Raw genomic sequence first — 144,179 nt, forward strand, 5'->3', positions numbered from 1 at the left:
ACGATTTAAATTGCTGGATCCGTTTGGAATGAAACGGTTGGAAAATTTTCAATTCGACGAATACAGATACTGCGGAACGGTGGTTCTCGAACTTTTGGGCTCTGGAGTCCTTTACATGCGTGAAACTTTGTGCGGATTCCCAACAGCGTCGTCCCCACTGATTTTGTGTATTATACAAGAAGTAGCCAACCTTTTGGGAGCTACTTTTAACTTTCACTTTTGGCAATTGATCCTATCTAAGAACTATTCTAATACATTTAAGCTTAAATAATATCCTTGTTTAACATATATGTAATGCAAATTAAACAACAAAACAGAAATATTTCCAAAGAAAATTTGTTATGCTTACATATGTATGTATGTATATATGTACATATGTATTTACGTATGTCTGTAAGTAATATTTCAGACGCTGATTTTGATTTAAAAAAATGAAATTAGCTTATAAAATCTACCTATGATAAAAGGTTTGTAAAATATCACCGTTCGGAAAAGATGCTCTCATTCCAAAATCACGCCAAAAAGTATAAATCAGAGTTGAAAAGACAGATAGGTGAGATCGGAAAGAGAAACGTCAAAAAAGTTGCGCTGTAATCGGCGCCTTGGCCATATCATTTTATATAAACATATTTTTATCATTAACTAGTGATTTTACCCGGCTTCGATCGGTATTTATAATATTAACAGCTTAAACATGGTTAATTTAATAGTTTTAGTAGTAGAAAACAAAGTCATTTAATTTTTTAACGTTATTTTAAATTCAAGTAGCGTAGTAGTAGTAAATAAATAGCCATAAATGTTGTATGATTAACATCTTAAAAAACGAAAAAAAAACAAAACACTCATTTAAGAGGTCATATTCTCAGATTCTAAAGAAATATTTCCTACAAAAAAATTGGGGATACTTTTTTTCAAATCATCATCATAATCTGTTACAACAATTTACCCTCCACTGATGGATGAAGGCCTTTCTATCACACTTCCATTCGTTTCTGTTTTGGGCAACTAATACATATCATCCCACAAATTATGCTGATTTCATCCACCCTTGCGGTTTTGCACCCTTTCACATTCTTTCGATTCGAGCACTTCTTTTGTCCACATTTCATCCATTCTTTTCTCTAAGCGACCCACCCATTGCCATTTCAATGTCACCATTCTTTCCAATTCATCCACTACTTTTCACTCACTTTTTTTTACATAATTTTGATTGGTTTTTATGTATTTTTTTGTTATTATAGACAAACCCCTTGGGTCCATCGAGTATGTCGCGATTTCTAAGTATTTTTGAATAAATAAATAAATAAATTGGACCACTTCACCAGAATAATCTAAAAAAATAAAGATGTTTACGATCTAACTAAAATTTTATAATTTTTCCACTGACTTTTAATCTGATATGCAGTTAATTTCTATATAATGTGTTCTGTGATTTTTTTTTCAGTTATCATATTATGATCAAAAATATAATTCATCGAAATACATAGCTGATGAAAGATAAACACACAGTACATAAACATCAATCATCATCAACCTGGACTTTTACAAAATTGCTCATAAATCGAATGATAAAAAGGCCATGTTTGAAACGTTGAGCAACACTGCTCTGGCTCACATGGAATTGATAGTAATTCCGTGTTACTTTAACGATAGCACCAATTGGTTAGATGAAATAATCAACGAATCAAGCTATGCATGCACTAGCTGGAAACTTTTTAGCACGTGCATGGATTGTTCATAGCATTCAGGTATAATATATTAAGTTATCGGTAAGTTTCAGTAATATTTATGAGCACGTTTCCCATTTCAGTGGTGTTTCAGTAGGTCGGGTGTACTACAGGTGATGGTATTACGGTAACCACCCAGTGTCAACAAGACTGTCTTGTAAACTACAGCTTCTGGCAATTTCACCACCTACCACCCATCGTCCCTAACCCCATCCACTTCAACCAACTTGTCTACATTATGGTGAACGCGTTGTTCGCTCGCTCGCGTGGGTGTCGGCCGACAAGAGAACTTAATTAGTCAAATTGTCATAATAAGTTTGGCTGATAAAAGACGATTGATGTTCAAACGTCAAATTGTTAGATGTTTGTTCAAATTACGTTCGCGTATGTTTGTTGACTTTACAACTGTAAAGTGCGCGTGCCTTAATTATTTGACTTCTTCGCTGTTTATTTTGTCGTATAATAGTGGAAAGAAAGTTTAACTGAATGCGTGTGAAATAAACAATTTCAATCAAATTCAATTTTAATTTAAGTTTATAGGTATTTTGATATCTCAATTATATATGTATGTTAGTACATCGAATATGAAATTACTTGTATGCATATGTTAATGTGTAATTCCCGTTGAGATTTGATCATTACGTCTGCATCTCGTATGAAAGTTCGCATATATCAATTATTTAAGGTTTAAATTATTTTGAAGTTACATATATGTATATGTAAGTATGTTTGTATAATATAATATTATTATACTAGCGAACTTAAATCTTTTTCATAATCTTAAAATTGTTTGGTAATTAATAATTGTATAGGTACAAAAACAAAACAACCAAATAAAGTAATATTTATGATGTGAACGTTTTAGGTTAAAAAAATACTACTAATATAATGTTGACTTGATTTAGATTTCAGATAATTGATAATAGACATTTCAAATATTTAAAATTATAAATAAAAATACCTTCTGATTACGATATCGGGTATATTTTTATATAAAAAAAATAATTTGGTAATTTAAGCGAAGCGTTTCTTATATAAGTTAAACGATGAAAAATTAACTGAACAAATCTAATCGAAGTGAATGTTGAAAAACATATTTTTCAACAGTCAGGCAATCTAAGCGATCAACTTTATGCATACATATATTTTGAAAGTATAATTTCTGGCTTATGTACTTACATATTTATATTAATTTTTTATCAGTATTTGTATTTGAGTTCATTAAAAGTTCCCTTTTACTACCACTGCACGGACCGGCAACTGCATTTTAAACAGCAGTACGAAAAATATTCTTTAGTAAATTTTATATAGACATAGTCATATGTTCCGTAACATGTACGGAACATATGTATCCGTAAAAGCAGTAAACGAGACGATCTATTCATATTATACAGCAGTACATGTTACCGAAACGTATCAAGCAGAATCCGGATTACTTTGGACAATGTGGAAATATTCACGCATGACGTGACGTCATAGTGGTGAGTGCACCCATATAACGAAAGTGCTGTCATGCGTATATGAATATATTTTCAAAAACGTTATATTGTGATGATATTGATTAGACGATACTGTTATCTGTTCAATGATACTGTTATGTTACTGATACTGTAGGCTGTTTTTGCCTTGTACTTATCCAAAACAAGTATGAACGTGCCGATGAGCACGTGCTAAAAAGTTTCCAGCTAGTACATGCATAGCTTGATTCGTCGATTATTTCATCTAACCAATTGGTGCTATTGTTAAAGTAGCACGGAGTTAAAATCTATTATGTGTAAACCAGAGGAGTGTACCGTTTCACACGGCATTTTCATCATATGATTTGTGAGCAATTATGGAAAAGTTGAGGTTGATGAGTGTATTTTTCAGCAAGTATGTTGATGCATTATATTATTGATATGAGTTGTAAATAGGTTTTTGAGCTCTTTTTCCTATTACGCTGTACATTAACATTAGAATAATATAATACTATGATTACTATCAAAATTAAATTAAAATTGTTAAATAGAAAATGATCAGTAGATCAGTAGCTATTATAATAGATATAAGATGTATGTATGTATTGTGAACATAATTTAGTAATAATAAAAAGCATTTAAAAAAAAAAAAAAAAAATGATCGTTATGTGATAACTGAAAATAAAAAGTAATCCAAGAACACATTATATAGAAATTAACTGCATATCAGATTAAAAGTCAGTGGAAAAATTATAAAATTTTAGTTAGATCGTAAACATCTTTATTTTTGTACATTATTGTAGTAAAATGGTCCAATTTATTTATTTATTTATTCAAAAATACTTGGAAGTCGCGGCATACCCGATGGACCAAAGGGGTTTTTTCTATAATAATAATAATAAAAAAATCTAAATGAAATAAAAGTGAGTGAAAAATATGCCAAGAGTAGTGGATGAATTGGCGGGTCACGTAGTTACATACATATGTATGTAGAAGAATGGACGAATTGTGGACCAAAAATGGACTAGAATTGTACTCGAGCGTCAATTTACAAAATGGTCTATATTATATTATTATACTGACATTAAATAATATAATATTGACCATTTTGTAATAAAATACTGGCCATTTAATTTTTTGCCATTAAAAACCATAAAAATAAGAGTTTAAGTAAAAAAAATAAAATAAATTATCTAGTCTATTATGTAGATTGTATACTCTAGTGTCTAAGAGGACGTTGCAATTTTATCGAAAGACAAAATCAATATCTACTCCTTACATACATTTTTATCGAACGTAAAAATATTTAATACATAAAAGTCACTCTCGAATTAATTTGGGGTTTCTATTAAATTTAGAAAGTCTATATAAAATCGTCTAAATTGGTTCCGATTGCTTTTAACTAGACTCGGCCGTGTATACAAAAGGTGGCTGGCGACCACATAAATTGTCTGCGATATTACACACGTGGAGTGCCCACTTCCGTGTATCCAATCTAAGGGCCCCCACGTGCCTTGGACCCTCCGGTAGCCCACCCCCTACCGATCCCACCATCCTCCTTCCCCTGTTACATTCATAACAGTTAACCGGGCGTGCCGTGAATAACGCCACGGGACCGGAGATAACCTTATGTCTAAATCTAGGGATTATGAAAGTGGGCTCTATATTGCCGGTACCCGGGGACCAATTCACAGATGGTGGGGTGGACTCACGCTTACGTTTTCGCCTTTTCATCCCCTTCTTCCGAAAATCACCCAACCCTCCTCCCCCACCCACGGGCCCCGTCGAATCGATCAATCAAACGTATCTCTAGTTGTGAACGATCTTGCGTCGCGAGTATGAAACGATAACTAGTCCCTGTCAGCAAGTGATGTTTTTTGAAGATCAGTCTCGGAGCTTATTTGAGATTTCGATAGTGAGAGGATCGCCGTCGCATTTGATCATTTATCATCGCGCTTTTTTCCCCGCACGTTTGAAATTAAATTCAAACATCTTGAACGCCACCGAAGTATGGGTATCTATCCCGTAACGAATTTATCATATGTGTACCTTTTGGAAAGGGGGTGGCGGTCTAAAAACCGGGTCGTAATCCTGGCACAGCGTTATCCTGGCGCCCTCGATATATCGCGTTATCTCCAACTCCCTCCGTCTGAATCATTAGTTACAACTACTACTATTGTCCTACGAACGCCCGGGGATCGCATAAAGGTACGCTTTAATGTACATTTCATTGGTCTAATGGCCAATCCCTTTCGTTCGTTAAAAATATATCAAAATAATGGTAACCGACCGGGAGCGGGAAGTAAGCCGTTCAACGGCCGTTTCTCGCGCCCGGAACATCGTACAGAACACGCATATTGCCTAATTAGTGTGCTTTGATAATAAATCAGCATTAACATATAAACAATAACCAATTTTATTTTATTTACAAGAAATAAAGGTCATATTCTTGTCTATAGAAATAACCTACATCTACATTAGAAAACAACGAATTTTTGAATGGCAACAAATTAAATGGTCAAAATTTAAATCACCTTTTAGTCATAATAAAAGTCGAGTCTTGGTCAGAGTATTATTACCATTTTGGTCAGAATTATATTGTTCATGGTTAGAATAAAATTATTAAGTGGTCATAATAAAAATGTAGGACGGTCATAATGACAATGTAGGACGATCAGAATAAATAACACTGTTCGACACGAAAAATGTTACGGAGACGAGATATGACTTTTCTTATAGATCTATGCCCAGTGAACACGAATCTGGTAATAAAAAGTGTTGATTGGCTCGAGATTCGGAGATATATGTGTTTTTTAAATCGCGCGATTTTTCTATATCTTGGTGTTGTTCGGTCGATTTCTCAAAATCTGTTAATTTCCTGTTAAAAATGAATATTGGAATCTACAGTCGGGTATTTTATCTTTCATTTGTAGTACTTTTCAGCTTTCAAATCTCTCTAAGTAGTCGTCCAGTTCAAATCAAAAGTCAAAATTACGTATTTTCACTTGGGATTTTTTCCCACTGTTAATACTATATTATATTGAGTATTTTCTATTGAAACATGTTTATTAGGATAGTGTTCTGGGCACACTATTTTTTGATTTCGTTTAAAAGGGGTAATTGGATGTGTGGTGAATTTTAAACCGGTTAATTTTCGAGCAAAAATTTCGTATTAGTAGAGAACATATTTGTGTTGCGTGCACTGCAATCATTTTTTGCTGTAATGTGCGATGTATGCAACGATATAGAGTGGTCACAAACTTTTTTCAATGTGTTTTTAAATAATTTTGTAATGAAATAATTAGAAGGATTTGAATTTAATAATATATTTATTGAATACGAATATGTATAGCGTAAAAATAAGTATCAGTACATTTTAATTACCCGAATAAAAATAAAAATAGACATGGAAAATAAAAACAAAAATCAAAATGAAATTAAATACGAAGATAATGAACATTTCAAAGATAAATAATTGTGAAAAAATAAAAATATATCTATATTAAAATAAAATATAATGTTATATGTATATGTTCTGATATTGAAATATCAGAACATATATAGGAATAAAAACAAAAAATTTAATTTTTTTAAGTTCTTTGTACCTACTTAAAAAATATAATGCTTTCGAAACAAAAATATATAAAATTGAAAAATTAAAAATATTTATTTATAAAAATGAAAAAAACATGAATAATATAATGAGAATATTTACATACATATATCACAGATATAAACATGATTGATAACTGGTTTTCCTCGATAAAATACATTGCCTTCATCTTTTTCGTTTGTATACAAATTCTGGTTCAGCTCGACTCAATGTCCAGCAATAATCCGCTAACATTGTTGAACTGCATTTACCCTGGTACCGCTTCTCCATCACCGAAATATCTTGATGAAACCGTTCACCATGCTCGTCGCTCACTGCACCACAGTTATCCGGGAAAAAATTTAAATGAGAATGGAGTATATGTATCTTCAATGACATATTGCAACCTAATTTTTCATAAGACGACAAAAGATTTTTAACAAGTTCCTCGTAATTGTCAGATTTTTTGTTTCCAAGAAAGTTGTTTGCTACCAACTGGAATGCATTCCATGCTGCTTTTTCGTCACCATAGATAATACGGTTAAACTGTTCATCTTTCATGAGCTCCCGAATTTGTGGACCAACAAAAATGCCTTCTTTAATTTTTGCGTCACTAATTTTTGGAAATTTCTTGGCTAGGTATTTAAAAGCTGGTTCATCTCGATTCATAGCTTTAACAAAATTCTTAAATAGACCTAATTTGATATGCAGTGGTGGTAATAAAATTTTAGTGGAATCCACAAGTGGCAGATGCTTTACATTTTTTTCTCCTGGTTCGAGTGATAGTCGGACTGGCCAATCCATCTTCTTGTAATGGTCTTTTTTCGCTCTACTGTCCCACTCGCATAAGAAACAACAGTATTTTGTGTAGCCTTGTTGCAATCCTAATAAAATACCTATTACTTTGAAGTCACCACACAGCTTCCATTTATGTTTATCATAATTGATGTATTTTAAAAGGGTTTGCATATTTTCATACGTTTCTTTTAAATTGTCTGCATACCCAATTGGAACTGCCGGTAGGGTGTTTCCATAGTATAATAAAACGGCTTTTAGGGCAGATTTTGAAGAATCAATAAATAGTCTCCATTCTTCTGGATCATATTTATATTTTAGAGCGTTCATCAAACCTTCTATGTTTTCGCAGATGGTAAGTCTTCCATACATTCTAAAAAAACACTCGAAATCTGCATGGCGGCTACGAAACGAAGTTACTTTTACTTTTTCCTGTAGGAATTTCCATTGTTGTAACCTAGATCCCAATAATTCTGACTTGTATTTTGGCAAGTCTAGATCTCTGGCAAGGTCGTTTAATTTGTTTTGATCCATCTTAAGATTTGGATCAGGCTCGACATCGTTTTGAAAATCCGGATCTCTTGAGGTTGATGGCAGCTCACAAATTTTGTTTATCTGTTCGGGTTCAAATATTGTGGAAATTTGCGGTGGTACTGGAATAGAGAATTCTTCATTGTGGGGTACAGGACGAAGTGCGGATGGTATGTTGGGGTAGGTCATACTTAGCCTTTTCTTTCGAGTAATGCCACTCCGAATCGGAGGAGTAACACAAAAATAGCAATCGTTGTCATGATTCCTTGGTTCTCTCCATATCATGGGAATAGCAAAACGCATTGATCGTCTCTTCCCTAACAACCAACCGCTAAGATTTGATGTACAAATATTACAACATATATGTGGCGCCCAGCTTTTATCCTGATCGCCTATCTCACACCCAAAGTATAGATGGTAAGCCCTTTTGATTGTTTGGGTTATAGAACGTCTTTGCGATAAAAAAGTGATATTACCGCAAATGTAGCAAAAGTTATCTGGTCTGTTTATACACTGCCGTTCCATTTTGTCCACACGTTGCACATTAACGGTAAAGAGAACACAAAGTTATTTATGACGGTCGCGAGGATTAAAAATCAATTTTAATATCACACACTCAAACAGTTCAAACAAAAAAAAAAAAAAAATTTACGTAAATATACGTTTAAAAAAATTAAGTCTATAACTTCGATCCGTAAAATTCTATGGTTTTATCAACACCTTTCGAACTGAAAGACCTCTCGAAGGGAACTGAAGTACAATACGAATGTATAAACACATAAGAGGTAAAAAGAGCGCGAGCATAGTGAGTCATCGACCATCGTATAACTCTTGCAGCGTACGCTTCACTAGCTACATATACATATGTACAGCGCACGTAACACAAATATGTTCTCTACTAATACGAAATTTTTGCTCGAAAATTAACCGGTTTAAAATTCACCACACATCCAATTACCCCTTTTAAACGAAATCAAAAAATAGTGTGCCCAGAACACTATCCTAATAAACATGTTTCAATAGAAAATACTCAATATAATATAGTATTAACAGTGGGAAAAAATCCCAAGTGAAAATACGTAATTTTGACTTTTGATTTGAACTGGACGACTACTTAGAGAGATTTGAAAGCTGAAAAGTACTACAAATGAAAGATAAAATACCCGACTGTAGATTCCAATATTCATTTTTAACAGGAAATTAACAGATTTTGAGAAATCGACCGAACAACACCAAGATATAGAAAAATCGCGCGATTTAAAAAACACATATATCTCCGAATCTCGAGCCAATCAACACTTTTTATTACCAGATTCGTGTTCACTGGGCATAGATCTATAAGAAAAGTCATATCTCGTCTCCGTAACATTTTAAAAGTCGTCATTTGTCGAACAGTGTAATTATTGTATAAGTAACATTTATAATGAATGGTGATAGTATATAAAATAAGTATTCATAACGACAAAATATGCAAATACAAGTTCAAAATAATATATTTTGGTATTTTTTGACAGGTATTGAAATGTCAAAAATGTTGCCAGTCGTAAAAATAAAATTTAATAAAAAACTTATTATAATAATAGGCATTGAATACATTTTTTTTTAATTATTGCATCACATTTAAAAATATGTATATGTACATTCATATGTATGTTATAAAAATATTTAACATATAATAAAATTCTGAGAACGGTTTTGACATTGTATATACATAGGTTATGATGGTTAAATACTCGAATTTTGGCGATTTCTGCACACTCTTGACAGCTTAATGAAATCTCGTATGAACTGTTATTGTTTTAAGTTGTTTTTTTTTATAAATGGGATTTATTTGGCGTTACAAAGAAAGCGCTTAATTGCCAACAAAAAAAAAATTCTGACCACGTGTCAACAAAATTCTGACCATACTTTATATAAAAACAATGTGTCGGTAAATATGTATGTGAAATAAATATGTGACGGATAACGGGCGCAGTATGGGGAACCAATTTTTTTTTCTTAATTTTTTTCATTTTTTAAAATTATTTTTTTTTTCATTTCGGGGCTGGGGGCGAAGGCCCGAAAGCGTCGGGGTGTCGGCGATGCACAAAACGTAATTCGTAATCACTTCGTAATTTGTAATTCGTGCATCAATTTCTTTCCGAAACCAGTCGATTCAATATCTTAAACTTTATTTTTATTCGAGTTTAATATAAATTCTGATCAATTAATATAAATTCGGACCATCTAATATTTATTCTGACCGGTTATATTCTGACCGATATATTCTGACCACTTAATATATGTACATTCTGACCGTTTAGCATAAATTCTGACCTGTGTAATATATGTATGTATATGTAAATTCTGACCAAAATCATATTCAAATTTTGACCCGAAAAATACCTTTTGAAAAAAAAATTTTGAATCCGTAAAAAAATAATATAAAAATTTCCAAATTCCAAAATTCACTGTTTTTGATGTATGTACCTATGTACATTTATGTATGTATGTAGTATATATACATATATGTATATTCGAGATAATGGAAAACGGTAGAAGGAAGACCGCAGGGAAGATGGGTAGACGAAAATGTGTGGATAGAGATGGATGAGAGTTGCGCAAAACAGAGAAGAGTGGAAGCGTCTGGAAGGAGAGGCCTTCATCTAGCAGTGGATTGGGAATGGCTGTAAATGATGATGATACTATATATGTACATGTCAGGACTCGAAATGGACGGGAGTGCATGGGGGGGGGGGGGGGGGGCGTTCCCTTTCGTGAAATCCAAAATCGTAGCGCTCTATCTGTAGCCGAACACCATTTAAACTATTATTACTAATATTGACATTTTTACAAGCTGGGTGCACTAATATTACTTGAAAACAACGGATTCCGAAGTCGAGGGCTTTATGATTCCATGTATTTATGTCGGCTTTGAACAAAAAGTTTCAGTTTTGAGGTAATCGGCATTTCTATGAATTCCTGTCACCGAATTAGATTATTTTCTTTTAAATTGTCGTAAAAATATTAGCGTGATATATTTGCCAATAAATAAATATTGCTTAAAATTTATGATTACAGAACCGTTTTTTGTTTGCAAATACTTTATACTTGTATTATTAATTTTTGAAATTAATTTACATTTACGAATAACTTTTAATAACATGAGACAAATTCTCAAACATTATATATTGACTATCAGTATTTACATATTACATGTAATAGAAAAAGGAAAATTTATTCGTTCGAAAGTTCGAAAGCTCTATAGGTACCTACATATGTAAAATTGAATAGAATGAAAAAATTGTTACATTTTCATCCATAATTATTTCAATACGTCTTAAGCGCTGATTCTTAGAGCTTCTTTGATTTTTGCTTTATCTACATATGTACGTAGTTACAATAGATGAAGTTTTGTGATCATGCGAAAATTCGAACTCGAGATTTTGACTGATTCGAACTTAGAGTCGATTACTGATCACGTTTTCATGATCTAGAAAAAAATTGTGTGTGTGTTTGTGTATTTTGGGGATTTTTTGAACACCGTCAGTTCTATCGAACTGAAACTTGGTATCAGTTACTGAAACTCTTATCGACATGACGTAAATTTTTAAGTTGACCGGAAATGCTACCTCCCCTTATATGTAGGTGTCCTCTTTTTTTTAAGTTTTTGAATTCAATTATCTCCCAAAGCACCAACTGAATCGCATAAATTTTTTTTTACATGTAATAGAAATAATAATTTTTATAACCTTATATTTTTTAAATATTTTTATCTGAACCGGAAGTAGTAGTTTTACTCTAGAGAATCAAGGTTTTTTATGTTTTTCTCAGAAACCTTTTGGTTTATTGGACTGAAATTTCATATCTAGAAGTTTAAGCGTAATAGCAAGTTATGGATAAAATTTTGTAAGCATCCCTCTACCGGAAGTGGCAGTTTACTCTTGTTCGATTTTTCTTCCACTATTTTTTTCGACCCCTTAAACATGTGTGATCTTCACGAAAAAATTCAAGTATAATTCTTGTATTAATTTTATGAAAATAAAAAAAAAATCAATAAATTTAATAAACTGGAAGTGGGATTTTCTCCTCTTGTCAAAAATGTTTCTCCTCTTGTCAAAAAAGGTCAAAAATGTTGTCGCCTAGATGCTGTCCACACCCGTTAACGTATTAAGCTGAAAACATATATTTGTATTCTTTATGTACTAACTTAGAGTAGCTAACGTTTTGGTCAGAATTCGTAAACCGGAAGTAGTATTTTTTTTTAAAACAATATTTCATTATTTTATTTTGACCTTTTAAATTATTTTAAGCTTCTTGATATTTATTGTGTATAATAAAGATAGTGATTTTAAGTAAAAATAAAAAAAATAAAATCACCAAATTTAATGAACCGGAAGTGGGATTTTCTCCTCTTAGAAAGGTCAAAAATGTTGTCGCCTGGATCCTGTCCACACCCTGAACGTATTAAGCTGAAAATTTATATTTGTATTCCTTATGTACTAAATTAAAGTTGCTAACATTTTAGTCAGAATTCGTAAACCGTAAGTAGTATTTTTTTTTAAAACAATATTTCATTATTTTATTTTGACCTTTTAAATTATTTTTATCCTCTTGATATTTAATGTGTATAATAATTATACTGATTTGAAATAATAAAAAAAATTGAACAAAATCCGATAACCGGAAGTAAAACTTTTGTCTTGTGCAAGTTTCCATACATTTGTGCTCAATTTGCATCGCTATCAGACAAGTTATTAGTTCAATTTCGAATTTTGTTTTGTAACCTTCTTATATTCCTCAAATACATAGATAAAGTCATGGGTTGGTCAAACCCGAATTTTTTTTTTATGTATCTTATTTTCAAAATTTTCAAGAATATTTATGTATAATAAAATAATTTAATTATAATATTGTAGACTGAAGAACGTCTGCGGTCAACGACTTTCAAATCTCCCAGGTAAAATAAATATCACCGATATTCTCTGGATTGACACGTCACGAACTTATCGCCGTTCAATCCGCCCGTACATCGAACCCAATATTAATAAAACGATTTTATAACCCTTTATCGGCAAGTTTCCTCATCCATATTGACACACGTGCGACGCCGCGGAGTCACTTTGTAATTTGGCTCCTCTGCGTTTTATTACGACTCCCCAAGGGAAGGGGAGGGGAAGGTGGATGGGAAGTCTGGGGTGCCGAGGGCGACTTAACTTATTAAAACTCGAGGTCCTGGGGCACTCGGAAGGGGGAGGATGGGGTGGAGTCCTAGCGCTCACATCGCAGAGTCGAACACCCCCGGGGGTGAAACCTCCTATCCGACGGTGATAATATTTACATAGGATATGTGATTGAGGTTTACTACTAATCGAGTACGTACCCCACGGGTAGAGAAGACGCGAGGGTAGATAAGATATCTATGAATTGACTCGTCGAACAGTGGAGCACGTAAAATTTTAGTGGTACCATATTGAAAGATTGACTCTGCTCTTGTCTGTGATTCTAGGGGGATGCATAATTTCTTTCAATATTAAAAACAAATGATTTCGTTTTTAAATACATATGTTTGTTTTTTACAATATGTGAATACGGAGTATTGATCAGTTGGGGGGGTTGGGATGCATTGCCATTATGCAAAATTGACTTTTTTCATAGATACATTTGAGGTCGCTCGACCTTTTCGTGTGTGTGCCAACTATACATGTTTTAAAATATGAGGACACTTATTGAGGAAAAGAACTGTAAAGAACATTTTATTATTTTCCGATTGCTTCTCCAAACTTATTTCATTTGAAAAAGAACTACTACACATTGCACAGAACAACTAAGGTAAACAATTTGTGACATGGAGATAGCAATTCTTATGTGATTATGAAAACTTTTTCAATATATGTATATATATATATATATATATATATATATATATATATATATATACATATATATATATATATATATATATATATATATATATATATATATATATACATATAACAAAACATTATTAACATCGAATTAAATTATCAATATTATCATGTATATTATTATTAATAAACTAAACTTATCACATATCGCTATTAAAAGAAGCAAGTCTCTTTAAATGTCTTGCGATTACTTCATAGATATCGAACGGTCAATGGATCACATATTAAAGCTTCACGATTGAACAATTCTTTGAAAAATCAACAACAATATATTATATAAAATATTAGTCCGGGATGGAACCCAATAATCTCTTGGTGCTAAACATCAACGCATCCACTGAGCTAGACTGCTGGCTCTGATATGAATAGAATGTATCGGTTCCTGCTGTTTTGAATACGTTACATTCAAATTACCGAACATATGAAAGTGTCCATAAAGAATGTACTGAAGAATATTTTTCGTACTGCTGCTTACGTGCAGTTGTCGACTTGAGTCATTCATTCAATTTGTTTGTAACGACCATGACGTAAAAATAACATGTTAGATTTGGTCCAATAGTAGATTCCCTGAACGTCAACCACTGGTTCACATATTTTTTCTCAAAATGTCAAATAGTGGCGTAAAATGAACTAGTTGTATGAAAACTTCCGACGTCATTCAAACGAGCAGAAACGTGAAAAGTATGAGGAAATTTTTAAGTAAACCTTGCATTTTGAAAAGCGGAAGTACATTTCTGTAGGGCTTATATCGCTATCGGCGAAACTGGCTTCAAGTGTCGTTTACAGGAATCGATAACATTACTCGCGCGACGAGGTGATATGCAAAACTAATCCGGTAGCCCTTAGGCCTCACATTTCGTCTCCCCTTACGTATTAAAGAAAATTCTTCCATTTCGAGCGGGCTTAAGCCGGCCTCTTGCAGATACATATTTGTGCTTTTCCTCCCAGGCTTTGGCGCAACGTAAACTAATTTGCAATAAACCTTTTGGCTCCGGTGTGCGCGAGTAAGTTTCGAACTTAAAAGGAGAAGAAGAAGAAAAAAAAAGATAACCGGGTTACTGGCGCGCACTGGATCTGGTCTTTGATGGATCGCGTCACTGAGAGAACTGTATGCCGAAACAAAAATGTAATTTCGGTACATTTCTTCTCATAACGGGGATCTGACCCTATTAGGGAGGGTTTTGTGGCAGAGTTAGATAAATGTGTGTATGTGTGTGTGTGTACGCGTTGTGCGACGAAAGGAACATTTCTTTGTGGGAAAAAATTGTGAGCTATTACTAAAAATAATTAAATTTTTAATAATCATTTCCAAATAGAAAAAAAATACGAATATTCTGAAAGACATAAATTCGACGAAGTAGTATAGTTATTGACACGTTTTCATTATTAAAAATTTTTAGTTAATTTTTTCCTCGTTTTATACGCCACTAGAATATTGATATAAACACGGTTTCAATCACTTTCTATTTGAAGGGGTTTTTAAACTTCACGATCAACTTAAAGTGAACTTCACGTAAAATTTTAATGAAGGCCTTCCGGCAATCCGGTGATTGAAACTGGAGTAAAAATTATAACATAGGAATAAAATCAATATTTGAAATCGTATTGGAAAGTTATGAAGGGATCGCATTCATTATTAACAAAACGGTATGAGCTTGTGACATTTCAGTGAACTTTCAAATTAAAATTCAGTCGGTTAAATTATCGAGATAAAATTTTAACGATCTCGCCAAACTCGACGAGCGGGATCTCGGCAATGCAAAGTGGAGTGGTGCTGTCTAAATACAATTTTCGTCCATTTCTGCCGATAATAGAGCGGCTTATAAAGCGATTAGCACGTTAAGTGAAATGTATCAATAAAAGTTTTCACCCAACCCACTCCCTCTCCAGTTTCCGTTAATGTATCGGACAACAAAATAGTCTGCACGAAAGATTTCGTCCCAGTGGATGAAGTCCTTAAAGGGCCTTGGACCTAATACCCCTCCGCATACTTTCACGACACTATTTCGGGGATAATCGGAAGAGAGGCGACAGGATTCTCAGCAGTAGCCAGAGAGCCAGAGGGGAGAATGGGGTGAGATGGGACGGGCTAATAAAGCTTTCTACGACCGTTCGCAGTAACTGTTCGCTGCGACTCCCGAAAAACGGACGAGAGGTGGAGTAGGGGAGGATTCTGGGTAATAGTGGGTGTAGGAAGTTGTCGTTGTTTTTATTGCGTGATTAATTAACTGCAAAAAGGAAAACTCGATTACAGTTTCTTTTTGTTGGGTCGGCGTTAACGACATATCATTTTATTATATTTTTACACACACATAGACTAATCCTATCAGGTATAACAAAACTAGAAAAAAAATGCTTTAGATATTTTTTGTATATTCACATACACGAACGTGTGTACACACAAATGTTTTAATATTATTTTAATAGAATTGGACTTCATAAATCTCATTTATATTGTATCGAATAATACATACATACGTACATACATATGTATATCACTAGAGAAGCTTTCATGTAAATATATTTTGTTTACGTGAAAACTTGTTACTTTCAAAAACATGTTTATATTATATATTGTACTAACGTTTATACATACGTTGGATTTAATAAAATAAAGCTTATATTTATACAAACAAGCTAAAAATAAAAGCGAGTTCGCACGTGTCGCAAGCAAATTTTTATATTTGCATTATACTCAAATAATAAATATATTTTATTAACTGAAACAGTTGTAGCAAACATTTATTATCGTCCGTTTTATATATAGAGGGTTTTGTAATTTCATTTGTATATAAAAAAAGAAACAACGACATACATACATACATATATAGAAATATCAACTTGCATTAAAATGAGTTCTATAGACGTTTTTTTTTTTGTATTCCGACTATTCATTATGGTTTTTGATTTAAACTATTGTACATATATTCCAGGAAAACTCTTTTTACGGTATTGTAGAAAACAAAAGGCCCAAGCAAGCAATAGTTCAGTATAAAGCATGGCATGGCACACATGCATATATGTATTTATCGCATTCAAAGAGGTTGTACATATATGTATAAAACTTCTCTAGTGGCACTAATCACGTCTTACCAACGAACTACGAAACGATAACAAGGAAATGTGGCCAAACAATGCTTTGGTTTCAAAACTGAAAATTTTCATTTAGAAACGAAAGCTATAAATTATAATGCCAAACGCGCTTAAATAGACTTAATTATGAGATACTTAAACATTAAGCAGAAAAATTGTAAAATACGTTCTATAATTTTTATACGATGCAACAATTCATCACAAAATTTTCAACCAATTTACTGTTGCAGCTTAGTTGTTTAAGTCTTAAAGAATGGTAGTACTACATACACTATTTTATTTTATTTTATTCAATCAATTAAGCACAACGTCGTCTAACAGATTGCTCCAACGTGACGAGTGTGCTAGATTAAGAATGATTAATACAAATGTGCTGTAGATTAAGAATTATTAATTATATATACAGGTATACACCCATTTATTTACATTAAAGACGACATATATGATCAAACATTGTACAGAAGTATTACACAAGGCAAATACAAATATCGATCCACAGAGACATTTATGAAGTTTTGCGAGAGAAATAGGACAGGGATACATATGTACATATGTACATATGTACATATATCATATATGATCAAGATATGCCATCCGACAGTTATTGACACACTTTCATATTCTTTCATGACTCTTAAGGTAAAGACTAAAGGCCGGATAACCAAGGTGCCGTCTTGAAAAAAACGGACCCAGAGGGTGCTGTGTATTGTTCATTGCATTGTTAAAGGTTCGCCGAACGTTTTTTTTTACGTTTACGTGACTAGAAAAAGCACTGTGACTATCCGGTGTCTAGTAAAGACACACAAAAAGGTACGCGGTGCGTGTTTTTTTAGATAGTTTTGCGCTTGAAAAAAAAAACGCTGGTAGACCACCAAATCTGTACCGTCGCATTCATTCAAAAACCTCACCCCCTGGATTGTTATCAGTGATATTTTATCCTTTGTATTGACTTAAGTTTGACAGTGATTCCCATATTTTACATATGGTTAAAACATTTTTGAACATAAGCACTAATAGTTTTTCAAACAGTACATAATACAATAGACATTTTTGGACAACCAATCAAATTTTTGATATACGGTAAATTTGCGATAAATAATAGCATATTATTAGATAGCTTTTTATAAGATTCAACAAATTTGAGAAGTTCATTACTTGAATTTGTGAGAGACTGAGGGGGAGGATACTTATTTATTGGATACGTCACAATAATTAAGCTATAAAAATCGGAAAGTTCTAACATGAGATTGTCGATCTGTGTTTTAAGAACCAAAATATCTCGGCAGTAGCTTATTTGGCCGGAAATTGAACCCAAGTCCTCTCTACTGGTATGCAATAGCTCTACCAGTGTTTGAAGAATTGTAGGAAAATCTTGGTGTAATAATACGATCGTACCATTTCATTTCAGCCAGCAGTGTGGCTTAATGGTAGCGTGTATGTTTAGCACCATGTGATCAGTGGGTTCGATCCGCTACACTGCTGGTTAGATTTGGGGATATTTGTGACTCCAAATCGATCGTTTCTTATCAGAGTTTGCCAATTTAATATGATCATTGTTGAAACGGTTCCTCAAAATTGGCAAAAAATCATTTTAATTGTTGTTACAAATCTTCTGTATTTATTGTATGTACAATATGTAAAAATTATGTACAAATCTAAAAATCCATACATGTCTCAATGGATTAATTAATTAATTAATTGTTATTTCGTGTTCTTCAGCTTCTGGAAATACAGTGATTTAATGTAATAATAATGCTGCATTGTTTGTAATTAATTATCCAGGAAAGCGCATTGGGGTCTTCCTGTCAAGCTTATCTATATAAATAATAAAATAAGATAATGATATGAATATACGTCTCTTACTGTTGGAATTCACCTACGCGTCCCGTGCCGCGCTTGAGTATATTCTAATCATTATTCCATTTTTCGTCAAATAGCAAACGTAAGACGCTGAATTACATACTTTATTGTATGTTATAGTAACTGACAAGTGTATTTATGTACAATAGTTCGGGAAGAAGCACCGTTTCACATCGAGTTATGGAATAAATAATATATTTCACGTATATAATACGAAAGCGTATGAATACATCCGTACGGAAATATATTAGGTAAATGAAGCGTGTCCGTTTAATTCAAACGCGGCGTTTACAAATTCAGCCTTAATTGGGGCCCGCGTTTGTAATCTGGCGTTCGTAAGCCGGTCCGGTAAAAAGGTTGAGCGCGTCTGGACCCGCACAATGCCCGGCCTATCATACAAAATTAGACACAATGAAACAAAAGGCCGGAAGGTGGGCTTCGAGTGGGTAACGTGCCGAGATTTTCAGCCTGCGAGAGGCGGTTGGGGCGTGGGAGGAGGCAAAAAAGGGGAGCAGGAGGTGACGCCGGACCATTTTTGGATCGTTTTTGAAATGTTTATATGCCATTGTGCCGCGGGGCTGCTCTCAACTTTATGGACACGCCTCGCCGTACCCTTAACTTCATTGTGATTTAATAACAGTTTGAATGTGTGACCAAACTATCGCTTTCTAAATTAGGACTCATTCTAATTACAGCATCGGTAGTACTCAAACATACTTAAATTTTATACAGTTGATAAACGCAGAAACTCGAGTTGGAATAGTAAAATTTGTATACATACATAGATGTCTGGATTAGTAGTATTAGTGACAAATTAGTAGGGAGTAGGTAGCAAGTCCTCATATTATAATAAAAAAAATGCTTTAAATTTTTTATTGGTCTGCATTTAAATTTTCAGTTACTTTACGATTCCTCTTTACGGTTAGTAAATTTAAAAAAGTAGTCAATAACATATCAAAATGGTCAACTAGCATGGTCAGTATTTTTGTGGTCTATAATTAATTTAAATAATCGATAATTTATATAAAAAGGTTAGTATTTAAATAAAATAGTCGGTAATTTAAAAGAAGGACACTCGCATGAATATTTTGATGATGTCTCTTTGAAACATGAAAACAGAAATCAAGTCACTGTACGATTTAAACATTACTATAAAAAAGTACATTAAATATCGTTAAAAACAGTATTTATACTGAAAAATAATATGCAAACACTAAAAAAAAAACTTGTACGGAAATAACAAAATTATTCTTGTAAAACAGTGGTGTTTGGACCATAACGTGATACCAGAATCAGAGAATTTAGCATATGGTATCTCTCAATCTAAAATAATGTTTTTTAATGACCGCTTAATGTTTTTTAGTGACAACTTTTATGAATATAAACAAATTATTTTCTACTTAAAATTGTCAAAAAAATTTGCCTTTCTATTTATTTAATTGCTGTTAAATTTTTATTCAATTTCATATGAAAACTCCTAATAATTCTAAAACCGGTAAAAATTCTTTGAAACAAATTACTCAAAATTTGGTGATTTTGAATAATCTATAATAGTATCTATAATGTACGATAGAAATATCATACGTAATGATCTCTACAACAGATAAATCAGGCGACAGGTCACGTTGTCTGTAGGGTTCTATAACCACTCTCTCTTAAGTCGATTAAGTCTACTCTATAAGCAAGCGGTTTAAGTCAATTTGTCAATAGATGCAATAATACGTAGCACCATCAAAATGGAAAAAAAAGTGAATTCGTCAAACAAAATTTCGAAAACACGTTAAAAATTAATAGCTAGAAGTAGCATCGATGCCAAATTTAGAGCGAATGAGTTTAAAAAAATAACTATTTAGTAATAATTTACCAAAAATAAAATAATAAAATTTGCATGTGGTTTTATTTAGATCATTCAATTTATCTCGAATGAGATTGGTTCATTTTTCTTTCGCTGCTACGGACCCACGTAAAACTGGCAAGTGTAATCTGTAACGGGTGCGCAATACAAATCGTGGCGGAAAAGGGACATGAGAAAAAGTCGGTGTTCACTTAAGTGTCAGCTACAGTGACACAATAAGAACGAATCGACGTATAAACGTCAATCCGTGGAAAATGTGAACTACAAAGGAGTCGGGAGACTGGGGGTTTAAAGTTATAACAATAAGCCTTGTTTGATTCTGGAGTGGGCGGATGGGTGAACGGAAAGGGGTGGCTAATGCCAACCCTTCCAAACGTCGAATTCAATGAATTGAACAAGCCCGTTCGGGTGTTGCGCTTTCTTTCGTCTTTTCTATATATTTTTTTCGTCTCAAAGGATCAGGGAGTAGTGGAAGTTTCAACGATTTAGACGACGATAGTGGTTATCCAGTTAGTGACATAGCAGTTTTATGTTTCTATGTACATATTGTATGATATATGTATATATCAGCTTCCATTTTAATTAAAAATACGCCTGTTTTGTACAATTAATTCTCATTTTTAAGCATGCTTATAAATTTTAAATTTTTATATTATGTATATGTAGGTATATTTATTTATTTTTACATATATACCAGGAAGGCCTTACAGGTAAACCCCAATGCGCCTTCCTGGCCAATTACAATGCAGCATTTTTATTACAAGTCGTTGAATTACGAGACACTGAAAAACTCGCAAATTAACGAGACATCTATGAATTGTACATAAATTTTATTGTACATTAATCAAATAGTGGTGACATAGTAGGTAGGAAGGATTTTTAGCCAATATTTTTTAAACGGGAACCGTTTCAACAATGAAATCAGAGAAAATTGGCAAACTCTGATAGGAAACGATCAATCTGGAGTCACAAATCCAGGTCTGACCAACAGCATACTCTGAAAAATTCATTTTCATTCAGGGATTGAACCCGGCACCTTCTTGACGCTAAGCAGAAGCTTAACGACCGAGCTATGCTGCTGGCTATGGCTGGTATATGTACATGGAAAGAATAGATGGAACTAGACTAAGGACAATAGTCAATTTTGTAAAACTAATTTAGTCTGCATTACAATTAACAACCTAGTTCTTTCATCGTTCTTAGATTTTGTTTATGTCTATGATGAAAAAGAGAGCTAGCTTCTTATAAGTTTATATTAGTTATATACTGATAAGAGTATGCCGATTGGCAAAAAAAAAATCAAATTTCAAGGAAGATTTATATAATTAGTATGAAAATTCGAAAGTATCGCAGAAGAATTGTTGATTAAACTCGAATATGTCATTCAATAATGATCACGTTGTGATGTATGTATTTTTCGCATACATACATACGTACATACATTGAAAGGTAGAAAAAAATACATATTAGGTAAACATGCGTGAATGTTTTATAGGCAAAATCGATGATGGAATGTTGACATGTCGACCTTTTTGTATACAGATTAAACTGTAAAATATTAACAAACGGGAGCACATTCACAAAAAGATAACTAGCTTTGTCATTCATCTGATTTCCATGTTGCCGATTATGTCCATCATTACAATGGCAAACAAACAAAAGCTGTCCCAAACAATGAAATCCGGCGCCGTTCCCTTATGACGAATCTTCTGTGTGCCCAATATATGTATGTATGTATTATATATTTGGGTCATTGTCTCCTCGTATTTATACAATATTACATTTTATTCGCCACATGTTTATCCCTCAGCTCCACCAAAGCCAGAGGTATGTCTGTACATATGAGTGGGTATAGGTGGGATCCCATGTTTGTGTGTCCTTCGGCAGAGAAGGGCTTTGGAATTTCATTACGCGATTGTAATCTCTTGGACGAATATCTTATTATTTATTCCGTATTGTGTTCGGATTAAACCGAAAGCATTTATACAAATCTAACTTCATCCCGACAAACATATGGATTTGTTCCTATCAGAATACATTCGGGGTTCCCCACGTGAATAACATAACAAATATTTCTGGATGCCATCCATCCATTAAAAATAGATTGCATTGGAATAACATTAGGCGTCTGGTCGTCGGTGAGCCCATAAAGTGCTGACAGCTGCCGTTACAGACGACTATAGCAGCCAAAGGGTTATTGCGAGAACCCGATAGCCGGACATTGCCCATTTTGGCGCCTTTCAGACTATGGTTGTTTCTCTGACTAATCTATTAATATGACTATGTGATTTATTTCGAGTTGGATATAATTTGAAAGATGGTTTTGAAAATGTTGTTATGATTCCGTACGAAAATATCAACTTGTTCATACCTCGTCCCTCAAATTCCGAGATTATAAATTTAAAATAACAAGCAACCAATATTTATATTCAAAATATTTTGACATTTACTAGAATACGTCTTCTGAGAAAAATATACTAATATGATTTATTTTGTTTGAGAAATTGAGAATTTTTTTGGTTTATAAGGCAGATGTGTAATATTCGAGAAGGAGAACATTTTTTTCAACTTACCTGCACATATTGATTAGGAATGCCAAAGGAATGTACTCTTTCGGCAGAATTGCATGAAAAATTGTCGGAAACACAATTATTTCTTTAACAATTCATACATACATACATATATAAATCTGTAATTGGATTTGAGCCTAGCTTATTCAATCACTCAAGAGGTACCTAAAAATATACCTACTCGTAAATTCAAATTTAAAGAGAAGAGTTATTTTCACATAGATTTATACAAAATTTAAGACGTAAATCATCTTAAAAGCGATTTCAGAGGGGTTTATGAACTTTGAGTAGACTTCAAGAAATCCATTCGAGTTCGTGTTATCTTGTATAACAGTGTTTTCTAAACAAAATGACAACATTGCGATCGAACAATTGTAACAACAAAAACGAAATCGTATTATATATTTTATATTTTCTTTAAGTACGTTTTTCGTTTTTTTTTTGTATTGATATTAGAGATACATATGTATGTAGATGTTCCTGTATTCTTTATATTTTCATGGTAATAAAATCATATATGTAAGATTTCGATCAGGTTAGGCCACTGATTGAGATGGAGTAGCAAAATACATAAAAGATCTCTAGCAGATTCGGGGGCGGTGGGGGGGGGGGGGGAGGGCATTCAAATAATACATAAAATTATCTCGTTAAAATACATAAATTGTGAGGACTTATTTTTTGAATAGATAATGGCGCGAATGCTCACTTTGATCTAGAATTAAACTTAGTCTATTATAGGGGATCATTGATACATTGGTTCCGTCTATGAAAAGGATGGAAATATTAATAATCATCTGAATTACAAAAGATCGAAATGTAATTATAATCGAAATATTTATTTAGATTTAGAGTAATAACCATAGATATAATATGTTATATACTTCAAAAAGTGGCGTGTTCATCGTCAACGAGCGCGATTGTTATAATGCGTAGAACAGTTGCACACAATAGTTGATCGGTATGCAAAGTTTGACATTCGCAGCATCATTAAATTTTATTTGTTATAATAGCTGACAGTTGTTTGGCCATTGTATTTCTCAATGTAAGCAAGCCTCATTGTGTTTTGTACGTTTTTGGGTAACTTTTAAAAGGATTTCTCGTTTGAGTTCAGCTGATGAATGAGCTTGTGCAAACGACGATTTAATACGTTTTATTAGAGAAGAAAGGGGCTCGTCGGTATTTATATCGAAAATTAATCTGTATTTTGCGCGTCGAGACGTCGAACAACTCCAAGTTATTAAAATTAACAATGACGCACAATAGCCCCCGACGATTTCACTGAAAAATTCAAAACGTATTTACCCCAGACAAACCTTCGTATATTTTTTACGCCGTGTTTATTCGCGCTGAAAAGTGTGCCCAGCATACATTATATGGCACATTATCCCTAATATATTTGTCTGAGGTAATGTTATTTTAATTACACACACACGTACACTGCACACGTTTCGGGACCGATGTGTATGGTTTTGAATTTATGCCGCAATAAAATATGATAATTAATTAAATATAACGGGCGTTATTGTTGTGATATAATCGCTCCTGGGAAAAATTATGCAAATTAATAAGCAGAAGCCACTATGGTCATTTAACACCCCATTAAAGTTTTTATGCATATTTACATACATAGGACGAGTCGACTGAACCATACGCTCATATGTATATTTAGAGCATATGTATGTACGTGCATATGACTCGTAGATTCGGAACTGTCGTGATTATATTATACAATTTCGAAAGTGATGAATATTAAAAGGACCCAGGAAGTTAGAGAGCCCGGATAGATCGCATGCAAATTCTTTCGATGAATTTTCATAAGGTTTGTGTAGTGCGCTCACACGATTGACTGAAAAATCGGGATGATGTCCACTAATCACTTTTGCAAGTGGTAGACACTAGGTGTAATGTACAGGGTGTGATTAATTAGGGACGGTGTGTGAGCTCCAGAGCATTATTGGTGAGTGATGATCGTAACGAGTGAAAGACACGGTGATTTGGGTTGTCAACGTGAACGTGAACGTAAACAACGTGAGATATATTGCGTTGTCAGACGGGTAAGGAAGAGCTTTCACCACTTGTCGCATTACGTATTGTAGCAAAAGTGACAATCATAACATTTTCAACAACAGATGTACCCATTCAAATTTATTGCCAGCATAGATTCACAATAGAAAATAGTCGTAGTAAATTACACTAGTATTGGCGCACTGTACATACATATATTGTAAATAAACACAGTTTCTCTCTCTACATTCATGTTTTCTATTTTAAATAACATGTACAGAATATAAGGATTTCAGTTTAATTTTAAACATAGCCCAAAATCTCCCGGTAGCCATATGCTTTCTTCAAATGTACATACTTACAAAGATAGCTTTATTTTAAAAAGAGAGTTTGGAAATGCGTACGAAATATGAACATTGTTTGAAAAAGAGAATCGGTCATTTGTCCATTTTTCGAAACTTATTATAGACAACGATCCAATCAACTGAACTCAAAGCTTTGAACAATTTCGGTATGTATGTAGACCTGTACTATATATTTATGGGTTTTATTGCTATATCGAATTCACTGGATGTGCAGTTTTTACTTTATCTATGTACGTAGTAACAATAGATGAAGTTTTGTGATCATGCAAAAATTCGGACTAGAGATTTTGACTCGATCACTGATCACGTTTTTATGATCTAGAAAAAAATGTATATGTGTTTGTATGTGTGCGGGTGTGTATTTTGGGGATTTTTTGAACACCGTTAGTCATATGGAACTGAAACTTATCGGTTACTAAAATTTTTATCGACACGACGTTAATTTTTTTCAAATTTTCAAGTTGACCGGAAATAGTACCTCTTTTTTCAATTAAAAAGTTTTTGAATTAAATTAGCTAAGCCAATCGGACTGAATTTTTTAAAAATGTAATAGAAATTGTAAATTTTATACCTCAATATTTTTTCCTAACCGGAAGTAGTACTTTTACTCTAGAGAATCGAGGTTTTTTATTTTTTTCTCAGAAACCAGAAGTGGGATTTTTTCCTCTTAGAAAGGTCAAAAATGTTGTGGCCACTATTCTTTCCACACCACAGAGGGTATCAAGCAATTTATATTTGTATTCTTTATGTACTTACTTCGAGTGGATAAGGTTTTGGTCAAAATTCGTAAACCGGAAGTAGCATTTTTTTTAAAACAATATTTCACTATTTTATTTTGACGATTAAATTATTTTCATTTTCTTGATATTTAATGTGTATGGTGATTATAGTGATTTTACATAAGAAATAAAAAAAATTCCAACAAAATCTGACAACCGGAAGTAGAACTTTGGTCTGTTGTAAGTTTCCCTACATTTGTGGTTAATTTGCATCGAAAATGCTCATTACCGGTATGTGAACGTGTATGTATGTTTAATTATCGTATTTTGTTTTGTGACCTTGTTATATTCCTCAAATACTCAAATTTTTTCCATTTAAGACAACCTTCACCTATTTTGCTTTGGAAATTTCAATATTCTGTCAATCTAACGCTAATTGTTCATGTATGTACATATGCTTAATGAATTCATGTATGTATGTATATATACATACATACATACAATATGTACATGTTACAGTAGATCTGTATTTCCCAGTGAAATTTTAGTTTTAGTAGTATATTGTATATATGTACTTTCGTATATATATATGTATATGTATATTTATATATATATATATATATATATATATATATATATATATATATATATATATATATATATATATATATATATATATATGTATATATATTATGTGTGCTTTCGCCAAATCAGTCGGTGAAAGCATATTACACATATCAGGACATTGAGAATATGCTGTCAACTTGATGCTTAATTATCACAGAACCGATTGGAAAAAAGGATTGAGGACTGTCCAATTTATGAAAAAAATGGGGCATTCCATTCAGGAATCAAACAGTCCCGATATGAAACTCTATTTGGGTAATCTGTAAAATTTGGTTCAACATCATCAAATTTGCCTTATGATTTAATTAAACATTTATACACTAAAGAATATTGCAAAAAACTTTTGTTGGAGGTAGAAGAAGAAGACACAACATTAATAGAAGTAGCAATACTTAACTATTTAGTTAAGTAACCATACTTAACTATTTATTCATGTGTTGTTTTAGGGCTATCGGGAATCTCTCAATATTGTTTATTTTCCTAATTTCATCTGGTAGCTTATTGTAATATTAACACCTTTATATAATAATATATATTTTATATGAAGTTATTCGGAATAAGAATTACTTAATACGCTAGTGAACGTATACTTTCCTAATATAAACACAATGAATTGTACTCGCCAGTCGTTTGCATGGCAAAAACTACACAATGACACATCTTCTACCTAGCATCTATAGATATTATGTAAATGTATTTATAGACAAACAAATATACACTGAACGAATAATTGTTGCGACTGATAAACAAAATTTATACATACTACATAGGTAGATAGATATGAACCAACTTTTATTCATCCCTTCATGCATATTCTTCGATATCATTCAATCTCTTCTTTTGTCTAGACTAGATTTAACATCTCTAATATATGTAACGATATTTTTAAACTTCAATATATTTGAATTTATCCAAGCATATATTCAATTTACATTCTTGTATAAAATAATACGGAGACATATGAAATATTTTATTTTATTTTTAAAAAAGCTTTTAATTGTTCCTAAAGTGGGTTAATTAATGATTTAAAATGTATGTAGATCTACGTATGTAGTACATGCTATGCTTTCGACTCATTACACACGAAAAGTTTATTTAGTGAATCCTCCTATAGCACGCAAGAAAATGGGAAAAAAGTTAGAAGAGCGAAGAAAATAATGAAATTGCAAAATATATATAAAAAAAATATGTATAACATGCTTCTACATTGTTTTTTATTAAATTTTCTTTTATTTCCTTAATTTTTTTATTCTTTTTTGTTGAACCAATCCACCAATCCTAGGTTAAATGTATTATTATTTTTTTCGTATTGACTTTAATGTCATGTCAAGTTGCCTTAAATTGATACTTACGGCCAAACTCGTACATATTTGTATTAATATTAAATCATGTTCAATCAGATAATGGCGACGAATCAGATTCGGTAGCCAATTTTGTGCGGAACCGTTTCAATCAGATGAATTGACAAACTTATACAGGAAAAGATCGACTTGGAGTCATAAATATCTAAATCTGACCAGCAGAATCGCAAAAATTTGAGGTCTAACCAGAGCTCTCAGTCATTAGTATCACACACTCGCCACTGAGCTATACTGCTGGCAGAAATAGAACATATTATTACTTCAGAAAATAATCATTCAATTTTGATTTTGATGAAATTTCCGACATTTAATCTAGATTAATAAAGCTTCAATCATAATTAATTGCTAATCGGGCGGTTTTGAAGCCATTCGACGCCCTTTTGTACGCAGAAACGAAACGTTACGAAGTTAACGAAAACTTTAGCGATTTCGCAACAAATATTAATAAAATCGGACAGGTCTAAGATGAAAACACATTTACGACCTATAGTGAATCATTTGATTGTTTTAAAATAATATTAAAGATAAAAAAAGCCAAACTACAAAGCTTCGGAAAATGTTCCAGTGAGATTCGCAGTTGCGGGGGTGGGGGAGGAGGAATCAAAGAGCTTTCTTTAGGATGAAAGGGTCTACGAAAGCAAAAAGGAAAATGTCGAAATGGATTACGTGGTCCATTTTCGTGGGTAATACATTGATTGAAGGGTGATGGCCACGACCGGATAGTTCGCTCGTTCGGCACGAGTGTGTTCTCCATCAGTTCTGGAGAGCATTCGTGCGCGCATGCGCGTCAAAAAATCACGGTCTCTGAATGAAAAGCCGACATTATTTTATTATTTATAATCAACCTATAATTAGTTTCGCGATTCGTACCGCGTGATAGCCACGAACGGGTGTGAATGTCAAAATGTTATTGTTGAGGCGGATCAGATTCACGCAACGTCGATTTCCCGACATTTTAATAATCGCGTGTTTTTTTTAATAAAATATTTACTTTGATTGATGATTCAAAACTAGCACAATTCACACACCAACGTACATATGTACATATATATGTTCATACATAAATACCGATTTTATTCAGCACGATGATTTGAAATGGATTTATTTATAATCTTACATATACTTACATACCTCTAAAGTAACTCCTATTCATAAGAAGGACGATAAATCTTGTGTAAGGAACTACAGACCAATAACTATCTTGTCAGCGCCAGCCAAAATGTTTGAGGTAATATTACACAGATACATTTTTAATCACTTTCAAAGTATGCTCATTGATCAGCAGCATGGCTTTCGTCCGGCCAGATCAGCTATTACCAACTTGTTATGTTTCTCTAATGACATAACCAGCACTTTGGATTGTAATAATCAAATGGATGTAATATATACTGATTTTGAGAAGGCGTTTGATAAAGTTGATCATAAAATTTTGGTTAGTAAATTAAGTTTTATTGGATTTACTTATAATCTTGTTGGTCTTTTTATTTCTTATTTACAGGATCGACGTCAATTCGTTAAGTTTGGGAGTTGCTTTTCTTATGAGTATGTTGCCACTTCTGGGATTCCCCAAGGATCAAATCTTGGCCCTTTATTATTCCTAATATTTATCAACGATATTCAATCTTCTATTCACCATTCTAAATTTTTATTATATGCGGATGACTTAAAAATCTATAAGAGAATAATTGATTTACCTGACGCTCTTTATTTGCAAGAGGATTTGAATTCTATTTATGAATGGGCTAATGTTAATAAACTTCCCTTCAATATCCTAAAGTGTCGGGTCATTTCTTACTCTCGTTCTCGTTCTCCTATTAAATATCCGTATAAATTTCATGATTCTCTTCTTCAGAGAGAATTATTTATATCTGATCTGGGAATAGTCTTCGAAAATAGTTGGAGTTTCAACATTCACATTGAGAATATCTGTGATAGGGCAACAAAAATCCTTGGATTCGTAATCCGTAATTCGTCTGAACTAGGGCTCACTGCCATTCGTCTCTTATATTGTACATTAGTTCGCAGTGTGCTCGAGTTTGGCTCCATTATATGGTCTCCCTATCAACTTCGTTACTCTCTAATGTTGGAACGAGTCCAAAGGAAATTCCTTAGATTTTTATATCTGAAGACATTTGGATTTTATCCATATCTGTTCCCTAGTGCCTTTGTCTTGGGATCTTTGGGTTTCAACTCCCTGGCAAAGAGAAGAGATTTATTTCTTGGGAAACATTTCGTAAAATTACTTAGAGGAGAGATTCACAATCCCACTATCCTGGAGAAACTAAAATTCTGGGCCCCGGAAAATCGTAGAGTTTTAAGAAAACATGATATATTTTTACCAATTAGGGCTAAATCAAACGTGCTCATGAACTCCCCCCTCTCGAGAGCTGTTCGACTCCTTAACTTACTGGCACAATACTTGGACCTATTCGATGCCAGTTATGTTGAGTTGGTGGAACACATCCTAAATAGCACGATATAAATTTTTCAATCTTATTTCTTTGTTTTTATTTTGTGTACATATTTTTTACTTGATTTTTATTATTTTTTTATGATGTTTTTTTTTATTTATGATTTTTATTATTTTCTTATGTTTTTTTTTTATTTATGATTTTTATTATTTTTTTTATGAATATTTTTTTTGTAATTTTTATGATTTTTATTATTTGTATTAAAATCACATTGACGCTTTGGGGCAACCTGTCAAGTCTCTGTGGTATTGATTTTTTAAAATAAAATAAAATAAAATATAAAACACTAAAGTTTGTTCGTATGTTTGTTCGTATGTATGTTTGTATGTATATATGTACCTATGTATTTTTCGTCAATTTAATTAATAGTTGACAGTCTATTGTTCTGACGTCATCGAACAAATAATTCGATTCTTTTTTTCCGATTTAAAGGATTCGAAGTTCCCGGGGGCGTAGGCGCCGAGGGCAAAGCCCTAGGGCTTCGCCCCCTAGGGACCCAGACGCCGAAGGTGGAGCTCTAAAACAAGAGTAAATTTCTTAAAATTTGGTTATAAATTAAACTAAATAATAATTATAAAATTTTGGATACTATGATGTCCCCAAAACCATTTTTTTTTACCTATTTTATACGCAATACGAATATTTATGAACAAATAAAAATTAATGGGTTCAAATCCGGCATTGAATTGAAATATTTATTCGATATTTTCGACGGTTACAAGTACGCCTGCTGCTGCTAATTAGATCTAAATGCTCATAAAGTTAAGGTAAGATAAGACTTCGTAAATTTTTAAAACTTAATAAGCCCCTTGTAGCAAATTTGGCTAAGCCGATTTGTTGATTGTTGCAAGCAGTACATACACTTATGGTTTGGAATTTTACTAGTATCCGTATCCTTGAATTATATAATGTGTTTGGAAATTTAAATAAATGCGAATTTTGAGATTTCTTAAGGGCGCCACAGACGCTCTGGAATATCGGGTATGTCTTGCGGCGACCGATGTGGACGCAGACCGTTGCGTGTGTATGAAAATTCACCATCGGGTCGAATCGCATTCAGTAAGCCGCACGTCGAACCAAATTCTGTTCGTTCGCCGCACGGTCTACCGCAAGACATACCGCTCCGATATTCCAGAGCGTCTGTGGCGCCCTTTACGATGAACTAAGAGACGTTAAATAAAATTACAATAAAGCGATTATTTTTAGATCAATGGCTAGCGTTTAATGCTTTCGATTATGTGGTCGCGGATTTTACCCAAGACTCTGATTTTACTAGTTGCTGGCCAGACCTTTATCTGATTTCATTGGAATTAATTTCTAATTTATCTGATTTCATTGGAAACGGTTCCAACAAATTACTAACACTGTCCTATTTCTCGCAAAATTTGAGCACACAGCATCTCATAATTTATTGATATTAAAAAATTCTGTAAAAATTTGTCCATATATATGATTGCAATGTTTGTAATGTTTGTAATGCCCTCTATAATGATTGTAATGTTTGATGATTGATGTTTATAATTGGACTAATGTGCAATGTTGATAATTGTTGTTGTGCAATTAAAAAATGGGAGTATACCCAGTGGTGTCAACCCAATTTTGGAACAACGGGTTTTAAAATTTTTTTTGAAAGAATTTATTTTGAAAATATATATACATATACATATATTATACATTTTTTTTCGTCCAAGATACTATCACATGAAAGTTCATTACATTTTCAAGTTTTGTATAATTAATATAATAAATTTTGTATAACAGTTTCAATTTTTTTTATGTTCGGAACTCCACCGTCCGCCTAAAATTGACATTTAATTGTTTAATTAATTATTTTATTATTATTATTTATTTATTTAATACTATTATTACTATTATTTATTTATTCAATATTATTATTATTATTTTTTAAAAATAACCGCTCAATAGTCACATATTACAGTTTAATTGGATCGAATATGATTAGCTTTGACCGATTAACGAGAATAGTCACTGAGTCATAGAAATTTCCATACAAAGCGCTCACAACTGTTTTTTTTTTAAGACGGAAGCGGTCTTTTCATAAAATAGTAATTTTTTCATATTCCCGTCGTTATTTTGAATATAAAAAAGTTGTTGAGAACTTCCTTGTGCATGCCTTTCGATTGTACATTGTACATCATATGCACAAAAATAGTCGCAGTGTCGATTTGGGGTAACCTGCAATGGCGAATTTATCAAAATTTCTACTTGTTGGAAAAAAACCAAAACACAGAAAGTACGACCGGCCCGACCGGCACCGAGAGGTGGCGCCACCCTGCGGCCGGCATTGTCAAAACCCAGAGAACACCGGGTTCACATGGAGAACGGAATACTCGCGTCCTTTTGGCAGGCAGTGGCGCCCGCTCAGTTAGTAGCGACATCCTTGCCGAACCGGTCGTGCGGTGACCCTAAACATAGGGCTCGCGACGCGCGAACTTCGCGACCACTCGCCATGTGACGTTTGCGTACTACGCCAACCCCTAAACCCCACCCTGCGCCCTATCTGTCGCCCCACCGACCCCCTCGTGACCGACCACCGTGAAGTTCCTCGATGACTCACCGTGGGGTAACCGTGCGAAAGACGAGCATGATCGCGGGCTCGCATGCCACATCAACCCTCCCACCCACCCACCCTCGGTGACAAATTGGGTGTTATTATTTATTTTTTCCGGCCGCTTTTTACTCTCTTTTCTTTTTAATTATCGCAATCAGTGCTAACAGTGATAAATACATTCAAAGTTATATGTATAACACATTATAATAACAATTACTCAAATTTATATTAAACATAATATTACAATATTTTTATTTATAGCATAATAAATAGATATGCGTGTTTTTGGCCAATTTTAATAAATTGAATATACATATTTCTGTCAACATTTTATTCAGTATTATAAATATTGTAATGGAACACATTCATAACGAAATTTCGTACATATATTATTATACATATGTACAAAGCAAAAAAAAATATTTTGGTTTTTAAAAGCTTTTTATTGTTTATATACAATACACATTAAGTCTATTTCAATGGTTACTGATTTAGTGATCATTATCTATTTCACAAATTAGTAATGTTACTATTTATATTATCATCTCATTTTAATTTAAGTGTTAAGCAACAAATACGAAAAATATAATTTGTCAATACAAATATTTCGCTTTTTTTAAATAACACTGTTTACTACGCCTTTTAATAATAAAAAAAAATTAATCAATTTCTTATTCTTATTTATATTATAGCTTCAAAATGTAATATAACTACTTATTTTCGATATTATTTATTTAAAATAGTAATTTTATTATGCTTTACACACTAACATTAAAATAGTACAATACTATAAATACCATACAGAAAAATAATATTTAAAATAGATAATGATCACTGAATCACTAGCTATTTGAATAGATCGAAAATGAGTTTTGAACATAATTTTATGAACATTATTTTTTTGTTTGAATCTGTTGCGATTACATCATATTGTTGAAAGTATCTCTATTATATAAATGCAATTTATTATTTTTGTTATATAACATATGTGTGTCGTTGAATATATGTATTTGCGTTATGGGGTAGATCTGATATCACGCAAAATAAACTATAGTCGTCTATTCGAGAACGCTTTTCCGCATTTTCCCACAACCTAAAATAAATCGACGACGCGAACGAAACGCGAACGAATTTCACTCACGTGCAAAGTCAAGAAAATTAAAATACCTAAAGACACCCCAAAGTATGCATGTACATACGTATATAACATAAACGTACTTTCCGCGAAAAAAAATCCTAGGCGTGTTAGTACACACTATGCATACATACATATATTCTCGTTATACATCATACAACAATTATGTTTGAATAATTGAAATTAATAAATTTTCGCCTCGTAAATTCTAAGCTAAATACACGCGCACGAGAAGGATTATCGTTACACGCCATTTCGTTAAAATTTCTTAGCGCGATCGAATCGGAAAAGCCGGAATTCTCATGAAAGCCTCTGGAAAATGCAAGTCACACACACGTTCGACTACAATGTGGCGTTTTTCATTTCAGTTTCAAGTGAAATTATTTCATTTTTTATTACGACTTACATACACACGACGCACAATCGAGACATTCAAAGCGATTCGAAGCTCTCGCACAGTGTGGAAATATGACTCGAGTGTGTGCGTTGAAACATTGACCTTTTGACTGTGAGAGCGCCATTTCGACATGGATGTGCTATATGTGATGCGTGACAGATAAACCGTTCCGGAGGGGGAGAAACGATGGACACCCTACGATTGGTCCTGTACCTGCACGTGTACATCGTGTTCGTATTCGAAGGTAAGTCAATCGATAAGGAGACACTGTACATTTTTTTCCGAATCCCCGGAAATTTATATCGAGTTCAGGCATTTATATTGAAAACGATTCGTCCGTCTGTCTGTCTGTCCGTCTGTTGGGTTGCCGATTCCTGTTTATTGTACCCCGTCGGCGTCGCATCGCCGATATCCAACTTATTTGGAACTGTCTACCCGTATCACACCCGTTCCATTCTTGTCTCCACTTTTCCTGTAATTTATCATAACTTTTAACCCCTTTGTCCCCATCCCATTCTATTATGTGACATTTCTAAGGCTAATGTGTGAGATGAGTTCTCCATAAATAATTCCGTTTTGTTTTATCTACAAATATGTATGTATACCCAAGTATACATCATACATATATGCAGTGGTGTAGTCGGGCCAGGTCACCGCCCTGGTACTTCTTTTTTACCCATGTCGCCGCCCATATAACATGTTGTATTCCAAATATTGTGAGCAGACTCTCGTTCTAACACTCGATGGCCACAATTGAATAGCAATCTGAGCACATTCAAAACTTAAAAGACGTTTAATGAAATTTATTGGCTTTTTTATCTTAAACCACCCAAGAAAACAGTCTTTAAACTATTGGCCATACGCACCTGAGGATAGATACAATGAGGGAACTCAACTTAAATGAATAGTCATCTCGAAATTAAAATGCTTAAATTTGATAGTTTTTTGACATATGTATGTACATATGTACATGGTTTTAGCATTGCAAAAAGCAAATGTTGCTGTTGACACACAAACACGGGTTTTTTCAAAATCAAAGATGTTGAAGAGGATGCATTATGGAAGTTTTTATAAAATATAAAAAAAATACATCATAATTTCAACGAGTAAGAATATTTGTTAATTATTATTTGATTTTTTTTATAAATATTTGAAATACCAATATTAGGATACAACTTTTTTTTTAGTAAGGAAAAAGGCGGGGGGGGGGGGGTCGTAAACACCCACCTGGTTCTTTTTTATTTAGCACTACACCACTGCATATATGTATGTGTTTATGTACCTACATATGTAGGTATACCTATAAATACATTATCGTTGACAAGCAACGCGTTTAAAATATGAAATTAAATCAGCACAATTTAAAAATTCAACAATCGAGGGTTTTATATCGAAACTTACGATCTCCATTAAATTTTAATTGTTGATATTAAAAATACATCGCTTTTTCATGAACTAACTAACGTAGCATACTCAATTGCTGCCTCACCATGACGAACAGTTTGCTGCTAAATGAAGAGTCTTTTATTAAAACTCGAAGTATAAAAATATATTTTGAGATTACGATAAAATTATAATACACACACAACTCTTTCATTAAAAATTAAAGAAACAATATATAAGCAAGCCAAAATTATATATTTCTTTTACGTTTAAACAGATCATTTTGACGTTCTTACATTTCATAAAGTTCGTAAAATATTTCGATATTTTTCGTGTTCAAATTAAACATATTCAAGGAAGCTCTATTTTTATAAGAAGTTTTATTTTTAAAATAATGATGGAAGCATGAAAAAAATGTAAATTTTCTAAAAAGAACGCTCTCCCTATACAAATACCCGTTGCGATTTGTATGGGGACTTTCGATCGAAACGGCGACTTTGAATTCTCGCTAATCAGCCCAAACTAATGATAAATAATCCAATGAAACTGAAATATGTGACTGCTAATTTTTTTTAAATGCATTCAAAATTGAAATTATTCTCAAAATAGGTTTGTAAAAAGAGATGTATGAAAAAAAACTATTTTTTAGAATTTTTTGTCGATATAAATCGATTGCTTGGAGGCACAGGACATTGTTAAAATCGATGAAAATTTTTATTTAACGTTCCCATGATACAAACCAAAAGTTTTCCACTAGGTATATCGATGGAAATATAAAATTCGCGTTTTTCGTTCTGGCCTAGTGTACATCCATAAATAGTTTCATTACTTTAAGAGCAATTACGCAATTCGTGTACATTTTTATACATAGGTTACAACCACTCTAACGAATGCTACAGATGGAGGTTGAATATTTCCTTACGTGTACATAGTATATGTATATAAAAAATAGTAGTGTTGTTAATGAATTATCCCATTGTTGTGGACCAAGTACGCATATAAAATTTTAACAATATCCGATCCGTTTTACTTAATGGTCCAAGTTATCGCAGTGGGTATGTTACTCGTATCGTGCTACGTCGACGTTAAAAACTTATTAGTAAAGTTTAAATAGGCAATGCTTGCTTTGAATGCGAATTTGCAGTTTCAAGATATAGCCAAAATTAAATTACAAGCTTATCTCGAAAAACCTATTTAATTCCGGCACCCATTCGCCGCGTTTTGTATACGTGGCAATTTCGGAATATTGATATTTCGTAAAAACGAAGATAAAAATTAACGGGACGTATGTATATATCTATGTATAGGTATATGTAATATACACATACGTAAATACGTCTACAATTTTATGAAAAATCAAAGTGCTAAAATTAGCAAATTTCTTTTGGTGAAATAAAATAGCCTTTTATTTAAAGGTACCATTGCGGCGAACGTAAAACTTTTTCTACTTGATAGTTAATTAAAAAGTTTTGCATCAGAGTGGTTTCATACTAGACAATTTTTCGAACGAAATATACTTTAAATTGGTTTTATGACACACTTCATGACGTTAATTTGAAATACGTTTTTTAATAGGTTTTTAGAATATAAAAATTTTCATATGTAGATGGAGAACCAATGAGCGTTGAGATTCATTATATCTGATTTGAAATTTTCCATTTTTTTCTATATACATAATTGAGATATTTATTAATATTCTTTAGACATAAGATAAATAAAATTTTTATTTTAGATTTTTTGGTTTACTAAAACTTTTCAAAATTGTAGAAATTAATTAAATAAAAAGCTTTTCATAAAATTTATCTAGAGAGAAAATCGGATTGAACAAACGTCTGAGTGCTTTGTTGTTTTAGGTTTTGATACCATAAATTGGTTAATTTAACTTCTATTGTCACTGAAGGGGTTTTGAATGACATTGGAAAAGTTTTTGTATTGTCATCACAATACACAAAATAAAACCGAAGAATGAAATATTTACGATAGCGTACTTAATAAATACAATTATAGATCCATAAGAAATGGTAATTTTATGATAAAACATTGATTGAAGGTTTAGTCTATTAGGTTAATTAAAATTTATGTTAAAGATAACGAAAAATACGATGCAAAAATGTATGTGTATACCTATATATGGAACTTTCTTTCTTGTGTCCCTTTCCTTCGGAACACAAAGATTGTTTTTCTTTTCTATTTTTTTTAAGATGGAGAGCATTCCACATTCTACTCGGGGCACATCAAAGAGAAAAGAAATTTGAGTATTCCTTTCATCCTTAATTTATTGGGGGAAAGTTCTTGATATTCGAGCGGCTTGCGAATTTGACCCTTTTTGTTTTTTCGACTGTCATTACGAACGGGTGACCTGAGAGGTCAAGCCCCTGGACACGGGCCAGTGGAAATAAAACCTCTTTCGCTTGTGCGTTAGCAGATTAAGGTCGGTTTCAGCGGCCAACGGGGGGGGGGGGGATGAGAGGGCGATACATTTTTTTTCCTAGGAAATTTCTTCATTAGATCCGCTGATTCTGAAAGGCTTTTCTCGATGCCGCACTTAATGTGAAAGCAGTGTCTCAAAAAAGGGCTCCGTATAAGGTACATACACCCCGGAGATTAACCAGCTTTTCCACGTATGTATATTTTGGCGAACGAACCAAATGTTCAAACGAAGAGTGCACTTTGAAAATACATATTTATACCCCGTTTTCACGAAGGCGAATTTGACATCACAATTCGTTGTAGTAAATAGGAAACATGGTCCCATAGGTTATGCAACCCCTCCCCTAAATAATTTAATTTAATTTCTTCCCTTGAAAAAGCTCATGGTTAGCAAAAGCGATTGTTTATAAGGAGAGAGGTGGTCTTAAATTCTGGTCGGAATTGTAAAAATTATTAAATTTTTCTCCATGATTACTATGTAGTACGTTGTTTTTCCTGATATTTTCGTTTGTTGCAAGCATTATAAAGTTTTATATCAATATATATTTGCGATTTGAACTTATGTACACGGTTAGCAATAGTGTCGATTTAGGGTGACCTGTTATGGCACTAAGCCATAAATGGATACGAAATATTATATTATGTTATGTTATGAAGCTCTACTAGACCACACTTATTTATGATGTTTAAGGGATTCTCAACATTTTGTAGTCGAGATACTTTTTCTCTTGACCTCTAGCAAAGCCCATTGTTATTATTAAATATATTATCATATTTTTGTTTAACAAACCCTGTCTATCGTTATTTTAAACTCGAATTTTTGTTAAATATTCAAATTACTGTTCAAAATTGAATCATGCTTTGCTGTTGGTCTTAGATATTATTAAATGTTTAAATACTGTTGTAAGTCTCTTTAACACCAGTTGTGATTGTACTTGGAGCTTAACTCAAAACTTGTATAATAAATCTTTTCTACATAAACTGCTATTTTAAGAATATAATGATTTGCGAAAAACCAGTGCCTACGATTTTCAACACTCGTTCTTGTAACAGTACAAGATTTAGTGTACATGTACGTATTTGTTTCTAGATAACAGAATTTTTAAAACACGTCTTCGTGAGATTGAAAACACTACACATATGTACGATTTTAAGTTGCGAAAACGCAATAAAATACCACAATCTTTTCCCAAGATCTTGAGCTAAAACAAGAGCTTTCAAACAAAACGTACCATAATTTAGTGGCCGACTCGACTTTACAGTTTACATTGCGTACTTTTCACGTGTAATAACAATAAACCGATCGATTCGATTAAAGTCAGTGGCGGCGCCACGTCGAAACGCGAACAATGCTCCTCCTCCTCCCATCTCAATAATAAATAATACGATCGGGTCGTTTCACGTGTGAGTAATGTTTTCCAAAGAAAAAATTCGAACCGTACGTACCCGGTTTAAAACCGGGCGGAACCGGTGAATCTATTACGGCGAGCGGCTCGATGTTAATTTCGGGTTAATCGCCCGTGTGATTTATTAACGTATCAATCAAATTGTTTATATAAATACCATTTAGCAGTAATATTTACCGTGATTGACGTTACGATAAATATTTCTGTGCTGCGATACCATCTGGAACGACGCAATTTTTTTTCGTATTATTATTTCTCTTTTGCGGCACGTGCGCACCGTACGTCAGTGCGCTCTAGATTGATAACGTTATAATGATGAAATGTTTTCATTTTCTTTGGGATTTTTTCCTCGACCGACACTGGTAATAATGCTGTTAAAAAAATCGTTTTAAAACGTCAGATGAAATATTGACTTTTCCAGCTTGTCGGATGTGCGAGATGAACAAATTTCAAATAATAATAAAATACGCAATGGAACGTAAATAATTTATTTATTATGCTGTCTGCGTAATTTATGTAAAGGAACTAATGAAAATAAATCTTTCGGGTCTTGCTCCGTCATATTATCACTCAAAATTCCTAAGTAAATAACTACATAAACGCTTGAAAGTCTAATTTATCATTGAAAAATCTCATTAATCAAGCATTACATACACAAAACAAAGTACGTTAGATATAAATCGATTTTAACATATAATTAAAAACTACCAAGTTGAACTGTTTTAGTTTCTAAACTTAATTTTAACACTTACTTCTTAGTTTCTAATTGTTTGATTTTGAATGTATTGTTACAAAACAGCATATATGTAAGTACTTTTTGACAAAATGATCGCTAGCATTGCTCAAGTCAGTCGCCACCATAAGATAAATCTAGGATATGATTTATTGGTGGCTTTAATAGGCATTACCATTGAATGAAAAATTCTAGTAGATTCTCTTGTGTCAAAATTATTCAAAATTTTAGACTGAAAATCAATATAATAGAAAATACTGCATTTGAATTGAAGAATTTTTTTTTAGGAAACGTTTAGCCATAAGTATAACGAAGGCAGAAATGCTGTAAGATAATAACAAAAAAATACACAAAAACTAACTTTATCTACTAGGTGCTAGTAACTGGGGTTATTCTTTTAAATCTTCTCCAGAATATATTAAGAAATTATATAATCTAATGACTAATATGATTTATATTTAAGCGAAACCTATGTAATTCTACAAAAGTGATAATCATATTCTCTAAATCATCTGTTGCATTAATTATGTATTTCTGCACACCTAAAAATGATGAAAACACATTACATTCTTTTGTCTGTGTAGAATCTAAATTTTAGGCTATCAAATATAGTAAAACATAAAATAATTCAAATTTGAAGTTTTTAATCATAATTTGTATTCGTTAATGAGAAGCCGAAGAACGTACACTATGCTTTGGATTAGTATGAAAATATGTACGTATAGTTACATATATTCCCGAAAACCCAAAGAAAGAAAACTCAAATGTACATGCGTGCATATGCAGATGAGTGTTAATAATTAGGTACGCGACCGTTTACTTTACATTCATAGTAAATAAATGTTTATTTTGAATTTTGTTGCAAAATAAATACACACGTGGCAGCAATACACGACGTTTAACGTATCCTTTTGAGAATGCACATTTTTCAAAAAGGAAAAATTTAAAAGTTCCGTCTGTATGTATTATTGCAAATTGTTTTTCCACATATCGTTTGATGTGTCGGATAAAACAACGCACATAGCCCGGGGCCGATTTAAGACCGGGCGCAACGTTCTTTTGAGGGGCGCACATCCAGCTTCTACTCTCCTTTTTTCCATTTTCATTCAATCTGATGTAGACGCAGTATTATTGTTTTTATTTTTTCGCCATCCCCCACATCCTCCACCCCCCCCCATGTGTACACACATCCGCCTTTGAGCGTATCGCGCGCGAAAAACATATCCGAAGTCGCTTATACCTCGTCAAATATTTTATTGGGTAATACAGTAGCCGTAAGAAAATAATAAAAAAGAGGGGATCTAAGCTCGCTTTTGCGGCCATTTTTGTTTAGAGTGAGATTTTGTCAGTTCTTTTCCATTATTATATATTCCGGGAGGCGGAAGTTTCGTATTTACCCTTTGAGATGTTTCCGTTGTTTGTATACTGTGGAAAAGTTTTTTGGCAACACACGTCGGTGGTATCTGAGAATAAGTGAAAACAGATTGCGAAAGTATCTCGACAAACTTTGATGGTGAAAGATAGATTGCGACATACTTTTGGGTATTCACGTCAACCCACGCGAAGGATGTACATATGTAACTACGGCAAATATTGTTTAATTAATTTAATTTCAGCGGCTTTCAAACTATTCAAAGGCAACTAAAATTACATACGATGTACTAAAGACACAATATCGAGTGTTTCGCGATCAACAAAGGTTTGACTGTTTGAGAAACGCTAGTATCTTCGTCTTTGAGCCAAAGTTGTATCTCACGTTCGCAAAATGCGTAGTAAATTCTGAGGGGCAACCTTGATACATTGTTGCGGGTACAATCGTCGTGATGAAGCCTATTCCTGGATATTTAATTAAAGCGGGCAATAAAATTAACGACACTAGCTAATTGTTTCTTGTTTATCTGCCTCATGTAAATTTCTTCAAATAAACAATAGCAGCATAATTAACCGAGGGATGGGAGTGAGGATGGAGAGTGGATGACGATGGGGAGGGTGTTGGAAGAAGTTTTGCGGCCGCACAATTCGGGCTCGTTTCCCGGAAAATTCGTTAAAATCTAATTATACGGCGAGAGGGTTTTGAAAAGCGGTATGCGCGAAAAATGAAATCGCTCCATTTATACAAATTACTAAATTAAATGAATAATATTTGTTATAATTACGTTATGGGCACGTGTTCGTATTTTGAAAATGCCACAGAATATATAATATGTATAGCAAAAGTGATCTGATCCTGAATTTTTTCTATTTTATATTAAAGGTTGTGTTTATATTACACGTTAATTTGATTAATTAAACTCACGAAAGCAATAATTGGTATTAATGAGAATAATTAAATTGCAATGAATTCTTTTTGAGGGAAAGAAAATTTTCAAATCCAATTTCTTCTAAGAGTGGCTTAATCGATTTCGAGCGAAGCTCAAAAAAATCCAATGAAGATTGTTTTTTTACACTTTTTTAATGTGATGAAGTATATTGTGAAGGCAATATCTCTAGTGGTTTCTAGTTTCTCGTCTTGATGGTAAAAAAAGCAATTAAAGAATTGATCAAATATTTGGATTCGGATTACACATTCTGAGAGAAGACTATGTGTATATCTGGATTTAGCAAAATCCGATACTTACTAGCATCTATACATATGTACATATGTATGTATGTATGTTTACATAGTATCTACGTAAGTATTTGGGAAAATCGAATAGTCACTTAACGAATTTCGTCGAAATTTTCCAAATTCAATTTAGAATCAAATGCAATTTTCTAACATATACGATGAATGAATATTTGCAATTGCTTCATTTCCGACGATTTTGTTAGGATGCGCAATTTGAACGTCGAATGGAAGAACATTTTTGTAAAAAGCACACATAAAAATAGTAGGCAGAGGAGCTTATATACATATACATACATACATACATATAATGTATGTAAGTAAAAGGGAGTTCAATTTACCGTAATTACCGGTTTACCGGATTTTTCAATCTAAGAATAAAATTGCTTTTTTTTTGTACTAAATATATGTATGTATTTAACCAAACGCTAACGAACATTATTTATTAAATACTAAGATACATTACCCAAAAACAAAGGTATGAGTGGTAATGAAATCTTTATAAATTAATATTTTATAAATGACTAAAAAATATTTCTATTTTTATTCGTAGTTTATGAAAATAGCAGCGAAGAAAATATAATGTATTCATACTATTGTCCAATAGTTTTGATTAATCTATTAATTTTTATTTCATTTCGTCGAATAAGTCATTTCTATTCTCACAATTTCTTTTTTTTCTTCTGAGTAGGCTCCTTTCCCATTTTTTTTTATTTCTAATATCTAACTGAAGCCTGTCTTTAACGGATAACACAGATTTAGTTAATCGTAGATGGAAATGCTGCAATATTATAATAGGAATCTGAAACTCATAGATTTACTAAATCCATCCTTTAAATTCTACTATTTTCATTATTGTGCATTTTTTTCTCTTGGATGAAGCGTTGGGTCGGACCAGTGTTGCCAGAAGATAAAATAAAAGAGGTGTATGTGATAAAACGCAGCGAATATGTTTTGTTGATTTGCCGGTAAAAATAATAATTTACCGATATATTACCGACGTAATTTTCTGACCATTTACCGGTAAACTAAAAAATGTACTCGCGAGTATGTTTGTATGCTTGAAAAAATAAAAAGCATCAACATTTGAAAGCGGACAGAACAAAGAAAATGATAGAATAAGGTAGTCTCGACGGAGGACAAAAGTCCGATAATGATAGAGTATGACCAGGATAGATTGAAATCGTAGATTAAAAGTCGATCGCAAAATTGCAGCGTAATCAAACCTTACAACGATTGAATGTGAATATTTAGCGAAAGTGGGTCGACGGTAACGGATGCTTAATTAATTCAAATTCGACTAGCTTTTGAGATCGAGCGTGTTTTATCGATTGCGCAAACAATATAAAATATATATTAATTAAAGCTGCGACTGGGGAGAACTTATAGTACGGCTTAAGCTATGGCGTGTATATCTTTAACGTCGCGCCTGAAAGCCTTTCAGGTATTTTTATTGTCTTAAGGTGCGTGAAAAAATATATAGCCCGATAAATATTTCATGGGGCTTTCGTGTGAACCCCGGCGAATGGGAATCGCTTCGGAAGAGGGCCGTAACGCATTTATCAGTGTTTTAGTGTTTAACCTTTAAATGGAAAGTCGAAAGTTGTTAATAAACACTCGTTTGATTTATGACACTTCGGTGACCGTAAAGGATACGAAAGGAAAACGCGTATCTATGACAGTACGAACATTAGTCGGAAAAGCTTTCAAAGATTTATTCACAATGTAAAATATGATCCTCACATTATATTTATGTATATATGATACGTATGATCTTATATATAATATCACTATTATGAATGTCTGTCTGTCTGAGATAACGCTCGCCATACCATAATAGTGTATTCGATTCGACATACATATGTACGTCACATCCAAACTATTTATTTTTATTTTATTTATTTATATATATTTTAGCTATCAAGCTAATTTATTGCCAAAACGTATATACGAAAACATTAACAAAAAAAAAAAAACTTCTATATATACTATTTGCTACAACTGTTTCCTCTTGGCAGAGAATTTACCGCCATCTATTGAAAAATTATTAAATGAATTAATTAATTTTTCTATTGTTGTTTAATATTGTTTATATGTAGGTAGGTAGGTAGTTTTTACCTTTTTGTCATATTAAACAATTAAATATAAATATTAAATTAAATAAATTTAAAAGATATTTGAAAATAAACCGATCGCGTGCGGATCGAACCGACACATTTCTTTTATTTATTTTTTATTTAATAACTTTATATGCCAAAGCAAGTGATATTATAAACATACACAGAGAGATTTTTAAACCACGCAAATATACATTGTATAGTACAAGTATAATACGAATGTTCACGGGGTTTGCCCCACTTATATACATATGTATGTACAAAAATGTGCCTGTGCACCTTTTGTATTGTATACAAATACACACAAACAAGAAAACATCGTCTCGACAACACACCTGCCCTTTGCCAGTCCTTAGCCGAATAAAGTATGTTTATGAACTCATGATAACTTGTACGATAACGTCACTCTACTTTATTTGCGTAATAAAAGTTGACAGTCTTTTTTACGACTTTGTACGGTTCGATCAAATCTGAATGCGAGCTCGAATCTGCTACACAGCAATTGCATTTATTTACTGCAAAAATGAAATTTGTTTTCCGCAAAAGGACGATACCAAGATTCACACCGTGTTGAATTAGTCATTAAAAACAGATCGATCGAGATTTTTTCTTATTAAATAATAAAAAAAATGAAATCAAGAAATAAAATGACCGAGGTATGTTTACCCTAGTTTTTATACGCGAAGGATCCTTCAAAGATTGCGTTTTCATTGAGAGGGCAAAGGTTCAATATTTGATTATGGGATTATGGGGTGTGAATATTTTCCTCGAGGGACCGGCGAATTTTAGGAAATAAGATAGAGTGACCCTGATCCATTCAGGGCAGGAAATGAAAGACTCAATTTTGTTACCTTATTTACCCATACATTCATCGCGAACATCTCATTCACATAACGACTTTCGTACGTACGTACATATATTGAGCACATTGTCGATATATCCGCGGCACTATTTTTTTTTAAATTTTAATTTAGGGCCCATGAATAACCGATTTTCCGTTAAATTTAAGAATTTCCCCGGCTGGTGAGAGTGGAAGGGGTTTCCGCAATGAATCGCTGCTCGATTCTTACTTTAAATGGGTCACGGCTGGCTCTATTGAATATGTTCAAGCCCCTCGAATCTTCTCTTTCTTCGCCGTAAAGTTAACCCGCAGTACTGCCTTGTATGTTAAATGCTAAACTTCTACTAACTGCCATAAATTTGGTTTACAAGACCGCCGTCAAAGGGCCCGCCCTTCGCCGCTTTTTATTCTACGTTTTTATACCCTATCGGCGAGGAATAGCTTCAAAAATTGCCAGCAATGCCATTCGCTTTAGTGCTTTGTGAAAACCATATAAATTTAACCCCAAAGAATGAAATAAATATATACAAAACAGCCAAGGAATTGAACGTTTCACAGAAGTCCGATCACGCTATTTAATTTATAAACATTTTTATACAAATTTCGTTTTGCCTATAGGTTTTCAATTAATACTTGCCGCACTGTGATGGATAGCGAGTGACCAGGATTTATATTTTATTTTATTTCTCCAAATATACTGAATGAATGAATTTATGCATTCCTTACTGTATTATTCGAATTATGCCGTTACGAAATTAAACCATTGATAAAAATCAATAGAAATAATCATTTTCACGAGAAACCCCTTAAATACGCACCTTACAGATGCGAAACAGAGGGGAAATTCAGTACGCGCCGCGCTCAACGGTCAGTGTGAGAATGATATCCGCCTTGTAATGAGGATTCAACCGTATTTTTTTACTGTTACTTATTTTATATTATTCGACGTTTAATAATTTTTATTGCTTTGTAATTACAATAAGTAACCGCTCAGATTTTGCACCATTTTAGCTTAAAACACACATTTTTAACTGGACGCTCGGAGTCCAGCACAGTGGTTTGCAGATTTTATTTTAGCATTGAAAGACATGTTTTAATATCAATATTTAATTAAGCATACTTTAAGAAAGTATGGCTTGAATGCTTGCTAGATTGCTGTATAAGTATTATATGTTATGTGTAACGAGACGATACAGAAAGCTAAACACATAGGTGAGAAGTAAGAATGGCGAAGGATTAAATGAAGATGAATGAATGTAATCCAGAGTAGGGAAGAATGAAAGCGTGCTAGAGAGGTACAAGGCTTCTAATGATTATGATGAGAAATAGACGAACATATATGTACGTACATGTTATGTTTAGACGGAGAGGAATACTCATGCGTGTAATAATTGTGTAATTAACTATTGAATTAGTCACGTCAGAAAATATGTGTAAATAATTGAACCTTCCCCCATCGTTTACGATTCAATACCGACGTACTAATTTCATCGTTTTATTGTACACTAAGTGCGTGGTCATTATTCTATTTAGTCTCAATTTAGGTAAAGCAGACTGGGTCGACGTAACCCAATATGTTTTTTTTTTACGAGGTGAATTCAAAGTTTTCGTAATGAACCTCATGAATAATCGTGTCATAGCGTGAATGTCATAAACTCGGGTATGGCTGAATAAATTAATAATATCACGCCATGCTCCTACCGAGAATAAATTTCTATTTAAAGTCACAATTTCATTCGGGTACCTATATTTATCTAGATGACAGGAAAAAATCATCTTTGACGGCTTTTGAAGTGTGAAGACTGCCATATGTCACTCTGGCTATATTTAAGACACCCTTTTATGCATGTAAATATATGCACGCATATAAAGATATACGTACATACGAGTTAAAAGCAAATTTAAATACATAAAATTGCAAATTAAAAATAAATAAAGTCACTTACCAAAGTCATGTTGGAGAGTAGTTGGATGAATTTTTTTCCAAATTTATTGACGAGTCATTAGACGAAGATATGAGATTGATGAACACTGTTTTTATCATACAAAACTTCTATCAAAATCTATATTTTTAACCATTAAATACTAGGATGTTATTGAATGTATAATAACAAGTTGCTAAGCCTAATATTCGAATAAAAACTTCTGGAATATTATTCAATTGTTTTGATATTTTTATATGAAAAAAATATTCAAACTAAATATGTATTGAATATTTTAATTTAATTCAATGTATTATATTAAAGTGACTGAAAATTTTTATACAAATCATTTGTATACATTATCATCTTAATTGTTTATAGATATATTGAATATTTATAATAGTAGGAAGCTATTTGTGCCTAATTCTGATTTTATTATGGCGTTTTGATGGTCTGTTGCTGCACATCATAGAAGTTTTTTTATAAATATTGATAGTAGACTGACTGAACTTTTTCTGTGAACTTTGATAAATTGATCTTTTCAAAAATAATAAACAAACACTTAATGCTTTCGAATGAATTGAATTGTATTTTACAATAGCATCAAAACCTAGGGTTATAATGAAAAAAAGAAAATGGGGGAAAATATCGATAACAATGTGGCAAAGAATTGAGCAATACTTTGATATTCCCAAAAATTAATTGCGCTGTCAATATTAAACACGTATGTACATATTATATTATCTTTTGAGGTAAAATAATACAATTCATGTAGGTGTTTGAATCGAAGTTTCTAACTTATGTACACGAAGAACTATTACAGCAAACACTGATTGAAATTCCACAATTAATTCGAGTATGCGATACATATAATAATGAGTGTATAAATATGTACCTTACTTGAATATTCTATAACGCTAATGGATTTGGAATTGAAATCTCCATAGAGAATTAATGTATTAACCGTTGAACAGCGCTTAATGCTTTTCATTGTGCAACATTTATGACTTTTGTTGCCGTGAATTCCGTAATTTTGATTTAAGATATGATTCAAGTGTCAAACGAAATAAATAAAAGTCATGAGTGAAATGAACTTATACCCTCCTTGATTTACATACATATATCAATGTACAAGGTACTACCTTAATATAAATATCCAAAGCTTTATCTTTTGAAAAATTTTTCTCGCAAAAGTAAGTGTATTAAATTAGCAACGTAAATAATTTCATTTTCATACCACGTTGAGGGAAGTTTTATTTATTTCATTGAAAACTTTCCGTATTATCGTTAAGTGCAACATTTTTCTTAGATAATTTTGTATGCAGACGGTTCACGCTATTCATCTTAGTTAAGATGTGCTTAGACGACTGCTTCACAAACCAACAGATAACTCTGCAGATATAACGTTGTTTATAATGTAATTTGAGGAAATCTAATATCAACTAATATATTTATAGATTGCTTGAGTGCAATGAAACACGTTTATCTTAATTAGATACCGAACATAATATTAATTAAAGTATAATAATTAATTATCATACATTAATTAAAGTACATATATTAAGAGTAAATATTTTGTACACATATGTGTATGTAGATGTAATATCTAATTGATGTAGGTAGATTTAGCCACATTAATTTGACAAATTGAGACCGAATCTTGTAGAATTACTCTTCTTAACGGTTGAAGCCTTCTCTAATGATACTTAAATACAACAGGATATTCATATTTCAGATACATAGCCAGCTTATATAATACTGTTTATATAGTTTTATTTATATTTTATATTTTATTTATTTTTTATTTATATAGTTTGTTTTTCTATGGTGAATGTATTGGAAAAAATGTAACATGTCTTTTATTTATCTATATAATTACAAATAAATCTTTAAAAACAATAAGTAACTTTAAGATGTAAAAATATTGTATGAATCTAAGTTATATATTTTATTGTGTGTGTATTATAATAAGATTATATTATATTATTATTAAACATGTTTGGTTGGTGTCAATATAGTTATCAAACCCTTGCAAGGCATCTACATATGTATGTATAATACAAACATATCAGTGGCATGTCGTCATTGAACTAGAGGAACTAGGCTAGTCCCCTAAAATCTTTTACCTCAAATTTTAAAATATCAACAATTCAATAAAATAAATTATAATCGTTGTCCATATTGATTTTGTTCACTCGGATTAATGAAGTTCAGAAATCGGAATCGGCCCTACCTGAGGTGGTGGTAGTGGTAGTGGATTGTTATGGTATGTTCGACCGCGTCGCTCACTTGCACGGACTCGCCGTCTCAATTCTGTTCCCTTCGCAATACTGGTGATTTGCTATGTATAGGCATTCCGTCGAAGATAAAAGCATTTTTTTATTTATTCGTCTCTTTAAGTATTTATGGAATTTTCTCTAAGAATATTCTGATTTGTGTCTATCAAACATCATTTTGAACTATTTTTTTTGTAACACTAACATATTTTCACAAAACTTCTCGAGTACAAATATGGCAAGGGATACTTGGCTTACGAAACGATTCCTTCAGAATAAATAAGTGTGGATCACGCGGAAAAAAATAACGAGGCTTTGAAATGTTGCATTATCGATCAACTGTTCGACAAATCATTCAGAAAATTAAGTTTTGAAGACAAACAAGATGTTATTTAGAAAGTTAGGCTACTTACGATATTTTCGTTAGCACAAAAATGAAAAATTATACTCATAACTTCAATACAGATTATTATAATTCAAAAATCAAGTCCCCTGTTTTAAGTCATGGCACGCCACTGATGTACATATACATAGTAAGTATATGCAGTGCTGTCATTCAATCAAGTTTCAAGGGGTTTCTGAAACTCTTTGTTGAATATTTAATATGTTAATTGCGTCTTTGAATCATTGATAATAGAATACTGTCCAGGAAATACGAAAGCTAAATAGAAGGGTTGGGTCTTAATAGAGGATATTGAATATAGTAAATACTGCATTAGATAAAATATTATTAATGAGATCGTTGACTCTGCTCAGATTTGGCAATATTTTCACAATTGATCGTAAGAGATAATCAATTGATCGTAAGAGCTAGTAATTTATAGTAAGATAATAACGAAAGAGATAATTGTAAACATTGGTCAAGATGTTCATCACTCAAGAATTTCGTATATTTAACTTTATAATATTCATATCAGAAAATGCGGATTCAGCCAACTACATATGTACGTAGAGCCAAAGCACGATATCAATTTTTGTGCTGCATTTAAATACATATACAGTATATAAATACATTTAAGAATGTAGAAAATATCGATCTAAAATCATGCTGCTATCGACTGGTTGGGTGGCCCTCTGTTGCTGTGATTTTATCAGCTGCGGTACTATCGATAAGGAATTTGGCATTCGGAACTAACAGTGGAGGGATTGATCACTCTTTGGATAACGTCATCATTATCTTACTCCGTTGAAAGTAAACGGCAGTCAGAGGGTTAAATTTCATGGTGTTAGTGTGACAGATGGTGCGCACCACCTGGACAATAAAACTGTTTCGATTATTTACGGGAAGCGCAAGCTGCTCGAGACACGCGCCGCCTCTGGCCACACACCCGCACACACCTCGTGCATTTAATCCGCAACGAGGGCTTCCCAAACTGTCGGTGAAGATCCCCTCTTGTAAGATTTCATAATTGTATTCATGTGCTGGATGTAATTGGGTAAGAGTAACAGGTGGTGGGTGCGACATTATATTGGTCTATTTTTTATTTTTAATTTTAATTTATTCAATGTAATATGTTGGCGAGAGGGTGCCTGGTAAGCACATGTTATATTAGACTGACCGCGCACTATTAATACTCATATTGCTGTTCCTGTATGGAATAATGCCTCCAATACGAACAACATAAAACTCCAAGTAATCTAAAATAGATCACATACAATAATTTTAATATATCACGCCCATTTATCCATTAGTCGTATATATTACAAACAAATCAACCAAAATATAATTTGAAAGTTATTACCAACAACCATACTAATAAACTTGGGAAGAGTCTCGGTGATAACAAGATGTTTATGTGTTTCAGTTATATACAGAAATTATGAAAACACTATTTGATTTAGATCGTTGACTTCAAAGAGTCTTTAGTTAAATATAAAATATATTTAAGAATTATAAATAGATTTTTAAGCTTATTTTCATATTTTGCCGTATTATTTTCCCGCAGAAATTATCGCAAATACTTTTTTAGCGAATTTGTAAATTTAGTTTTCGACCGTAAATATATATATATATATATATATATATATATATATATATATATATATATATATATATATATATATATATATATATATATATATATATATATATATATATATATATATTGTAATTCATGTGACCTTGAAGTATTTTGTTTACCCGGCGAGTCACGAAATTCAAGCTACTGGTATTTTATGCATGACATCTATAGCGGTCATCCTCGGAGAAAGGATTAAGCATTAAGATTTAAATTAGATAAAATTACAAATACTATCAAAAAAAATATGATAGATAATGATAACTGGATTGTGAATATAATATATGAACAGTAAAAAGCTTTCATAAAAATCAAAAAAAAAAAAAAAAAAGTCTGTCTGCGACTGATATTGCTTTTACGAAAAAAAATTCCAAGGTAAAAATGGAGTAGTCTGTATGTATTGTGAAATTTACTAGAATTAACAACTGTTTTATTTGTTTCGGTTATTTAAGGCATTTCATGCAAAATTTCACACTGTGTACTGATTTATTAATATTACAAAGCGTATTTTTGCTATAAGCGGCGATATGCAATTTGTGTATCGAGCCAAATTAAATAATGAAGTTGTACGCCAAAAATATAGTATATAGTAAGACGTACTTTCTCTTATGAGAAAAGTTCTCCGAAATATTTTGCTATATTATTTTAGTTCAAAAATTGGAATAGAATTCATCAATCAATTGGATCTATCGGAAACGTCATTATTGAAAAACAGGTGAAAAACTACTTTGGTACATCGAATTGTACTCATATTGTCAAATGAACTCGTTTCACTGTTTGATTTTTTGCATAAGACTGCATTCGCATCATATGGTCATGATCGGTATGAAATTATGTAATCAGGTCCTTGATTTTTATTACTTAGGTTTTCTTTATTTTTTTAAATAAATGGAAATTAATTAAACAAAAAGTTTCTTCAATGCTAATTAATTAATTTTGAAAACGAGTGTAAATAGTATACATACTATGTAAGGTATATATTGTAGGTATATCTATTATTATCTAAATATAAAAGAACGTTTCTCTGTTACTGTAAGTACGTGATCAATACTTCAATGTGTCGTATAGACCTATTTATGTGTTTGTACAATAAAAACGACTTATGATTTGTATTCGACATGAATGTGGCCAATAAATCTTGTTTGTGAAAAATATATGAAAATTCGTCGGCAACATCAGATTCTGTCGCTATGTACATATATATCTATGGTATATTAAGCTATTGATGTACTATCTGCGTCTCATTTTTTCCCTTTTCAGACGAAATGTTAGAACAAGGGAGGGAAATTTTCATACTTTGTACATAATGTGTTTTTTTTTTGTTGTTTATGATTTATGGTGAGGCGTACGCCGTTTCGCGACAAAACTAATCTCGAATTCGCATTGCGATTTCATGTATACTTTAAGTAAACAGTCGAACACGTATTTTTATTTTTTCGCTTTTATTATTATCGCGCTTTGCATGAACATATGAAAAACGCGAAAGGCCAGACGACACGCGACCGAGAGAAAAATTATTTTGATGAAACTTGATTCGATTACGAAAAAAAAACGTTGATCGTTGCACTTTTATCTTACGCATGACATCCTGATTAATCAGGTTGAAAATTATGATAACCTGACACCGTCCAATAACTGTAAATATTGCACAAATAATTATTTTAAAACTTTAGAACAGTTTTATGGCGCTCTACTTTGATAAACTTTTATAAAGTATTTTGATAAAATTACCAACGTTTATTCGATTTTCTTTGCTAAGTATGTAGCTGGCAAAAGTTTTACTAAACAGAGGAAGTAAAAATTACGTTGACGGACTTTAAATAGTTTAAAAAGCAGTATCGCGTGTCGACACAACACTACCACTGACATTTATAACGGGTGTAAATTTTAAGTATGAGTTATGAACATTTAGTTTATGCGACTTTCGCGTCCGTTTAAATCGAAAGCTCCGTCTATTAATCACACACGAGATGCTTTGTAGAGTTTTATTTTTTTAATTTCCCTCCGTCGTAACAGTTGGAGGATCCGCGGAGAGCTGACAGGACTGATGAATGAAGCATTCATCCTGCTCTGGTTGTACACAATGCGAACATAAATTGGGCAACACACGAAAGGTACAAATTTTAAATTCACGCAACTAATTATCTGGCCTCATCGGGAAATGATTGTGTGTATTTTTCCCCCATACCGGATATTGCTCGCATTATATCGTAAAAGCGAGCGGATAAAATTGGGTACAGCGCGCTTTGTAAGGGCGGTTGCACACGCAAAGAACAGAACAAATAAATGAAAACGAAGAAGATCGGATGTTTGTGCGACGTTTTGAAATGCACGATGTCACATACATATATTTTTCGGTTTTTACTTTTTTAATCAATTTTAAGATATATTATGTATATCCAAAGATAAAAATAAAAAACATATTAGTTTGTTCATACATTAAGCAATCTGGTTACAAGAACAAATTGACAACTACATAGTTTGTTCATGCACAAACTATTAGGCATAATAAGTATTTTCAATCGTTTGTCCTATCCTCTATGTACATATGTACATACATATGTGTGCTAACCCTGGGTTGCAATATTTAAAAAAATAGTGGCAACGGTAATTATAGCAATGTTGTAATGTGGTTCCAATAGGATTTCCCTTTTAAATACTTAAGACTTTGACTTAAGTTTTGACAGTTAAAAGTTTCATGCGACAACTGGTGAGTCTATTTGAAGGTATATTTTGACTGTTAGCCTTAAACTAAAACCAATAGTTCGTATATGAACACATTAGTATGTTAATGAACGAACCAGAGTAAACAATTTTGTGTAGCATATAAATATTTCCCCATTAATATGTACATTATGTGTTACGCCAAATAGGGCACAAAATTAAAATAAGGGAAGTATACTTATTTATACACTAATTAATAGAAACAATATTATTTTGAAAAATTTAACAATAGTTTTGTTAAATTAAACTACATTTGGTTGGAAAGATAAATTCTTAGCCGTTGTAATTTTGCATGATCATGTGATGTAAGTGAATTTCGGACAAGCCTATGTATGTTATGGGATATATTTATATGTATACTGGGATATCGAAACTGCTTTCAAATTACTTTTAATACTATAACATGTATTAGAATATTAAAATTTTTTGACAATGTGTTGAAAATTTTAATACAGAATGAAAGTTTTCAAACTTTACATTTACCATGTTTTGAAACCTTTATCTTCAATCATGATTGTTGTGAATTTGTGGTTAAATTTTAAGGAAACATTACCTTTAACTAAATTAAAGCACCTTTCGTTGTATACAAAAAACCGCTGACTAATTTCGTAAAAAGAGATGTTCCCGTTTCCGTTCCTGGAGTTCAGTGATATATTGTATAATTTTTTTCCTCTTTCAGTTATAATAATGAACCCTTAAATTTTCGACACCCTTACGCAGTGCGTGTGCGAGCACCCTAAATTTACGCCCCCTGCGTAAAATATATAACAGTTATATAGTAAAATAATTAATGGTCACAAGCGTAATTTACCGATAAGGTAACGAATTGTTGCGCATTATGCAAGGGTTCTAGTTTTGAATTCAGTTACTGCTTTCACACATTTCTCCACCGATTAATCCATTTTCGATAATGATTTCATTCACTGACGACTTTTTGAATTTGTAACGACGATTTTTTTATTACTGTGAATTATGAAAAATTTCGAATCGGAAGGGGGGAGTTTTAAAAATTTGCTGTAATTTAATATAAGCGTATCATCTTATAGCGTTGAAATCGATTTTTATGAAAGCATCTTGAATGTTTTATGTCGTCATAAAAATGCCAGCGGTGTAAAAAAAGCTTCCGTTTTACGACCGGCTTTAAAGCGAAACGCTTTTTAATAATTTGTACGTACTTTTTTCGACGGTTTAATTTAGATTATTCGCTTGCAATCTTCGCAGCTTACAACTCTCCTCGTCCATCCATTGTGGGGTGGATGCTTGGCTCGTCACACTCGGGACGAAATCGACTTGTAAAAAGGAAAGTTTTGGGGATTTTTTTCGTATATTAAGTGCGACCTGACTCACAGGATATACTCGTATAATACATACATAGATGCTCGAATCGGGTGAATCGCAAATGATGTTGTTGTCGAGATTCGAAAGGCGACCGCCCGGTTCGTAAGCCGATTACGGGTCCATTGTTTTGAAACTCGAGTAAAAATAAACAACACTAACGTTAAATCCGACACCGTTCCTTTTTTCGGGGTACCCTTTTATCCGGACCGCCGTGGAAAATTCATACATAAAAACAAAAATACATAATAATTTTATCGGTCGGCCGTCACACGTTTCTTCCAAAATTACACGCTCGATTTGAAAAATAAATAAACGCAAAAATGGCGTAACATAGACAGAGCACGCAAACTCAAATTTATAATAATGCAATATATGGATGCCTATAACATAATCGAAATACATAAATACTGAAATAACAAACTTTTGTTTTGTCGAAAGTTCTAAAATTTTAAGAAAAATATAGCGAAAATTGAGTGTGAGTGATGAGGGCGTTACGAAGTTGTACCAAAGATCAGTTTTGTAACGCTTTCGCTTTGAATAAAAGTTTTATAGTAAAAAATCATATCAACCAGAATAACTAATTCAATATATGTAAGTATATGTACATAGTAGAGATTGAAGAGATTGCAATGGCAATATGCGGGTCACGTAGCTAGAAGGATGGATGAACGATGGACAAAACTATGTTAGAATGGTACCTAAGAGAATGTAAAAGGACACAAAGAAGATGTGTAGATGAAATTAGGAAGATGTGTGGGGTGAGATAGACGAGATTTGTGCAAAACAGAGACGTCATCCAGCAGTGGATTATGATGATTATATCAAAATAGAAAATAGTCAGGTATTCAAGACTTCTGGCAATTTAAAAGTCATGCAAAAATAAATATGTATATCATTTGACCTGAAATACTTCCTTATGTATTAATATAAAATTTATATTTTTCCACGATTCAATTACGGGTTGCCCCTGAGCGACACATATGATATTAAACTTGTATATACATATGTATATGTAGGTGTATATAAATTTATAGATTACTAGTTGTTTTACCCGGCTTCGCTCAGTATTTGTAGTATAAATAGCTTAAACATGGCGAATCTAATAGTAAATATTCATTTGGTTTTTTATTTAATTTATTTGAATCGAAAAAATATAATATTCAACAATTGAATTGTTATCATAGAGACTTTGGTTTGTTTACGAAGTTCCCAACCAAAGATACGTACATATATACATACTTACATACAAAGTCTCTTTCGAATTTATATATTAGATAAATTAGAAAACATACTCAAATCGTGGTGACATAGTGGGTAGGATGATTTTGTCAATTTGACGAGAAATCATTTCAATAACGAAATCAAATACATTGTCAAACTCAGAAACTCGCTTTGGAGTCACGAATACATATCCAAGTCTGACCAGCAGTACTGCAGAAATACTCGGAATAAATTCTATTAAATCAAGGTTAACTCAGGGCTCGACCTCGGGAGCTTCTCAGTGGTTAGTGTCAACGCAACCACCGAGCTATGCTGCTGGCTATATTTGAAATTTAAGCCTTATTGCTTAGTACTATTTTGATATGTGATTTTTGTATTTTAGCATATTTATATTTATAACTCAACAATTAAATTTGTGTTAAAATATTTGATTTTGAATGCTTTTTATTATTACTAAATTACGTTCACAATTATATTATATCAATTTTAATAGGTACTGATCTACTGATTCTTTTCTATTTTACAATTTTATTTTATTTTTGTTAGTAATCATAGTATTATTCAAATGTTAATGTACAGCATAATATGAAAAATAGTTCAAAAACCTATTTACAATTCTTATAAATGCTTATAATACATTTTATACATAATATTAACTAAAGACTCTCTTAATTTGACAATCTAAAGCACATTGTGTTTGGGTAATCTGTGTTTATACCTGAAGGGTATAGATATTTTGTTATAATCTCCGAGTCTCTTCACAGGTGTGTTAGTATGGTTATTAGTGATTCTGTCATATAATCCACTGGTTCACGGAATATAGTATTGCTCTAACGTATGAGGTATAATTTTAAGTATATTATAATTTTTGTATGAATTTATTAAAGAATTTTGATTTGAAACATACATACATACAAGGAATAATCTCTCAAATTAATCAATTATAGTACGGTTCATGTGATCCATATTCTGTGTGGATGAGAGTTGTTTATTTTCATTTGTTTTATTTATAAGTATTGTTAAAGTATATTTTTGCTGTTTGTATTATATACATAAAAGGTTGATTTCATAAAAATAAAAAGGAGACGAAGATAAATATAGCGTTTATATTTGACAAAGTTTCCGATCGTAGATAATAGATTTTAATATAAGCGGTGGAATATTTCAACGGCTAAGCGCAACCGGTATATTTGAATGAAAATGGCATTTGCATTAAATCGCCTTGAAAAGGCAGAAAGAAAGGAATAAAATGAAATATAAAAGGAAAAAACCGGAAACATCATCCAATATTTCAGCGGTCTCTCGAATGGAGAATGCAAATGTAAAGTTCTACCTTAAAAAATATCTACGGTTCATCGGTACAAAGGGAATAATGTGTACACACAGCCAGTCGAAGCGAAATTCGCTACTTTTATGTAATTTAATTTAATGTAATTTTTTTTCGCAAAAAAAGGAAATTCCGTACATGCTTGATTTTCCCTCAGAGCTCTGAATGTATTCAATTATTTCTGGACCGCTCGTACAATACCCGAAATATAATAATACAATTTTTCTCCTCGCCACATATCCGGGCCGTGATTAATTTCGTCGGAACACTTTAGAAATTTTATTTTGTTTTCATCAAAAAATGCAATGAAATTCATCTCTGTCAGTTTTTAACGCGTTCATTTACACATGAGATTTTACTACGTTTAATTATTTGATATTTGGTTGTAAATAGAGCTTCACGTGTGGTACGTTATGGTTCACTTGCGCTAATGCATGCATTACGGTCATAAAGGGGCGTTTAAAAGCTCTTCATTGGTAGCACGCTTGTCAAGGGACTAACTTAAGTATCATTATCATTGCACTTTATAATAATTATTATATTCATAATGCGATAGCTTAAGTTCATTAACTCACGTGCAACGCATTTATTTTTAGTTAAAAAAAACACAAACATCGTTGCTTTTAAGACAATATAATACATATATGTATGTATGTATGTATATGTGTATAATATCCTCCCCCTTTAATTTCTCGCAAGTTCGTCGTATGTCAGATGTTTTTGAAGGAAACTTCTTTATCTGTGAAATATTCAAAAATTTCAACCAATCTTTGCAGGGTTTGTCATATTGTCGCCATTCGTTGATCTTTTCATTTGTGGCATAATTTTTTATACACGAAACTAAATCGAACAAATTCGTCGAGTATATTTATGGAGCTAGAAATAAACAAATAGCTTTCCTCGATCTTCATCTACAGAGGGATGTCTCTTAACAAAATTCTTTAAATTGTTCTACTCTTATTGTATAAATTTAGAAATGTTAATATTTTTTTATAATATCTATTGGAAGACAATCGAGACCAGCGCTTGTGCAGTTAAAATAATAATATAAGAAAAAGATCTTCGATTTGTCTTGTCAGTGATGATGTATGTATGCAAAACTTGGGCATTGACCGCCAGAATTATGCATAAAGTCTAATGCATTTAAAGAAGTTTGGAACGTTGCATGCTGTATGCATAACGAGGATAATGAACGGGTCACATAGCTAGAAGAAAGGACGACAGATAGATGAAAGATGTGCTCGAATGGTACTCGAGATAATGTAAAAGGGTGCAATGAAGGCCATAGGTGGATCAGAAAAAATTGTGGAATGAGATGGATGAGAGTTGCTCGAAACGGAATCAAATGAAAGCGTGTTGGAGAGGCCTTCATCCAGCAGTGGATGGTGAATGGCTGTGAATGATGATGATGATGATGATGATGATTAAATATACGACATCAACAATTTTTTTAGCACAGAAAATTGCTATTTGATGAATTGTGTTTGCTAGTCAAAATGTAATACATACGTGGGTTGGTTAAATCAGACATGTCAATTGTAAAGGAATATAATATTCTGGAGGTGTTCAATCAATACAAATATAATACCCAATTATATTGCAAGTTTATTATTCGCTTTTGATCATTTTTGAGTAAACAGCTTTAAGCATAGGTGACCGACGTGAAATTGAATCCGCCCGTTAATCCGCAATAATCTAGATTGAAGGTTGACTGATGCTGTCATTACGTTCATAACACGACATGACACGACAAAGGGTCCATAATCCCAAGCGGATATGGAAGTTTCGCAAACTTTGACCCGGAGACGTTTGTAACGAACGAGTCACGCCAATTCTTCCACATGGCGTGGCAGAAACGCTAACGTGCTAATTTGTACAATGGCACACTGCTACTGTTTTCTATTTTATTACACCATTTACGTTTGCTCGTGGCAATAAAAATAGTCGAAATGTAATATTAAACAATACAGCTCTGTGCTATTCCACATAACTGTACATTACATAGCATTATATTTATTTCATAACAGAACATACAGTTAGAAATATAATAAAATCTAATATATATTTTCCAAAGAGACTTTGTATATATGCATGTAGCATTGGTTGGTTAGTTGGTTGGAAACAATACATTCGATTTTAATACACCCTCCGAGGGCGAAGGCCCCGGAGGGTGCCGGGGGGCCCGCCGGATTATGGTATATATATAATTTCGAAAGAGACTTAGTATATATGTTTGTTTGTTCGTGATAGTCAATTTAATAAAAAAACAAATGAATATTTAAATAAATTTATATAAAATAAAACTATTCAAATAAATTTAATAAAATTGTTTACTATTAGATTAGTCATGTTTAAGCGGTTTATATTACAAATACCGAGCGAAGCCGGGTAAAACCACTAGTAATTTCTAAAATAAAAATTTTCAACAATAATATGGAAATATAATTAATGAGTAATAATATAATAGGAAATATAAGTAAATGGTATTGAAAATAATCAACAAGATAATAAAATATAAACGAGATAAATGAGAATACATTAATCGGAAAGAAAAATTAGTTTAATAAATACATACATTACGTATGTACAAGTCCAATTTTATTTTATTTAAAAATTAAATCATAGTGACATTGTAGGTTGTACAAAATACAAAACGCATTTTTAACATATCATCACCATCTACATATATATTGCTATGTAGATGAAGTCTTCTCCATCTTGCTTCCTTTTGTCTCTGTTTTGGGCAACTCTCATTGTAAGTAATCATTGTATCTCCTGCTGTGATAGACGTGCCTATCTAATAGACATAATGTCTTTCTTAATTCGCACAATTTTACTATAGACAAGTTTCTCCTGGATTTATTCAAATATGGGAATCACCTTTATCGATCACTGTCAAACCTATGTCAATGCAAGCATAAAATATCACCGAAAACACTACAGGGGGTGAGTTTTTTTAAAGCTCACGATGAAATAGATTTGGCATGCCAGCGTTTTTTTTCATGTGCAAGACTATCTAAAAGAAGCACGTGCCGTGTTCCACTCTGTATTTTTGCACCTACATCCATTTCATCCCCCACATTTTTTGAATTTTATCCACCCATCTTCTTTGAGGCTTTCCTTGTACATTTTTACATTCTCTCGGGTATCATCACTTCTTTCATCCATTCTTTTGGCTACGTGACTCATCCTTTGCCAATTAAATTTTTCACTCTTTCCATTATGCTTGTCATGCTTATCACCGTTTTCTATTTATAAAAGTATTTAATATGAAAGTAAAAATGGTCAAGAGTAAAATGAAAGCATTAAAAACGAGAGAAAAAAATTACTGACATAACTAGAATTAGGCGTTAGATTGGTGCTTTTCATAGAACAATAGACCGCTCCACTAGTTAACAAAGAGAGCACAAAAGCATGGTTGACAATAGTGAACCATCATCCTAAAGTCCGAACTTTGGTTATAATTAATAAATAGAGGTAGGATAGTCACAGTGCTATCCATTGTTCGGCAAACCTTTAACAATGCATTTACAACCTTTGAACAATACACGGCCCCCTCAGGCTCCGGTGACTATTACTAAGCTGTTTAGCCTGTGAGTTGTGAAGGGGCGGTAAAAAGACGTGTTTGGATTGCTAGCTGTCATAGTTTCAATGTAATTTTTAATAAGTTAATTAATGATTAAACTCCTCTAGCCTTATGTTGGCGACATTAACTTACTTCAATGTTGGCTTAACTCCCTTATGTCGGTATTATATCAAAGCGATCTGAAGAGTGGAAGTGGTTCAAAATCGGATCACAATTTTTTGATGGACAGGAATGTCACTGAACTAACAGAGAGAAGCTAACCGAAAGCTTGTAAAAAAATGGATGATTTTTGCAAATATTATATGAATATTTGTTATTTATTTGCGAATATTTGAGTGTGTTTTGAAAAATGCACTAAACACACTCAAATATTCTCAAATAGTCGACTCCAATTAATTGTTAAACAATTTTCAGTTTATGATTAAGAATGAATTTATATGATTATTATGACAATTACTACTGGTACTATTATTGAATAAATATATAAAATTAATAAAAAGGCTTTCAAGATTTGTATGGGAAAGGGTTACGGGAATAATTGGTTATATATTTTGTTTAACAAAAAAATGAAATGCTTCGAAGAAAATATTTTATAATACATATTATAATGACGAATAAATGCTACACACTATACATAAAAAATATATTATTAAGCTGTAAAAATGTCATAGAATGTAGATGATTACGAATCTTCGAGCGGATTCCTTCAAAAGGACAGATTTTCAATGAATAGAAAATCTTCTACATACCTATACATTAAGATTTTATTACATCAGTAAGCTTTATTGATTTCAGAGATATTCTATATATGAATAGGAGATACTATTTTTATTTGCCTAATGCGAACACACACGTTGATGTAGTGACACTTTCTTTGATGATGTACCTACATATATACAACTACCTATAGGATGGAACGCAATCTGATCGAATTGTATTAATACTTCGCTAATGGATTCTATCAAAATCTATAAACACGTGAGCAATCTATTTAGTGTTGAGTTATCCTATTCGCAACATCCATTTGATAAATAGTGTTCGCGTTGTAACGTTGTATTCGATACGAATCGAACGAGGCCCGTACGGTTGGGGTGTATATGTATGTACGTGCTATTAATGGCGAACGATTGTATTACGTACGAATGTGTTTATCTATACGTACATATATAGGTTTATTATCGTGTATATATTATATATTACCTCGTGTGTTTGTGTAGTTGTATTATCTACGTGAAAATATAATGTAATACACAAATTTACGATCCGTATCAATTTGCCCTTTCATTTTTGGACGTGTTTCGATAACGACGTGCTCATCGTTCGATGCTCATTATTTATTACAGGCGTGTGTTTAGTTTTAGGTTTCACCTTCGTGAAATATGTGGATGTGCTTTGAGTCCATTGAATATATTATACTGCGATCATGAATTGGTTGTGAAATGTGAAATGCTTAATAATATAAATTGTGATATTTGATATATCATATTTTCGGGTCTACCTCACGGGCCCGAATGTGAAACGCCCGAAAACGCAAATATCGGAAGGCAAAGATCGAAAATCGAAAGATCTTAAGTCGAAAGATAAAAAAAGGGTGCATGGTAAACGGTACACACTCACTTAATTTGCGCGAGCAGGATACAACAGGAACAAGAGGAACTGGCTTTTCCTCCCGTATTCTGCGCGTGCATATTAATACACCCTTTTTTTGTGATCTTTCGACTTAAGACCTTTCGATTTTCGATCTTTGCCTTCCGATATTTGCGTTTTCGGGCGTTTCACATTCGGGCTCGTCCCGGAGACCGCATATTTTCGTATACGCACTCCAATGTGTGTGTCAAAAATCTGATCCTAAATTATTATTCATTACAATATAAATCTGAATTCATTACTGCAAAATTGCAAATACAAAACATCTCTGTGACGACCAAAGAGAATAAATCAAAATTCCACTCATAAATCACAATCAATCATGAAAGCAATGATGAGTGCAGACTACCAGACAAATAGGTTAGAATAATATTCGACAATTTACGCTCACTAAGGTGGAAAATATCACATTCAGACTCAGCAGCAACGATTTCATTAATGAATTAATCCATAGAGATATCTATGGATTTAGACTAGTACATAAATTTTTACATATTGTACATAAATCAAATTCAGATATTTGTAACAGCGGGTAGGATGATTTTTTCCAATTTGAGGAACTGTTACAACAATGAAATCAGATAAATTGGCAAACTTTGATAAGAAACGATCGACTTGGAGTCACACATATCGAAGTCTGACCGGCAGTTTAAATGCTTAGCACGGGATCGAACCCGGTAACCTTTCGGTGCTAAACATAAACGCAACCATCGAGCTACATCAATTGTCATCATTTAAAATTGTTTAAATGTCACATCACAAATTGTTTAAATGTCATCATTTAAAAAAACTACGATAAAACAAAAATGAGTTTACTAATCCCTGGATTCATAGGTATCGAAAAACGTTCGGGATCTCGGAATCCCGGGAATAGATTCCTTAATCATAAGACGATGCTAATTATTTGAAATATAACATTAGATTTGAATGTAATTAGAGAACCAACTTTTATACTTTTTGTACACTTGTGAACAAATTGGATGTATATTATTAAACTGGCATATTCCAGTAATTCATGTTTCATTATTGATTTCGCTGTACATTTTTGATACGAATTTCCGTACGATGTGGGGGTGCACGACAAATTGGATTTTCATCAAGTTGGAGATTTGAAGTCCACATAATCGATTTCGTTATCGTACATACACTGACGTACAGACAGCAGGTCAACATTAAAGTTTGGATTGACGTGTTTGCCCGTTGGGTGTGTGACGTTGTGGTGGCGGACCCATTGTTTGGCAGCCCTGGCCACGTCTATTATTCACACGCCGATACGCTCTACGCTTTTGTTGCCAATTTGGCACTTTTTCACCCTACCCCCGTTGCCGGATTCAATTATTTGCGTTTCATTTTTTTCATTTCATTCCATTATGTTTTGTCGGAAAATGCGAATATTTTTCAGCGTCGTGCGATAGCGTCGCCGTTGGACGACGGTTACAAATCGCCGGACGGTCGGAAAATGTGTGGAAAACTCGCACACTCTGTGCTCTCGAGTGTTGGCGTGTTAAAAAAATATGAGTCCCGTACATATGGTAAAGATTTAATTAATTTATGAACATATTAGAAGTTCATTACCTGAAAGTAACCACATTTAAATACATAATACATATTATGTATTTAGAACAAAAAATCAAATTTCGTGCTAATGGTTTGTGTATGTAACATATATTAAGGTTTTTGCATATTCATACATTTTATTTATATGAACTCCTTTGTACGATTATTTATTATATAGTGTATTATTTCGGTGTTAAATTACAGCACCTTTTATGTGAGGATTTGGTTTGAGATATTAATCAGTATTTTATTTTATTTTATTAATTCAAAAATCAACAGACAGGATGTACATAGATATGTATAAAAAAACAAATAGTAAATAAATAATATATATATAACATCCGAGTCCAATAATAGATTTTTACAAAAATGAAAAAGATAAATACAAGGAAAACAAACTAAAAAGTAAAGAATAAAGGCATGACAAAATATGTAGAACATTGCATAATTAAAATATAGTATTATGCAATACATTAAAAATATTTGGAAAAGGTTATAAAATAGAATATAAGAAGAAATTGAAATTTACAAATATAAAACAAATGAAAAAGGTAAATACAAAATAAACAAATGAAAAGGAAAAGAATGAAAGCTATAATATGATTAAATAGCACATTACATAACTAAACTAAAGTATAAAAATATAAATATAAAAAATAAAAATAAAGTATAAAAATATATATATTTATATTTATAAAGTATACTTTATAAATATAAAGTATAAAAGTATAAATACTTATATATTTTTAGAATATTATCCAATTATAATATACCTCACGTCCAGGGCCGGATGTAGATGGTGAGGTCTAAGGCTATTTTATATATGAGGTCCTTCAAACTCAAAACAAGACCAGTACTATTTTATGGAAAACAAATATATTAATAACTTTGTGTGGCTGCATTTTTTTGTTTTTATAGTAGTGTCAAACTTATTAAAAAAACGGATTGAAAATGGATTTTTTTGGGTTTTGATACTAAAAGGTCACATAAAATATTTGGAATCATCATAAACCTCGTTCAAATAAAATCGTAAAAAATGAAAATTTAAATAATTCATTTCCGATAGTTAAATTTGAAATATCAAGTTTTAAATTTGATTGGTAAAATGTTGAATTTAATTTGAAAAGTGTAGAATTTGATTTTTAAAATGTTGAATTTGGAGTGTTACAATATTATAATAATTCTTGCTCAAATTATTATTTTTAATGAACATATATTTTTAAACAATACCCACGTAAATCTCAATTATGTTTAATCAGTCAATTAAATTACATAATTGCTGTTTTATAATTTGTTTATGTTTTCGGACTATTCATTTGATTGTAAATTACGTCAAATGTGAACATATGTAAATAGGTAATTTCAATGAACATATGCATTTAATTCTCCATTATATTTTATAATAGTGTAACAAATTCACTTGAAGAACATTATATTGTTGTTTTGGTAAATGGTAAATATACGTAAGTACATATGTATATGTATATGTACAGATGAACATATACCTACGTACATATGTATATTGCATAGATTGAATCCACTCTTAAAATTAAATTTCAGGATTAACATGTCCAATTTAGATCATTTAAAAATTAACGTTTGGTTTGAATAGGGATCGCTCTGAATACAAGCTCGGAACTGGCAATTATATTTTATTAAATATTTAAAATTTGGTATATTTGAGAATGGAATATTAATTAGTAATAACTATGCAATTTATCGATTTTTTAGCGACCAGTTAAATTTTATAATTTTTTACTACATATACATACATATAAATATATATATATATATATATATATATATATATATATATATATATATATATATATACATATATATATATATATATATATATATATATATATATATATATATATATATATATATATATATATATATATATCAGTGGCGTGCGGTCCATGGATGCGGTGGATGCGGCGCATCCCCTATAACTTTAAAAAGCCAAGAGTATTTTTAATAAATATTTGAATTTCGCTTCGATGTATTCTTAGTGATGTACGTGATTATGATGTAGTTTATGAGTATATATATATATATTTCACATATCACGTGTTTTTTGTTACATGATGCATTATATAGGATCTTTTGATAATTTTTATTAACGATTCGCATAGGCGGGCGGCCGGCCGGCCACAGGCGAGTGACGCTGGCGAGTAGACGCTGACTGAAGTGCGCGCGCGTCATGGATTCGGAGTCGAGACCGATCCCATTTGCGCATGCGCACTATGAGGCTGTCTTATTCGCGCGGACGCGTTGACACTTGTTTAACCTCTACGGTGGATTCGGTTTCTCTGTTTGCTTATCTATTGAGTTTCACTTGGAAGCCGCTGTTGATCGATATTTCCGCACGCTACGCCCCAAGTTATTTATCAAAAAGCTAGCCGATTCATTTCTTTAGACGAAGTTAATCATTTATACTGTAAGTTGGTTATTTTTTACTTTTGAATTAAGTTTTCATTTAAATTAGTTTCGTCTTACTTTATTTTTAGTTTACTGTTCCACTACTTACGAGTTTTCATTATTGCCTTTAATATGGATATCGAAAATAACTTGTCGTCGAGATCAATAATAATTGCAATTGTTTAATTGAAAATGTGCTGAAAAGAAGATTTGCTTCTCTCCCATTTAATGAAAAGGAGATTATTGTTAAGAGCCCCAAACCCACACCAATATTAAATATTCAGTCTAAAACAAAAACATTTAAAAGGTATTTTAACACAGAAACATACGAAAAAATTTCACGGATTTGTGGATGTGCTCACTTAACGAAATTATTCTGTTGGCCATGTATTTTATTTTCTCAAGAAGTGAATGTCTGGAGTAAATTTGGATTTTCTGACCTAAACAATTTAAGTAAATCGCGCAAGAGACATGAATGTTCTCAAGCTCACATATGTTCTGCTGCTCAATTTAAAAAATTTGGAAAGGGACCTCGTATAGAAAATTTTTTAAGTGCTCAATTTAAAGCAAATATTGAAATGCACAACAAAGAAGTTACTGCAAATAGATACATTTTGTCGAAATTAATAAGCGCGATCTGTTTTTTAGCAAAACAAGAACAACCTTTACGAGGACATTTTGAACACCAGGAATCGTAAAATAGAGGGAATTATATTGAATTGCTGTATCTGTTGAGTGAATCAGACATAAAATTGAAAACTCATTTAGATAACTCTACGGTGTTTACTGGATTATCGAACCATATACAAAATGACTTGGTATCCGCAATATCAAAAGTCTTGCTAGATGAGATTAAAACTGAAATACGTGCATCAAAATTTGTTTCCATAATTGTGGACGAATCTACAGATATCAGTCGCAAAGCTCAGCTATCTACTATTTTTAGATATGTAGATGAAAACAGTGAAATTCAGGAGAGATTAGTTGGATTTGTCGATGTTAGTCCCAATAGAACAGCTAATTCTCTTTTTCAGCACATACGTGAGACCTTGGAAGAATTTGGTTGTTTGGACAAATTAATTGCACAAACGTATGATGGAGCGGCTGTAATGTCCGGGGAGCATAATGGAGTGCAACGAAAAATTCGAGATATTTGTCCTAATTCTTTATTTGTCCATTGTTACGCTCAGAGATTGAATTTAGTTTTGTCGCAATCTGTTAAACATATATCCGGATGCAAACGTTTTTTCAGCCGTATGTTGTCATTTTCAACTTTTTTTTGTAAGTCTTCAAGAAGAATTTCCCTTTCGATTGTCAAATAAAAAAACGATTTCCCACTGCTGCCCCTACACGATGGAACTACAATAGCAAAATTTTAAATATGGTATTAGAATATCAAACAGAATTAATGGAAATATTTAATCAAATAATTAATGATGAAGACGAATGGGATACTGATGCTGTCATAAATGCTGAAGTCCTTCATCGTTATTTAAAAGAGTTTGAATTCAATTTCAATTTGCATTTATTTTCTGCAATATTTAATTCGGCAGATTTTTTATTTGAAATTTTACAAAAAAAAACCTTTGACATATCGTATTGCGTAAGTGAAATTAAAAAATTTGTAAAATATTTAGATAACAAAAAAGACGATTTTGATTCATTGTGGAACAAAGTAATAACTAAAAATTTTAATAGAAAAAGAAAATATGCTGAATGTGAAGAAGATGTGAAAACAACGTATAAACTTCACTATTCTGAAATTTTAGAAACTCTTTCAGTAAATACAACCAATCGATTTCGAGATATCGAAAATTTAAAATTTCTTTTAATTTTTTTTAACGTCAAAAAATTTAAAGAATATGAAAATAATTTTCCAGATATCCTATTTAAATCACTCCACCTAACTTATGGAAAATAATTTGATTTGATGAAATTAAAAAGCGAATTAATTTACATGTACTCAACGCAAGATTTTCATTTGAAATCTATAAATGACGTAAAGGAATTAATTGTGAAAGATGATCTAATAGAAGTTTTGGAACAAGTATTTAGTTTAATACAATTAATTTGTACGATACCTTCCACGAGCGCATCGGCTGAACGATCATTTTCGACTATGAAAAGAATTAAAACGTTCACCAGAAGTAGTCAAAGTGAAGAAAGACTCTCTGGTCTTACTAAAATTGCAATCGAAAAGAAAATAATGTCAAATTTAAAAAACAATAAAAAATTCTATGATGCGGTTATCGATGAATTTTGTAAAAAGGAACGAAGAATAAAATAAAATTTTAAAAAATAAATTGGTCGGTTTTTTTTTTCAAACAAGAGACAGCATCCCTTGTTTGAAAAGTCACCGCACGCCACTGATATATATATATATATATATATATATATATATATATATATATATATATATATATATATATATATATATATATATATATATATATATATATATATATATATATATTATAGGAAAAATTTTATAGGGTCCTCTGAAGCCACATATGTAAGTGCAAGGATGATAGATCATATTATTTAAAACATTTTGAAGCATACATGCCTCATTTCAGTCTTGGGGCTTTTTTTTTCATTTTTATGGATTTTTATAAAAACAAAAACACTGAGATATGTATAGCTCGAAATGTTCTAAATGATGTTTGCTATTCTTTTAAGGCTTAGGACTTAGCTTCAGAACAGCCTGTATATTTTTATATAAAATCAATATACATATATACATACAATAGGCAATAACAATCTTATTTGGTAAAAATCTACATATGTATGTATGTATGTTTGTACACACATATGTACATATGTATTAATATACGAAAGATCAGTTTTGGTAAATGAGCCATCTGAATATTTTCGAATTTCATCAATAGCTATATAAATTCTAATATATATATAATATATGTTTATATTATGTACAAAAAATTTAAGCTACATAATGTATCTGAAGAACATAATGTATCTTAAAAGCCTTGCTTAAATAGAAAAAAAAATTTGGGAGTTGAAAAAATCGAAGTTTTGTATTACACATTAGTAAAATGAGACATAATATTGATAATCTTCAGTTCAATGTCTCCAAGTACATAGAATCCCACATTAATCCGTTGTATGTATAATTACGTATTGTATTTTAAATTAAGTTTTCTATTTCAACGTGCTTCCATGCCTAAAAAATACAACCAAATATGAAGACTGGGTACATACATATGTATGTACACATACGACTGGATTTTGGCGATCCGATCGGTCCGTTTAACGATTTCTCAATGTTTGGACATTTATTTACTCACATCGACATACCAGAGCAATCCCTATGTAATTTATTCGCGATATCCCGTGGGATATCGCAGCATTGGTGTGTTGACAGACTAATTGAAAGTTTTGAATTAACACCGACGTTCGCGCATTTGTGGATTACGACGCCATACTCTATTTGCATTTACGGTGTTAAGCAGCATGATTCTGTGTGCAGTTATTCAGCCGGTCGAATCCCCGGAAATCCCGGCACATACCCATTTCGGTGATGCTAATTGCAACCGAGTCTACAGTGTGGCTGATCGACGTGTAATCAGTTGATTTGCTATTGTACTGTTTCAAAGCAAACTGCCTTTTAATGCTGATTGAGTTGAAACCACTTCGACTGAACAAATACGAGTAGCTAAAGGATGGTCGAATCTTGTCGGTAGGGATTCTGTTTGTCTGTAGGATTTGATGTCTCGATTTGTGTGTATTTGAAATGACATGGGGACGTGGCAACGTTTCGAATTGAGACGCAGTATTCTGGTGAGCTTGTGCAGATGATTAGGTCTAGGTAAAATGTACATATATGTACATAATTGAGTCGCAACCCGAGACTATTTGGCAGTGTAGTAATGTATAAGACAAAAACTAATAATAATTTTCATTGAAATACTTTTCAAAATAAACAAAAAGAGTAAAAAACTTTTTTGATGTTATATATTGGGAGTACAAAACATAACATTTAGCGAAAAGGTTTAAAATAAATAATCTTTATAAATGGCTATATAATCTTTTTTAAGTATTTTAGTCTATTTTTGTCAGTATTTAATATTAAATAGCCAGTATTTATATGAAACGGCCAGTATCCATCGTTCAGTATATGTAAAAGTGGTCAGTATAAATAATAAAAGGTCAGTATTTATATTAAAAGATCAGTATTCTAACATAAATTATCAGTATTAATGTTAAATTGTTAGTTTTATTTTGACGAATGGCCAGTATTACTTTATTACAGTGAGGTTGGTACGATCTTGATAGACAATTCCATCCAACAGGCATTGCTTATTTGTTCTGGCGAATGTACGTCAGATTTACAATTTATTTTATACCGTCCGTTTGTTAATTATACTGAAATTTAATAATATATTACTGACCATTTTTTTAATAAAATACTGGCCGAAAACTGATTTATATACTTACCGTTATTATTATTAGTTTTATTTAAATTGATATTGTATTGTATGTGAGTTCATTATCCTTAACATGTTGGTTAGTGACTTTAAACATTTTTAATTAATTGCTTTGCTATTTATTATGAATAAACCAGCATATGTACATATGAAAAGTTACTTAATTCATATTATAATAATAATATAAGCTTGACTTCGTAGACCGTGTTTAAAGTGATAAAAAATGTCAATTGAAGTTCAGAGAAAATGCGGTACTTTTAATTCTGTGTGGGCCACAATGAAAATTTTGATGAGCAATTAAGTGTAAGTAAATCGATTTCGCAATGAATTGAGGGACTTTAAGTCCACTTTTGTGATGAAGAATTATTTCCTCTTCGTGGAAAGCATTAAATCATCATTAAAATATACAGTTATGTGAAAACAATACAAAATATTTAAAAATAAGAGGAAAAGAGTGGGGAATCGCCACATAATATCACACATACATTTTCTGGCTAAAATTATTTATAGGCAAAATTAGCTTAATTAATTTGTTCAGCGAAGTTATTCCGTCAGCGGAATTTAATATTTAAAACCAATGCCTAACCAAACAAAAATCACCTCACCTTATATAAATTTTCCCTTTAAAAAAATCTTCTCTGCAGTAAATTTCAATCCGATTTTCAGACAAAATCGTTCAGATTTGCTTTTGATTTATTTTTATCTATTAGATAAAACGGCGAGTATCAATAGGGGTAGGTACACAGTTTCAGTAACACTGCACTAGTCTAACGAACCTCACGCCATAGACATGTTATATATCTGAAATTTCACTGTCTACTTCACACATAAATCTGTAAAGTAGTAGCGAAATCTGATAAAGCTCGGAGACACCGCCCGAGAGATTTTCTCCGTCGATTGCGGAAAAATCGTAATTTTCCACGGTGACGCTCATTCACCGTCGATGCGTAAAACGCAACCGGTGCGCGTCAAACGCACGATCCGTAATGTTCTCGCTAGGTGGGAGGGGGGAGGGATTTCCTCCAGAAGCGTAATTTTACAAATTAACCGTCTGGCATAATGATTTGGTGATTTGTGTTGAATTTCGCCGTTCGTGCGGCGAATGCGGGTAAAATTAAGCGGCTCAAATGACGCTTAAACGACCCGACGGCGGCGCGCTCTGTTACGCTCCGCCATTTCGTTTAATCCACGCTGTTAATTGTGACTAATTGGTGACATATGCCGACGACAAATCTGTCAGACGCATCTTCACATTCTTCTTTGTGCGTCATTGGTGTAATATCGAGTTCCAATGCGTGTGGACGAGGCTACGGCCCACGAGTTGACAACTGATGGTATCGATTGAAGTTTTTCTGCCGTTTTCCATTTTTTTTATTTTTGAAAATGAATATCATTAATTGGAATTGGGTATCATATTAAATTATTAATTTATGTCGCTGTGCTTTATCAATCATGATCTATGAATTAACTGGAAAAGTTAATATTCAATTCGCGTAATTCGTTAGTTGGATGATATATGTTATATACTAGGTATACATATGTACAATACATTAATCAGATTTTCATAATATAATATATGTTTTTATTTTGTACCTACGTATATTTTATATATGTATGTATGTATGTGAATGCGTTGCACATATGTACATATATTCATACATATACTCGTATTGATAACTGAAAAAAAAAATGATTGGGTTCGATCAATAATTTTCGAATCCATTTTGGTTATCTATGACACAATTTCATTATTTATGGCATCGTTTCAATATAAAATTATCCCTAAATTAATTTATTTTTGCGTTAAAATGCGACATTTCTTTTATGAAACCAGTTATTATTATTATTAAGTTCTATATAAAATGGAAAAAAATGGCAATATAGAAAGTTAAAATATTGCTAAGGTTAAGATTTTATAATATAAACTAAAAATAGCAAAAAAGAATATGGTTAAATGTTATTTAATGAATCTTATTGCGACTGATAATTACAAAAAAATACTCACAGTGATCAATATTATTATTCCAAATAATATAAATCTATATAGCTTACAAGTCTAACCAAAGTTTTATATGTTATATATTTATCTTAGCTGATATTATTGTAAAACATATACTTTTGTTAATTTACCAACCGTATTATTCACGATGAAATATTTGGATTTAATTCACTATATAAACATAATACTAGACTTTTCAAACGGACTTAAATCACTTTAACTTATCACAGCACAAGTTTCAGAATTGAAACGTCCTAATTTAAACCACACGTACTCCATTTATTGAATATCTCTTAGGTTAAACTCATTTAGAATCCATTCAGGGTCACCCTATACTCGAACGCTCATATTGGATGTAAAAATACATTTGAAACGACAATAAGGACTTGTTTTATCGTCACTGCCACATGTTAAATGTAACCGACCGACAAATTCCCTTTCATGTCATCGTGTTGATTAAGATAACTGACACTATTCAGACGGCCACTCGAACGTCAACAGAGCGTCTGCTTCACATCAGCATCGCCTTGCTTGGTGGCAAAGTGGAACATACATATGTATGTATGTATGCACATAGTCTGCAAATTCGATACCCAGTTATTGAATTCGCAACTCGACGATAGCATCTCGCACAGACGACACCATCTGCTAACTGCGCAAGGCTGACGTTTGTAATCCGCTTTAATGAGTGGCTTTACAAAAAATGTGCCCAAATCAAAACAAGCCGGGACTAATCCTCGGAGATTCCTCTCGTTCCTTCCTACGATCTATTTCTGGGACTGTCGCGCAGTCCACAGTAGGATTAGCGTCGTAAAAACTATGCTAGATTGTGGCGGTCGTTCGCTTAAACAGTTTGTTTATATTCATAGTGGAAGAAGTTTTAACGTTTTGTGCAAACAAAATGTGCACTTCCTACCATGCGGGAATAACGCTTTAATTAATCCAGAAAATTTTCAACACATTTTAGCTCAAACGTAGGGTTATTCATTTAGAAATTGGAAATAGAATATGTTATTAAATGGAAAATTCTAAACTCGGGAAAAATTATTTGATATCCGAGATCTATTTGTATTTCTCTATAATATTCATATTTATTTATTTATTTAAAATGTTTTGAACCATTGTGGCATTACAGAAGAACGTAATGCGCCACAATGGCATCATTATGTATTCTGGTATCAACCATAGCAGCATAGATCAATGGTTAGCATGTAATGCTTTCAATTGTATAATCACGGGTTTAAATTGTATGATCACGTGCCAGACTTTGGATATGCGACTTCAAGGTCAATCGTTTCCCATCAGAGTTTGCCAATTTATCTGATTTCACTGAAACGGTTCTAGAAAATTGATTTTTGTTGATTTGTATAAATGCGGCTAATTTGTCCATAGATGTCTCTGTGGATGTTAATCGTAGTTTGTATTTGCCTTAAATGATAATTACAATACATCCGTACAATGTTTGAGGATAAATTTCGTGTTTGGTTTAAATGTATTATTAATACCTTATATCTAATATATAATTTCGAAAGAGACTTTGTATGTTTGTTTCTTTGTTTGGTTCGTAGGATTCTTGACGTTCAATTCAAAATAAACAAATGAATATTTAAATAAAATAAAACTATTCAAATAAATTTAAATAAAATAAAACTATACAAATAAATTTAAATAAAATAAAACTATTCAAATAAATTTAATCAAATGATTACTATTGGATTAGCCATGTTTAAGCGGTTTATATTACAAATACCGAGCGAAGCTGAGTAAAACCACTAGTATAATATAATATAGTTAATAATAATTCTTAATGTGTATTGCACGTTCGTCGCTTGGAGTATTCTGTTAATACGAGTGTGCATAATTGATTGAATCAAATAAAAATTGAATAATTTGAAATTGATTTTTAAGTTGTTACTACGTACTACATACATACATAATATCAAGTGATTTTTAAGTTGTTAATACGTACTACATACATACATAATATCAAGTGATTTTTAAGTTGTTACTGCGTACATAGATAAAGTAAATATATATAAAAAAGTATGTATCTATGTATGTATAATACATATAAAAAAAACCTGATGTACTAAAATATAAAAAAATAATTAGAAAATAAAATAAAAAGACAATTTAAACATTATTACAATAACAAATGTACGATAATATAAACTATAAATATATAAAATGTGTGGGATTTCATGATTAGGATTTCAATTATTAGGATTTCAATCAAAATTATGATCCTGCCTTAAACTAATGTAATTAAATATATTACTTTATATATTATATATTACTTGGGCCGCCTAAGAATGTATGTATGTAACGATATAAAGGCTGCCACGATATAAAGAGACACTGGAGGGGGGAGGGGATGTTAATTTTATTGGTTTCGTCAAAAAAATTAAGCTAGATAAATTGAAAAAATCTAGGAGGAGATGATCGATTTGAATTTAATAACCGCCCAGATTTTTCCAGCAGTGATAGACGTACTCGTCATCAGAAATAACGAATCAAATTTTTCAATTCCAACGGGGATTTGAACCTTCGACCTTTCAAATAGTAAAAAAATGTTTTACGAGTGAGCTATACTGTGGTTCGAATGAGTAGGGACGATGAAAAGTTGGCAAGAGAATTTATTTATTGAAAAATCAACAAACAAAAGATGTAGAAATGCATAAAAATAAAGAGATATGTGTAACAAAATAACATCTGAGCCCAATTAGAGATTTTTACAAATTAGATAATATAATCTGCATAAAGATAAACAGATGAAAAAGAAAAGAATAAAAACTTAGTTGTGGTGGATACAAAGTGTGTATGTGACTATAAACAAAGGACATATATATTATACATAGATATAGATAAATTTGCTATTTTTATAGATATTATACATATATATAAAAATAGCAAATTTACAATACAATTCTATCAATGTTGTAAAAAAAGAGAAAAAAGAGAATAATTATCATTAATATCATATTCTAAGCTTGTATGTATGAAGGTTTTATGAATTTCTAGAACATGATTAAATAGAAGAGTGCATGAATAAACATAAATAATATTGCATGAAAATTATAAAAAATAGAATTATTCGAAAGGTACCCAAGAGAGTATAAAAGGGTGCAAATAGAACCACAAGTTAGTTGGGTGAACGAAGTAAGGAAAAGGTATCGGATTAAATGCTAGTGTACCTCAGAATATTCACACAAAGATAAATGGAATCGTCTAGAGTGGTTTGGTTGTGCGGCAGTAATGCAAATTTGAATTGAAGTTGTAAATGAAATATATAGAACGATTCAGATGATGATTCGAAATGACTTTTTCGTTTCATAAATCCTTGTAAATTTCTCGTATATTAAACTCGCTTAAAAGTGAGCCTACATTAGTATGGTGAGCCTCATTAGTATAGGTGTAGTTTCGAGCTGTAAATATTAATTCACTAATGGAAGACACTGGTAGGTGATAGTGAACTGTTGATGTAACCATATGTCACACGACAAGGTTCAGGCTGTTCATTTGCCTGTAACCAAAGGGCGTAAGGTCAAGTGGACGGGGTGAGGGGTACTCGAGCGTCCAGGGGCGCCACTGGGCTACTTCCCTAGGCGAGTGCACAATGGCGCTCATCCCCTGCGTCCCCCTCTTTGTTCCTATCAAATGTCACCCCCTCCGGTGAACATTTTTGTTCAGACACACCGGAAGTGACAGAACAATGTTGCACTTTGAAAGGGCCAACACAATAGATACGGCAATCGATAAGGCACTACTACCTTCGACCATTCGACGACGCCTCTTCAACGCTGAATAATAATACTAGCAATTTGGCAAATATTCATCCGGTGACTATACATTTACGCTACAATATGTATTGTATTATCTGGCACAACAAGCATTATACAATATTAAGCGACTACATACTACGATATGTATGGTTTTATATTCAGTATTAACATTCTATATTTTATAACAGGTTAGGTAGGCATATGCACATAGAGATACGCGGCACGTGTTTTTTTTTGTTGATAATTTTGCATATGCAAAAAAAACACTAGATGTACGCCGATACGCCAAATCTGCATCACAAGTCTCACCCCCCTGGTGTGTTTTTAGTCATATTTTATCCTTGTATTGACATATGTTTGATTGAAGATAACGGTGCTTCCGATATTTGAAGACATTTAGTAGAAACTTGTTGAAAACTTAGCCAGTAGCATAGTCTGTTGCGTTAATACTAACCACCGAGAGGTAGTCAGGTTCGATCTCGTGGGTTGACCTCGATTGAAAATAATTTATTCCGAGTATTATTTATGGTGCTGCTGGTCAGACTTGGATATTTGTGACTCGAAGTTGATCGTTTCTTATCAGAGTTTGCTAGAGTTCCTAACCAAAATTGAAAAAAACCAAGTCACCACTATTTGAATATGATTTAAAATATATAATCTACATATAAGAAATTATGTATGTACAAGTTTATGTTTGTGGAATGGCACGTACCTCACTTTTAGGTCATTCTTAGGATGAGAGCAGCCTCTCTACGTTATTGTGTCTCGTTATCGTAAAATCATATTTTTGCTACGATTACTCATTTTCATCCATCACCGTAAATTCGATGAATGCATAAATAATCGTCAATTGATTAACTCATTATTTATTTATTATTATTAATAATATTATTATATTTATTTTATTTTATTATTTACTTATATTATCTATACATTGCACTATTCTCCCTATCGTCTGGAATAACAATTATTATTATTATTAATAATATAATAAATGTCGCTTAGGAGAAATTTAATAACGACATCATGGGAAAATATAAAATTGGGTACATCGGCTATGCCACTTTTCCCAAAGTATAAATAAATAATAAGATCGAACGAATTTAAGACATGAATATTCGCCTCTCACCGCTGGAGTCTACGTACTCCTCCCGTGCCGCATTTGTGAGTGTTTTACCATTATACGTTTGTTGTATTACTGTTTTTTTAAACCTTCATCATTTTTTAATTCATAACAGGTTTTTGCTTATATTTATGTGATCGGACCCAAATATCGAAAACTATTTCAATAGAATTTTAGTGCCAATATTAATTTTATCAAAAGTGTTGTGCCAGTTTTCAAGATAAAATAGCCGAAAGTTTTAGCATTCTAAGATACTATTACATACGCATTATTAATTGAAATTTAATACGAGAATTATTAATTGAAATGTTAAAAAGTGTTGATTGCGTAACAACGCAAACAAACAAACAGGTGCGACAATTCACACTTATTATATAATCAATCATTGTTATCATTGTAAATATATTATAACATACGTAAATGTAATTTTTCAGAAAATATTAAGTGGAGTTCGTGAGGGGAATGCCCCTTTTTATGATATTTTAAATACCATCGTCCCCTTTTTTTTATATTTGAACAATCAACATTCAACTCAGTCAGTAATTACATACATACATACGTTCAACGCTATACATTCGTTTTGAAAATTCTGCGTTTGAATTTAAAGCACGACTGCAGTACTTTCTTATATTGTACGAAATATGGCGAGAATCTTCAACTTTGTTTACGACACACAGTATGAAAAAGTATTTGCATTTTTGCGGACAAGTTAGTACATTTGTTCGCAAGGTACAGTTATGAATATAAATCACGCGTGATGAACCCCGCCGCAAGGGGTTAGCGCTTTCGGGCCGGAGGGGGTGGGACGAGCGTGCGCCAATGTAAGGGTTAGTCCGTTCGGGTATCGGCGCTTGCGGTTTTAAATAAAAACCCTTATTTTATTGGGGTGCCGGGAAATTATCCGCTCTTTTGGGCCAGGTGAAGTGTTTTTATGTCTCACTATTCAAGCGGAAACGTTTCCGAATGACTTTACTCTTTTGTGCGGCCGCGCGCTCACACCACTCATTCCCAACCCGCCTCCCCCTTGCTACCTTTTGTGCTCATTGTTATGTGACTTTTCTCATGGATTTTATTCCCCAGACTCGGGAATGTATATTTATATATTTTTTTCCAACTGGCGTGTAATTTATTACGTTATTATTATATATTACACGACAAAAGTACTGTGTACAGTTGTGGTTGTAGCCATTACGCGGTTCTTACATAATAGATTTAACATGTCACTAGTATTTCGAAATTCTCACGCTTCATCGTTTATAGACAGGTCTACAATTTTTTTTTTATAAAATGAATATCAAATTGCCTGTAATTCTGTTTAAAGAGCATCACGCAGACTTTGAAGTATAAATAAGTCAAATGTTGGCAATGGAATTGAGTTTGATTCGTGCTTACACTTACTTATATCAATTCATCCGTTTTAAACAATAATCTAATGGATTTAAAGTGAAATTTACTCTTCGTTGATTTTAACAAATGATTCGAAATTAACAAGGTAATTTAATTTTCAGCCATAGTATTTCATTCAAAGTTACTGTCTGCTTCTGATTGCTTATTAGAACAAATCTAAGCATTAAAGCACATAATAGTTGTCATTTATGATGTATGATGATATTTTAATTTAAATGATCTATTTATATTCAAAAGTTACATAGAAGGAGTATTAAATATTATTTGCATAGTAAGTAGTTAGTTGATTAATTAATTCATCAGCAAAATTATCTATTCAAAAAAAGTCTTTCTGTTGTAATGAGTCGGAGTCCGAATCGTAAAAAACTAATCGACTCCGACTCCTTTTTTTGTTATTTTTTTTAATTAATAGTTTTTCGGTATGTGTCAATAGAGTCTCAAACTTTATTGAAGTAAATCCACTAATAAAAATCGTTGAATTGCATGTACATATTTTGTTGTTTTGTGGTCAAAACCGATTTTTTCCTAATGAATCTTTTTTTTATTTTCATTTTACTCCCAATTTTTTATTAATTAAATTGATTTGTTTATTTATGAAATTCATACGAATACACTAATTCGTATGTACATATTTACTTTTTTTATTTATACTTCATAAGAATTACTTTTTGAAATTCCTTTAATTTTGTGTATTTATAAAATCGCTATTATTTTATTGCTATCAATTTTATACTTTTGCAAGAAAAGTCAATCTTACTAAATTCATCCAAGTCGGAGTCGGAGTCGAAGCATATGTAAAGAAAAAGTCTTATTATAACGGTCGAAATAAAAATATTTGTATGTATATCATTACATGCCGATAAGCAAGTGCTGATTACTATTTATTTTGTATCGACATTTAAGTTGCGGCGGCAGTAAATGAACTGTTTTTATCTTAATTTCAACCTTTCCTAAACGACTTTCCGCATGTGAAGTAGGGTTTTAAATTAAAGGAAAAGGTCACATGTTCATTGAGTGTCGTACCGAAGTTACGGGTCGAATGCTCGAAAGATTTTATTTCAGATAATGCGATTACACAAAGCAATCGATGTTTTGTGTGTGTTCGGACCCGACCGAAATCGAGGAAAATAAAGTGTGTTTACCGTGTAAACAGACGTTTAGAATTTAATTTTATTTGTTATATACTCATTTGAATGTACATATATACATACATATATGTATTTCAGTTTAATCATAACGTATGATTTAGATATAATATTTCAAAGTGGCAGTAATGTATTCTAACAAGGTATTTGGATTCAAAGAGAGACATTAAAATGTATGAAGACGTTTTCGCTTGGCAAATGCGATACGTATTTATGATACGCAAATCGGTTAATTTTGTGATACAAAACGTTTAATATTCAAAGCTGCTCTTTATAATGAGCCGGAAGCCGTCATTGTGATATTTTAATCTCGGATTATTTTCTCGTATTTGTTCCAGAAATGTTAAGACAACAGCTATCATAAATATATACGTACCTGTGTTGCTAGAAATACAATGTAAATGTACATATATCCCTATATTAAATAATCAAGTTGGTACAATACGTTTACGAGAAACTCAATATTGATTTTTTATGTATGTAATTTTTCAAAGCTTGTTTGTTCTAGTTTTTTTATATACACTTTTGCTTAAAATATGTAAGGATATTAAAATTACTGTATTACATCTTAGCCACTGAATTTTTACAGTATTTTTGAATATTTCAAGTAAGTAAAATATGCTTTATATGAATATGATAATTTAAAATTGGTATATATTCTTAACTCGAACCTTATTGATGCATCTAAGATATAAAGCGTTGAAAATTTAATATTGAAGTATAGGTACAATGAAAATGAACTATTTTCCAGCTATCCGTGCTTCACAAGAGCGATGGAATGTGAAAGCATAAATAAGTTATTCAGGATTAGGTTATTATTTTGAGGTTTCGGTTTGAAGCATAAATATACGGTTCAAACTAAGCGGGAGTTCATTTCTTGTATAATATGTACCCCGGCGCTATATATATGGTAATCACGCAACGCAATATATTTTTGCGAATTAAAATGAACAAAAGCGACTAGGAGCGGGGTGGGGGTCAACAGGGGGTGGCAATTTGACGTAAACAGTGTCCCAATGAGACCTTTTAACCCCCAGAGGTTCGGGTCAATTTACACGGGCGCGTGGCACTCGTACGACTTCCTAACGAAACATTTAATCTTGAGTCATCTGATAGCGGTAGACGGAGGGTGGAAACCCCATCGAATACCCGACATTTGATGCATGCTTTGTATGAGGGGGAGGGATGTTGGGAGGAAACTATGGGGTGAGGGTGCTCGCCATATAAACGTAGTGGTAGTGTTTATGGCAGGAAAAACCTATTTAACTGGGTAAAAATTAAAGTGTTTCATTCGTTCCGGAACTTTGATATACAGATTTCGGCTATTAATACACATACAAATTATAGACGAGCGTATTCTTAAAATATAAATAGTATCATTATCATTATATCGAGTGATTATTCATTCATGTATATGTACATGAATGAATTTTGAAAATCGTTTTCAGATATATTCTACTTATTAGTAGGTATTTAGGTCATTGAAATCAATCTGGTTATTTAACCTTCTAAATGAGTTTTCCTAAAATTGATGCTAGACCGCTTCTCATACCCGACAACGGTAGATTCATTGAATTTGATCAAAATCCCGTCCTCGTTTTCGAGATAAAATTTACATATTCATAAATACATATGGACATGTATAAAATTGTTTGTTTCAGTGTAGAATATTCGTCAGTTTGGTAGCTCATACACAAATTACATAGATACCGTAGTGTCAAACTACGACTATATGTATGTATGTATATACATATGTATGTGTTTATCGATATTATGTGTTGAAAATTCATCAAAATAATGTATTTTTAAAGCTTTTAGGACAATTTCTTATCCACATTTTCTTTTTAGATAAATTCTTATTTGTATAACAGATATAGAAAACGAAAAACGGAATACGTTGGTTAAAAATATTACAAATGTCGTTGATGGAATGGTGAGGGAAAAGATATTGAAATAGCAATGGTTGGGTCACGTAGCTAGAAGAACGGACGATAGGTGAACGAAATAAGTACTCGAATGATACCTGAGAGAATGTAAAAGGGTGCAAGGAAGGCTGCAGGGGAGATGCTAGGATTAAATCAGAAAATGTGTGGGATGAGATGGATGAGAGTTTCCCAAAAAAGAGACAAATAAAATCATGTTGGAGAAGCCTTCATCCAGCTGAATGGATGGATGGAAGGCCTTCATACAGATGGCAAATAACTATGAATGATGATGATGTTGATGACATTGTTTCATATATCGCATCCTTTGATTGCAAACATGATTAATAATTCCATAATTTTAAGAGTTGTGTTCTCTTTTTCATATTCATTGAGTTTTTCAAAATAATGTTTTAATTCTTTTTGAATAAAAACGTATAAATAAATTTTTCTACTTTTAATATATTTCGTGTCATACGTATTTTATAATAGAAACATAACAAAATTACAAATGAAATAAAATCAACTAGAAAGGATTGTAAAAACTTATTTTTAAATTCAGTATGCCTGATTTTTTGCAATCTTTAAAATGTTGTCCTGAATGATTACGCATGTATGTACATCTTGTAATATGTAAATATGTATGTTATATGGATATGGATATGGTAATAAAACAAATTGCGACAAGTGCGAGTGTTAGATTGACAGAATAATATGTGCATAAATTATTCTCGAACGAATAGAAAGAGTCGTAGAGATGATTCTACTAGTACGAAAATCGGAAACAAAAAAATAAACTGAGATTGAAAATTCAGCTATTGCATTTTGGAATCAGTATCAAAAATTTGGGTCATCCATGGGTCGTTTGTGAGGCCAACGAAGCGAGATCGGTACGGGTCTACTACACGTGCGTTTTTTCCCCTCCCCGGGATTGTATGTGATAAACTCATCTATTTTATCGCGGGGGCAAATGAAAAGTCACCGGGTTTTTTGCGGTCCGATTCCGGGTTCGGCCGTTTGTGCAGCCTCCGCGGGATTAAATTGAATTAGCCACAAAGGGGATGGTTGTATAAACGAGAATGTGTCGAACTGGCCGCGTGTTTCACGCGCGCTTAACTTGATAACGTCGTTAGCGGACCGGGCACGGTAACGGTCGTTAACGTACCATCCCGGCCCTTCAAAAAGTCCATTTTTTGATTATTAATTGGTACAGTCGACATGGACATGCTCCATTTTGCCAACGGTGGATTAGGGGTTGTCTCGCATGGGGGACTAATGCTGTTTGTACGACGCTAGTACTTGGGCTTTTAGTGGTTTAGTGATGGTGTACTGTTCGATAGAGCACGTTTGTCATACCAGTCTCGATATAGGAAGGGTGTTATAACGTTCATATTTACCAGAATGGTTATTTGTTGATTGAAGGAGCCTTGGAGTAGAAAAAAAATGTTTTTGCAAGCTTCATGGATTGCGAATAATAAAGTGAATGTTTAAATTGTATTATATATTTAAAGATACCTGACAGTACATACTTTGTTTTGAAAACATTTTAGTTGGATTTAAGATTTCCTTTTTATTTTTACCTTCGTTTGCTACAGTAAAGTGTTTAAAGAACGATACTCTCTACTCAATATCCGTTACATTCAAGATTCGTTGGCATGAAAAAAATAGAAAGGGGAAACGAATTGGTGGGTGGAAAAAAATATTAGGGTGTGGTAGATATTTTTTAAATAAAAATGGAAATTAATTTTTTGTTGTATTATCTTATATTGTAAATCATGGATCCCAAACCAGTCGATCACGAAGTAACATTTGATAGATCTCAATTGCAATCGGGAATTTTGAAAATAATAATAATTCTCACATTTTAGAATGAAATAAAAAAAATTCTATTGGATATAAAGCGTTTTGGAGAAGACAATATAAACTTATTTTGGAAGAAGTTGAGACAGATTTGCCGATCCACAATGAAGTAAGGTGGTTGAGCAAAGAATAAGGTTTTGAGAGTTATTATCTGAAATAAGATCAGTTTTAATTGAGAGAGAGAGGATAATATTGTGACCTATCTACAAAACAAGGAATGAATGGATGTGAAAACAAATATTTGGATCAATTTTACAACAAGCGTACTGACTTTAAGAAGCTTCATAAAATTTACAGTTTTTCATAATATGAACCCTTAAATATTTATAGTTATGTAACATTGTAACATTACAGGAAAAACCGAATGCGCCATAATGGCATAGATTATGAAGCTTTCAGTATCATATAAAATCAACAATAGCAAAATTGAAAGCTTGTATTTTCGGTATGGCCCGCACACCCCAAACCGGGCCCCTGCCTCCCCCCCAAAATATGTTAAAATTGAAATTAAAAATCATTTCATGAATATTTTTCACAATACATTAAAGAGGATCACCTGATAAGTGATAATATGTAATTTTCGCAAGTTTTAAATAAAATTCATGATGTGAAAATAATAGCTAAGGTATCATTGACAACTTACTACCTGAACATGTCTGCCATGTCTGCCCTCCCGATGCCCGGGCCATGATTTTCAGTATAAATTAGTATGTACGTATGTATGTATATTCAGTAGTAAAAAAGTAAAATTCATAAATAATTGAATATTTACCCCTAAAATTCGATAGTGTAATTTTGTGGATGTTCACCCCTACTTGAATTATCAGAGGGAATGGGTACATGGCGGTAACCATCCTGACTTTTAGTTATTCGCTACATCGATTAGGGTTCAATCGATAGGGATGGTGACGGTACCCTTGTCAACCGATGAGGAGACCTTAAGGAGTTCAATCAGGATTCGGCGTGTGGGCGTACCTACCCCAGAAGCTCAACTCCATCCAACTACCCCCACATACCCCCTCACTGGGGGAGATTCACGGAAAAAACCCTAATTTTCCCCGAGTGTGTCTTCCCCCACTCTTGCCGCCTATCAGATTGTCTTTGTCTGTCGCGTTCATAAATATTTTTCATTTCCTATATGGAAATAAGTTGAATGTTTGCAAAACGATCCTCTGCGGTTAATAATTCAAGACATGTCGACATGCTTCAGGAATTTGAGCGAACAGATTCGAACCGAGGGAAGATAAAGAGATTCCTCGCCGGAGATGGAGGTATACCTAAATGTTCAATTAGATGGCGATGATAAATGGAGCAGCTCTATATTGAATATTCAATCTGAGAATATTAATACGCAGATATAAATCATAATTACATTATTTATTTATCATTTTACTGTGTACCTACGGCATAATTTCATTTGACGGCTATTAATTTGGATTATAGATTAGCGCTGTACGAAATAATCTACGGAAATTAAATATAAATTGAATTGATAATATTTTCACCGGGAATAATTTGCTATTTTAATATGCCTCAAATAATAAAAAATAATTGACTTTTCGGTATAGTATGTACTTGACCTTTATCCTTGGGTTGTTATTTTATCTTTATGTGCGTGAATGAAGTGTTACACATCAGCTTACAAGGTTACACATGTGTGTGAAGAATTATAATATAATATTAATTGGATTAATATTTAAAAACAAAATTTCTCAGAATTCCACTAATCGTACGTGTAAAAATTACTTTCAACGCTAAATCTTTTGAGTAAAAATAAGCCGATTTATAATAGGTTTATAAAGAATTTTTAATATGATTACAATTTATGTTAGTTTTTATTACAAACAAGCTTTAATACCTTGTATACATCGGATGAAAATACTTCAAACAATTTTTAAGTCTAATAATGTACGGAAATTTTATATATGTACATACAAAAATACATACGATGATAGTAATTTCTTTATTATTATTATTGTAATCGTTAACTTGTCGAATGCTTTCATGTGTTTTGGATCGGTTTAATTCTATTTATTTTTTAATATTTAAAATTTGTATGTTATGTAATATAATCTGTTTGATGGAGTTATCAAAACTACCTATAGTTTGGTTCAAGTTTTAACGACGTCCGAAATGGCGGTCTACATACTATAGACCGGACGATGTATCGTAAAGTTCAGGGAAAACGTGAATTTTTAAAAGGGTAATAAATACGAATGAAAATGTGAATTCTTGGAATAGTAACCTGGACGATGACCTAATTACTAAATGGCAGACTACATAAGGCTCACGACTTTCAATGAAATGCCATGAGCTATTCACCACTAGAAGTAACGTATCAAACACCATCAACGATTTGAATTAAAAGCCTACATATTTATGTATCCTTTGTAATGAATTTCACGAAATAGATCTAACAGACATGAGCCAATATATAGAAAGTTTTAATATTGAAATATCACTATTAATGCTTGATGTGCTAAAAAAATTCGTTAGCCACTGTGCGGGATGCTAAGCGTCCCGTTAGAAATGTATGTTTTAAGTTAAAATAATCCAAAATCTGCAAGGTTTATTAATATATTTAGCTATAAAAATCATTTTATCATTAATAAACGTCGAATAATATAAAATAAGAGCAAGAAATGAAAAAATAATGTTTGAAAGAGAACTGTCATTGGAAGGGGGATATCATCTCCAATTTACCACATGATTGACATCTTCAATAAAAAGGTAGACTTTATGTACATTGAATAAGTGGAAATGTACAATGGAATATATTTTGTTTGACAAAATATTTATATTTGATAAAATCAATTTTAAATTATGTTCATTAGGAATAAAAGTTGACTTATCCTATCATCATATTGTTCACATATAAGAGATTAGCCATAATCATACGAAAGCGATTAAACTGTAAGCCAATTTTTCCACAGTGGCATATAAAATTTGAAACAACACATCGGAAACATTGTCACGTGTGGGTATTATTCTTATCGGAAAATTTTAGAATTTTCCGATGTGTGCGATATCGGCAATGACGAAATTGGAAAAGCGCGCACGCTAAGCGCCCCGTTTCATATAAAGTTTTACAATGATTTTACGACGGATCATTATCGGCAGGAAGGAGGCCTGGGAGACGGGGGGGGGAATGTTTTTCCTTCGAAAATAAGCAAGGCTGTCGCTTTTTCTTGATATTAAAACGTCGAATGGGGGAGACCTTTGCGTTTACGACGTCATAAACCATATATATTGTATTTGCGTTTGCGGATTCGAGCCTGTTGAACACCCAGTCACTTAGGGGAGGTTCGACGCCCACCCTCTAAGAATCCTCCCACCGAAATAATATAACGGCTCGGCGGTTTCCGAATCACGAATATTTGATCTGGATATCAAAAATTCACCCTGCGCATTAAGAAACATAAACACACCGTAGGGAAAAACGTGGATTGCGACTGGGATGGGAAGCGAATCTACGAAATTTGTTTGAGCAGCACTCCGCTTAAATTTCGCGGCTATTTATTCATATTTACGAGCCGCTGCCAATATCTACAAGTGCCCGTTTTCGAATATTCCACCGATGGGAAAGTAGTCGTGCACGTTTTCCATTTCGGTATTAAGCGTCTTGAGAGCGCCGAGTGTTATAACACACTTGGAACGTGCGACTTTTCTTGAATCGCAACATCTTTGATGATATATACATTCATATTACATTTATGTAAACATCTAAGTATGGATGTATTTCTTTTTGAAAATCGAAGTTGAAATCGGACCGTGGGAAAATATTGGAGTCGGAGTCTACTTAAATCAACTTAAATATACAATTAAACGATTTAGCACTGAAAATGTTTTAATTTTCAAACATAATATTAAAATGTTGAAGAAGAGCATTAATTAATGAAAATTTGATTTTTGGTAAGAAAAATTCATTTAATTTAATTTTCTTACAAATTAATTATCAACATATTTCTGGTTATCAGTAAAAATATATAAATTTGTTAAATAATACCCTTTTCAAACATAAATCGACTTTTTTTTCGTTTATTTTTTTAATTAAAAGGGAAAAAAAACGGGAAAAAAAACTTTTTCTTAATTGGTGTATTCAATTTCAAGCGATCCCTATTAACTTTTCACGTTTAAAATTAAAGAATGGAACGATGGAAGGGAGTTGCCAACAGCATTGGACCAATTATCGATACATATCATTCGAAAGATTCGTTATTTGTGACTATTTGTGTGACTTATAGGAGTTAAAATCCCAATAAGTCGTTTTAAAAATACACACATTATATAAATATTGTTCAATTTCTGTTCAAGAGCTACCTACAAGATTGATATCTTACATTCATTTACATCCACCAATAAATATTTTGATCATTCATTTCTTGCATTTTGTAAATTTAATAAAAAAAGTAAAACTATGTATGTATGTTCCGAACACTTCAGTCTATTGACAAAAGTAATTGCAATAACAGTTAAAAGGCAGCAATTGACATTTGAAAGACTAAGAATAGTCTTTCAAGACAATTTTGGTTAGTCTTATAGTTTATCGAAAATTAAAAACTATGGGCATAACTGTATACATGTACATAGTTTTTGGTATTAAATATCAAATTTATTAATACGTATGCATTGAAATATAATTCACTTTCTAAGAAGTATTATATAAGTAAGCAAACGTTTTGAGTAACGCGTTATTCAATTAAGATACTAGAAAAAATGGATTGAAACGTAGACAAATCATATGTAATTTTGACCAAGAGTTGGTAGTAAATACTGCTATATATGTATAATATGATTTCATTGTACTGCTTTATATGTATAATATGATTTCATTCATTGTACTGCTATGACTTCATTGTACTACTTTTTATTTTGATTCGTTTCAACTAATATTAATTTTATTATGCATACTCTAACACCCCAATCCCTACTCAATCTATCACTGCTAAACATCACCGTTCAAAATGATTTATATGTATATGCAATGTGTAATCTCCAAGTTACCATAATCATTATTTATGCCTTTCATAATAACTTGTTGAGACGTGTAGCTCATAGCGTTATTGCAACTGTGGGGGTCTAAATGGTATCCCCTCCAGACATCTTTGTGACTGGTGACAAATTCGTTGCACCACCGCGTTGCACATTTGTCACTCGTCGCGACATATGACACGTGTTTTCTGAAATTGTTCTTTTTCATCTGCAGTGAGGGTGAGCAGCCTGAGACTGGTGGAGCTGAGGATCCCAACCCACTCGGTACACAACAGTTGGGCGAGATTGGAGTGCAAGTACGAGCTGGATCCGGGGGAGGCCCTCTACTCGGTCAAGTGGTACAAGGATGGGAACGAGTTCTACAGATATGTGCCCAGGGACAACCCCCCGACTCAAGTCTTCGACTGTCACGGGGTTACGGTGGACGTGAGTATTAAATGGTTGCTTTTATCTCTATTCGGTCTTTGGTAATGGCTCGCCTTCGTTAAACTTGTTCGAGAAGTTCACTCTTGAAATTAAACTTAAATATGTACTTCCTCGCGCGATTAACTATGAACTTAATTTGACACAATGAGGCCCCTTTCGGACGATCGGTGAACTTTATCTACTCTAACTTTGGAGATCGAGCGGGGTGCTTAAGACTCTATTATTCGCCGTTGATCGTTTGGAAATATTTATTATAATGTAATTAAATAAAGACTTTTAAATTGCTTTTTGTAATATTTTTTGTGCTTTAGTAGTTACCATTCAAAAGACTACAAAATAATACTTTTTATTTTGAAAATAATGTATGTAAAATAAAAAATAAAAGACGATTAAGAACAACCGTAGCCTGAAAAAGTGCGAACAGGATCTTTTCTTAGGCAAAAACTGAGGTGGATGGCAGTAGATGATATTGAGGATGATATACGTATGTGCATACATATATGTATATACTAGATAATAAAAGCATTATAGATTATTAGATAGTAATAGTAAAGATTAAACATACATATATACATGTTTTATATTTTTTAAATATCACTAGCCGTATCATATTAAATATATAAAATGTACATATAATATGAATATTATTTTATAATATGTAGTTATTTGGCATTTTTATTTCCACAAAGGAAGGTTTTAATGAACAAAATATTTATTACGTGAAAAGATACGAAAATATATTGTTTTCCCAGAATTTTTGTTTTTGAAATACGGTAAAATGTTATAATAGAAAAAAATGCCACCGAAAAGTTTTTCATTTACATTCAATTTTTATGCGTATAATTTTGTATGTTTTCGGAAAAATTTCTTTTTGTGTAATTAAAAAATAACAAAGTTACTTAACTTTCAGTGTGTAAACAACTGCTGTTATTTATAAATCTAAACAATTTAGTGTGTTTGATTAAAGACTATATTTAATAACTTTATTATATACACATTGAAATTCATTATTATATTTTTATTGCAAAATTCATACATATGTACTTATGTGCATATGAACGTAAATTTCAATACGAATAGGTCCTAACAGGTAACCCCAATGCACCTTCCTGGCCAGAAACATTGTACATTTGATACTACATATGTAATACAAAGTAAATACATATCAATTAACATCCACAGAGATATCTATGTTCAAATTTGTAAATTGGCAACATTTTTAAACAATTCAGCCAAATTCAGTTAATACATATCAATTAAAATCCATGGAGACATTTATGGTCAAATTTGTAAATTTGCAGCATTTTATGCAATTCGGCGAAATTCGAGATTTTGCGAGAAAATAGGTAAATTTGCGAATTTATTGGAACTGTTTCTATGAAAATCAGATAAATTGGCAACTTCTGATAGGAAAAGATCGACCTGGAGTCACACATCCAAGGTCTGGCCAGCAGAAACCAATGGGATTTGAACCCGTGACCGCTCCGTTGAAAGCATTATATGCTAACCACTAGTATATTCTGTTGGTTAATATCACTGCACTGATATTTTTTATTTTTTATTCTGTCAATGTGTGTGTGTGTTTGAGTGTGCGTTTGCTGTTTAGGTGTGTGTACATATGTATTTGTGGTTTGTGTGTGTTTTTGTGTGTGTGTGTATGTTTACTTGAGGTGTGCGTGCATTCGTACGTTACATTTCAGGTATTATTTTCTAACGCATGCGCACTTTATGTGTTCATGCGTTGTTGTTTATTTTGTACTTGGTAATGTACAGTGTGGTTTTTTTTATTAGAACTGTGATGTACGGGTTGTTCTTGTGCGATATTCATGAACAACCGTCTCGTTCTCCGACAAAAGGGTCTCTTAGACTGTATTTTTGGGGAGGGGGAGGGGTGGTGGCCTCATGTTGAGGGCTTTAAGGGTCAAATTCCTTGACCTTTAAAGCGGGCTTAGAATCACTGCACTGTAAAAATGTTCACAAAGGAATAATCCGACAGACGTATGTATGTATGTACCATCATAGTACAATCACACGGCATATAGTACAATATATGCCGTGTGAATTTAACGATATGGTGAATGTAACGATATCTACAAATAGTGAAAATGTATTCGGATAGGATTCGGATGAAACTCCAGTGAAAAAATAACCTTCACTATAACATTGTATCTATGTATGTATACTACGATTGAAATTAATGCAAATATCCATTCGTACAAAGTTAAAAATGACCGAATCCGAGTCCGAGGGTGGCATTGTTTTATATGAAACGGAAGCATAAATCAGCGAAGCAACGTATCATTTGAAGCAATTTTTCCGGATCGTTATGCGGGCTTTTCCCGCGTCGCCGGAACGCTGGCCGCGTCGACTTCCACTCGCCGGAACATCTCGTTTTTTACAACTTCCGGTCGAGCCGGTGCGGGGGAGAGGGGGCTTAAGTGAAAGCGGAAGGTGTTGTCTCCTCGGTGTGCTTATTAGCGTAGGTTCGCGGGGACGCTGATTTGTAAGAAAACAATGAACGGTGGCCAAACAGGCGATGTGGCCATTAGTTTTCTCGGCGCGCCGGCGCACTAATCACTTCCGGCGCCGCGCCAAAACCGCCTGCACGCATTTCCAAGCTAAAGCGGTGAAAAACGGCCGCAGCCTGATTTATGGCCATTATCATTCTGCGAGCTTTTACGCTACAGACGTTTCGATGCCTTTTTAACAGACTTACAGTTATGGGGGAGGGTTTGCTTCTGTGATTGTCGATTGCGTTAGCTGGAGAATTTTCCGGTTTCTATAAATTGTACATAGTAGTAGAGTGGTAGATAACATTTCACGGAATTCGATTTTTTAATACAAACACGAATTCAACAAGAGTTTTTTTTAAGAAAAATGACCGGAGTTGAAGTGGGTTGTATGTTTAAATGTAGAATAACATACATCGGTGGTTAACCCTTTGAATGCTGACCAACGCTCGAATTGAGTATTGTAAAATAAACAAGAATACTACCCTCTAAGCCTTTTCAGGTAGCATTGAAAAAGAAAATGCATTGAACACGGGTCGTGTAATCCTTATCGATGTTTATAAAGACTAGTTTACACCGGAACTTCTGAATTTATAACCATAGCAGAATTTCCCGATGGAAATCTCTAACTGCTGACTATTTTAGATTGTGGCTTGACATTTAGAGTGACCATTACATTTTAACAACAATTAATAAGATGAAACTAGTTTTGGAAAAATACTTTAATAAATTAATAGAATTTTTTTGTTTATTTTATATTGTTGCAAGATATATTAGAGAGTCTAAACACACCTTTACAAAACTCGAAATCCTCGGCGAAAGTTATCTAGGGTGGGAATCTAGGGTTTTTATACCTGCTTTCTATTGGATTTCTAAATAATTCTAGTTAGAAATGTTGGTGAAATTTTCAGCGTGGTGGGTCAGCACTCAAAGGGTTAAGGTGTAATGGTTTTCAACTGAGGGAGTTCATCCCTGGCCCAGTGTTTCTGGTCAGACCGTGTGACTCCAGGTCGATCGTTTCCTACCACAGTTTTCCAATTTATCTGATTTCATTGTTGAAACAGTTCTACTAAAGCTGACAACCTACATATCTTGTCTCTTGCAAATTCGAGTTGATAGCATCTTGAGTTTGTTGATTATGATATTAATACGCTACCCATTCCGTAAAATGCATGATTTTATAGAAATATTAGTACTATCGAATTTATTCACCATCATTATTTTCATAATTGAATGTGAAGTATGAGTGGAATTTTGATCTTTTTTCTTCCATTTGGGCCTCGCAAGAATGTTTTGTATTTGCGGATGGTTCTTATATGTATATCGGTGCTGGCTGTACATATGTACATACATACATAGATGCAAGACATTCCCCATTTAGTAGTTTTACTTTATCTGCTATTATTATAGTTGTATTGATTTTTTATGATTATGTATGAATGTATGAATTTTCTGTGTATGTATGTATTTATTTTTATTTTCTTCATCGCTCTGTATTTTTTTTTTGATCATTGTGGTGTATTAGGGACTGCTGTAATGCCACAATGGCCCAAACTTAAACTTAAATAAATAAATCCATAGATGTCTCTATGATACGGTATAAATATAATTGTTTATGGATGTTTGTAATCGAACAGGAAAGCGCATTGGGTTTATGTGTTAGGGCTTCCTAGTATATGTATGTACATACATATATGTATGTAAATAAAATGACTAAAAAAATTGTTTATTTCATCGTTGTCTTTTTAATTTGATTTGTGAAAATATAATTTAAATTATCAAAATTTTCGTTTATTAGTAATTAATGAGATTTCATACAGATTAATACATCTTTCGCATAGATTCGATGCACTTTGATACAAGCTAACGTATTGTTATTTATTGTTATACATATATTAGACGAAGTATCTTTTTTTTCTACTTACCGATAAAAATACAAGTGCTATGCTAGAGATTATCTTGGATTAATATAAATATCTACATACATAGACGTGTTAATGGTGGGACAATGATTTGAAAGCAAGAAAGGAAAAGTATGTAAGTTGTGAAAATTTCTTAATTAAAACCGTGTATTGACGGAAAATAAAGTGTGTGTTATATCAAAATTGTTTGAATGTATTAATAAACTAAGGTTTTCTATGGTATTATGTTAAATTTTCTATACATATATCTATAGAAATTATTGTATATGCATTTATCATATTTTCACAATCGTGTCAAATGTCAATTGAGGCTACATGTATAATATATGTACATATAATACATATGAATAGCGGAAATAAAAAAAAATGATTTAAGTGCCATTTTTAAGACTTTGAGATACATCGGCTTTTGTCAATGATATGTTTCTACTGTCCATAATTCCAGACATCACTAAGATCAATCATTTGGTTATTAACAGACATTGCATAAAATCTATCCGAAGCAATAATTTATTAATCATTTGAGTAAACTTTTAGGCTCTGTCTTCAAAAAAGTAAATTCCAAATTATATTGGAACATAAAAATTAATTTTTAGTGTGCAAAAATATTGATTTTTCTTTCACATTATTTAATTAATTGAAAATTGACCCTGCTGATAAATTGCAATTAAAAAATCGAAGGGTTTTATAAATCAAACAAGATGAATTTGAATATTTTTTCTAGAAAACACTTAATAAAACACTTTAACTTAATTTTTTTGTTAAAAATTCATTAACAAAAAAAACTCTCAAGTTCCTCACAGTAAATTGATTGCTTGTTATTGTCGTCGAACCAAATATAAACTGGAGTAATAGTGGCCTTTAGAGTGCATCAAACTGTGAACACAGGAAAGGTGAGCTTTGCACGCTCTAATTGCCTGCAATTTGTGGTTCGTTGATAACCGGAGAGAGAGAGAGACAAATCTGCATAACAACTGTCATCATCCGTATCCTAGAAACCACATTTAATTCCCGTGGCAAGCCACGAAGTACTACCAGTTCACTTTAAAACGCAACCCTAATCCTGAACGCGGCTAGTTCAAATGCGAACATTTGCAATACTTTGAATTCACAATTTACAATTCCATATGGACACACTTCATATGACTTGTTAACTTGTTGATCTGTTATTATATTTTGGCACTCGTATATTTTGCTCACGGTTGTCATGGCAAAAGGGGAATCGTTTATAAATGAATTCGCGAACGGAATCGGTACAAATCGGCCACAATTTGTCACAGCTGGGATAGGTGAAATTAAAAAAAAATATTTGTATGTACAAATAAACGAAGCCTCCAGACAATGGGCGCCTGCGAGATTAACAAACAACAACAACAGCTGCGGTGGACGCTCGACTATCAATTATGTCCAGTGTCGTGAAACGCGGATATTATTTTCATTCTCGCTTTTTTCCTCTCTTTTCATTTTTATCATTCTTACTGTTTCGCGTAATTATATTTAGTGACAGTTGATTTATGCGGACAATAGAGGTGGGGGGGGGGGGGGTGCGAGTCGGTCGTTAGGGGTGCGTGTTATGCCAGCATTAGGTGCCCCTATTGAGCTGTTGGCCGACACACTTCGGGGTCCAACACTAATCCCACGGCTCCGGAACGGACCATTAAAATTCATATTTCACGTGTGCTGAACATGAAAGTTAACCCATGACCGAATCCGATCTTCCACTGCGAATTTTTCTGCGAAATATGTACATACATATGTACATATATGTATAGTGTGGCCGTGAGTTTGGCTTCGACAAGGACAAGCTACGATTGATCGATCTAGTGTGGGTCCAATTAAATTATTCATGTATAATATTACGTATATACATATTCAATTTGTATGTATATGTTCAATTGACTAATAGTTACCAAACTTAATAGAGACTAATTGGTCAAATATTAAGTTTACACAATTTTCAGTATGAATAACTTTAAATCTAATAATCACTTTGATATGTTATTCTAAATAATTGAATCATAGATACGTTTCCTTACATATGATGATTATATATGTCATCATCATCGTCATCCACTGCTGGATGGAAGCTTCTCCAACACGCTTCCATTCGTCTCTGTTTTTAGTAACAATCATCAATCTCACTCCACGCATTTTTCTAATTACAACCACCCATCTTCATAATAGCGTAAACATGGTGAATCTAATAGTAAATATTCATTTGTTTTTTTATTAAATTTATTTCAATCGAAAAAAAAATAATATTCAACCAATCGAATCGTCGTTATAGAAACTTTGACTTGTTTTCGACGTTTCCAACCAAAAATACTTACATACATATATATGTATATACAAAGTCTCTTTCAAAAATATATATTAGATTATAAGAAATTTTTCAGAGAGAAACCGCATTTAGTGAAACCGACATTATGTGAATTTCCGTTTCTTTAAAATTATAAAAAAAAATGTACATAGAAGTGTCGTGTCGCCTTTTCAAATTTGAAGAATATTAAAATTGATATTAACAAATTTGAAAAGGAAAAGATTTTGTCATGTTTGTACTATAATTAATTAATTTTTAAAATACTGATCTTGAAATAAAATCATCCCATGTTGAAGTATAATATAATATAAAAAATGGTCGTTTCGAATGAAAAGGTGTGTCCATATATTACGAAAGGGTAGATTAACATGTCCATTTAAAATATCATAAAGATACATTTACTCTGCCCGAATTCGAATGAACGCTAATTTTATTAATCAATTTTTAAAAGGTTTCGTGGTAAAATACAATTAAGAACTATAATTAGATATTAATGAAAGATAGAGTAATGATTATTTTCGTAAACATATGTATATTGTTATATGCCTTTTTGTCTCAATAATTATGTGCGTGGTGGTAGACATCATCATTTGATGGTTGTACCTCCTGCTTGCACAGTTCTTTATCGGATGGTTTATATTCCAAGAGCTATCCGACTTCTCAATAAAATCGAATGAGATATTCTCCACTTCAGTGAGTGTAGGTTATCGGTAATTATTTCAACCTATATGTCTGGTAGCCTGTGCTTATAATTAGTTTTATAATTGAATGTGATATATGAGTGGAATTTTGATCTTCTCTCTTCCATTTGGGCGTCGCAGGGATGTTTTGTATTAGCGGCTGGTTCCTATGTATTGGCGCTGGCTACAGGTGCAAGATATTCCCTACTCTATATTTTATTATTTGACATTTTTACTTTTTCTGCTATTATTATAATGCTATTGTTTTTTATTATTAAGTATATGTAAATGTATATATTTTTATTTTTCTCACCTCTCCGTATTTTTTCGACCATTGATTTCAACTCCTGTAATGCCACAATGGTCCAAACTTAAACTTAAAAAATAAATAAATATCGAAAATATACGATGAATATTTGAATTGAAAAATTTAATATGAAACAAAAGTCCCACAAAGCAGAACAAATTCAAAAATATATAATTGAATATGAATACAATGTATTCGAAGTACAATATCTATTTGTTTTCACCCGCTTGAGCAACTCTGCTAGTATATATTTACTTGCAGAATTAAATATGTATTATGTAAATTAAGTATGTAGGTGTATAAAACACCCTAGACATTTCGATTGAAGCCTATCAGATGCGAACACCCTTTGGTAACGCGATACTAATTGATACATCAATATGACTTGGTGCGACAATTTATTTTTAAACACGCAGCTCACAAACTTCGACAGTATCAAATTGCACTCGGAACGTTTCGAAAACTTTTGCCGAAAGTCTCACGACAGACTTCTTCCTCGAATGCTATTAAAATATTTTCGAGTCGGTCTACCTTCATTTCTCCGGGGCACACTTCGTTTCGCGATTTCACGCTCGTACTATATCCAGCGGAAGACAGTGAAAGTGAAGGGAAAAAATGAACGAGTTGATTTAGAAGCGGGCGAAGGAGCGACTGCGTTTTTTTTTATTTTATATTTTTTTTTATTTCGCGCCGCCGCTTCTATATGTATGCATGAAATACGAAAATCTATTTCAGGGCGTATGAATAAAAAATCAGGCGAAATGATAACACTGTGACAAGCGTCACAGCCTCTCACATTTTTGTATTATTATTTGGAAGTGAAGCTGGGGGAGGGTGGGTTGCGAATACGCTTCTTCAACGTCGCACCAAGTGTTCACCGGGGAAAAAAAGGCAAATATTTTTCGGCGTTGTGTCGATTTTAATTCTGTTAAAATGACATGTGTCGATCAAATATTCATATTTCGACCCTCACGCGTAGGGCTTTTATTTGTTCGAATTGTGAAATCCACGATATGAAATATTCAGTTAGGTTTTTCATTAGATCAAAGTCACTTTTAATTGATCCGTTGTACTATATTTTCTGGCATTGTGCTTATTGTATTCAAATTTACATTAATATACAATTAATTGATAAAAAATATTTAATCTCCCATCCCACTCCTATGTTTAATTTCGTGATATATGTATGTACATATGTACGTTTATACATGCACAGACTTGTTAAAATGAAATAAATTATGATCATAAAATAATTGTTATCAAGTTAAATTACATATCTTTAAGCATTTGAGACTATCTACATATATGCTTACGTTATTTATAGAAATAGTTTCGAGTTTTTACAACTATGGTAATAATTTCAATACCATAAATCGACAATAAAGTTAAATAATTATATTTTAATTCAATTATATACTATATCTATAAAAAAATATTCATTATATACTATATCTATAAAAAAATATTCATTATATCACTAAGCATTCAAACAAATGAAGTCGATTGTAATTTTTTTTAATATTTGTTTAATGTTATTTTATTAGTAATATTTTTTAATAATGCATTAACATATGTACATATCTAAGAAATTTTCAACATGCAGAGTGTGAATAGGCTGAGTGTTTGGGAACTATCTAACTTTTATTGGGCACTTGCCCTTTGACGTAAAGACGCCCAATATGTGTACACTGTCTGATCTAATCCACGTGCATAATTTGGAACTCCTTGCATCCTGATCCTATATTTATATACTTAGGTCTATTATTATATACTAGTGGCCTGTGTGCACATACTTGTGCACTCCATTTGATCGGCCGACACAAAAAAAAGAATAAATTAAAAATACGTATATATTTTTTCTTTAACTTTAAATTTTATTACGGAACATGTGTTAACCGCACTACGTACATACATACCAATACACAAATTAGACAATTATTATATACGATAGTATAGGAATAATTATCTATTTTGCGCTTTTTTTTTCCTGGTAGTTTTTTGATGTTAGTATTTATGATACAATATTGATTAATATGTCTTGCCAGTGATGACGTATAAATGCAAAACTTTATTGAACTCTAGAATGAACTGAACTCTAGAATGCTACATAAGGAATTGAACTCTAGAATGCTACATAGGGTCCAGTGCACAGAAGTATGATACGCTGTATGATTGGCATAACGAGGAGATATAGAAAACGGAATACGAGGGTTAGAAGTGTGACAACGGTGGTTGATGTAAAGATGAGAATGGTACCCGAGATAACGTAAGATGCAAGAAAGGCCACAGATGAGATTAAGGTGATGAAATCAGAAAAATGTGTGGAATGAGATGGATGAGAGTTGCTCAAAACAGAAATGAATGGAAGCCTTCATGTTGAAGAGGCCTTCAAACAGAGACGAATAGACGTGTTGAAGACGTAGTGGATTGTGAATGATGATGTGAAAAAACTCAAAAACCTACACATAATACATACATAGTACAAAATAAGTTGTTCACTATTGATTTTTTCACCCATTTTTGCATGTATTCTCCTAATTTATGGACGACGATTATTTATATAGAACTATCTCTCATTGATGTTACATTATATTCGTTTTGAGTTTCGCAACGCTTTCTCTTTATTTGAAATGGTTGACAGGTTGCAATCGTTCTGCGCGTATACAGTTGAATTTTTGACGCAATCACAACGTAATGTCTCGTGATCATTTGTCACAAGAGCGTCTTCCATTGTAGTGGCTTTTGATGATTTATGCAAACGATTTGCTATGTTTTTCAGTTGAGCAATTCGACGAACGCGTCCATTGTGTTGGGTCCGATGATGTTTACTTCATCGGGGCGTTACCGGTGTGAAGTATCCGGAGAAGCACCTCTTTTTCGGACAGTCTCAGATCATGGGGATCTGGCAGTCGTCGGTAAGTAGCAATTGCACTAAATTTGGATAAAATTTTCTTGTATCAAAAAGCTAATAATTGAATTATTTTTCATTATTAGCATTGCCGGATAAGGGACCCGTTATTGTCGGATCCAAGCCGCGCTACCAGATTGGAGATGCAGTGAGTGTGAACTGTACTTCTAGCCAGTCAAAACCGGCGGCTAAGTTAAGTTGGTTTGTCAATGGCGATCCGGCAAATCCTGCTCTTCTCAAGGGTCCTTATGTGATGGAGACTGAGGATGAGATGGAAGTCACTTCCTTGGGGCTCGAGTTCAAAGTCAGGCCGAAGCATTTTAGAAAAGGAGATTTAAAATTGAAGGTTCGTTCATTGTTTTCTGATAATTAAATTGACTCATCCCTATATTACAATTTGAATTACTAGTATTTGGTGATGCTGCATCTCGTTATGCAAATATTTGGGGGTGTTATCGAATAGTAAACAGCGTGGTTCCATACATATACATACATACATATGTTTGTGTGGTTGTGAAAGTAGAGCGATTAAGGACTGAATGAATATTTTACAATGGAAAATAACTACTTTTTGAAATAATTTTAATCCTCTTTCGCTGAAAATAAAATGATATTTTTGTTATGAAATATAAAAATACACGTATACATATTATAAGTGTCATAATTCCACTTATATTTAATGTTTTACGAGAAATATCTCGTAAAACATTAAATATAATGTTGTGCGTTTTACAATATTTAAAAATACTGGTGGCTTGTAATAAGTTTATTCAGCTTTTCCGAGATTCTGGACATATCGAATTAAAAGTAGTGATAACAATTTGTGAATTAAGTCAAACTGAAGTAGTGTTTTTGGAACACAAAATTGTACTTCCGCCACTTTCTAATATAGCGGCTCATATGTACATTTCAATGGTGATCATAATAATGATTTTTTTGGTATTCTCTTCAAACATATTATTGTAAAAGTGTAGGAGTTTAATTTTATTATTATTTTGGAGACCAGACTTTTATCCATGATACAAAAAAAACTTTTACTTTTTCGACCTTTTATATAATATTTATAATAAACTGAGCCTCCATAAATTTAATAATAATAAGAATATTATTAATATTGACACACTTTTTAAAAATTAAGTAAGTACTATAGCTTGGTGGTTGTGTTAATTACAACCACCAAGAGGTTCTCGAGTTCGAGCTTTGGATTGATTTCGATTGAAGACAATTTATTTGAAATATTTCTGCAGTGGTGCTGGTCAGCCTTGAATATTTGTGACTTTAAGTCGATAGTATCCTATTAAAGCTTGCCAATGTATCTGATTACATTGTTGAAACGGTTCCCCATCAAATTGACAAAAACCACCCTACCTAATATTTGTCACCACTATTTTAATATAATTTAAAATTTATAATCTATAAATTTATATATGAACAAGCTTAATGCCATAGGTATAGCTCAGGGCAACCTGTAATGACATCATGGTAACATATAAATACTCAAATATTTATTTTTAAATTGGTAAAATTTTTTGGAAATTTAAAATTATATATGTATGTATGTTTGTAGGTACGTATTAGGAAATTCCGATACTTATTTATATTATTTTAAAATTTATTTTCTATGATTGGTATTAAAATTTTAAATCAACCTATTTCGACATTGAATACACAACAATACGACCTATTTTTGCGTAAATTTTCCTTGTAAATTAAACGTCACCTTAACACCCCCATATCAATCAAGTTAATCGTAGTTCGACCATGTAACGAACGCGCCCCTAATGAGAGTTTTCTTTCCACTTTGTTTTTCACATGCTCTACGATAAGTACGTACGTACATACATACATACAGCCACAACTTTTTTTTCAATTAAGCCTTATTTAGACCAGAAAGCGACCATTGTGCGGCGTATTCATATAACTTTTTTTTCGTTTTGTGTTAATGTACAGTGTTTAGCAACAATAGCAGCTGTTTACTGGAAAAGTAATGAAGAGAGCGTACAAGGCGAGAGACAAAAGAGTTACACAAAGACGAGAGAGGTCGCCTCCACTAGCAATTCCAGAGCAGACAGGGTTCAGGCCTCCTCTGTAAGCAAGGGAGTATCATCAGCCTCGTGGATTTTCCATTCGCCTGGCAGATTGTGGATACTAACCCTGCTCATCACCTTGCACGGCAGGTAATTTCAATCGGCTCATACTCCAGACTAACTCCCCCACCTTCCTTTATTAGCTACTCCTCTTCAACTCTCTTGTCATATTTACATATATGTATGTACATATGTATACCTACATATATAGATACATTTAAATTGTATTTAAAATGTCCATTCAAATTAAATACTTGTCATGATACACTCTATAAATATACTATACATAATTTTTTTAACGAGAATATTTCCAATACTGAGTACTAACATTGTTTCGTTTACATTTTTCGGCAGTTGAAACGAGTTTTCATCAAAAGAAGAGAAGATATAATGAAATCCGCCCTATTCATCGTATTAGTGAAAATCCAAAGAATTAAATTTTCTTATATGTATTTTAAAATTAGAACAATTTATTAAAAAGTGTTACCGTTGCATAAGTGACTAAAGAATATATTTGAATTGAAGGTGTAAATTGAAATAGACATTTATTGATTGCGCGCGACGTCATCCACGTGTGTTTTGTGAATATTGTGTGATATGATAATTGTATTAGCATTGAATGCAAATTAATTTTTGGAATGGTGAGTGATAGATAGTTTTTTCCTTTTTGAAAACTAACCCATTTATTATATATTATTCGTATAAATAATTATATTTAAAAAATGTAAATTAAGGGTTCTTCAATAGGACTAATGGCCAACTCCCTATAAGTCCAACACGACAAAAAGGTCAGTCTTATCCAGATCCTTATTATTGAAAGTATTATATTATTGTGAAGTGTTTTGATTTGAAGGCGCAAACTGAAATAATGTAATAAAACAATAATGTATAAATATGATGTGCCAATTAAATGTGTTTTTACGGACTGAAATTTCGAATGAAACTGGAAAAGGGCATATTAATGTTAATTTATTACGTAATTTGATGTTTATTATTATTATTTTTTTATTAATAAAATGTACATATTATACAATTGATTATGTAGTGATCAAAATTTCAGTGTTCAGGACGTACCGAAAGATGTGAAAGAATTATGAGGGTTGCAAAACTTTCAATGGTTTTTCGTTTTGGATCGTGCTGGGGATACGAAGGAAGTTTTACTTAAAACTTACGTGGGATTTAAAGAAGATCTAGTAATGGTTTCCCGATAGAACTAGATTAGGACCGGAAGAAGGTCGAATGGAAGCACAAAAAGTTTTTACGGATTTTCATAATATTGTTGTTCGACTTGATCTCACTAATAAATTACATGCATTCTGCCGAGTATTATATTTTGGTTTAGTCTTATATATGTATATATATATATATATATATATATATATATATATATATATATATATATACATATATATATATTTCAAAAATAAATGTCATTAAATAATTCTAATAAATTATTAGAATATATAAAAACTTTCATATATATTCACATTCAATATCACATTTGCTATGTGCATAATAAAGACTAATATAAACCGTAACGTTTAATTTATCACACTAAATCTTTCATTCATGGCATATTAAGTTTTCCAGTCGTAAGTTAATTTTGGTGATAAAACTAATCGTTTCAAATTAAGTGTTTATTGCTTCATTTTATTGCATTTTTTTAATGTTTACAATAATTTAAAGAGTGTGCTATATTTTATTATCAAGTCATTAAATTTCAGTTTGCGTGACTGTAAACGTATCGTAATACATATGTATATTTAAATTAAGTCATCATGGTGAATTGAATAAAATTTTCATTAATTTACATTATGAATCAAAAATACCTCAAAGCTGGACATATGAACTTGAAACATATCTTTTTCTATACACATGTGTAATTTGTAATGCGAAAAAAATATCATAATTAAACCATATCTAATAAGAAAGAAAAAAAATCTAGTCATCTTTTAATCTCGATGTGTTTCGTTCAACATGCGAATGTGTATTGGGTTAAATTATTAGAACCGCTAATTCATACTTTACTAATGTATAATATGTATAATGACGATGATAGTTTTAATGATAAAATGTAAAAATTAACAAATCATGCTATTTTCGTGGATATTTTTGCGTCTGTAAATAACGAGTCCTTTGTAATGATTACGAAAATATCAAAGAAAGTTGTGATTTTCCTAGAATTGTATAAAAATAAAGAAAATAGTTAGTGTGTAATTTGGGATGACCTAATTATAATGATCTTCTTCATTTAAATAAAAAGGAGAAAAGTATCATTGACTAGAAAAATACGATCGAAATTTCATTCCATTTCAATGACTATCTCATTTGAATCAAGTTTTTGTGCCATTCTTAAGAAAACAGAAGTATTTTTGGGTTCCCTGAATAAACAAATTAAACATATTTAAACTGTACAAAAAGTATGTAAATTCTTTCTTGATAAAAAACTTATTAAAAAAATATATTATTTAATGTGACGTTGCCGTTTGTAAATTTGTATTTGATAATAAAATATTATAAAAAATCGTTTTCTAATATCATTTAGATAAGATTGAAGTGGTAATATAACATTCACATAATTTATTAACAATATATGAAACCTCATAATATGATAATACGATAAAATGTAATCCTTATCAATTAGATCCTTATCAATCATTTTCCATTTCCTTCTAACCAGAACTAACATATGTATGTACCTATACATGTATTTAAACCAAAAAACAACAACTGTTTCGAAAATATATTTATACTATATAACTGACGCACTGTTAATACCTTTACACATATGTATGTATATGTAAGTATCTTTATACATACGTACGTTTTTAAAGTTCAACATCCCGTTAGAAATATATTAAAAGTTTTAGCGGCAAAGCAAAACGCGGCGCATATTATTTATTTTCAAACGCACGTTTGTTTGCTGCCGTTTATACCGGTAGAATCAACGTGTATTTTATTCGGTACACGTATGCAAGTTAAATTCAGCTGAAAATTTTAACAAACATTCAGTGGGAAACGCGTGTAATTCGTGTGCCGGAATAATCGCAAACGAGCGATTGTATCGCCTCCGAGTTTGTGTGTTTTCCGCACACCGCGAGCAAATAGCGCGGATTTAGAAATGAATTCAAAGTTTCCGGTACGTGGGCTACACGTGAGGGTAGTATATGCGAGTGCGAAAAGGAGTGAAGATACCGGAACCGGATTAATTTATTTGCCCGCAGAGAAATATGTCGGTTATCTGCTTATTCCATTACGGAAGCACCTTTGCATGGCCACCGCGATAACACGGCCTACATTATGGTCGCGTAAATTCGATTGATAACGATCTCTAATCAAATGGTAAAATATATTTAATTAAAAATAGAATCATTTTTTAAAAGGCCTCTTCTTATTTCTTACTTCACATAAAAATAGTGATAGTTTAGATGCAGATTTAAAAGTCTAAGTTTCTAAAAATCAGTTTTTAACATTTTAGCATAAAGCAGTTTGAAATCACAAAAAAATATACAAAAATTTTTACATTCATTCTTGAAATAATATATATCTCCTTTACCATTATCATATTCATCTGATATATGTATGTATAAAAAAAACCTCCTTTCGAATATCATATATACCTATAGTACGAGTAAGTACTCAATTACATTTACAGTTGTCAGTGAAAACATTTGCCTTCTCTGCGATAGGAATCAAGTTCTGGTAAGTATCATAAACATATGTATGTATATTATGTACATACATTGTGAATTATTATGATTTTTGCATTATCTATGTACAAATTTACATACATATGTACATCCAGCCATCACTCGTTTAAAATCCTTTTGACCGAAAATACTCGGGTATTCGAAATAGTCACTACCTGCATCGCAACTTACTAGAAATTCCTCTAATGTTTAACCCTACTTTATCTTCCTTGGATTACTTATTATTTAAAAAAAAAAATCCTTACGTTTCTAGAGAAGATTTTTCATTCGTTTTTAAAATTAAATCTGGTATCTAATTTTAAATAATTCCAAAAGCACGGGAATCAAGTGAAGATAATAGTTGCTTAGATTATTTTAATACAATTTGACATAAACAATGGCTGTTTCAAACATTTGTATTATTGGTAAAAAGCATTTTTTTGAAATGGCCCAATACATTTATCCACGGCTGTATATTACATATATTTATATACATACACACACACACGCACACATATAAGAGAAGTTATATTATATATCGATTTATTAACTATTTCTTTCAATTAGTTCAGTTACATTTATTTTTTTGTTATTCACATTGTTCTGTTAATTCTAACCATCGAGAGGTTCCCTAGTTTGAGCTCTAGGTTGATCTCGATTGAAAATAATTTATTCCGAGTATTACTGCTGGTCAGACTTGGATATTTGTGACTCCAAGTCGATCGCTTTCTGTCAGAGTTTGCTAATTTATCTGATTTATTTGCTGGAACGGTTCCATATCAAAAATTGACAAAAACTATCCTTCCAACATACTATTTGTTACCAGTATTTGAACACGATTTCAAAAAAATAGTAATTTGAACATAATTCCATAAATTTGTAAATTTCTTGTACAAGTTTAATACCATAGGTGTCGTTCAGGAGCAACCATGGGTTACGGCATCAAGCAATAATATAAAATAAAATAAAAAAAAATGTTTTAAATCATACCAGTAGTGTACTACTTAAATCAATAATACTTATTATCAAAAAATTAAAATGCACTTTTTTACCAGAAAATTAAAAAAAAAGGTCTCTACAAATGGTTATTTCCACAAATTTATGATTTTAGCGTTGGATCGTTGATATGATACAATGAATTATTTCACATAAAGTGTATTATTTGGTATTTAAGTTGAACTTGACTAGGATTTTCTGCAATATTTGGCAAGTTGAAAGAGAACAATGAGAACGTTGTTACGGTCGCGTTTCCGCATAAGAATTCTTCGGTGTGGAAACGCGTCTGCTTAACATACAATATATTTTTGTCGGGCGACCACAATGAAATTTCATTAATCCACCTTTTATATCGGCGAGATAATAATGAATGCTGGAAATGTTCCCGGGGCCCAGGACCGAGATTGTGATTTCTATTAAGGGGGAGAAAGGAAGAAAAAAAAGAGGCAAACGGTGGGTAAACCGTAATTCATCACCCCGCGAACGGTGAATGTTGAGCGACATTTTTCCCTCTAATAAATTCGAACGAATGTTTTCAAAGACGGATTTAATAAGCCTAAAAGCCTTTTCAGCGGTTTTTTTTCTTTTTTCTGTGAAAAAATATCCATTGATCGCGAAAACATTGATCATGATCGGCCGTTTCGACCACTCAAACACCCCTCGATAATTATCTAAAATTATTTCGGCTGCTTTTCATTCGACATCGATGAGGCAAACTCTCATTTATTTTCCAATTTTTTTGTCAAAAATAAACTTTATGCTAAATCAATGATATTCGTCACGATTTTTATATTGTTTCATTTTACAAACGTACATATGTATATGTGTGTATATTTACAATGAAAATAATTTGTTTGATCTTTATTGGTCAAAAACTTCAAAGAATGTAAAAAGAAAACACGGTAAGTATAAAATCAAATGAAAACATCGTAGTCTCATTAAAAAGGTAAGATACATATTAATTTTGACATCAAAGAATAAGTACGATGTTTATAAACGTAACAAAATCGATTATAAAGTAAACTTCATCTTCATTGAATAATTAAGAAGAACATATTGGAAAGAATTTACGCGTGTTGTATATATACTATTGAAAATGTTGTAAACAAATGCAAATTTATTAATATCATAAAATAATATTTTTGAAATGAAATATCTAAAAATTATATAAAAGCATCTTAAAACTGAAACATAATATAGTATGAAAGGAAGTCGGCATTTAATTACTTCATAAAAGCGTTGGTTTTAATTAATTATAGCAATAATTCGTCTTAAATGAGGAAATGTAGGAAACCATAATAAAACTTAGGGTATTCACCACCCCTAAAATGGGATAAAAAATACATTTTTCCCCTTCAATTTAATTTTAATTATCTTTTTTGTACAGAAGTATTAGCCGAGTCATAAATTGAACGATACTATTCAAATGGAACATCGGAGCAGCAGTGTCTTTTATTTCTCTTTTTAATCAAAAAGAAAAGACCTTGTAAAGCAGACGTGCTAAGTTTTCTTAAAAAGCTTGAATTTTACATTAAATCTAACAAGAATTTTTCAACATAATTTATGTGATTTATACATACATATGTATGTATATATTAAATGCGAACACATGAATAAGTTTTTCCAGGCACAAAATTAATGCGAGTGCACAGAGCAGTGCACTTATTTAGGTCATCAGACTTCCGTCGGGATAAAAGGCTTGCGAGTTTAAAAACCTGCGAGTTTGTTTCGCACATGTCGCGTGTAGGGTCGCCATTAATCCGACAAAAACGTGGGACACCGCCTAATTAGCATCTTTTGTTTGCGGACGAGCACATTCGGTACATCACGCTCGTCGCTGAAAAGCACCCCAACCCTTACTGACTTCGCTGAAATATGTATTAAGGACAGACAGTTATATTCATAATATTTTAAATTCCATGTAATTAGAATATGGCACGCTTAAAAAAGTAGCAGATTTTATTTAAATAATTATTTTAACTGTTTTTTCATTCTATAATGATATATTCAAATACGAAAAGTACCCGAAATCGTCATAAAAAACAACACAAAATGTCGAATTTAATTTTCATTCTACATATATGTATGTATGTTATGTACATATATGCGCATATGTTAGAGTCCAAGTGTACATTTCGTTCATTCATAGACATACTAGTTTATTCATACATGAACCAATCTGGTTAGGTTTAGTGTACACAAAAGAACAAATTGACAAAACTACCTATAGATTGTTCAAGCACAAACTATTAGGCATACATTTTAGTATTCTCAATCGTTTGTCCCAACCTCTATGTATTATGTATGCTTACGTTGGGTTGCAATATTTTTAATACTAGCGAAACTGGGAATTATAGCAACATTTTAATATGGTTTTCATATGATTTCCCTTTTAAATACTTGGCGTTTTGACATATCTTAGACCGCCAAAAGTTTCATCCGACACCTGGTGAGTCCATTTGAAGAGAGATTTTGAATATTAGCACATAAACTAAAGCCAATAGTTCGTGTATAATGAACCGGAGTGAACACGGACTGTAACATACATATATAAAATGTATTTTCAAAGTTATGATGAACATTTCAAATATGTACACAAATATGTGGCCTTCACGGAATGATATTTTATTCAAACGTATATATTATACATGAGGCTGCGCCTCCCTGCGCCCCCTTTGGGGCCCCATGCGGCTGAGCTCCATAAGGGGGCGCCCCATAAGGCTGCGCCCCATAAGGCTACGCCCCATAAGGCAGCGCCCCATAAGACTGCGCCCCATAAGGCTGCGCCCCATAAGGCTGCGCCCCATAAGGCTGCGCCCGATAAGGCTGCGCCCCCTTTGGGGCCCCATGGGGCTGCGCCCCATGAGGCTGCACCCCCCTGCGCCCACTTCGGGGCCCCATGCGGCTGAGCTCCATAAGGCGGCACCCCATAAGGATGCGCCCCATAAGGCAGCGCCCCATAAGGCTGCGCCCCATAAGGCTGCGCCCCATAAAGCTGCGCCCCATGAGGCTGCACCCTCCTGCGCCCCCTTCGGGGCCCCATGCGGCTGAGCTCCATAAGGCGGCACCCCATAAGGCTGCGCCCCATAAGGCAGCGCCCCATAAGGCTGCGCCCCATAAGACTGCGCCCCATAAGGCTGCGCCCCATAAGGCTGCGCCCCATAGGACTGCGCCCCATAGGGCTGCGCCCGATAAGGCTGCGCCCCATAAAGCTTTGGGGCCCCATGGGGCTGTGCCCCATGGGGCCCCAACTCGCCTTGCGCCCCCGCGGGGGTGAATCCATTGAATCGAAAAAAATCAAATCGGCGCCTATGGATCGAAAAAAAAAATAAATCGAATCACGTGTTCGATGACGTCACCGATCTACGGACGACGAACGAAGGATATTTACATACATACATACATACATAAATACATACATACAAAGTCTCTTTCCAAATTATATATTAGATATGTATACTCGTCGTCTGTGATTAGAATTAAAATAAAAAAAATCATACAAGATTTGAATAGAATTCGTGAAAAAATATAACATATCAAAAGATACTGTAAAATATAACGATAGATTGTATGGGTAATAAATAGCACGCATAAATTGTTTCGATTTGAAGTGAATTAAATCAAGATTAGATTTAACACACGCTGTTTATATACGCTGCATTTATACTATTATAAAGAACAAAGTAAATAAAGTAAAAATAGTGTGGTGATTCTTTATACAAAATTTATATCCTTGCATAAACTAAAATGTGTTTCGATTCAGTTGTACTACGTGCGGTGCGGTTAGACCAACTCGCGACATATGCGGTCGCTTCGTATCAAGGGGCTGCAGCGTTATTTAGTTACACTTTTTTTTATTTTCCAGTGGCGTGCCATTGCAAAATGTCCAATTTTCGCGCGAATAAACGTTACCAGAGATAGCCGCCATATAAAATTATGCGCATTTTAGTTCCGGGCCATGGAGCCGTAACCGCGAAAAAATGTTTACTCGCTCGGCACATACGACAAACTGAAAACGGGATAACAAAACACATAAAAAAGAAAACATGTCTATTTGCCAAGTCCAAAACTTTGGACACAGAACCGAAACGTCAGGCGATAAACATATTAAAAAAAATACCCAATATCAAAGTATTTTGCGGTATAGCGAATGTGTAGTTTAAAAATGTATGTAGTTTAAAAATTACGAAACTATTATATATAAGTATGTAAATTCTAAATACAGACGTGGCAGTGTTCATATTATAATTCTGAATGTTTCACAGCTTGAAACCAGATTACAACCGGTAACATCCTGGAGTGCAGTGTTCAGGGTTCAGCACACCATTTCCTCTCGATGGTAAGCTGGATTTGAACGGTACACAGTGTAACGTTGCCAACCGCAAAAGGTACCCATAACTTCGTTTAAGTTTCTCATCATCGTGTAAACGAGATCTACATATAATAAATAAAATTTCAACGGAGCTTCACTTCGATAGAACAGTTTTTGACACTGACATACATATGTATATATATATATATATATATATATATATATATATATATATATATATATATATATATATACATATGTATGTATATATAATATTATAACTAATCAAATAAAAAAGCACGCCTCTCCTAAAGTGTCTCTCTTAAAGATAAGGATTCTATTAATTTTTTTCGATAGATATAGCTATTTTTTATATATTTTTTTTGTATAATATGTATGTACATACATATATATATATATATATATATATATATATATATATTTATATATATATATATATATATATATATATATATATATATACATTTATATATATATATATATATATATATATATATATATATATATATATATATATATATATATATATATATATATATATATATATATATATATATATATATATATATATATATATATATATATATATATATATATATATATATATATATATATATATGTAAATAGTAAATTAAAAAAATATTCATAGTAGTAAACAATGTGATTCAAAGAAATGTATTTAACTTTCTTAACCAAATTTCCTATATGTCACAGATCGCCTGTCCACCTTCCTTTTCTTCGTGTCTTCGTGATCAATTTAATATATACGGCGAGCTGTCAACCCTCTTTAGTGGAAAAAGGTAGAAAAGGGCTTCATCACAATGTACCATCACGTGCGTTTTTCCTGGTCGTGGTGGACAACCGGCGTGCACTGAATTCAAGAGTGAAAATCCACAATGAAAGATGTGAACTTTCCAAAGAAATGAGATTTAAAACAAATAAAACGAATTTTCGAAATACTACATGAATTTTTATTTTAGAAATTGCACCAAAAGCAAAAAAAATGTAATGAATTTTGTTACATAATATAAAATTATACATTAACTTCCAGTATGTATAATTTTGATTAGAAATTGAATGCATTTTTAACTATGTAATAAAATTTTATTCAACAATATATTTAGTTAAATATTGAATTTTAAAGCAGACTTAGCTCTTTTATTATTTGAATAATAATGTGTAAGGGAAAAAGAAACAGAACGTTAAACAACAAAATTGAGAGTTATTTACGCGAGCATAAACACGAAGTGAATCGTTTTATTGGAAGAGATTATTTGCGAGTCCAGATAGAAATTTTAAGCTCAACAAATACACGACGTAAATAAGTAGGTATCAAAGTTAATAAAACAAATTATTAATAAAGCTCGAGCATGGAATTAAATTCGGATAAATTTTGCTTTTCGCCGCTAGAGGGAACACGCGTCGACTCTTTTGGAGAATTTATAGTGAAAACGCTAAAGGTCGAAACAATCGATTCTCATCTTATTTTATCACGCGATGATTTATTTTGATTACGGGTGCGTTTTTTTCAGTATTTACAAATCGCATTTGCTCGACGCAAGGTCGGAAGTGCGCAAGGGGAGTTTTCCTCGTAATGAGGCCGTGATGCAAACAAATTACGAAAAGCTCCCGGCGTTCACCTCGATCCACTCGATGAATTTATCTCGCGTTTTGATTCGGGATGAGATCCTGAAGGATCCTTGGGATGCCGGCATCCTAAGCCGTAGCGAGGAGTTGACAAATGCCCCGCAAGGAATGCCGATATCGACTACACATCCCACAAGTACGCCAATGAAAATTTATAGGTACATATTTAGACACACGGAAAATATTATAAAAATACGTAAGAATATTAAACCTAAATACAATATTATCAATCAAAAATTCAATTGTGAATCGATGTCTAAGTCAATATATACATACTATTATAAAAGTTTCAGAGTAAAAAAATACATACATACATTATTTCACAGTGGGATACTGATGACGTATCTGAACTAATGATTATTTATAATTATCATTAAAGTTAAATTACATTTCTATAAATAAAAACTTAAATTACATTTCTATGTATAAAATTACTACAATATTAAAATCATTGTACATAAATAAAAAATGCAATATTAGAATACAAATTGTATGGCTCACACTTCAAAAAGCAATTATAAAATGCATATTGATATTTATATCCAATTTATGTAGATGTGAAATGCATATCAGTATACATAGAAATAAATCTTATGTAGTAGGAAGTTAGAAGTATTTTAAATTGCTATTTTTATAAGTGGTTATATATAATTCCGATTAAATGATCCTGTGAACCTTAAATTCAATGAGTACATACATAAATACGGCACATTTTACGAAAATTTTAAACTGAATACTAAATTAAAGTCAATCGATAGTTTCCTAATTTAATTTGAGAGGCTCTGGTGGTTTTCCACGGCTCGTAATTTTTAAACAGAGTGTTAACAAAGTGACATACAACGTGACTCCGGTTTGTCTGTCTGGTGGTTTCGAGTTTCGCGGATTTATTAACGATCGTTTCGAAACGCAATAATTTCAAAGTCAATATTAGTTTGTATTTAATCTTACCGAATTGTCTGTTTATAAAAATTATTAGTGCTCACCGACCAACTGTAGATGGTGCCCTGTACAAAGTGAGTGTATTCTAACTTTTCACGATACGTATTGGATGGACTTGTTTTTATACCGGTTTTTTAAAACTTTTTTTCCACTCAAGGATAAAGTCTGGAGTCCAGGTTCAAAGACATGTTTCCTTATAATGGCTTTTCGCAAGAACGAACTCTTAACGCCCCCGTTAACCTTTTACACTCTGATTAATTTTGAGCTTCGCTGTAGGTATATTCTGAAGTGTAATCGCGCTTCTATTTATTTATGAATATAGCAATTTTAGCGACAGAAATGACTGAATAATTTAAAATAACTAAGATCATTCTATGATTCCTATATTCATATCACATATTCATATAATAGCTAATTTTAAAACACATCGCGGCTTTAAATTAAAAATGATAAAAGCTATATCTGTTTTGACTGGAAACTTTTGGATTGGGTCAATTTACGAAGTTTGGTTCAAATGCCAGACATTTTATTTCCAGAAAGCGACAGTTGAACTACACATCATTTAGGACACTTTAAACTCATAAACTTAAAAAATAAAAACACTTTTGGAAATTTAGTACTTTAGATATTGAATATTACGAAATAAATATTCAAAATGGAAAAAAAATATCGTCTTTGTAATATGACCAAAACATATCATTTGTAATAAATAATAAATATATAATAATAAATAATAAATCTTTAAATTTATAATAATTAATAATAATAATAAATTTAATAAAATATTTATTTATTAAAAATAATAAATAATAAATAAATAATAAATCTTAATAAAATATTTAAAGAAAAAAAATATCACTTGAAGCAATCAAATGAAAATTGTCATGAATATTATTTAGAATGTTTTTAAAGATACATACCTATTTTCACTGAATTTATAAATCAGATAAAAATTATATTTTCTCGTATAGATTATAGGAAAAAAGAGATATAGTATAGTTTATAGAGAATAAGATACGTATGAAATGAGGAATAGGACGGAATGCATTTGGGTTAATTATCGACGTTTTATAATAAAAAAATGCCACTTTTCCAGAAGAAAAATATCTTGATTAATATATTTTTTCAGTGATGACGTATGGATGACTTGAAACTAGGACATTGAATGGAAAGATGTTACAAAAAACCCAATACTCTCAAAGTAGTACGGAAGGCTGTATGATTGGCATAACGATAGGAAACAGATTACGAGGATGAGAAGTATGATAAAGTAAATAGTGGAGAGAATGAAGACATTGAAATGGCAATGAGTGGGTCACATAGTTCGAAGAATGAATGAAAGGTGGATAAAAAAAGTGAATGAAAGGTGGATAAAAAAATTGAAAAATGTGTGGGGTGAGATGGATAAGATTCGCACAAAACAGAGACGAATTAATACGTGTTGGAGAGGCTTTCATCCAACAGTGGATGGTGAATGACTGTACGGTGTTGATGATATATAATTTGTATTTGCACTAAAGAGTAGTAATGTTTTGATAAAAAAAATCTGTGAAAATCATGTGAATATATAATTATAATTATTCCCGATGAATAACCGATTGATACACCGATGTAAACGGAGGCGTAGCTGGTGACGCGTTTTCCGGTGGAAATTTGGGGCAACAGTGGCGGACTTAAGCTCCTCTCCATGGGTACTGAGTCGAGTTTCAATGTCGGTTTCGGTGTTCGGTTCCGGTTCGAAATGTCAAGAACAAGTGTTGGGCCCTGCGGCGTGATTTAGAGCTAAGGCAAACGTTTGTAATGCGCCGTGCAGAATTAATGATGTGCGCGCGAATATTTGGCGGTTCGCGCTCAAACGCTCGCAACAACACACAGATAACATATTCACAGACAGCATAAAAGCCTTCAAAGGATAGCGAGAACCTGACGCCTCACAGAAGGAGTCGTGTTCCTTCAGACTAGGCTCGCCTTTCCGATTAATAATTGCTAGGGCATTCATTGTTGCTTAAAATATATCATCAGCAGCGGTTTCATCGCTGAAGACGATCAAAGAAGCCACTTGATATTTCAGCAGAATTTCACATACGCTCCAATTAATTATTTTTGAGCAAACATGCACAAGTTTGATCACTTCGTGTTAGTTTATTTTCGAATTTAATTATAGCGAGTTTACTGTGCGAGTCGCTAAAGTGAGCCTGAAAGTATACATATATTCACTCACATTCGAGTCTCTCGAGTATTAAAAAAATATATGGGGTAGCTTTCGACCTAAGATAGGTCGACTATGATAATGTTTGTTTATTCTGACTAAAACTGTATATATTATACAGATAACCCTTTCTTGTTTACGATCTGCTGTATATGAAAAAAATGAATCTAAAAATGTGTGAAATATGTTGATAAAAATCTCAATACGTATACTCAACATATTTATCGGTAAGATAGATGTACTTATGAAAAGCTAATATACAAGTTTAAGAGTAATCGTATGAATATTACATGCATTGTACATATATCTGTATAAGAATATGAGTCAGAAGTTTTTTTAAAAAGTCTCATATTTATTATTTACAGAGGCCAACTTATATCAAGAAAGATGTGTCGATAGGCCACAAAAGCAGATTAATGCAAAGGACTATATGTATAAAGCGAGGCGCGTTTTGAATACAGATTTTCCTGTTTATAGTCGATATCGACACGCGCGCGTATTTACTCGACTTCGAAATGCTGTTCATGGCAAATGTATATTTTTTCTTTATACACAAATAATGCGTAAGATATTCGTTGCGTGAAAAAAATTATCCGCGTGCGTTTTTCCCCGACGCTTTTCCGAAAACTGGGAAAAAGTGCGAGGGCCGTTCAAAAGTGTGCGAGCGAAAAAAAGGCAAAACAAAAAAAAAATCCGAGGGGGTATTTCAGAGAAAAACCATTTCGTTTTTTTCCCTTTCTTCCGCTCATAAGTTTATTCGCCAGTGAAAGAGGCTTAACGACTCGCGAAAAAGAAATGAAAAACGATGAGAATCTTGTTTAAATCATTTCTGTCTCTTTGGTGGAATTATTTGTCACACACTCGCACACAGATTCCCCTATGAGCAATCTATGCTTTAATAACCACGTATAATATCCAAGCTTGATATAGATCTGTATTTTTACTTTAAAACCGTACTGAATTTTTTTTGGTCTATTTATAGAAATCTTACCGCTTTACCGAAAATATGAGTATTTCAACAAGACATTTTATTGATGATCGTTAATTGTTTAAAAGCCATTTGATGGAAGACCATTAACTTTATTGAACAGTTTAATAAAATATGCTTCTTTATAGCCCTTTAATGGTCGTAATTTTTAATATTAATAACCATGATTAGCGATTATGAAGATTGGTCTATAAAATAGCAAATAATCGACCTCAAGACCCGTAACTGGTATTGTGCACTAGGCCGGAGCGAAAAACGCAAATTTTGGACTATCATCGTTCAACCTAGTGGAAAACTTTTGTATTATCAACATTAAATAAAAAAAAGTTGATTTTGAACAATATCCTGGGCCTCTAACCAATTAATTGAAGAATAAATATCATTTAGAGCTTCCTTGGGCATAAAGCTTTAATTTGAACAGAAAAAATACCCAAAAAAATCTTAAATTTTATGAAATACTAGTGTTGTACCCGTTGATTTCAACGTGTGGTTTCGAAAAGGAATTGAAACACGAAACAGTGTGTGTGCCATGGGGGCTTCGCTCCTCACGCCCCTGACGCCCTGGGGCGCTTCGCCCCCCGTGCCCCCCGCACCCCCCGACGCCTCTGGCGCTCTGAAGGCTTCGCCCCAGCGCCCCCGGCGCTCTGGGGCTTCGCCCCCAGGGCCCCCGACGCCCAGAGCGCCTCCCGCACTCCGGGGTCTTCGGAGTGCGGGAGGTGCGAACACGTTTGAGCCCACTCGTCACCCCTCCCCTACTTCCCCACTAGGGGGAAGTAGGGGAGGGGTGACGAGTGACGAACCAAGCTTTCCGGCGTCTCGATTTCTCGGCTGTGATTGGACTCCCATACTGGTTGATCGTCTGTAACATATTTATATACATATATTCATACATATTTACCAACAGTCCGTTTTTATAGAAGGCTAAAATGACCTATTTTGACACAAAATGTCAAAAAAGGTCAATTAGATCAAAACAGGTCAATTTGATCTTCTTACATATCTTAAAATTCATGTTTTTTTTTGGAACTGTTTGTATTCAGATTAAAGGTCCAAAATTTACTAAACAATTTTGGTATAATAATTTTGCATGCGAAATTCGCTTTCCACAATTGTTAGAGAATGCGATTTTTTTTTTGATACAATGATTTTAGCAAATTTTGTTTAAGTCGTCGATATGAAAAACAAGATTAATCAGTAAAACCATCCACAAAAATAAATTACGTACTAGAAAGATTCTATTTTCCACTAATCGTTTTGGATTTTAGAATCAATCACTCTAATTGTTTAATTAAAATAAGAAAATGAACAATATTTGTGCATGTTTCACAGAAACATATACTCAAAGAAGCTCTCAATGACTTTCATTTTCAAAATAATCATGTTATCATGAAAAAAATGACGCTTCCCCATTGCGAGCGCTTTGTATGAGGACTTTGAATTCGATTTATCAGTCAAAACTTATTATAATCGACCCAAATAAACTTCGATAGGTGAATACTGAGAGTTTATTTTATTAAATCTACCTCTTACAAATTTATGTCTAAATAAATTAATTGGTTGGAGGCACAGGACTGTTTAAAATCAATGGTTTTTTTTATTTAATGTTCCCATGATACAACAAAAGTTTTCCACTAGGTCTATCGATGAAAATCTAAAATTTGCATTTTTCGCTCCTGCCTATTGTACAGACATACATAATTAATATTCCAAATGTTAGTATTAACATGATGACCTATTAAAATTAATCACGTTATAAATTTGTGACATGCATATTTATTTATTTATTTATTTATTTTAAACAGACCATTGTGGCATAACAGGAATTCCTAAAGCGCCACAATGGTCAAAAAATATAACACAAAAAAGAAAAAAAACAAAATAACAATTAAACATAAACATAATCCTACGTTGTATATTCAATAAAATGGAATATTGTATATTCAATAAGATTCATCTATGTACATATGTATGCACATATGTACATACATGAATTTGATTTATCTACAATATACCGAAATGGAGTAAAATTATATTTTGTTCGCATAAGTGTATGAAAAAAATCATTTTTATTCCATTGGATTAAAAATATTGAGTGCATAGAAATTTGGGCCCCTGTCATGCTGTGCTTTGTTTGCTATGACGTAAGTACGTCACTGGTTTATCACAAAGATATTTATATATTCATTTGAATAATATTTCCATCTGAATTTGACTAATCGCTTGAGTTTTACTTGAATTAGCTGAATTTCAGTTTAGTTATTCAAGTGTTTTTAATTTGAACGGTGACTTTAACCTTATATCTCTCACCAAAACTAAAATGTGCATGTTACATTAATTATACACAGTAGTAGATTATTTAAAATTTGACAAAAACATTTATAATCATACTAAGCTTGATTTTTATTTTAGTATATTACTGAACTAAAGTAAGGGCACCATAAAAAGTATCACTACGTAGTAGGGATCTGACGTACCTACTAAGCATATCATAGTACCTACAAATTATCCAACTTTTTCCTTTTACTATGGCTGTCAACCTTACATACACACTACACATATGTACATACATACATATATAACACCTACGAGTAAAACATAAGCGAACTTAGCGGTGTTAGCGAGCAAAAAAAAAAAATTAAAATATTCGTAAAATCCCAGCGTCACAAGCCAAGGGATCCGTTTACATGAGACGGTAAGTGGCTGAAGGGAAAATCCTAGACTCAGATAATGCCCAGCAAATGAATACTGGGGCCCTAATGGGGCGTGGAGCGGTACGGCGGGGCAGAGCCCCACGCAACACTATCACCACCATAGCCATCACCATCACCCCCGGGCCAGCCCGCCTCGCTAAAAGGGTACCGTAATATATAAACCGGTAATAGTCTCCGTATTATGATTTCGCGTGCATAAAAACCTGAAAATAAAAGTGTGCCTCGAGGAATACCCCGCCGCAGGCGCAAAAGCACAGGTGTTGCGTATTAACATATAAGGGAAATGGTTTCACGACAAAATGAGAAGATATTGCGCGAGAGTTTTATGCGCCCTGAAAAGCACAATACCCTAAATACGAAAGTCGCACAACAAAAAAATATGTACTCTCCACCACACACACTCCACGGGAAATTATAATAAAGAAATATTTCTGTGCGCCATCATTTCGGTGATTCTATTACTACAGACGACGAGCTTACGACCGAATTGGATCAAACGTGTAAAGCTTTGTTCGGATATATACAGGACGACGTCTTTTATTTTTTAGGGGTGGAATTTTGAAAATTTTTCAGTCGTAAGGATAACCTAAAAAACGAGAAACATATAATTTTATATTAAGGAGACCGTGGTTTGTTTTATGTTTACAATTGTACACTGTGGGAAGCGTATTTTGACTTTTGACAGTATTTGACTCCATACGAATAAGGCTTACATTAAATTCACACAAAAAACTTTACATATATAAATTGTAATATGTATGTGCAAGCTTTTACTTCATAATAAATCGTAGTACATATAAATGCCTGAAAAAAAAAAGAATAATCGAAATATATTTTTTTTATGGGAATTTATAATTAAACTTTATTTTAGATAATATTCACTAAGTACGCTGAAGTATAATTCGGCTACTTTATATTTAAAATTTGATACTATTATTCTATTGATACCCTTTAACTCTTCACTTAGTACGACTTAACTTTGTTTCGAATACTTTTAAAATTAAAATAGATATTAGTCACTTGGTAATTATAAGAACCCAAGTTATAAAAACTAGTTTTATTACAAATAATACAAACAAGGTTAAAAAAATATAAACAAATAAAAAATTACTTTTGTCACAAATAAAAAAATATGGTATAAGTAGATATCACAAAAAAATAATTTCAGTACAAAAACTAAATAATATAATAAACAAACAAATACTGATGACTTTGTGTGATTAAGTGATTTTCAAAGTGTAAATAAATGAATTCCATGTGCAATATATTATATTTGTTGAATGTTGAATACATTTTACTAAAGTTCAATGCTTCGTTATATATGCGACGTATGTGTTATGAGTAGAGGTAGGATAGCCAGGGTGCCGCTTATTGTTCCATTGTTGTAAATCCTTTGTAAAAAAGGTTCGGCAAACCTTTAACAATGCATTTACAACATTTGAACAATACGCGGCACCTTCTGGGTTCGGGCTTTAGTTATGAGGCTACATTATTTTTATGAATGTTAATAAGGTCAAAATTGAACTGCTGTTAATTAGCATCCTTTTATTTATTATAAAAAAAGATTTTTAAATGTTAAAAGTAATTAAAAATAGTTCTCATTCAATAATAATTCCAATATTTTCATGAATTGAGAATCGAATTGCTTTTGATGAAATAGCCTAGTTACTAGTTACGAAGCTCACTATGAACACTGCAAGCGAATTTTATGACTCCACTTGTCCGGGCGAATAAAAGTTTGAACAAAACCTTCAAAGGTCTTCGACCCCTTTCAAAATGTATCTGCTGTCTAATTTAGGGAAACATAAAATAGTGTGCCTAGTTAGGTGGTGCTATATAACTTGGAAAGTGTCAATTTGCGCAATGAAAAAACAAAAATTCATTTTTATATACATATGTAAGTCTTACATAAACAGAAAAATGTTCCATTTAATGTATGTAATAATGTAATATTGATTTAACAAAAGTTTCCATTCACGTTTTATACTCTACACTACGTATTCACAAGTCCTTATATGTACCTCACATTGCTTCAAAAACTATTCCTCTTGTGTTGTACGTTACAAAATAGAACGATAAGCAAACATTGCGAGAGGTAAACAATTACTATATAAAACTTTGGTGCAAATTTTCGTAATTTAACGAGAGATTACTGTACTAAATACCGTTGAAAAAAATTAACACCATCGAAACACGTAGTCAAACCATGACTCGTAAAAGCCTAACTTAACTACCCTGGACGTAGTTCAAAAATACAGTACAAAATTATGCATCGGTAGCTGTCGAAGCACGTACGGGTCTCTGGCGGGCCGCCCCAACCCTTATCGCTCATTACGTGGGGCGGCCCTGGGCGTCACGTCAAATCGTGCCGCCCTTACCTCGTTAGTGCTCTCGACTTGGAAAAGAATTTTTAAACTAAAGCCGGTCCTTTTTTATTCGATTCGGCACTAATTATTTCACGGCGCTTTGCGGTATTTACGGTCGCGCACTTTGGTTTTGTTAATATTTTAGATCAGGGGTGGAGTGCGTTTCCGAGGGACTGAGTTTAAGGGGGGCTCGCCGGGGGGGGTGGTGGCTGATAAAGTGTTGCCGCGCACAAATATATTTCACATGGACAGACAAACATACATAAATATTCGGATGTGGGCCGATAAATTGTATCGTCGGTTTTAATTCATCAGCGGCGTGAGCATAACGTACGCTGGGCCACGTGCCGTCCCTGGCTGTACCGCACGCCCCTGGCGAAAGTCGTATATTTTTCCCCGGAAAACTGAATATGCGTATCGAAAAGTATTTTCATATTTATATTGCATCGAATTAATATTAGGTTCAACACAATGTCATAGATATATGTACATACATAGTTACATTGACAGCCGAGACGAGACGAAAAACGTGTGCTAATTCACCCATATTATAATCAAACGTCATATGATTAGAAACTATCGAAATACTTGAGTCCGATTTATTATATTTTCTAAGCCGACAGCTCTAAGAATATGTCTAGCTTAACAGTCAATGGTGGGCGAAGTAGCGGTCTCCGTGACGAGACAGAATGTTAAACGACAGAAAACGCAAATATCGGAAGGCAAAGATCGAAAATATCCTGTTGTATCCTGCTCGCGCAAATTAAGTGAGTATGTATCGTTTATCATGCACTATTTTTTTTTTATCTTTCGACTTAAGATCTTTCGATTTTCGATCTTTGCCTTCCGATATTCGCGCTTTCTGTCGTTTAACATTCTGTCTCGTCACGTAGACCCCCGAAGTAGATATAGTTGTGCTATTTTTGATGTGGCTTTTAGTACACATATAGTACATACATACATACATTTTACATATATTTTAGTACATACATATATAGTTGGATTATCTGTAAGGTTAAAATAAATCTTCGTATGAAGGTTTATTTTAAAAAGTTGAATCAAATTTATTAATTTATTAACTATAGTTATAATTATTTTCTACTTATATAACCTGAAATTTACCTCAAATTAGCTATTCCATTATAGAACTTAAGAAAATAAATAAATTAATTAACTTTTAATAAAAGCTGGGCAGTTTTAGTTCCGCACAATTTTCATTATAAGTTTTGTCTTTTGTATAATATAAAGGGCAAGGCGTGTTCTAAATTTAACGTAGTTTTGCAAAATTAAGATTTAAAACTTGTACGACTTGTATGTATAATAATTTTTTTACTCAATTAATCATGTACACTCGTCTTACAGATCGCTCTAACGCGATGACTGTACTATACATATAAAAAGAAACACACCAAATAATATATTATAACAAATAATATCATTATTATATAATTTTACATTATGCATAACATATACATATGGTTAAACATTGCAAAGTGTATTGCAAGAATTTTATAAATTACGATGAATTACATTTATTGGGGAAAATTTTTTTTCAGAATTTTTTATACTTACCGGCGAACCTTGAGACGCTGAATAAGATTTGCGACAGATTAGGGGAGGGAATGCCAATTTTGCAGGAACAGTTTCAATGAAAATTAGAAAAATTGGCAAACTAATAGGAAACAATCGACCTGGAGGACAAACCGATGTCTGGCCAGCAGTAACCTGTGGGACTCGAACCCGTGACCACTTTGTTCAAAAGCATTATATATATGCTAACCACTATTCCATGCTGTTGGTTAATATGCATCTGTATTTAAATTACGTGAACGTGAACAGACTCTCCCAAATTCAGTACTCAGTATCAGTTTACAAATCTATAATTGTCAACCAATTTTGGTATCCATAATAGCTTAAATTTGATAACTTATAGTTTTGATACAGTTAATTTATACCTAAATGCAATATCGAATGTTACATAATATTTTTGAATAAGAACTACATCTATTCGAGAGGATGGATACGTTAGCAGCAGCCGTGACATGAAAAAATGTTACCTTTAAAAAAATCAATTCAAATCCGAGATTAACTTTAGCATGGGCAAATATATGTACTAATATTGTTGAAAAGAGCGAGAACCATGCTCTGTAATAAAGTATTAAATCAAAACTGTGTGAAAAAAATGTATTAAATGTTCAGTAGATAGCCACAATAAACGAAACTGTTATTTATTATAACGATGATCACAAAGAAAATAGTCAAGATAATCCAGACAACGATTAAATAAATGAATCTTTGTAAGACGGCAACTCTTGTATGTACACGAAATCTAGCGGATGAATCCGATGTTTTTTTGTATTAAACTATGCTTACTGTAATTAATGTGAACATCGGTCAGTGAAATGGATTTGAATTTGGCTGTCGTTGTCGGACAAGTAGTTAGCGGAAATCTGTATATGTGGAGTACGTGCAGGGTCTCTGTTTCGGGTTAATGGTCAAACTGGCCAGTTTGTACCGGGGAGCAGCTGGAAACTTATCGGTGGGCGATATAGAGGATGGGGAAGATGGGGGACCATTAGAGGCTAAGGGGGCGCAGGGCAGTGCAGCTGCACCCCCATCGACAGCCTTGTTTATAGCCGGGTGAGATTTGGGACTTGCACCGGCAGATATGCACTGCACCTCGCCATTACCGGATCGCGTTATGAAAGCACGTACAATCACTACCTCTCCTCAGCCCCCCACAACTACCCCTCCTATTTACTAATGTTGCAAATCCGATACTGGCTGTATTGTTCTAGAATTTCCATACATCACGAAGTGTTAACGATCGGCTGTGTGTCGAATCAGTGTTAAATGCACACATAGATATGTACATACATATGTTTGGTTTTCATAGATAGTTTTGACTTTGCATATATCATGCATACATACATATGTATATATATATACATAGATCGGTAAAGCGATTGCTTTTGAATTGAGAGCATGGCTTAAAATTTGCATTAGATCGGAAAATATAATCAATTTTCAAGTTACGATTACTTCTATAGATATACTATTCTAAATTGAAAGTTGACATTGCTTAAAATGAATCCTTATTCTTTTTCTATACCATTACAACTCCTCCAGAAGGTAGAATGAATAACGAATAAGAAAATGTCCTTCTTAGGATAGTTCAAATTCTAAAAAAAAATTTTCATAGGTCCAACGAAGAATTACAAAAATGGCTCCCAAACTGAAATAACTTTTTTAAAATTTGAGATTTAATAGAGCAAATCTTTCCATTTTGAGAGGTGATTTAACTGAAGTCAAGTTGTAATGGATATTTATAAAATTATAAATATCCATTACAATTGTCCTATGATTAACCTCTTTACGTTTCACATTAACACATGTATCTGAGAGGTCAATTCCAAAAAGGTATTTACTTCAAAATAATTAGAGAATCCTTAATTTCAAATAGAGGGGGTAAATTTGGAAAAGTATTTCCAATGAATTAGTTACTTCTAGTAACCAAAACCTTTTTTTAAATAAACTTGATGATTTCCTTACAATAAATGGGTTTTTGTAGTTTTTCCTTCTTTCGTTCATTTTTGATATTTTCTCCTCTTTTTTTTAATTGCTTATTTTTATTATTTTATTTTCCTCCATTTTAGTTCTTTATATTTCTTTTCGGCTTTTTTATTTTATTTATATCTTCATTGATAATTTTGTATGATAACTTTATGTATTAACAAACCCCTTGGGTCCATCGGCTATTCCGCCTTTCCTAAGTATTCTTAAATAAATAAATACATAGTGAAACACTCAAAGAATATTATTTTGATTTACAAAACATTTGGCAGATATCGATTGATTTCGCAAAGAGTAAATTTGAAATACGCTTCAAATTATTTTATCATAAACTGTCACTTAAGCGACATAGTTTATTTGAAAAATATAATAATTCGGAACGATCATGAAATGTCTACGAAGTCTATTTGACATGTGACAATTTTGACATAACAAGTGGCAGCCCAAATTATATGTTGCTGTTGAAATTTGAACAATGACAAAAGTAATAAATAACATATTTTTGAATATAGACTAGACTAGACTTTGAATATAAATTTTGAATAGACAAACTATACGTTTGACTATAAACTTATTAAAAAGAAAATTAAGAAATGAGTTTTTTCACGTACACATAATTGTCTTTTCATGTACAAAGATTTCACGTACATATTTCAGTTTTGATATTTATTTAAAGTTTAAAGTTTGGACCGTTGTAGCATTACAGGAATTCCTAATGCGCCACAATGGTCAAAAATATAACAGAAAAGACAAGAAACAAAATAATAAATTAGACATAACAAAAACAAAACATATCTATACACAAACAACTAAAAATAATAATTATTATTATTATATATCGTTTATCGTCTTGAATTCATTCTATGTTTACAAGGTTTTTGTATTTCGTAATATTCTTTCTCGATTATGATTTTCAAGTTATGAATTCTATAAGTCCTCACCAGATAGAGTTTCAAAATTTGTCATCCGGACTGACCGAAACCAATCACGACAAGCAAATAATACACCACCACCACGTCGATCTACTCTATCGCGACGATGCACCCTCCAGGAAGAATCAAAAAGTTCAGCATCAAAAAATGATGAAGTCAACCATGAATGTATACGAATGTCATAATTGAATGTATACGAATATAAATTGAATATGCATTACTTGAAGATGACTTTAGCGAATTTCAGCGTTGCATTGTTTTATAAGGAAGATTTATCATAGGCTTATGCGATAAGTTTTCTCTTTCTATTTATCCCAACGCAGCTTCCTTTTTTTTGCACAAAAATCGACTTCCAAAGTCTTTTCATCGTATTTTAACGCCTTATCTTTTAACAATTTTTCCACGAACCGGGAGAAAAAACTTTAACAATTTCCTACCCTCGGAAGTTCTGTTTCGGCCACGTTTTACCACCGTCGAAAAATTTATGATAATCGTTTCATTTTTTCCCCTTTAAACAAACATTATGATATGTTTCGGAACGGCTTGACAACTACCAGAACAACAATAGAATTCGTAGCTACAAGCCACCAGTCGATAAAGAAAACACTATGAACGACCGTCGGAAATATACAGGTTATCAAAATTGAAGGAAAAGTGAAAGCCTATATTATAAAATATTTCAGACTTACTTACTCTGTATTACATTACATTCATCATAACGAAGCCATAAAATGTGTAATACAAATACAGCATAATTCTAAAAGCAATTTTGAAACAATATCCGCGTAACGTTCATAAATTTTCATTGTTATGTACCATTAATGAAAATGAATTCGACCGATAAAATTTTGACAATTGCATTGCGACTTTAACAAAGGAGAGAAAATTAACGTCAATAAAATAAATTCACTGCCATTTGGCAGTGGAAGTGCAAGACGACACTCTTGCGTCGTTGTCGAGGTAATGTTTCCCATTTCAATAGAGCCTTCCTTAAAGGGCAATAATCATTATAACAGTGGTCTCATTATGTGGTTCCAGCGGTGGAGCAAGTGGAGAGCCAAATGATTACCCCACTTGAGGGTCATATAAGAAATTGCGCACGCAAAATTATAATACGAGGCGGGTTAATTTGGAATCGAGGTTTTTACGAAAGCACATATAAAGGGTTCTATTTATATAAAAGTTTGAAAATCCGGTAAAAGGTTCTACAATTATTGTCAATATTCACTCTAATTTAACTGCAATTTAGAGCATGGTTATTTAATTTTAATGTGGTGTAACTTTTATACATTCTGTACACAGCGTCAAGTGCATACGTACGATTTTATATCTACATATGTATGTATTTATGAGTCCGAGTTGCCAATTTGGAAAGGAAAAACATTTTTTATAAATAAAATTATTTTGTATAATTTTAATCAAATGGATCATTCTTTGAATTGTTTTCTGTATAAATTGATTTTAAGTTAAGTAAATTCTCAATCTTCTTTTCAAAGAAGTCTAAAATATTTTCGTATATTTCCAATAAACATTTTAATTTACAAGATAACATTTTTTCCATTCTTTTCTTAATCATTCTAAAGAGGACACAAATAACAGAATAACCGAATAACAATTGGTTGTAATTCTATTAAAATACATATACATATGTACGTGAACATCCATTGTACATATATACTGTGCCAGAACTAATTGTCGCCTGGTCAACTTGAAATTTGAAAAAAATTTACGTCGTATCGACAAGAATTTCAGTAACCAATACACCTATGTATGTATAAGGGGAGGTACCATTTTCAGTTCGATAGGACTAACGGTTTTCAAAAAATCCCCAAAATACACACACACACAGACATACAATTTTTTTCTAGATCATGAAAACGTGATCAGTAATCGATTCTACGTTCGAATCGGTCAAAATCTCGAGTTCAAATTTTTGCATGATCACAAAACTTCATCTATTGTTACTGCGTACATATGTAGATAAAGTAAAAAAATCATCAATTTTAAATTGCAGATTTAAATCGGTGGAATACGATTAGTTTTGACTGGTAAATGAAAATTCAAAGTCGCCATTGCAAAACGCAACATGCAAGTCCATTGCGGAAAATCAAAAATTTACATTTTTCTCTGCAACCTAACATAGTAAAAATCTTAATCTCGAAAAGCGCTACATTCGTGATTTAGCAAATCGCAACGGATATTCCTACGGACAGTTACAAAATTGTATGTTTCGCGGCGCGGACGTGTGTATGTACGTTTTCTAAACGATCGCTTCCGCCTCCGGTTGGAGATCAGGAAGCGGTTCAGACCAGGAAAATCCTACTTCCTGCCGTACAGGAAGCACCTCCCAGCCTCCTTCCTCTTTCCTCTTAACGTTTGTGCACTAAATATTGGCAAACAGGACACGTCTAGCAAGTTGTGCTGGTTCGCTGGTCTCGCACTATGGCAGCACCTGCCGCTGGCACACGTTTGCCAATAATGGCACCCGGCCCCACTGTCATAAACTTCAAATGAATTGTTTTAATTAGCGATGTTGCAAATTAAACATTACACCGAAAAATTAGCAAAGAAAATGGAACGATGGCAAGCGAGAGGGAGGGGGAAGGGGGGTAGCGAGCTCAGTACAACAGTGTTTTATAACAAGGAAAGAGGAGGCTCACTTACACCCAGTTATTTATGGCATAATTAGATCAAAATATGACGCCACAACGGGCGACCATGGAGCAACCAACTCGTAAACCTTTTGCCACTCTTCTTTACTATGTAAAACACGCGGTTACTGATTATCTGATGGTTTAAGGGAGGGCTCCTCTGCTCGTAAATTTTCTTACACTCTTTATACAATATGTATGTCCGTGAGCACAGCCTAACATTAGCTGTGAATAATTCAAAACGTGACACGAAAAGTACGAAATGGGTCATTTTAATTATTTTCAACGGTATGAACTTGTAGATTTGGCTACAAGTTCTTTGTAGGTTTGGATACAAGTTATTGTAGCTTTGGCTACATGTGAACCACAAAAATACATAAACAAATAGCTTAAATGTGATTTTGGTGACTATACACTAAAACATGCATCGACAATCTATGACCCACGGGTCTCCTAGTGACTTATTTAACAATTTAAAGTGACCCACTTGAGTTAATTGTTGAGGCTACAGTTTTAAGTACTAAAAAATATATATTTTATTTAAGAATATGCGTAAGGTCAGAAGTAAATAGCATTTCACGAAGAAAACTTATTTGCAAAGATACCTACGCTACAAATTTAGTATGTAATGAAAAAGGTTATTAAAATCGTAAACAAAATATGTAGTAGCACGATCTGCATTAACACACAGATGCTTCAAAGCTTTTTTGGAAGAAAATGAATCTTGAAATTGTATAGTTAAGTCGAGGAAAAAAAAGTTCTCTATAGAGTGCTTTCATGACGTTGATGAAATATTTCTTAACGAAATCGATAAAAATTGTCTTGAACTCATTAATAAATAATGGTTTTCAAGACCTTTGTTTGTAACAAACATAATTAACCATTATATGTGCATAACTAGTGGTGCTACTCGGCTTCGCTGGGTAAATGGAAATGAAACGAAAACCATGGAAAAAATCTTCATTTGTTTTTTTTATTAAATTTATTTGAATCGAATAAAAATAATATTATTTTACGACCAACCAATCACAAACGTCTTTGTCCAATCAAGCCGATCAGAAATGACTTTGACAACAGCCAATCAGAAACGAATTGCAGACGCCGTTTCGGTTTTATATATAAGAAGAAAGATGATGATGATATGATTTCAACGAACGATTCCAAGGAAATCAGTAACAGTACAATTAAAAATGGAAACAGTACAATTTCAAAAATGTACGAAGAAGGGAAGAGTCTCTAAATAAAATTTATCTAATTATTCACGAAAATACTATTTCAAAATGAAAGTGACTAGAAAGTGACTAGAAACTTCAACTGACTAGAAACATATTTTTAATAGTCCCATTTTCGTTGATTTTTACCGAAGGTTGCCAACGCCTGCACTAAAATATCGTATAATTCGTTCAATTTTTAATACAATATTAGTATCTTAAGACTTTTTAATCAAAGTAAATATGTGATGCTCGAATGGACAAGGAATTCTGACTTTGAATACACTAGGAGAGGACAGAGAGGTATTTTGTTTTGAAAAATTCCCAAAGATGCATTGGTTTTAATTGCGAATTCTTTACCAAAGTTGGCATCGTTTTAAAATTTTTTTTTTGCAAAAGTCTAGTATTCTATTTAAAATCTCATTAATGAAATTTATCAAACCCATATTTTTTGGCTTTTGTTTTGTGAACTAAATCAAAAGAGTACATATTTTACAGTAAAGTAAAATAAAATAGCAATATTGAAGTACATATATGTACTTAGTTTACTTTTCTAAATAAAAACATGAAACTTTTATAGTTTTTTATATGTACTATACATATATTTATACAAACATATAATGTTGGGCAAGTATGTATAATCATCATCATTTGCAGTCATTCGCCATATACTGCTGGATGAAGTCGTCTCCAACACGCTTCCATTCGTCTGTTTTGTGCAACTTTCATCCATATTATCGCACACATTTTTTCTGAATCCATCCAATCATCTCCCTTGTGGCCTTCTTTTCACCATTTAAAATTTTCTCGAATACCATTCAAGCACTTCTTTCGTTAATTCTTCTAGGTACGAAGCCCGCTCAATATCTTTACTCTCAGCATCATATCAACCACTTTTGTCATATGAACTTCTCACCTACATATTGCGATTTCTATCTCGCCTCGATATGCCGAGAATACAGAACTCCATACTACGTTGAGTTTATTGGACCTTGTGTAGCATCATAGCGTAAAATGTTCAAGTTTCATATTCATATGTCATCACTGGCCAAAACACATAGATCGAATATCTCTTTCTGCAGGCAAAGTGACATTTTTAAAAATGTACCTACATTAAAATGACAAAATAGCTCAAAATTGAATTTTTGTTTATGTTCGAATTCCCTTAGAGAACAACCGCTATGAGTCAATACATTTGCAGAGGAAAAGATAAATTTTAAAAGATAATTTTTTTCGTGTTTGTACTGTATGTAAGTAATTCATATTTAAAATCCTTGTCTCGAAATAAAATTATTCCATATGGGTTGACGTATATATACATCGTTCCATACTTCTTTGAGTGCACTGGAACTTGTGCAGCACAATTATAAAATACCATTTAAATATTTTTTTAAATCAACTTTAGGTGCATATTTTAGCGATTAATAATTTGATATAGTTAATAGTTGTTTTTGAATGCTTTTAAAAAATTGAATATTGAAAGGAATTAGTGTTAAAACTATGGTTAATATAATGGAAAGATAATAACGAAGAAAATATTCCAAGTGAGAATTTTCACTCTAACGTTTTTCCATTATTTTTTCGTGCAAATAGGAAACGAGTTTGCATAAATTTTCCTTTGTAAATTTTCATTGGCGGAAAAGCGTCCACACAATGCGCAATAAGCTCACAGCCGCGTGCAGGTATATGATTTAGGAGTTAATACCGCTTTCAGGGAAATCTGGGGAAAATCGCAAGAAGAACTTCAGTTCAATGAAGCAGAAGGAGCGGAATAAAGGCCCCGGGCCTCACGGGACTCACTGATGTGTACCACACCCACCGGAAATAAACTTGGGCAAAAGGTTTCCACCCATATCTCTCCGAACCGAAGATATACGAGTGTACATCATATACATACATACATAGTTATCAATTTTGTTCAACAACACTCGATAGTTTTGCAATACATTCGATTTATTTTCATTTCGAGTAAACATATTCATCTGTCATATTTAAATGACGGAACGGAAACAACAAGATTTTGATTTAAAATGAAACGATAGTAAACATTGAGTTAAACACAATTAATGTTAAACAAAACACAACACATTCAGTATTCGTGTTAATATTATTCAAACTACGTTCGAAGCATGAATATTTTATAGCAATTTTAAATTTTCAAACATTTTAAAATACTCGAAATAAAATTTGATATAAAAGTAAAGATTCTCGCATATCTGAGTTGAAATTGACGCGAGAAAGGTTTTGATGGATGAGGTAAAAAGATCACCTCTAACACTTTCAAATGGAAATTTATGGGAAATTCCGAAAAAAAAAACCTAAATGTTCTTTGATTGTGCAAACTTCGTACTAGAGTTTCCAAATATTCAATTTTATATAAAAAAAATAATCGTATATATTCACACAATTATACAGATTTGAAAAACGTTGTCCTAAGTGGTTGAGTATTCGGATTGTGAACAGCATGAACCAGCTTACAGTTTCAATTAAACAAACTATGAAAATTTCAAGCTCTAATGTATTCGCTCATACATTAAGAATGTTTTCATTTCAAATTGGTGTTGATCGAATTGCGAGATTCCTTAAGTATTCAAATGATATTTATTTAGACAAAAGCTGAGACGTTCGCGTTGCTCTCTTGCACGCACCGAAATCCCGGTGTTCCGTCAAATCCTACCCAAAGACAAATTAGGGTATACAGACGTCAGTGTGAATAAAAATCGGGAAGAGAGGCGACCACTCAAAGCGGGAAATCCACCATAAAGGAAATTCACGGAAGACAAGGGAGTTCGGCTGTCGGTCCTCGTGAAATGTTCGAGTGTCGGAAAAAAGCTCGCGTCCTCGAAGCTTTCACCACGGAAATTCTATTAAAATTCTGATTACGAACCTATGTATCCAAAGACGTAGTATCAAGAAAATGCCTTACTAAATTTTAACGATGCCTTCAAAGAAAGCATCGAAATTTCTCATCGCCGCTTAAAATTAAATTTCACATACATATCTGCAGATTTTCGGTATCTGTATTTATATTTTTGAATGTTTTAAAAATATATAAAGACAGTGTTGAATCTAAGTGTTCTTTCTTTTACTTATATAAGTGGCGGACATACCTAAATATAATATAAAGAACTTTCGCAGTCTAAAATTTGGTGGGAATTCTACACGAAGAGGAGAATACTGGAAAGCTTTCGGTGGTCTCATCAAGAATTGAATTTAGTGTAATAATAAATATGCAAAGGTTTTAATTAAATGGAGATTTCTGTTTCAAAATACTGCTTGATGAATTTTAGTGCCTAAAGTATGACGAGTCTGATGTTAAAATACACTTCATTTTGCTTATCATAATTAACGAATAAATTGAAAGTAATTCTTGTAAAAAGGAAGGCGATATCGATTTGGAAAGTAGGAAAAAAGGTATAAAGGGAATTACTTAAAGGTTGTCGGTCCTGAGGGGAGCTGAACCACTAATCCTTCTTCGGCTTGCACGAACACGATCACTTTTCGTTCTCATACGCGATTACCTAAAGAAAGATGGAAATGCAGAAAAATATATCACACGTATTCTTCCTTCGGAGTGACAAATACAATAAAACCCCCCTCAACAATTCCAATTTCCAACGTTTACTAAAAATAATTCGAGTGTATATTTCAGTGTCGTTTTTTCTCTCGAGCATAATAGGACAGATAAACATCGAAGCGTTCGCTAAAATTGTCAAAAAAAGGGAAGGGTGAAATTTTATGAGAACGTGTGCAATTTTTCCGGGCATGAATCAAGTCTTTCATTTTAAATTGCTTTGAGATTTTATCTCAGCGGCATGAACTGCGAATTGTACCGGAGAGCTGGCAAAAACTCTGAATTTCCTCGTCTGCTGAACGTCTGTCTATCGTAAAGAGAGCAATCACCTTCTTCTCCGACTTTATTCTTTTAACAAAACCGAGAACGACTGCCCTTCTGGGAGTTATACGACCAATTTTTGACCACCACATCTGATAAGCAGAGCTCGTTTCGTTGAATAAACAAAACGGGAATGTACCCATTTTCACCGAGGACTCTCTATCGCTCGTCGCAAAACTACACCATTTTTGTTGCTTTATAAAACAATACAATTTTATTACTAAGAATGATTGGTCATCTTGTTACCCTCTCTTCGTGTATGTATAACATTCACATATTCTCTTTTTAATATAGATTAAATTTTCGCAAGCACATGAAAGAGGGATTGATGAACAAAACCTTCACGAAAATAGTACCATAAATTTATTCAAAAAATTAATTCTGTTCCACAAACTTTTCGATCAGTCTTCGTACTGTATTTCAGCCGACCCATTTTTTTCCCTGAAGGAAGATTGGAATTTTTATTGAAATACGATGATGATTGATGTTGAGAAAGATCTTAAAATGAACACACAAGCGTGAAAAATGATGATGGTGATTGACGTTATTGAAAATTATCAAGAAATAATTGAACAATGTGTGACACGCCCCATTCGAAAAATGTTCATTTAGTTTTCATAAAATACGTAATTTGAAAATAATGAATTTCAAAATACTTATACATATGTATACGTACATACATATATGTAATACAGGCTCAATCAAATAAAAACATCCATAGAAAATGTAATTCAGTTGATGTTAATACCGATTTTTGGAGTCCCCCTTGAGATTCGCTTGAATGTACATTTAATCTCACTATTTCAATATACACACACGTAAATTGTTTTGCAGTATATGTACCTATACATATGTACATACATAGTGAATTCAATTCAAAAAACCCCAGAACGCCCGCACTCCCACCTTCGCAGACCGTTCGACTATGGTGGCTATAAACAAAATGCTTTAAATAACACAATTTAATTCCGATCTACATATATATGTATGTATATGTAATTTATAATATTCAAGGTTGCGAGGTCAATTACCAGGGTTTGTTTATACATAATTGTGGGTATTGGGTTTTTTAAATTAAACATACATTTTTGGTTACGTCACGCGATGTAAAAATACGTATTATCCTTCCGATTCCGATTTCGACTTCGATGTTTTATAATTTTATTTTAATTTTTTATTGCATAATTTAATTGGCATAACCGATTTCCGATTTCTGTTTCAGTTCTGATTCCGATTAATTGTTACTATTCATCAATCCGAAAGCACCCATTAAAATTTCAACGGGCATAAAACTAGTATATGTATATATGTATATATATATATATATATATATATATATATATATATATATATATATATATATATATATATATATATATATATTATTTATTTATTTTATTCTAAACAGACCATTGTGGCATAACAGGAATTCCTAATGCGCCACAATGGTCAAAAAATATAACACAAAAAAACCAAAATAACAATTAAACATAAATTAATACATAACGAAAATAATATACTCATCAATTATACATAAACATTGAATACGAAATATAAATTATACGAAAACATTGAATATTTCATTTAAATATTTGTCCACGTTTAATATAAAGTATTACACGTTTGTTTTGATAATTAAATGTACATATTTGGTTTGTATCATTAAAATTAATAATCACATGCCAGGGATGTTTTGAAAATGTGTACGTTCTACATATACATACATATGTACATGTTGCAAATTCTGCAACTATTAAAAAATAAAGTACATTTTTTATACCATTAAAAATATCCATGACAGCTGACGACTTTATTCATTTCTTCCTATTTTGTAAAAAGCTCGTTAAATATTGCGATCGTTCTACATATTATATATTCTTGAGACTTTCATGATGAAACCACCGGAGATTGCCATCTTCTTAAGGGTGGCCCCCATTTGTCGAAACACGATTCCTCGAACTCGAGCGCCGTACTTTATCAGAGTTTATTTTTAGAATATATTTTAGACTATAATATTATATATGTACTTATATATAGCTATTGCATGCCTGATAGCACCACAATAAATGATAAAATAGTAATAGTCGATAGTTATTTATAGTTATTTATATTTAGGACAAATAATAGACATGTCCGGTAGTAATGAAGAAGAAATAAAGAGACAAATGAAATTAGGATGAAGTGAATTTGAACGAATGAATGGGGTTTTTAAATCAAACATGCCACTTTGCATGAAGAACAAGATCTTCGATCAATGTGTTTTGCCAGTGATGACGTATGGATGTAATACTTGGACATTGAACGCCAATTTGTACACAAGGTTCAATGCACTCAAAAAAGTATGAAACGTTGTATGCTTGGCATAACGAGGAAATACAGGAATCGCAATATGTGGGTAAGAAGTATGACAAGGGTAGTGGATATAGTGGATACAGTGAACAGATTGAAATGGCAATGGGAAGGTCACGTGACTAGAAGAATGGACGAAAGGTGGACAAGAGAAGTGCTAGAATGGTACCCGAGAGAACGCTAAAGGGTAAAAGAAAAACCGCAGAGAAGATGGGTAGACGAAATTAGGAAAATGTGTGTGAAAAGGTGAGATTAATGAGGGTTGCAAAATAGAGACGAGTGGAAGCGTGTTGGAGAGGCCTTCATCCAACAGTGGATGATGATGATGGTGAAGATATAATATATAAATCTCTCTAAATGTTGTATATGTGTCAAAGTTATATGAAACATCAAATTTCTGATTAATTATGCACTAGGAAATTCGTAGTCGTATTTAACTAGACGTAATTAAGTGACATGGACATATTCAATTTCAACATTATCCCAGGTCCCTTCCATGTCTAGAATGGACGCGAAATCTGGGTAGACGAAATTAGGATAATGTGTGTAGACGATGATGATGAAGATGGATAGGGACAGGATAATGGATAAAATAACTACGATAGCTAATATCATTTAGAAAATAACGGTAGAGATCGAGTAAAGCGAAGAGGATCTTTAAATTGGTAAACAGATTCAAATGTAGAAGGACAATCAAAAAGAGAATTGTCAATTTTATCGAGAAAGCTCAAATCATTGACGATTCTTCATTTTTAAATAAAAAAAAAATTTGCCATAGTTTAATGACAGATGAGTTTTAAAAAAAATTATCTATATATAACATATATACATATATGTATATATACATTTTCTATATATATATATATATATATATATATATATATATATATATATATATATATATATATATATATATATAAAATATATATATATATATATATATATATATATATATATATATATATATATATATATATATATATATATATATATATATATATATATATATATATATATATATTATGTCCGGGAAGATTGCTGTGAAAAAAATCACCCAAAAACGGGTACGGAAACGGAAACAAAAATGAGTATAATTTCAAATGTGTACGGGAACGGGAACGGGAATTGCATGGGCTATTTTGGCATTGCAACGCATGTCACAATGCCGGGTTCAGCTAGTATTTAATATATTTTAAAAACTTAAATATATAATAATGTATCTAATGAGTATACATACATATGTACATGTAAATTTAAATGAAAAAATCAATCGAATGATTTTGACAAAATAATTGCAGTTAAATTGTACTATTGGGTATATATGGATCTGTCTTTTTTATATGAATGTATATCCATTGTCCGACTACCTGATGTAATACAATTTGCATACACACTCCGTATGTACATAGTTATTTCAAAACTTTGAATATACGTCTTAACAACAGTTAATTTTGTATCTCTATGTAGTTCATTCTGTATGACCGACATTACTCACACTCACTACCATTCAATACATGGTTTGAAACATCTTTGTAAATACTTATGTATGAACCAAATCACGCCAGGACAAAATCGAATGGAATGAAAGGAAATGCCAAAAATAGCGCCAGGCTTTAATGCGAAAGATACATATATCTATATACTATGTATTAGTGACATTAATACCATTCAGTATAAGATTCTGAGACTCGACTAAATAAATTTCAGAAAATTCCTTCATACAATTCATAAAATCACCTCAAGAGATTGGTCCCACTCTACCGACGACATTGTAACATGCATTTCGAAACTATATTCACTGTACATATGTACGTAAGTACAAATTTTCCTATTCATATTTCAAACGGTGGGGCTCCACCACGTAAAATTATACAAGTTTCAAACTGTTATTAACTTACGTGCCTCAGGCGCTCATTGGAACGTCACACCGAAAATAATTTAATCTTAGTGTTGAAGGAATGGTAGGTGGGGGGGAGGGGGGGGGGCATGTATAGGCCATAAATCATACGGCCCTGGAGGCCAGGGGCGGCACCCGAACAATGGGCGCCCAGGCGTAGCTGCCAGCCCGTGACCGACACGCGACATTAATCGCTCACATTAGCGCGTACATTTCAATTGCTGATATCCAACCGATACAGATCTCTGTCACTAAAATCACAACAAATCGATTGAAAACTTTTCGACAGCATAAAAATAAATAACTTACATCAGAGCCCAGATGGTGGCGGCTCTAAAGAAAACACGAAGTTTCCAACGCGATGTCCCTAATACGTTGCGTTGTCGACAACATGAAAACAAAGATTATCGTCATTCGCTCAGTGTATATATGTACATGCATACATAGCCAGCAGTATGGCTTAATGGTAGCGTGTATGTTTAGCATGAAGTGATCAGCGGGTTCGATCCGCTATACTGCTGGTTAGATTTGGGGGTGTTTATGACTCCAAATCGATCGTTTCTTATCAGAGTTGCCAATTTTATCTGATCATTGTTGAAAAGGCTCCTTAAAATTGGCAAAAAATCATCTGTCCTGTTATCACAAATCTTCTGTATTTACTGTATGTAAAATTTGTAAAAATGATGTACAAATCTAAAACCCATGGATGTCCCAATGGATTAATTCTGTAATTAATTAATTGCTATTTCGTGTTCTTCAGCTTCTGGAAACTTAGTGATTTATGTAATAATAAAAAGCTGCATTGTTTGTAATTAATTGTCCAGGAAGGCGCGTTGGGGTCTTCTTGTCAAGCCTTCCTGGTACATATCTATGTAAAATAAAATAAAATAAAATACATGTTTATCTACATATGTATGTACATACATATATATGTATATGTATATTAGGCCTGAGTGAAAAATGCAAGTTTTAGATTTCTCTCTATGGACCTAGTGGAAAACTTGCGTCGTATCAAGAAAACGTTAAATAAAACTGATTTTAAGCAATATCCAATGCCTCAAACCAATCGATTTATATCTGCTGCATTGATTTAATACTATCAATAAAAATATAATTTCACTGACGTTTTGGGGAATTCATATTCCAAATACATTTTCGCTGAATATTACATGTCACCGGGAATTTTGAATGCTCTCTTCCTCAAATTGATTACTCCAATAATTACAATTACAATTTTTACTGTAATCATTCCCTGCTTTTCTTACATCTTCGATTCTTTCAATCGAATACCCACAGTATAGTACAATGGTACAGATCGTGGATTCAAGTCTGAGCCAAACATGCTAAAAATCGATTCAGAACTAAAAAGAGGTTAGTAAAAAAACACTGATCGACCGACTCCTGTTAGAACTTTCCGACTTTTCTAGCTTAGTTAATATGACGATTACAATAACTTGGTATCCTCGGAAAATTAAAGTTATTAGCATATCAAAAATTTAAAATCTTATAAAATGTATTTTTTGCAAATTTTCTGTGTATCAAAAAGTTGTTTATTGTCCATAGATGCCTCTATTTGTAATCTATGTACTGTTATTATTGGAAAATTGTTAGTATATATCTACAAAAATTAATCAAACCTTGGGATAATTCTGATTATAGCACATAGATATGTATGATGTAAATATGAACATATGTATGTAAAAAATCTTTAGATTTTAGAGAAATCTTCAGAGCGGAGTTTTTCATTGTTGTCGATTTTAACAATATTTCGTAAAACTGCTTCTAATATTCGTTCATAGTGTTGAAAGAATTTAAATAAATAATACAATTTAACGGTATGTGCGATATGCGTTCACCAACTGAGTTGGCAAAAGTATACTTCTACTAGTGAAACGATACTTTCATTGCGGAATGCAGATTCACTGTAAGATATCAACAAAATTGTTGAAAGAGTGGGTTTTATTATGATTTTTACTTTATCTATGTACGTAGTAACAATAGATGAAGTTTTGTGATCATGCGAAAATTCGAACTCGAGATTTTGACTGATTCGAACTCAGAATCGATTACTGATCACGTTTTAATGATCTAGAAAAAATGTGTGTGTGTCTGTATGTGTGTCTGTGTGTGTGTCTGTGTGTGTGTCTGTGTGTGTGTCTGTGTGTGTGTCTGTGTGTGTGTCTGTGTACTTTGGGGATTTTTTCAACACCGTAAGTCCTATCGAACCAAAACTTAGTATCGGTTAATGAAATTCTTATAGACACTACGTAAATTTTTTTCAAATTTTTAAGTTGACCGGAAATGGTACCTCCCCTTATAGGTGTCCTCTTTTTTTTAAGTTTTTGAATTCGATTTTCTCCCAAACTACTAACTGAATCGGACTGAATTTTTTTTGCATGTACTAGAAATAATAATTTTTATAATTTTATATTTTTTAAATATTTTTATCTGAACCGGAAGTAGTACTTTTACTCTAGAGAATCGAGGTTTTTTATGTTTTTCTCAAAAGCCTTTTGATTATTCGAACTGAAATTTCATATCGATCAGTTAAGGCTCAATACCAAGTTATGTATAAAATTTGGTAAGCGTCCGTCGACCGGAAGTGGCAGTTTACTGTTGTTCGATTTTTCTTCCACTATTTTTTTCGACCCCTTAAACATGTGTGGTCTTCACGAAAAAATGCAAGTATAATTCTTGTATCAATGTGATTAAAATAAAAAAAAATCACTAATTTTAATAAACCGGAAGTGGGATTTTTTCCCTTCCGGAAGCATCCGGAAGGAAGGTCAAAATGTTGTCGCCTGGATCCTGACCACACCCCTGAACGTATTAAGCTGAAAATTTATATTTATATTATTTATGTACTAACTTAGATTTGGTAACGTTTTGGTCAGAATTCGTATACCGGAAGTAGTATTTTTTTTAAAAACAATATTTCATTATTTTTTCATTATTTTATTTTGACCTTTTAAATTATTTTAAGCGTCTTGATATTTATTGTGTATAATAAAGATAGTGATTTTAAGTAAAAATAAAAAATAAAATCATCAAATTTAATGAACCGGAAGTGGGATTTTCTCCTATTAGAAAGGTCAAAAATGTTGTCGCCTGGATCCTGTCCACACCCCTGAACGTATTAAGCTGAAAATTTATATTTGTGTTGTTTATGTACTAACTTAGATTTGGTAACGTTTTGGTCAGAATTCGTAAACCGGAAGTAGTATTTTTTTTAAAAACAATATTTCATTATTTTTTCATTAATTTATTTTGACCTTTTAAATTATTTTAAGCGTCTTGATATTTATTGTGTATAATAAAGATAGTGATTTTAAGTAAAAATAAAAAATAAAATCACCAAATTTAATG

General features: G+C 32.4%; 1 protein-coding gene across 1 annotated transcript; it reads left to right on the plus strand.

Moving 5' to 3' along the window:
* The first annotated feature begins 33,315 nt into the window (after positions 1–33,315).
* LOC143911826 (uncharacterized) lies at positions 33,316–104,892 on the plus strand. Its single transcript, XM_077430884.1, has 7 exons — positions 33,316–33,405; positions 35,009–35,281; positions 91,482–91,693; positions 102,212–102,347; positions 102,427–102,686; positions 104,291–104,517; positions 104,782–104,892. The coding sequence occupies exons 2-7, from the start codon at positions 35,224–35,226 to the stop codon at positions 104,783–104,785; spliced, it is 897 nt and encodes a 298-aa protein (XP_077287010.1). The 5' UTR covers positions 33,316–33,405; positions 35,009–35,223; the 3' UTR covers positions 104,786–104,892.
* The last annotated feature ends 39,287 nt before the right edge of the window (positions 104,893–144,179 follow it).

The sequence above is a fragment of the Arctopsyche grandis genome, chromosome 5 (assembly GCF_051622035.1).
Source record: "Arctopsyche grandis isolate Sample6627 chromosome 5, ASM5162203v2, whole genome shotgun sequence".
Lineage (NCBI taxonomy): Eukaryota > Metazoa > Arthropoda > Insecta > Trichoptera > Hydropsychidae > Arctopsyche > Arctopsyche grandis.

Bases quoted from the DNA above. Each gene is read 5' to 3' on its own strand.
- LOC143911826 (XM_077430884.1), top strand. From the start codon at position 35,224: ATGGACACCCTACGATTGGTCCTGTACCTGCACGTGTACATCGTGTTC. The intron at 35,282-91,481 runs GTAAGTCAATCG...TTTCATCTGCAG, and splicing joins CATCGTGTTCGTATTCGAAG to TGAGGGTGAGCAGCCTGAGA. The intron at 102,687-104,290 runs GTTCGTTCATTG...GTTAATGTACAG, and splicing joins AAGGAGATTTAAAATTGAAG to TGTTTAGCAACAATAGCAGC.